This window comes from Bos taurus, chromosome 1 (genome assembly GCF_002263795.3).
Source record: "Bos taurus isolate L1 Dominette 01449 registration number 42190680 breed Hereford chromosome 1, ARS-UCD2.0, whole genome shotgun sequence".
Taxonomy (NCBI): domain Eukaryota; kingdom Metazoa; phylum Chordata; class Mammalia; order Artiodactyla; family Bovidae; genus Bos; species Bos taurus.
The window spans coordinates 120,703,397-120,847,575 of record NC_037328.1 but is presented as its reverse complement, the minus strand read 5'-3'; positions in this window follow the sequence as shown (position 1 = coordinate 120,847,575).

Below are 144,179 nucleotides of genomic sequence, written 5' to 3'. Positions count from 1 at the left end.
CAAAGTAAATCAGCTATACGTATACATATGTCCCTTCTTCTTTGGATTTCCTTCCCAATTAGGTCACCACAGAGCACTGAGCCAGTCCTCTTTTTGATTTTCAAAATTTCCCAGAGCTGGTTTTTCCATAACCACTCAGCATACTCACCCTCATGACTCATTAACACCAGCCTTTAGTTTCATTTCCCAACACCTGCTATGTACAGCTGTACTTCCACACTCATCTGGTAACATCCACTTTGAAACGTTCTCTTTATTTCTGTTTCTGGATGCACTTAATTCTTGTCCAGATCTCAAAGGTCAACACAAATTTTATTTCCTCAGTGCACACCTTGTCAATATCCATTTCACAATGTAGTCTTTGGTTTTCTAAAGAATAAAATGATTAGGGAGTGGTATGTTTTTTGTTTTATAAATGAATTAATCGAACCATAATTGACTTAACCTGCACATATTTAAAATATACATTTTGGTGTTTCGATATATATGGTTATACCTTTGAAACCAAGATTTCCTCCTGCCCCCCTTTTCCCATTTTTTCTTATTTTGGTAAAATACACATAGTATAAAACTTACTGTCATAACCTTCTTGTGTTTACAATTCAGTCTTATTAGATACATTCATGTTATTGAGTAACAGCGATATTTTCTTAACTGTCCTTGTAATAGCAATAGCTCTGTGTATGTCACAAGTTACCCTGCTTTCTGTATTGGTATGACAGACTTCTTGGTCATCAGCAATAGAAATTGACTCTGGCTGTCTGGATGAAAATCAGGGATTCATAGAATCACAGAAAGCCTGGAAAATAGGCTGGAAAGTGAACAAAAACAAGGATTAGGCAACTTGAAATGAAAGTCTCTCAGTCGTGTCTGACTGTGAGCCCAGCTACAGCCCCTGTCCATGGAATTCTCCAGGCAAGAATACTGGAGTGGGTAGCCTTTCCCTTCTCCAGGTGATCTTCCTGACCCAGGGATCAAACCCAAGTCTTCTACATTGCAGGCAGATTCTTTACTGTCTGAGTGAAAGTTGCTTAGCCATGCCTGACTCTTTGTGACCCCATGGGCTACACAGTCCATGGAATTCTCCAGGCCAGAATACTGGAGTGGGTAACCTTTCCCTTCTCTAGGTGGTCTTCCCAACCCAGGGACTGAACCCAGGTCTCCCTCATGGCAGGCAGATTCTTTACCAGCTGAGCCATAAGGGAAGCCCTCTTTACCATGTGAAGTGAAGTGAAGCGAAGTCGCTCAGTTGGTCTGACTCTTTGTGACCCTATGGACTGTAGCCTACCAGGCTCCTCCATCCATGGGATTTTCCAAGCAAGAGTACTGGAGTGGGTTTCCATTTCCTTCCCCAGGGGATCTTCCCGACCCAGGGATTGAACCTGTGTCTACTGCATTGTAGGCAGACACTTTACCATTTGAGCCACCAGCAAATATTAAAAGAAGACGAAGAGTCCTACCCATGCTCTCCTTATGCTGCAAGGAAATTTGAACTCCAGTAATGTCTATATGGTTAAGTCACTTGTTCAGGACTTGAAGTTCCTTGTGTGAAGCTGTATTTCTGATTGGGGAACCTAAGTCAAGTACATGATTACTGGCAGGACAGGGGCAGGGAGAGGTCTGTTCTGCTTCCTTGGACTTCCATGGTGGGAGGGGTCACTACCTTAAAGACTACACACAATAAGGGGTACACCAGATGGCGGTTTTATCAACTGTTCATGCATCTCTTAACTCTCTTTGATGATTATAATCAAGGCCTTGAGTATCTCTCATTTTCCAATCATTGGAAAATTTCTAAACATATTGTAGTTTTCTGTATACATTCTTTGAATCAATTTAAACAGCGAGATATTCTTAAGTTTCTTAGAGGTTATGTTCAACTAATGCTCACTAGTTCATTTAGAATAAATAAATAGAGAGGGGCAGTGACCTAAAATTGCTGAATGTCTCCTTTGTCCAGTCCCATTTATGGGTATGCTGCTGCTGCTAAGTCACTTCAGTTGTGTCCGACTCTGTGTGACCCCATAGACGGCAGCCCACCAGGCTCCCCCATCCTGGGATTCTCCAGGCAAGAACACTGGAGTGGGTTGCCATTTCCTTCTCCAATGCTTGAAAGTGAAAAGTGAAAGTGAAGTTGCTCGGTCATGTCCGACTCCCAGCGACCCCATGGACTGCAGCCTACCAGGCTCCTCTGCCCATGGGATTTATGGGTATATTTACTCATAAATATACTCATGGTTCATATGAGTTCATGCTCAGGTTTGGTTCATGGTTTGAACAGGACCAACCATCAAGGACCTTTTGAATCAAATACATCCATGGATGTTTTGGACAGAAACAAAATACCCTACAAATATAAGGCCCTTTCAGCTTAGACCAAAAGTCTTATGGAGATTTTGGACAAAAGATGGAGAAGCTCTATGAAGTCAGCAAAAACAAGACCAGGAGCTGACTGTGGCTCAGATCATGAACTCCTTATTTGAAAATTCAAACTGAAATTGAAGAAAGTAGGGAAAATCACTAGACCATTCAGGTATGACCTAAATCAAATCCCTTATGACTATACAGTGGAGTGAGAAATAGATTTAAGGGACTAGGTCTGATAGATAGAGTGCCTGATGAACTATGGACGGAGGTTCGTGACATTGTAATAGGAGACAGGGATCAAGACCATCCCCATGGAAAAGAAATGCAAAAAAGCAAAATGGCTGTCTGAGGAGGCCTTACAAATAGCTGTGAAAAGAAGAGAAGCGAAAAGCAAAGGAGAAAAGGAAAGATAGAAGCATCTGAATGCAGAGTTCCAAAGAATAGCAAGGAGAGATAAGAAAGCCTTCCTCAGCGATCAATGCAAAGAAATAGAGGAAAACAACAGAATGGGAAAGACTAGAGATCTCTTCAAGAAAATTAGAGATACCAAGGGAACATTTCATGCAAAGATGGGCTCGATAAAGGACAGAAATGGTATGGACCTGAGAGAAGCAGGAGATATTAAGAAGAGGTGGCAAGAATATACAGAAGAAATGTAGAAAAAATATCTTCATGACCAAAATAATCACGATGGTGTGATCACTCACCTAGAGCCAGACAAACTGGAATGTGAAGTCAAATGGGCCTTAGAAAGCATCACTACGAACAAAGCTAGTGGAGGTGATGGAATTCTAGTTTAGCTCTTTCCAATCCTGGAAGTTGATGCTGTGAAAGTGCTGCACTCAATATGCCAGCAAATTTGGAACACTCAGCAGTGGCCACAGGACTGGAAAAGGTCAGTTTTCATTCCAATCCCAAAGAAAGGCAATGCCAAAGAATGCTCAAACTACCACACAGTTGCACTCATTTCACACTCTAGTAAAGTAATGCTCAAAATTCTCCAGGCCAGGCTTCAGCAATACGTGAACCGTGAACTTCCAGATGTTCAAGCTGGTTTTAGAAAAGGCAGAGAAACCAGAGGTCAGATTGCCAACATCTGCTGGATCATGGAAAAAGCAAGAGAGTTCCAGAAAAACAGCTATTTCTGCTTTATTGACTATGCCAAAGCCTTTGACTGTGTGGATCACAATAAACTGTGGAAAATTCTGAAAGAGATGGGAATACCAGACCACCTGACCTGCCTCTTGAGAAACCTATATGCAGGTCAGGAAGCATATAGTTCCAAATAGGAAAAGGAGTCCGTCAAGGCTGTATATTGTCACCCTGCTTATTTAACTTCTATGCAGAGTACATCATGAGAAATGCTGGGCTGGAAGAAGCACAAGCTGGAATCAAGATTGCCAGGAGAAATATCAATAACCTCAGATATGCAGATGACACCACCCTTATGGCAGAAAGTGAAGAGGAACTACAAAGCCTCTTGATGAAAGTGAAAGAGGAGAGTGAAAAAGTTGGCTTAAAGCTCAACATTCAGAAAACTAAGATCATGCCATCTGGTCCCATCACTTCATGGGAAATATATGGAGAAACAGTAGAAACAGTGTCAGACTTTATTTTTTGGGCTTCAACATCACTGCAGATGATGATTGCAGCCATGAAATTAAAAGACGCTTACTCCTTGGAAGGAAAGTTATGACCAACCTAGACAGCATGTTAAAAAGTGGAGACATTGTCAACAAAGGTCCATCTAGTCAAGGCTATGGTTTTTCCAGTGGTCATGTATGGATGTGAGAGTTGGACTTTGAAGAAAGCTGAGCACCGAAGAATTGATGCTTTTGAACTGTGGTGTTCGAGAAGATTCTTGAGAGTCCCTTGTACTGCAAGGAGATCCAACCAGTCCATCCTAAAGGAGATAAGTCCTGGGTGTTCATTGGAAGGACTGATGCTAAAGCTGAAACTCTAATACTTTGGCCACCTGATTCTAAGAGTTGACTCATTGGAAAAGACTCTGATGCTGGGAGGGATTGGGGGCAGGAGGAGAAGGGGACGACAGAGGATAAGACAGCTGGATGGCATCACGGACTCGATGGACATGAGTTTGAGTAAACTCCGGGAGTTGGTGATGGACAGGAACGCCTGGCGTGCTGCAATTCATGGGGTCACAAAGAGTCGGACATGACTGAGTGACTGAACTGAACTGAAATATCAAGGACCTTTTGACATGGATCAAATATTTTATGATGTTTTAGATGGGACCAAATGTTTGCTAACCAAGTGTGTGCTATCTGTGAATAGAAATACTTATATTTCTTCCTTTCAAATTTGAATGCTTTTTATTTTTTGTCTTCCTAATTGCTCTGCTAGAATTTCTAGGATCATGTTGAATAGAAATGGTGAAAGCAACCATCCTTGCCTGGTTCGTGATCTCAAGGAAACACTTTTAATGTTTCACCATTGAGTGTGATGCTAGCTACACAGATTTTTTTATAGTTTAGAATATTCCATCTACTTCTATCTCTCCTGCCACTTTTTGACTATTTTTGGAGGTTCTATTTTCTGTGGTCACTTTTTAGAAACTCAGGATAGCCACATGTTCTTTGTTTTGTGCTTTCCAAAACTATCATCTTCATTTCTATCATTTCCATCTTTGTGTTCATATCCTCTTTATTTTAGGGGAATTTCTTAATTTTGTTCTATACATTACTGATTCCATTTCTAAATTACTGGTTCAGTTCTGTTTTTCTCCAATATGAATTTTTATTTCATCATTTATCTTTAATTTCTTTGTATTAAGTCCATAATGTTCTTTTTCTTGACTTTTTCTCTTACTATGATCTTTTGTTTCTTTTCATAAAGGTGACATCTTTTTGCACTTCATTTTACATTTACAAGTACAAAGTGTATTTTTACACAGTAACATACATGAGAATGTCAAGCAATTTTTAAAAATTTTGTCTTGAGTACTGTAATACAGCTATTTCCCTCTGTATCTCTTTATATTTGCAGCTGCTTTTAAATATATTTGTATTTTTTTTTTTGCTAATAACTGTCTTGCCTATTTGACTTTAAACTTAATGCAGAAAGCCTGTGTCTAATTTCTTTCCCCTTCTATGTCCAGTGCCTCACATAGTACTGATTACATAGAACAAGTTAAAAAAATATTTGTTGAACAGATGAGTAAATAGTTTCAGAATTTTCTCTAGCTTTCCTTTATTCATTGTGTTTCTCAGAGACATCAAGTTAAACTTGTATATGTATTTATCAATATGACAAGATCTAGCTACACTCAAGATTTTAAACAGGGTTAGTCCTGGACGTATTCTTTTCTATGTGAATAGTAGTTGAATTTTTTTCAGATTGGAAGTCAGAAGGAAAATTCACATTCTATTACCTTTTCAGAGGTAAAGAATCTGCCTGCAATACAAGGACACAGGACATGCATATTCGATCCCTGGGTCTGGAAGATCACCTGGAGAAGGAAATGGCAATCCACCCCAAGTATTCTTGCCTGGGAAATCCCATAGACAAAAGAGCCTGGTGGACTATAGTCCATGGAATTGCAGAATTGGACATGACTGAGTGACTCAGCACACACATTCCCATTTCTAGCAAAAATTTTCCCTGTATAGTTCTGCCCTCAAGGTACCTTCTTATACCTCTTCCATTTGATCTTAGTTCCCTGCGCTAATGGAATATATTTCAAAACTGCAAATCCCAGCATGCACTGCTTCCTGGCTTTCACTTGCAAAAGCTTGCACACATCCCAAGAGACAACTTGCTACTCCCCATCCTTTCAGATGGTGTATAAGTGGTGTGAAGTATAAATCTAGGGAGTGGGGATGAGGACGAGTTTCTCTGTGTGTGGTATATAAAATAGGTTTCTGAATAATTAAAAATGAAACATCTTAAGCCTGTAAAGAAATATATACTTGAAATCCAGGTTGCTACAAATTGTGGGTGTCTAAATTAGAGAATAATCAATATGTAAAAGTATGAAAGTATTAGTTGCTCAGTCATGTCCAGCTCTTTGTGATCCCATTGATTATAGTCCACCAGACTCCCTGTCCATGGGATTTTCCAAGCAAGAATACTGGAGTGGACAGCCATTCCTTTTTCCAGGAGAGCTTCCCAACCCAGAGATTGAACCTGGGCCTCCAGCATTGCAGGCAGATTCTTTCCTGTTTAAGCATCAGGGAAGCCCAATCATCAATATATCTTCCTTTAAAAGGTAGTCTGTATTTCCCGAGATGAAGTCTAGATTGTTAAAAAACATCAAGACAGTTATATTCCTTTAACAATTCATAGTTCATGGGGTTTCACCCTAATTTTGATATGAGGTGTTTTTTATTCAGTCTCAATTTTAGTTGTGGTGTGGGATTTGGTGTTTTTTTTTTTTTTCCTGTATATTTTAGTGGTAAATAGGGAAACCTGTGTGGGTGACTGTTTTCTAGATGTCATTATAAATCGAAGATACCTGAATTCTGTTTTCAAATTGATAGCTGGGGACTACCTGAAAAAAGAGTAAATTCAGAGTCCTCCAAACCTTATTTGTGAATGAAATGTGGCAGTATCACCAGATAATGATCAATGAGAAACCTGCAGGCTCTCAGGAAGTGAAATGTGGAACCATGGGCCAGAATATAAGTGAAAAATTGTAAACATTTTCTTCATTCTGAGTCTGGCTAACTGTTAACATGACATCATTTTAGTAAAAGGTCCTAAAGGGTTTCTGCTAATTACTAACCTATATATCTCACTCTGCCTCATGGAAAGCCAATAACATCTGTAATTAAAGCTAGGTTTTCTGAACAAATATCTTTGAAATTGGTTATCTTTTCTTCAGTGGCTTTATGACTTACAGCACAAGATATGGTTTACTAACTTAAATCAAGTATGGACAAGGTATTAAAAACTATTCCTCTGCCAGGGCTCTGTCATTCTGGTCTCTGCCATGGTCACAGTCTACCTTGCCCCCAACCAGCACTGCATGACCTACCTGATACCACAGGGTGGGCCTTGATTTCTAACCACTGCCATTATTTGTAGATATTTATAGATGCAGAAAGCATCTATAGTTGCTCTATATGACTTTATTGGAACTTTAGATATTTATTTCGCAGTATAAGAGTTTGAATTTTGGGAGAAATTTGTTGCTAATATGGTAAAATGCATTTATGAATTGCAACTTGGAGTGAGGTTGGAAGAGATGATATAGCTTGTTGAATGATCCTAGAATTTTAATTTAAGATCCCTTAGCTTGGGCTATACTAATTTTTTAAATTTTCAAATAGAATTTTGTTAAACATGTTGTGGTAAGTAGTGATTGAATGTGTGAAATAAAAAACTTCTCACCTTCAAGACAGAATCTCATTTTCTTGGAGAAGGAGCTACTTCTCATTTTTCTCAAGTCTTAGCATGTTTAGGGGACAAGGAGATATGGTCAGTTAGTACTGTTAATGGAAATGTTCTTGGGGCTTATAACCACTGACAAATCCCCTTGGGATATAGAGAGTGACATGAAGATGAGACAACCAATATTGAACTCTTTCCCAGTGAAAACTAAATGATGGTGTGATACTGATTAATTTGTTTGTCAGTCTGAAAGAATGACTGTTTGATAGTTGTTTGCATATTTGCAAGCTGAGCTCTGAGTGGGAGAATGTGATCTCTACTAGGCATCACTGTGAGCAACCCATATGCTGCTGAATTGCATACACAATACTTGCTCAGAAACCAGGTAGGGTCAGGGTGAAGAGTTAAGTGTGAATGCCACCATTTTACAAACCAAGTAAGAGGGGCAGAAACTGGCTGTGAAATTCCCTAGGGTACATCACAAATTAGGGACAGAATTAGAATGAAATTCATAAGCACTGAGGTTCCAGTCTGTTGCTTAGTCACTGAATCCTTCCTCTATTCAGCCTTCAGTCATGGTTCTCCCTTTAGATTGAAAGACAGATTTACTTAACGAAAGTTGGTGCATATAGTGTGACGGGAAATGAGCAGGAGCTAGAATCCAAGTGACGTTTCTAAATGTAACCGTTGTGGACACGGCCAAATTTAGGCAGTATATACTTTATTCATTACTTGAGATTTATCTTTCATTTTAAAGAGGTTGCATACTTCCGAAGAATTGGCATTATGGTAAGGCAAGAAAGAACAATTAAAGAATAATTGCTGATTATAAAAAAATCATTTAACTGAATTTACTTCTTTGAACACATACATATAATTTTTATTAAATGTATTGCATTCTAATTTATCAATCTTTAAACAATGCTTTGAAATTTAAAAAATGTAATTGTAATAATTATTGTGAAGATTGGAATTTAATGGTTAGAATTCTAAAGGACTGGCTACTACTCTGGATGAGTAGTACTCTGAAATTGAATATACAAAATATGACAAAAATTCATGGTCTGCCCTGCAGTTCTATAGAGGTTTAATAAGTATTTGTTGAATAAATGAATGTATATACATGTACATTAATAATGCTCCATTTTATTTATATGTGTGAACAACCATAATTGGCTCAATTGGCTAGGAAGAGACTAGAAATAAATACCAAAATCTTCAATGGAATTTATTCATCTCATAATACTATGTAATAATAGTAACCATTTATTATATACCTACTGTTGTACACAATGCCATACAGATGTAAATTCTCTTTATAACACCAGCCAAGAAAGATGAACAATTTCTCAAATTTACAGATGAGGCCTAGAGAGTTGAAGTGATTTTCACAGGCTCATATAACTAGTAAGCTGTTGAATTTGAACTTATTTATTTAATTCCAAAGTTGTTCCACTTTCAATCAGGGCAGGGGAATAATAAACTTTGGTTTCTGAATCTCTGTAATTTCACAAAAGATTAGATGCTATTAAAAGACTAATGGATGAAGTTAGTCTCCTACTAGCCCCATTCAGTGATCTATTGTAGTAAATTCTATAAATTTATTACTCTATAGATACCTAGCATAAATATCTTTTATAGAAGGAAATTGCTTTTTTAAAATTAACAATAAAATAAGAGTGTAATATTCTGCATGTTGTAGGTTGGAAATTTACCCTCTGCTAAACTATTCTGGTCTACCTATCACTTTAAAACAGTTTTGACATATACTTTAAATTGCATAATTTAAAAGTGTACAATTTGGTAAGCATATGCATGTGAAGCTATCACCACAGTGTCCATCACCTCATTATCTTCATGCTGTAATGCAAAGTCCCCTCTCATCTTTTCTTCTCTTCCTCTTGACCCCCAGAAAACTACTGATCCATTTGCTTTCATTACAGATGATTTTGTAGTTTCCAGAGTTTTATATAAATGGAATTGTATAGTGTATATTCTTTTTTTTTGTTGGGACTCTTTTTGCATAATTATTTAAAATTCCTCCTTTGTTTTGTGTGTATCAAAAGTCCATTTCTTTTTACTGTTGAGTAGTATTCCCTGGTAAGGCTTCCCTGGTGGCTCAGATGGTAAAGAACCTGCCTGCCAGTGCAGGAGACGTGATTCGATCCCTGGGTCAGGAAGATCCCCTGGAGGAGGACATGACAACCCACCCCATTGTTCTTGCCTGGAGAATCCTACGGACAGAGGAGCCTAGAGGGCTACAGTCCATGGGGTCACAAAGAGTCAGACACGGCTTAGTGACTAAACAAAAATAGCCAAGTATTCCACGATATGTATTTACCACAATGTGTTTATCCATCCTCCTGTTGATAGATATTTAGGTAGCTTATAATGTTTGGCTGTTACAAATAAAGCTGTTGTGAACATTGCTCTACAGTTTGCTATATGGACATACACTTCGTTTTCTCTTAGTAAAATACCTAGGAGTGGAATGGCTGGATCATTTAAAATTTTGAGAAATTACCAAGCTGTTTAACAAAGTTTTACCATTCTACAGTTCCACCAGTAGAGCATAAGAGTTCCAGTTACCTGTACTCTCCTCTACCTGTGGAAATGTCAGACTCTTAATTTAAGCCATTCTGGTCTACCTACCATTTTAAAATGATACTAACAAGTTAAAGAATCTTTTCTTTTTGGTGGTGTAAATCTTCAAACTAGGGTAGTATTAGGCTAAAAATGTCAAAAGGATGGGCTTCCCTGGTGGCTCAGTGGTAAAGAATCTGCTAGAAACACAGAAGCCTTGGAGATGTGGGTTCAATCCCTGGAAAGATCCCCTGGACGAGGGCATGGCAGCCCACTCCAGTATCCTTGCCTGGAGGATCCCATGGACAGAGGAGCCTGGTGGTCTACAGTTCATGGGGTCCTGAACAGTAGGACAGGACTGAAGTAACTTAGTAAGCACATAGGCACGTTAAAAGGCTTTAGCCTTTTTTGATTTTAACAAATGATGCTAAAGCTGAAACTCCAGTACTTTGGCCACCTCATGTGATGAGTTGACTCATTGGAAAAGACTCTGATGCTGGGAGGGATTGGGGGCAGGAGAAGAAGGGGACAACAGAGGATGAGATGGCTGGATGGCATCACTGACTCGATGGACATGAGTCTGAGTGAACTCCGGGAGTTGGTGATGGACAGGGAGGCCTGGCGTGCTGCGATTCATGGGGTCTCAAAGAGTCGGATAGGACTGAGCGACTGAACTGAACTATATAACATATTCAATTTTTAAAACATTTGATAATGTCATGAACATTTTTATTTCACGGTTTTCTAATTAAAATGACAATTCCTACATTAGAAAAAATGTTATTTATAGGTCCTTTTTATGGCTTTCATGAAGTTTTATAATTTTCACATGCCGGTCTTGTGTATTTTTGGTATTCTAGTTTTAGTTACTCTGAAAGTTTTTTATTATTATAAATATAATTTTTTAAATAATATTTTACATATAATTTATTATACATTTAAAAATATAGTTGATTATTTTAGTTTCATTTAATCTCTTTGAAAAACCCATTTCTTTCAATAGTTTATCTATAGATTCACTTACATTTTCTACATAGGCAACCGTTTTTGTTGTAAATGACATTTTTTCCCATATAACCTCTGATTTATGTGGAAAATTCTGAAAGAGATGGGAATACCAGACCACCTGACCTGCCTCTTGAGAAACCTATATGCAGGTCAGGAAGCAACAGTTAGAACTGGACATGGAACAACAGACTGGTTCCAAATAGGAAAAGGCGTACGTCAAGGTATATTGTCACCCTGCTTATTTAACTTATCTGCAGAGTACATCATGTGAAACACTGGGCTGGAAGAAGCACAAGCTGGAATCAAGATTGCTGGGTAAAATATCAATAACCTCAGATATGCAGATGACACCATCCTTATGGCAGAAAGTGAAGAGGAACTACAAAGCCTCTTGATGAAAGTGAAAGAGGAGAGTGGAAAAAGTTGGCTTAAAGCTCAACATTCAGAAAACGAAGATCATGGCATCCGGTCCCATCACTTCATGCGAAGTAGATGGGGAAACAGTGTCAGAGTTTATTTTTGGGGGCTCCAAAATCACTGCAGATGGTGACTGCAGCCATGAAATTAAAAGACGCTTACTCCATGGAAGGAAAGTTATGACCAACCTAGATAGCATATTCAAAAGCAGAGACATTACTTTGCCAACAAAGGTCCTTCTAGTCAAGGCTATGGTTTTTCCAGTGGTCATGTATGGGTGTGAGAGTTGGACTGTGAAGAAAGCTGAGCACCGAAGAATTGATGCTTTTGAACTGTGGTATTGAAGAAGATTCTTGAGAGTCCCTTGGACTGCAAGGAGATCCAACCAGTCCATCCTAAAGGAGATCAGTCCTGGATGTTCATTGGAAGGACTGATGCTAAAGCTGAAACTCCAATACTTTGGCCACTTCATGCGAAGAGTTGACTCATTGGAAAAGACTCTCATGCTGGGAGGGATTAGGGGCAGGAGGAGAAAGGGATGACAGAGTATAAGATGGCTGGATGGCATCACTGACTCGATGGACGTGAGTTTGGGTGAACTCCGGGAGTTGGTGATGGACAGGGAGGCCTGGCGTTCTGCAATTCATGGGGTCACGAGGAGTTGGACATGACTAAGTGACTGAACTGAACTGAACCTCTTATTTCTCTGTAAGCAACCTAGATGTCCATCAGCAGATGAATGGATAAGAAAGCTGTGGTACATATACACAATGGAGTATTACTCAGCCATTAAAAAGAATTCATTTGAATCAGTTCTAATGAGGTGGATGAAACTGGAGCCTATTATACAGAGTGAAGTAAGCCAGAAGGAAAAACACCAATACAGTATACTAACGCATATATATGGAATTTAGAAAGATGATAACAATAACCCTGTGTACGAGACAGCAAAAGAGACACTGATGTATGGAACAGTCTTATGGACTCTGTGGGAGAGGGAGAGGGTGGGAAGATTTGGGAGAATGGCATTGAAACATGTAAAATATCATGTATGAACGAGATGCCAGTCCAGGTTCAATGCACGATACTGGATGCTTGGGGCTAGTGCACTGGGACGACCCAGAGGGATGGTATGGGGAGGGAGGAGGGAGGAGGGTTCAGGATGGGGAGCACATGTATACCTGTGATGGATTCATTTTGATACTTGGCAAAACTAATACAATTATGTAAAGTTTAAAAATAAAATAAAATTTAAAAAAATAGTATATTACACTGAAATTAAATGCATCTTTGAACGAACTGATCACTAAAGTTCTTTCCCTAGTGTTCATTTTGTATCAAACAGGCAGATGATATGGTGCCCTTTGAAGACATGAATTCTAGTTTGTGCTACTTCTTGTTTGTGTAAACTTGAGCAAGTAATTGTTTAACTGAGTCTCAGTTTCCTATATGAGAATAGGGATAATGAAAACATTTGCAAACAGTTTACTGAGATGCTGTTAAGAACAAATGAAAGATAATATGTGAAAGCAATTATTGTAAATTGATATGCAGAGATTAAATTATATGTCCATTATGGAGGAGTTATTGCATCTGTCTCTTTGGAATTGTTTTAAGGGAGCTATTTTATCCATAAATAACTGTCTAAATAGTCATATGCTTGTTACAAACTTCTCTTTTTATTTAGTGATTGATTTGAAGCCAATTAGAAGAAAATTTAGCTTGACAAATTAAATAATGAAAAAAATCATGTCAATTTGATGTTTCAGCAAAAAGGTGAACATTTTTGAAAAAGCAAATCACATTAACAAAAGTATTGTATAGGGGGGTGCTTTCGAGAAAGACTGCCTTGTCTTTATTTAGAAATTAGATCATATAAAAACCTAAAGTATCAAGTCTGGTCATTCTAAAAGATATAGCTTGAACACAATAATCATCATTACACTTACATTTTGGTAGTCTGTAGGAGGTCTACTCATGACTATGTATGGCATTTTAAAGTAATTTTTTTATAATGAAAAATGTATGTGAGAAATCTGAATGGTGACATACTCTAGCTAAATGAACCAGTTAACACTGAATTACTCATAAAACTGGCCATCATGAAATTGTTCTGATCTTTGAAGTAAAACTTGCATTCTGATCAATGAACATTCACTCTTGTTGATCAAAGGCAAACCAGTTATCAAAAGAAGAAAGAAAAACTAGATCAAAAGGTGAAAAACACATGGGAATAAACCAAAAGAAAATCTCTCTCATTCCTAGATCATTAGTTAATCATGTGTTTTTTAAAAAAAAATATTTAAATATTTTAGTCATTGTAAGATACCGTGAATTATACTAGTTTGCACCCATTTAGACCCATGAACAGAATCTCTGGTGATCTATATATTAGACAATAATTTATAAATGTGACAAATAGAAAGCATACTTTGCAATTGTGGAAAAGAGGTAATCTTGCCACTCTGAATCTACCCAGAATTTATAATTTAGAGTATTTTCCAATTGCTATTATATGATCATGTAACATGGATAAAATAGTTGAGCATTAACTTTAAAATTTTGTCCATGACTCTAATGCCGTGGTAGATACTATTCAAGCAAGCAGCACAGAGTTCTTACTTTGAGGGTGAAAAATCCTAACTTTTTCCTGAATTTGAGCTACTTCTGACCTATTAAAAGTGGGTATGTAAAAGTGTGTTGTGGGAGTAGAAGAGGAGAGAGGGGAGATCTGGAAGATGTCCTGACCAGAAAGTCTTTGATCACAGAGAAGGGTAGCTGCCAGCTGTGTTGCAGTAAGTCTAAGATATGGAGAATGTTGCGCTGTCATGGTTTGCATGTTGTCCTTCAAGACTTCTAGATTAATGGGTAGACTGGAGATAGTTGTTGAAGAATTTCATCTGGGGAGAACCTCAAACAGAGCATCTCTATAAGCGAACTATGGAATTTTGTACTGTTGTTGTTCAGTCGCTCTTTGTGACCCCATGGACGGCAGCATGCCAGGCTTCCCTGTCCTTCACTATCTCCCAGAGTTTGCTCACACTCATGTCCATTGAGTTGGTTATACCATCCAACCATCTCATCCTCTGTCACCCCCTTCTCCTCCTGCCCTCAAACTTTCTCAGCATCAGGGTCTTTTCCAGTGAATCAGCTCTTTTCCAGTGAGTTGGCTTTTCACGTTAGGTGGCCAAAATATTGGAGCTTCAGCCTGTATATCTTCAACCTTTTCTATCATTTCCCCCAATTTCTGTAACTCAACTTTTTTCAGTCTTTCATCTGCCTTATTTCTACCATTAATTGGCTTGCCATCTCTTTCTATAATGGCTTACCAATGCCAACTCTCACTACTTTGATGATGCCTGCACGGAGTTTGGTATTTTCTTTTCTACTCTGAATTCTCATCTCTGTCTCTGTGCCTGATTCATACAATCATGAATTCATAGTTCCTGAATCGTTTCAGTTTTGCTGAGTTAAATCCCCAGCTCATTTCAGTCATGGGTCAACCACCATCCTGTCTTAAATCATGCTAACATTTTGAAAATCTGATATCTTAAACTAACAAATCCCCTAATTGTAATTTCCTCGATTTCATATTTTTCACTCCCTCAACTTCTGCTACCATCCTACACCTCTACAATTGTTCATCCCCTTCATTATGTCTTCTGATCGTTTGACTTCTTAGTTGTCTGTATATATTTCCTGCTGTATGTCTTCGTTTATGTCAGTCTTTCTGTGCAAAATACTATCCACCTATTGAAATACTCTTCAGCATCCAAAGATCATTCTGAGTGTTGTCTGCCTGAAGCATTCTCTGGTCTCTTTGGTTGCAATTACAAACCTTAACATTTATAAAGTGCTTTCTCCTATAATATTTTATTTTATGATCTCAACAATGTTGTGAGTTCTGCAGTTATTGCATCCATTTTACAGGTGGCAGACCTGGATCTATAGATGAGGTTTTACCCTTTGTTCAGTGCTCTTTCTGCTAACCTAGCCTGCCAGAAGCAAATCCTCAGAATTTGTTTGGTATATCATTTGCACCATTCAATAACACTTAACATATAGTGGCTTATTGTGTAGTTATTTTTATACATGTAAGAGCTCTTGTTTCTATTTTTTAAGTTCCAGATAATGTCTTAATTTCCTTTAGAGTCCCAAAGCGGCTGCCCCAGTGCCTTAAACATGGAAGATGCTCAATATATATTTGTTGAATAGATGAACAAATTAATTAAAGGACATTACAAAAGATAGAGTGTTGGAAGCCAGAGCCAAGATACAGGGCAGCATGCTTTCACAATAGTATTTTGTAAGTAAAACAATTGAGGCTTAAAGAGGGCAAAAGGTTTCTTGGGGTCACATCACAAATTAGGAACAGAATTAAAAAGAAAACGCAGAGGCCCTGAGGTTCCACTCTGCTGCTTAGTCACTGAATCTTTCTTCTTTTCAGCTTTCAGTCATGGCTCTCTCTCTAGACTGAAAGAAAGATTCACTTATGGAAAATGGTGCATATAGTGTGACGGGGAATGAGAGACTGGCCCCATGACATTTCCATACCCTTAACAAGATCAGCTGTGTTTAGCATCTTTCTTTATCAGTTTTGTCCACTTCATGATCTTTCAGGTTTAAATGTGCTCCTTACTTCCATTGATTCCCATAAATATGGGGATGTTATGAAGATTAGTGATGCAAGACACGTAATATCCTGCAAGGTCTACAGAAGAAAGGTATTACATAAATACAAAAACATGATTATTTCTGTCACTCACGACAAGACTAAGCTCACCAACACATAGTTCACAGCCTGCTGAGCCATCAGCACATGATATACATTTTTTTCTGTACGTGGATTAAAGTGGAAAAGATTTCCCTTGGGGGTATTTGGACCATTTATTCCAATTAAGTTTTATTTTTTCTGAGGGGGAAACAGTTAGTGGTGGCGGTGGTAGAGGGTTAGAAGTGAAATTAATTTCAGGTTCAAATATGAACAGAGTGCCAAGCAAGAAAACCAATATAAAGAAATAAATGCAAAATTAATACCAACTTGTAAAGAATGTGGACTTGTTTGTCCCTTGCTTGCATTTCATGTGATACTGGGTTTATTCTAAAACAAAATACTATCAAATGCATTGAATTCAGTTGAACTTAGAAGAAGAACTTGAGTCTTCTGGTAGAGCTCTCTATAATCAATAGAGGCATGAAAAAATTTAGGTTTGGTTATAAGAAACATTATTTTATGGGAAATAGTTTTGTATGAAATCAATATTATTATTTGATTTGTTGTGATTCACACTTCTGAATCTGCAAGGAATGTAATTACATGACTTAGTGGTCAGATAATAGTATTAAGTGGTGGAAAACAGGGTTTATCATTTTCTAGTTTTGTTTCATGTACATATTAGTATTTTTTCTTATCCATAGTGGAAAAGGTGACCTTCTATAGTCTGATGACCTGGTTTGATGGCTCCATCAGGCAAATGACCTTAGAATTTACTGCCAAGAAGATTGCCTCAACATTAACTAAGAAAAGTGAAACTCATTATCTGACAAAGACATGCTCCTAAAATTAGAACAGTGACCACTAAATGTCTGAATATATCTGGTCCACATGGTCAATGATCTGGGCATGTATTTGCAGCTAACTAACTCTGGCATGTTCATGGGAAAGCTAAGCGGCTCAGAATCATCTAAAGCATTGGAAGTTTTATGGAGGTTTTTCTGTAGCCAATATGGGCAACTGGAAGAGTCTGCTTTGCACAGTTCCCAGGATGATAGTAAACTGATTCTATGGTGTGGAAATCTGGGATCTCAGGTGAACCCTTGTCTAAGTACTGAAGGTGAAGCCCAGTTGTTCCTGGGGATAGGGGGTCCTGGCTTTGCCTCCTCTCCTTGAGTTGGTAGGCAGTTCTTCCATAGAAGGAGAATCTTAGATAGGCTTTTCAGGCATCATAAAAATTGTGAACAGTTTTATTTGCTCATCTGGAATGCAATGCCCCTTCTTATTTTCTCCAGCAACTAATATCTCCTTCAAAAAATGTGTCAGATTATTATTTTTTGTGTGTGCCTGATTATTTTTATATTCTGCCTCTATTTCTTAACTGCATATTTCCTCTAAGAACCTGAGGCACAGGGAAGTGAAATGAGCTGTCCAAGATGAAACAGACTGTCAAATCTGGATTTCCTGGATTCCAGAGACTGTGATCATTTTCATGTGCTACCATTCATCCAAAGTCTGAGTGTGAGATGTGATTTTTTGGTTCAAGAACCTGAACTCCATCAACTTCTTTGAATACTCATATGTTTTATCACTGGATCCAATTTGAAGCTAGAATGGCAGTAATAGTCATCTATATTAGCTTAGACTTGGTGGAATTACTCTCCCTGCCTCTAACTTTTATCAAAAGAGATCACAAAAAGTAGCAACAATAGACTTTCTTTCTCTCGGTTCCCAGATTAAATTTCACAGGATGATTTCTCTTGGAATTTAGAAACTTTGAATTTTCTTCTGTGAGGAATTAATGTGCTTTCTACTTTTAATTAATAAAAATTATACACCTTTACAAGTTTTTTTCACTGACTAAAGCTCAGAGTTAAACTGGATATTTTTTCATATCTAAGTCATATTTTTGGTAAAGCTCAGAGTTAAACTGGATATTTTTTCATAACTAAGTAATATTTTTGGTGAAAATATTTAGTTTTTCTCTTCTTTTTGATTCTGTTTTTCTAATAAGTGTACTTGCATGTTCTTTGCTTCAGCCATCTTAATTCATATCAATAACTAAGAGTAAACATAAAGAGAATAGAACTTAATCCTTTTTCTACCTTTTCTCTTCTTATGCTCTCTTCAAGAGAAATTATAAGCTGTACAATGTATCCTTTTATTTTTTTTATTTTTATTTTTTTACAGTTTTTTTTCCTAATATTATTTTATTTTTAAACTTTACATATTTGTATTAGTTTTGCCAAATATCAAAATGAATCCGCCACAGGTATACATGTGTTCCCCATCCCGAACCCTCCTCCCTCCTCCCTCCCCATACCATCCCTCTGGGCCGTCCCAGTGCACCAGCCCCAAGCATCCAGCATCGTGCATCGAACCTGGACTGGCAACTCGTTTCCTACATGATATTTTACATGTTTCATTGCCATTCTCCCAAATCTTCCCACCCTCTCCCTCTCCCACAGAGTCCATAAGACTGTTCTATACATCAGTGTCTCTTTTGCTGTCTCGTACACCGGGTTATTGTTACCATCTTTCTAAATTCCATATATATGCATTAGTATACTGTATTTATGTTTTTCCTTCTGGCTTACTTCACTCTGTATAATAGGCTCCAGTTTCATCCACCTCATTAGAACTGATTCAAATGAATTCTTTTTAATGGCTGAGTAATACTCCATTGTGTATATGTACCACAGCTTTCTTATCCATTCATCTGCTGATGGACATCTAGGTTGCTTCCATGTCTTGGCTATTATAAACAGTGCTGCGATGAACATTGGGGTACACGTGTCTCTTTCCCTTCTGGTTTCCTCAGTGTGTATGCCCAGCAGTCCAGCAATGTATCCTTTTATAGAAGAGAATCTGAATTCTAGGTAAATATTCTAGAGAGAATGACCATGTTGAAGATAAAGAATCCAATAAACTCATCCATTGCATTTTGAGTATAGACTATGTCTTAGGTACTGTGGGATACTAGGCATGGGTGCATGCTAAATTGTTTGACTTGTGTCTGACTCTTTGCCACACTGTGAACTGTAGCCCACCAGGCTTCTCTGTCCATGGGATTCTCTAGGCAATCATACTGGAATGGGTTGCCGATCTCCCTCAAGGAATCTTCCTGAACCAGGCATTGAACCCATCTCTCCATCACTGGCAGGCAGGTTCTTCACCATTAATGTTACCTGGGAAGCCTGTGGGGTACTATAAGCTTTAATATAAACGAAAACATAGCCTTTGACTTTTCCAGCTTGCAAACTAGAATGCAAAAGAATTGCCACAGTGTATAATTAAATTTATAAAAAAATTAAAAGGACTTAAAGAAAATTTAAAATCTCTAGAATGTATTATGATAGTGACATTTTAAAACTTGAAACCATCCAAGATAATAATTTAAAGCTTTTATTTTTGAAACTGAGAATATTTCAGCAACATATTCTAATATGTGATTAACCTTGCATTCTAGTGTTCAGTTCTTTATACTGAGCTTTTTATCCACGGACAAATTCATCAGTGTTGTTCCATGAGCAACATATTATGAACAGGCATGGATATTGCATGGATATTGTAGCCTGCAGATTTTGTATATTTTTTTGGTTTATTAACCTTACTTCCTCTATTCAAAAAACATGTGGGAATGCAAGCAAGAGTGACATTATTTTGAAGGTAATTCTTGAATCTGCTCTCGTTTATATGAAAAGTGAGTTGTTTACAGACCCCAACCTAATTTTGACTATAGTATATCAAGCGAATTTCTATGCTGCTGCTGCTAAGTCACTTCGTCTGACTTGTGCGACCCCATACACGGCAGCCCACCAGGCTCCCCCATCCCTGGATTTCTCCAGGCAAGAACAGTGGAGTGGGTTGCCATTTCCTTCTCCAATGCATGAAAGTGAAAAGTGAAAGTGAAGTCGCTCAGTCGTGTCCGACTCCTAGCGAGCCCATGGACTGCAGCCTACCAGGCTCCTCCGTCCATGGGATTTTCCAGGCAAGAGTACTGGAGTGGGTTGCCATTGCCTTCTCCCAGTTTCTGTGCTACACAGGGTCAAAATTATTACATTTTAATTTTGCTCCAAATTCAAATTCTGAAGTAAAAATTCTTTATTACTATGAGAAATACTTGATCATTGTCTCTCTTATGGGGGCTTCCCTGGTGGCTCAGTGGTAAAGAATCTTCCTGACAGTACAGGAGATGTGGGTTAGATCCCTGGGTTGGCAAGAAATGGTAACCTACTCCAGTATTCTTGCCTGAGAAGTCCCATGGATAGAGGAGCCTGTCGGGCTGCAGTCCATGGATTTGCCCAAGAGTTGGTTTGTGTGTGTATGTGTATATGTCTGTGATAAGAGCACTTAAGATCTACTCTTAGGAAACTTCAAGTATAGCATATATTTTTTTAATATGTATAGTGTGTATATGTTATTCCCAAATACAATCTAATATTATTAAGCATAGTCACATTAGATCCCTAGAACTTATTCATTTTATAACTGACATTTTTGTGTCTTTTGGTCAGTATCTCCCTATTTTCCCCACCTTCCAAACCATTATACTCTCTGGTTTTATGAATTTGATTTTTTGTAATATTTCATATATGTGATACCATACAGTTTTTGTTTTACTCTGGCTAACTAACTTTACTTGGCATAATGTTCTGTGGGTTCATCTATCTTGTCACAAATGGTAGAATTTCCTTCTTTTGAATGCTAAATAATATTCATTGTGTGTCATATATCACATTTCTTTGTCTTTTCATCTGTTAATGGAAGGTTGTTTCCATATTTTGGCTATTGTGATAAACAATAGCCAAATAAAATTTTGGCTATTGTGAAAGATATTGATTTCATTTTCTTTGGAGAGAGATATATATATATATATATCTACACACATACACACACATATATACACACACACACATTTTATATATATATATATCTCCAATAGTGGCAATGGTGAATCATAAAAATGGAATTAAGCTATTTTTAATTTTTGAGGAACTACTATTTGTTTTCCACATGGCTTTACTAGTTAACATTCCCACCAACAGTGTACAAAGGTTCCCTTTTTCCCACACCCTCACCAACACTTATCTCTTATCTTTTTGATAGTAGCCATTTTACCCAGGTAAGGTTTTTGTAGTGTTCATGTAAGCCACTAGATCCAGGAATCTGTATTTTGATAAGCTCCTAGGATGATTCTTTGGAGGAGGAAGTGGCAACCCATTCCAATATTCTTGCCTAGAGAATTCCATGGACAGAGAAGCCTGGACCCTCACTCCATGGGGTCTCAAAGCGTCGGACACAACTTAGTGACTAAACAAAAACAGGGTGATTCTTATGGATCAAGGATGCATGGGAAACACTGAAATCAATGAGTTAATGCATATATAAATTATTCTCCTTTTAGCAGAAAAATAACTCCTATAATATTAAAATTAATATATTATTTTAAATTATTTTAAATGTGAATTCACGGTTAACTCTAAATTTAGTATTTTGGACTCCATATTTAGCATTTTATAATTCAGAAAAGTCCGGAACCCTTTGAAAAGTCATAAAAGTTGAATCATTTTACTTACTTTCATTTAAAAAAAAATATATGTCGAAAGGTATAGTCCATATCTTTTGCGAAAGTGGATATTTTTATGATTATGCAAGATTCAATTAAAAGTATATACTTTTTATACAATCCTTGGGGTGAAATATATCATTAATATATCATTATACAATATCACTAATATGATAATATATATATAATATCATAAATATATCATTGTTCATTGTCTTGATGTTGACATCTGTATGTTCAGAGTTAGTTGTCTTGATATTGACATCTATATGTTCAGAGTTAGTTGGCTGCAGGACCAGAATATTTGGTTTATATCCATGGATCATGCAGGGAGACTTCAACGCAGCTGCTGAAAAAAATAAATGCAAAACAAGGGAGAGACTACAATTGAGCTGGCTACTTAGAAAAGAAAAAGAAAAGAAAACCAGATTCAGTAATTTTCTCTGTCTTTAGCTTAAGGGTGCACCAAGTGTTTACAATTACTTGTTTGGCAAACTGGAGTTTTGCATATTTCTTATGGCTCAGGAGGCAAAACCATATGCTACTTATAATAATGGACTTTTTTAGGGCACAAAGTTATCATATTCATGTCACAGGAAATGTTTACATAGGCAAAATACTCTAGAATCAGAATAAATCAGTACATTTTGGAGTTCAAACTTCCATATGCTTCCTTGGCATAATAAAGAAGAATTCTGATGCTGTATAATACACTTTAATTAAAAACAAAACTTTTCTACAAATCATGGAAGTTCCCAAATAGTGCAGACAGATGTATCATTTTGCTGTATCATAAACATTTATCATTTTTAAGTGGAAAAAAGAATAGAAGCTATAATGAAGATGTTGTGTACTTTTTTCTCTCTGAAAATATCCATTTATTCTGATCAATTAAAATAGGATTTGCTGTGGATTTGATTTTGAGTTGTGCCATGTCAGGCTACATCAGGAGAAACTGAGCTATGTTGTCTAGGTGATACAGAGGTATCTAAAGCATTTAATTCTTTCAAAAATTATGAATTGGGGTTTTAGTTCTTAAGAAGACATTGCTCATTTTTCATGTTGGCAAGCTTGTGTTCTTTAGGTTTCTTTTTACCATAAATATGATTTATACCAATAGCTGATGATTTTGCTATTATTTAAAAGCTTATTTCACAGTTATTTTGATGCTGTTCAATGAAGAAGGTTCAGCAGTAGTGCATATAACAAGATATTTTCAAAATAGGGTCCTGATTATGATAGGAAATAGTCAATATGTTTGTGAAAGAATTCCGTTTTATGTGAGTGATTTAATGTACATGCTGATTCTTTGTGGAAAAAACTCATTTGAATTACTCAGAGATACCCAGAGTAATGGAGTTAGTTATAATCATTTTTGCAAAATATACTCTTACACAAAAGTTAAACAAATAATAAAATCAATGTTTCTTTTTAGAGGTTTCAGCCTTATGTTACTAAAGGGACTGTTAAAGAAATAATTATTGAAATACTTCTTGTTTGCAAATAAAGCATGATTGAGTTAAATCATCTGAACCTAGGATTTAGATTATCATCAGTTTTCCCAGACTGTTTAGATTAAAAAAACTCTTGGATTTTTTTTTTTTTCGTTTTGTAAAAGTAAGTAGTCGAGCTGCTAATTTTATTTTAAAAGGATAAGAATCTCTATTTAGATCCTTGTTTTTAATAATAATTGCAAATAAGGTAAAAAATCAATATTTCATATACTACCGCTCCCTCTCAATGATATCATGTTTTCAAATAGAAAATACAGGATTTCATACTGTATCTCCAAACGGTAGATGGAGGAGAGCACACAGCTTCCAGCTTCCAGAGTCTTATATTTTGAACTCAGTAGCAGTAAAACCGTTTTCATGGTTGAAGGAGTACATAGACTTGAATCTGTTTTCAAGGTAGCTAAGACCAAACATAATATAAGGTTTTTTTTTTTTTTTTTGTACTACATATTTGCATTGCACCTGGAAGTAAATAGCTAACTAGAATAGACTAATGATGTGCTCACTGTCGCCAAGAGCTGTGGAGTAAGTACCTCTCCCTGTCTGGGTTCTCCAGTGAACTCTTAAACCCTTGGCTTTTAATTCAGCAACACACTCTGAGGAGCATGTCCCCTGCTCTTTATTACATTCCAGGGGCAGCTCCATCAAACGGCATCACCATCGCTTAGCACAGCATTTACTCTCTCTAATAAAAAAACACTCCAGGTGCTATATTGAATGCATTATTACCAACAGAGGATTCTGAAATTTGGTTTATGCCCTCCTCTTGCAAGATTCAGGGCAGCCTGAGGTCCCAGATGTGCTTTATGAATGCCAACATGACAACTGAAAAAGATGGAGCTGGATGTACAAAGATGGTCAGCAGAGAGCAACGTTCCATATTGTTGGCTTAGGAAGCCATTTCAGGAGAAACAAAGACGGTTACTAAGCCTCTTTGTGAAAAAGGGTATCAAAGGCAAGATGGTTGATAAAGGGAAAAAGAGAGACAGCAATAGCGAGGGTGAGAGAGAAAGCAAGCCAGTGAGTGACAGAATACCAATAGGACCTACAGGATTGAGATAATTCCTTACATGTAGCAGTTACCTTCAAAAAGGACTGAGTACCTGATTCCATCCTAGAAAGAAGACCAAGCACTTAATAATATATATAATTGAGGGATTCACAGTCCCTTCCAAGATTATTTAAGAAAATATTAAATATTTAAGAAAATATTTTAATATTAGCATAAAATAATCAAATCCTGGTAAAATGGACAGTATATAAATTTTCAATGATAAATATTTATCTCAAAAACAGAATTTTGTGCACAAAATGATTCTTTGAAGTCAAAGACTAAAATCTAACATGGTGCACAGTGGTTTCTCACTTGCCTCCTCTTTGCCTCCTTTACCGGTCTCCTTTTTAAAATTCTCCTGTCTTCACATTTTTATGTTTCATTACTAGTAAATAGCCCTATTATTCTCCACACCTACTCATTTTTTCCCCATTTCTGTGGCTTTGCATGTCATCTCTTCTGCATTTGGAACTTCAGTTTCTTTTTTGTCTGTCTAACGCAGGCCTTATATTAAGGTTCAGATCAAGGGGTGCCTCCTCTGGGAAGCCTTCCTTTCTGTCCTCACTTCTACCATTAATACTCACTGCATTTCTCCATTGCATTATTATTGCATTTTTTGGGATGTTTTTCTTCTCAACCAGTCTCTCACTTGTTTACTTACAGAGACTGGACTGGATGTATCATAAAATTCCATGTTCCCAGAACTGAGTGCCTGTTCAGTAAATAATTTTGGAAAGAATGAATGACGGAAGTGACTTCAGTAACTTGTATACCTACTGTTAGGGAAAGTCAACTCAGATAATTTTATGAAAGGAAATGTTTTGGTCCCAGGTTTGTAATACTTGTGGGCTTCAATTCAAAGCCTTTAACTGCTGGATAGGCAAAGCCAGGGTTAGAAATATACTCTTAGTAGATAGGAAAATATTGAAATGACTATTCTAACAGAACCAGAAATGTTTGTACATACTGCAATGAGTCATTCAGAAACTGTGAATTGCATTTCAATTGATATCTCTTTCGAAATAAAGTAGCTTCTGTCATTCATTCACATATTTATTTTTGAGAAATTATAATAAGCCAACCCCTAGGTTAGGCTCTGTGGAAACAAGGCTGGATACAACACATGTTTTGTCTCTGAGGGTTCACAGTCTGGTCAGAGATAATACTATGGCTAGCAGACAATTCTATGGGGATGAAAGATTTTGAGTGATGAGAATTTAGCCTAGTACATGAAGAAAAATCCTCAAAGAGAAACAGACAACTTAAATCAAATCCTCAGACTAAAGCAGGATGGGAGAAGATGGCAAGCTGAAAGTTCCCAGGAACCCTCAAGGTGGGCAAGAGTTCAGATTGGGTGATTTATTTTTCTGGGAAGGATTTTCATGGAAGAAAAGAAAGGAAAATGGTGAGAAAGACTGCTTGAGACAGATTATGGTAGTGGAGGTAGAAGGGTTACACCTTTGTTCCCTATAAGCTTCTGACACTGTCCTGAACTAAGCCTCAGTTTCCTCACCTGTAAAGTGGGTATGGAGGAAGGATGATGTAAAATCTCTAGGCAAAGTAAGAATCAGACAATAATGCAGTATTTAAATGAAAAGTGCAAGTCTTAGTCACCCAGTCGTGTCCGACTTTTTGCGACCCCATGGACTCTAGCCTGCCAGGCTCCTTTGTGGGATTCTCTGGGCAAGAATACTGGAGTGGCTATCCACTGCAGAATACTGGATAGCCACTCCAGTATTCTGCAGGGGATCTTTCCAATCCAGGGATCAACCCAAGTCTCCTGTACTGCAGACAGATTCTTGACTGTCTGAGTCACCAGTTTTTAACAAATTAAGACATTTTAGCTTACTTTTATGCAGAGACTATAAATACTTTGGAGGTTGTTGGCTCTGAATAAGGTGCCCCTGACAGAAGACCCTCTGAGGCCCCCACCCCAAGCAGTGCTGACTGAGCTCAAGAGCACAGCATGGCCTTCTCTTCTTGCATCTGTAGTTCGAGGCCTTAACCTCTTCTCATTATTTTAATGATTGTTTTATGCTGAATTTAACTGTAAATCACATTAACAGAGTTTTGACTGGTATGTCAGAGGGCTTAAAAACTGAGTCAAAGTCATTCTAAGAGCTAAAGAATTTGTCAGGTCTGACATGTTTAGTTGAGATAATCCATCCAAGTGTGGAGATGTCGGAGAGATGGGGCAGGATGGTGTCTAATTTGCTCAGGATTTGAGGAGTGTAAATGAACTCACAGTAGAGCTCTGCTCCGTATTAGCAACAGTTCACAGGATAACGCGTGGCTTTTGTCAAGGATAGTAAGCAAGGCTAAAATACCCCTATAAAGCAACTAATTGCATATTATGTTCAAGTTATTTTCTGAAGAAAATGGTCACACCATAACATGGCAAAATTTAGGAAGCATTAGTGAAATTCTGTGTGTCCCTTAGATTTCATTGACCTATTGCGGTGATGAAAGACAGACATTCATTTTTCTGTATTTGGAAATCATACCTTTAGAGGTCAGAAAACCCATTTGTGAGGTTTTTATTGTAAAACAGGTGTTTAAGCAAGAACAATGTAAAATATAAAAAATTATCTATTACTACTGGTAATATTTTGATATGTATAGTATTTTCATTCTTTTGAATAAATGCTATTAGTCAGGATATCTCAATTGCTGAAACAGATATCCTCTAAAATATCAGTGGCTTAACATGAGAGTTTATTTCTTACTCCAGAGGGCATTGCCAGCAGTGGGGGTAGCAGTGCAGGGGTGCTGTGCTCCATGCAGTTGTTCAGGGCAGTGCTGGCATGAAAGCCTGCTACTGGAGATTCCTACCCATTGACCTCCAGCCAGGGGAGAAAGGGAGAGGATAGCGAGACGTGTTTAAAACTTCAGACCAAAAATGGTGACCCACATTTCTGCTTACACAGAACAGTGTACCCAGCCTGGAGGGAAAGCAGGTTTGATGTATATATTATCTCTTTGCCATAGCAAATATGTATGTAAACATGCTCACATACTACTATATATTCGGTTTACTCTACATTCTATATGTACAATATTGTTGATTTATTTGGTCATTATGTCTTAACTTCTTTTTGTTATTTATATCATCGTTGTTTCATGGTACTGCAATTTATTTTTCTTATTAAACATTTTACTTATTACCAGTTTTCATGAGTGAGTGCAATATTCTATTAACATTCTTACACTTTTGCTTACTAGCCAAGTTTCTTTCTTAAAAAAATCTCCAGAAGTAAAATTGCTCTATCAAAACGTATGTAATTAAAAAAAAAGACTTTTGACACTTTACCAAATTTTCTCCAGAAATTTATATTCCTACCATCAATGAGTGTGCCAGTTGCTGACATTTTTCTCTAGAGCAGTGTGGCTTGTAGATGGAAACTGAAAATTGTACTTACAGTGTCCTTTTTATTTTGGTGTGAATTAAAGAATTAATTCTGGAGAAGGGAATGGCAATGCACTCCAGTATTCTTGCCTGGATAATTGCATGGACAGAGGAGACGGGGGGCTACAGTTTATGGTATTGCAGAGAGTTGGACATGACTGAGTGACCAACACACTAAAGAATCAATTATCGTGTACTTACTGAGCATCTTGACTGGCTTGTGCTATCGGGATCTCAAGAAAATTAAGTAGGGTTGTTTTTATCGGGAAACAGTACTCTACTCTATATATTTAACACAAAAATGGAGTTTTGGTTTCCTGCTTCTCCCTAATTCAGTGATGGATGCTTTGGGTTTTATTGCAGTTATTAAAAGAGGCAGGGAGAGTAAGGGTGTTTCTTAAAATTATGAAAGATGAGGCACTTATGCTATTTGTTGTTGTTCAGTCATTAAGTCGTGTCTGACTCTGCGACCCTGTGGACTGCAGCATGCCAGGCTTCCCTGTCCTTCACTATCTCCTGGAATTTGCACAAGTTTATGTCCATTGAGTTAACCATGCTATCTAACCGTCTCATCTTCTGCCAGCCCCCTTTTCTTTCTCTTTCAATCTTTCCCAACATCAGGGTCTTTTCCAATAAGTCAGCTCTTCATATCAGATGGCCAAAGTATTGGAGCTTCAGCATTAACCCTTCTAATGAATATTCAGGGTTGATTTCCTTTAGGGTTGACTGGTTTTATCTCCTTGCAGTCCAAGGGACTCTCAGGAGTCTTCTTCAGAAATACAATTAGAAAGTATCAATTCTTCAGTGGTCAACCTTCTTTATGGTCCAACTTTCACATCTGTACACAACTACTGAAAAAACCATAATTTTGACTATGCTATAATAAATTCAAATGAAAAAAATAAGGTATTGAACTTTATTCTTATTGTGATAATGAGTTCAAAGTGATTTCTGAGTACAGATGGCCACAAGTCACAAAATTAGGTCAAGGCAACCCTAATAATCTAAGGAATGTCTAGAGAGGACCTCAGAATCATGCCTCAGATTTGGCTTCATATATTTCTTGAAAAAATAGAATATGTAATTACATTACTGTTGTAATTAAGTTATGAATCCCCATGGCAAGTAGTAGCTACAGTTAAGGAGTTGGTAAAGAATCCACCTGCAATGCAGGAGACCCTGGTTTGATACCTGGGTCAGGAAGATCCCCTGGAGAAGGGATAAGCTACCCACGCCAGTATTTTTGGGATTACCTGCTGGCTCAGACTGTAAAAAATCTGCCTGCAATGTGGGAGACCTGGGTTTGATCCCTGGGTTGGGAATATCCCTTGGAAAGGAGAATGGCTACCCACTCCAGCAGAACAGAGGAGCCTGGTGGCTCCAGTCCAAGAAGCTGCAAAGAGTCAGACAGCACTGAGTGACTTTCACTTTCTTTCACATAAGCTTTCTATTTTCTCATTATTCTGATGATAATTTTCTAAGTAGTTAATGATCATTATGTGCTAATTTTAAAATATAATGTTTGGATATACTCTGAAACCACATAGGTTTTATTTCAGTGATAACTCTATCTTTTCTTTCATTATTTAAAATTATATTGGATTTAACTTTTAAAATTATGGATTTCTCAGATTTAGATTTGTTGCTATGTTTCTGTGTATATTAAATGGGAATAATTTATTATGAAATTCATTAATTATATTCTTGTTTGTTTTCCTATTACAAGATATATAAATTTTTAGTGAAAGTAAGACTGTGTCTCCCTGAGATGAAGTGTCTATAGAAATGCTACTTCCATGAAATGGAAATATGGGCCTTGTTATTAGATAGGCAAGTTGTAAGTATGTAGATATATACCTCTGTGATATATAAACATTTCTATGAACAGATAAATTGATACATGTTGTTAGAAATCTGAAAGTTTTCAAATAAATACTCTAGTTTCTAAATACTCAGAATGGTCCTAACAAGGTTAAAAGAATGATAGAGTAGTTTTCAAACTAATAGGCACATGATTTGGAGCTGAGAAAGTTACAACTGTCCCTCCATACCTGTGGGGGTTTGGTTCCAGGAACCAACCTCTCAATAGATACCAACATCCGCAGATGCTTACGTCACTTAACATAGAACAGTGTAGTATTTGCATGTCATCTGCACATATTCTTCCATGTTCTTTAGATCATCTCTAAATAACTTGTAATATCTAATACAATGCGAATGTTGTGTAAATAACTGAGAGCACATGGCAGGCTCAAGTTTTGCTTTTTGGAACTTTCTGGAATTTGTTTCCTGAATATTTTCTATCCTGAGTTGGAGAACCTGTGGGAACACAGGGCTAACTCTATAAATAACAACAGACAAATAAATCACAGGAAAAAGACATCCCATTCCTTATAAAATACCTAAGCCAAAATTCTCAATGCCTAAACTTGTCTCTCAACTGCTTGATAGCTTCAAAAACTCTTTTTTTAAACTTATACTCACCTGAGGCCATTGACTCAACTAATTTATGGAGCACACATTGCATGTGAGATATGTAATCAGTTTTCTTAGCCCTTCATAATCCACTGGAGAAGACAAATAGAGAACCACAATTCAAAATGATATGTTATCTCATAGAAGGAAGTCCTGGGTTCTCTGAGACTGAATCTAGAATAGCCAAAAGGACTTCTTGAAGAAGTTTGGGTTTCTCTTGTGGCTAGGTGGTAAAGAAAACGCTGGCCATTGCAAGAAATGCAAGAGATGTGGGTTTGACGCCTGGATCGAGAAGATCCCCTGGAGTAGGAAATGGCAACCCACTCCAGTATTCTTGCCCGGAGAATCTCATGGACAGAGGAGCCTGGCAGGCCACAGTCCGTGGTTCGCAAAGAGATGTACATAATTTAGCGACTGAACAACAACAAAAGGCTCTTCTGACCATTTGAAGACAAAGACATCCAGCTATTCAAGTTTCTGATTAAGGACTTTAAAAAGTATCTGAAGGTAGTCTGTAATGAACCAAAGTGGTCCATGTAGCTTATCATCTTTTGGCTTCAATTATTATTGATGTTACTACTCCAGACAATCCTATTTGCAAATCTTATTAAAGTGTATACATCCTAACTTAGGAAAACTGTATACTGTGTAAATATTAATGATTATGATGATGTGTGAGAATCATCAACATTTAATTGTTTATAGTCAATCATTTATAATTTTACAAGTGATCACAATTAGGTCCAAATAGACTTGAAACTGCTCAGGTCAAGGGGGATTTTAAGGACTTGAATTGGACTGAGAGAACATCAGAAAGGACCAGAGAATCTGCAGCTTAGGGTTGGAGTTGCCTGAGGTCAGGAGACGGGAGGGTCTCTGTAAAGGGCTCCCAACAGCTGGGTTGTAAAAGGTACAGTTGGAGCAGTTGGAAGGGAGACTGGGAAGGCCTGAAACTGCAGAAGAATGAGGGTGAAATGAGATGTGATTTGCTCAGGACAATAAAAGAAAGGCAGGAACAGCTGCAGGGTTTGGATCTGAGATGCACGGCAAACTCAGTTTGCAGGCAAGGCTTAAACAAACGGCAATGGGAAATGTGTATATATGTATATATATATCTGAAGACACAGAAAACAAATGCTTAGGAAAAACTACCATACTTAGAAAGTTCTGAGTAATGCACTGGAGGAATGAGGATTAAAAGCCAGAGAGAATTGAATTGACAGTTTTTTTTTTTTAATTTTAATTTTTTAACACCAAAAAAATGTTGTATTGGTATGACAGGTATTTTGATTATGCTTTCATGTTAGTAATATTCTATAAAAACCATGCTAAGAAATACTTAGAACTCTACCCTGGCCACCAAAATGTTCTAAGTGAATTTGGTATATTGTAAGTTCTTAATTGGGGCATTTAAAACATTCTCCAGTCTATTGATACTTGGACTAATAGGAAATCAATTTAACTTGCTCTACAGTAGTTTAAAAATATTAAAACATTTCCATAATTTTGAGATATTTTTCATCATCATTTTAATAGGTATAGTAGTCAATTAATTTTTTACTTCATTATTAACAATGAGCTTTTATGAAATTGCTGCTTGGTGTGAGAACTGTTTTCTATCTCTGGGTCATTAGATTTGCTGATTTGAATTTAAAGGGAAAATAATATTAATCCTCCCAAATATCTTCAAATTATGTAGCATTGCCATATTTTTTCTCTTCTTTTTTTCACTTCATAATATAGTCTGGCAAAAAGTAAGTGTGATCTTAATTGTTAGACTTGTTTATTCCAGGGAGGAACCAATGGAGCACTTACAGTAATTAACATATTTTCTCTGGTCTTCTCATTTTGTTAATGATATCTTATTGAAGGATGTGCAGTAATTACTGCCCACTGAGGTACATACGCTGAAACAAATTAATGGCCAATGACCAATAATGATTACACTTGTAATTACCTATTGTGAAGTATAAGCAGAAAAAAAAAATGACATTAAAAACAATGTTCTCTGAAGCTAAAATTAAACTGTATTGTTAAACTGTCCTCAAAATCACATTAACAACTCAACAGAGAAATGATATTTCATGACTTTATCATTATCTCCACCAGTTTCATGTAAGTTACAAGAGACTTTTTTTTTTTTTTTTTGCTGTTTTACATCCTGAAGAATAGTACATGTGTTTATTTTTAGTATGATTTTGGGGTATTTGTGGCACATTTATCTTAACATGGGCAGCATAATTTTCAGTGATTTCAAAAAGTTAAAATATTTTTTTTATGCCAGAAAGCAATATTTCCTTCTTCATTCTCCAGGAGATTTTCTTTTTCTTCCCAGTGACTTCTTTATACCTACCTATGCTTAAGAAATTCTGGGTCACTTGGCACTTTTAGCAAGATCAATACTTTTAATGCTCAAACTTCATTTATCTCATTGATTTATCAAAATAAACAGTAATTTTCCTGTAATGCTGCCCACTGTAACTTGGGATAGAGGGTGGTGATAAACATTCACACAATTCCCATATGATACAATTTGATTTTGTAACGTTGAGTGGTTTGAAACTCCTTTTTCTTTAGACTGCCAACAACTTCAGCAATCTACTTTATGTATGTGGAAAAAATAATGAATTTTAACTAAGGGTTAGCATAATACAGTATTGCGGTTCTTCAGACTGAAGTAGAGGAGATCAAGGAACTGTGTCACTAATGAGCTGGCAAGTCATTTATTGTCTCTGGGCCTTGATTATTTGACTTGAGTAATGGGAGCTTTGTATTAGATCCTCTGCAAGGTCACTTATAGGTGTTGATGTGCTATGGTAAGCTTTGTGATAAGGATCATAGGAGACTGGGAATTCTCTCTCTTATCTCTGGTTACATAGTTGTGTGGAAACATTAAAATTTTTAGATCATTTTTATTATTTGTAGTTCAGTTAACAAGTCAGATTTGTTTTAACCTTTGATTCTCAGTCCTTATCAAATACTTGGACATTGAACAGAATAATAAATTCTTGTTCACCTGTGTAGGAAAAATGACACTAACATCTAAACTTGGATAACTTGAAATGTATACATTTTCAAATAAACTTTAAAAATAATATTTAGGATGATATAATTTTTAGTTAAAATACTTAGTAAAGTGTAATGATTTTATTTATTATAGTATCTTGTTCCTAATGAGAATTTGAGTTCCTGCAGGATCAGAATTACGTTTTTATGTATTTTCATACCTGTTAGCACATGTTAGTGTTCAAAAGATATTTGTTGAAAGAAGAAAAAAACATGGCTGTCAATATATCTTTGTTTTGGGACATTCTGTCTGTTGCTGTGTCGTTTTAAACAGTTTTCAGGGTAAAATGTCTTTTCTCCCTCAAATAGGAAGTTGACTTTCTTTGTGGCAACTTAAATGTTCTACAGTGAAACAATTAAGCTTGGTTCTTTGAGTTCAGGTTTATTATTTGGATATGGATATTACAATAGAATTATGATCTCAGTGTTATGAGTTGAATATCACATCCAAATTACTTTTTTACATATGAGGAAATTGGGCATAATGAGGATGGAAATTGCTAGATTATTATCTAAAAGCTCTGCCCCAGAGACTTTAGTCTATCTATTAAAGCTTATTAATGTCTTCTTTAGGATCCACTTGCAAAAGATGAGAAAAGTTATCCAGCTGTAAGATTTTTCAGGACCTCGTACTGCTTTTAATTTTTCCTTTCAGTTCATGGGAACTGGTCTTATACGCCTGGTTGAACTTGGTTTAGAATTTTGACAGTTTTTTATTTGCGTCCCATTTGGATGTTTTTCAAAATGTCCAGACTATTCACATTACATCTGAATAAGCACTACCTAATGGCTTAATTCAAATTGTCTGACATATCTCTAATTAGTATTATTAATGCTTACAGATTATTCTTAATAAAATAAATCTTTCTGGTTTAATTTTAAAACAAAAATTATAACAGAAAAAATTTAAATAAATATAATGTGGAAATTATCATAAGTTTTACAGAAAACTTTGTTTAAAAAAACTAGCTTTGATAGAAAACTCTTTGTTGGGGTAAAATGAGAAACAACAGAGTAGGAAAATAACTGTCTTCTGATACAATGCCCACTCTTATCTATTAATATGTTTGGACTTAGCAACATTGGCAAACTGAAGGTTATAGAGATGTATATAGAGAATCCTTAGCTAGTCTTGCTATCTTAGTAATTACCAGTAAATTTTAATTATGTCCAAATACAGTATATGCCTCACATTTGTATTTTGGCAATTTAAAAAAAGGCAGTTCGCTAAAATATTTAGATTTTTTTCTAGTTCCAACTTAATGGTGAATGAAAAACAACAGTTTCTGAGAAAATTATTATTTAAAAGAGTGGAAAAATAAAATACTCATTGTATGGCTCTATGTTTCTAGCCACGAAATCATAATATGCTTTTGTTTATTTTGCTCAGTGTCATTTAAAAAAGTTATTTAAAAAGTAAATAAGGCAAGAACCTGAAATTTATTTGATTTTATAAGGCATGACTTTAAAAACGGGAGGTTACAGGCTCTTGTACTATGGGCTTGTCTCTCCAGCTAAGCTGCTTCATGATCTTCGGCTAGCATATTTATCATTCAGAGGCTCTTTTTCCTCATCTGACATTCTAATCTTTCCTTGTCTTGAGCAGCACTAAAGTCCTTTTGGAAACCTTTTGCCATGTGTATATTGATACTTACGGTTTTAGTTTATATATAATTTAGTTTGCATTTAGTTTGTATATATATATATGATATATAGCATTACAAATCCTCTTAAAATTTGTATGACTATCATTTTTCAAATATATATGTATTCATACCTTGCATAATAAAGAAAAATAATGCAAAGAAACAAATTGTTTTCCTTATTTTGTTCATATATTTAAAATCATTCCTACCACATCATTTTTTTTCAGTGATGTGTGTGTTGGAATTATGGTCATTGGGATATCACATTCATTATTTTTTTTGGAAACATTTCAACATCTCTATTCAAGGACTGATGGGATCGTGTTTACAGAGGCTTTTCAAGGCATCTGTTCTTAGCCACAGCTGAGAATGGGGCCCACCATGCAGACGGGAAGGATCCACCTAGAATTTGTTGAATTAAGTCCTTGCACCTGGATATAATTGTTGTGCCGCTGTGCTGGGGTTTTCTTAAGCTACTGGTAAAACAAATTAGCTCAATTTAAACTGGCATCCAGTAGAGAAGCAACAACTCACCTCATATAATGTTTTTCAAATAATTATTTTTGTATTGCCAGTTTTATCTCATGAATATTTTCCTGGGGGCTGAGTGAGAAAAAAAATGAAGCTAAATCAGAGTCGTGATAAAAATTCTACTAATGTTGTAGGCTTTGGTATCATGGCAGTATAATTAAGATATGGGTAAATATGAGATTGTAAATTCAGTTCAGCTGGATTTTTCCCTCACTACACAAAACATAAATTCAGGTATTTAGTTGTGATGTAGAGTTTAAGAAATATTCTCACATCCATATGCAAGTTTCATAAACCATTGCCATATTTGCTGGGCCTTAATGACAACAATTTTTTCTAGATAGAGAAGATGCATGTGAGAATCGTGATAAACAAGAGACAAGATTAATTTGTGTTTGTCAGTAGAAGTCATGAAACTCATTTGGTTATGCATTCTTGAGTCATTTATACTTGGCAACCAATTTCACAAGTTTTCTACAAATTTAATAAATTCAGTACTTAAATGGCTGATAAGAATGTGGTTTGTGTCAGTAGATCTATGAGACTGATACATGCATGTATTTCTGTGTGCAGTTCATGGGCACCAGTTAGGGGTCAGGCAGCATTCTCAGCACTGAGAACACAGCAGGAAAGTGTGAGAAGTGCTGCCTTCCTGAAGTTTACCTTCTAGTTTGGGAGACAGATCCTTAATCCCCCTCCAAAAAAGAAAGAAAAAGAAGGAAGTTTAGAATATAATTTCATTTAGTATTATTAAATTCTATGAAGAATGTAATGGGGGTTAATTATAGAGTACCAAAAATGCTCAGTTAGGTTGTCTGAGAAAGTTTTCTCAGAGAAAGATTTCTTTGAGAAAATTTTTGTGTTGCTATGTATCAATACATATATTGATTTAGGGCAGAAGGAGAGGAGGGCATCCAAGGATGAGATGGGTAGATGGCATCACTGATGCAGTGAACATGAAGTTTGGTTAACTCTGGGAGATGGTGGGGGACACGGAGGCCTGGCATGCTGCAGTCCATGGGGTCGCAAAGAGCTGGACATGACTGGTGACTGAACAACAACATATGTATCAATAAGCACATAGACTAGCTAATTACTATACATATTTATTTCTTAATATCCCTTCCAGTGTCTTACACAATGTCTAGCATAAGATGGGAGAAAAATACTCCATTTGATTTGAGATGGAAGGCATCTAGCATTTAAAAGTCTGTGTACATGTGTGGGCTTCCCAGGTAGCTCAGTGGTAAAGAATCTACCTGTCAATACAGTCCATGGGGTCCCAAAAGAGTCAGGCCTGACTTAGCGACTAAACAGCAACAGCAGCAGCAGCGATGCACAAGTGTAGCTACTTAGATACGTGTGTGCTAAGTTGCTTCAGTTGTGTCTCTTTGCAACCTTCTCTCTCCTTGGGACTCTCCAGGCAAGATTACTGGCATGGATTGCCATGCCCTCCTCCAGGGCATCTTCCCGACCCAGGGATCGAACCTATATCTCTTACATCTCCTGTAATAGCAGGCAGGTTCTTTACCACTAGTGCTGCCTGTGAAGCCCAGCTATATAGATATAGATATCTTCCAAGTGTAACATACGGAACACAAAAGATCAATGTTATATATGATTTATTACAAAGGTTTGAATGTAAACCCTTACAGAGCCTTTCTTAACTTTTTTTCTTCAACACTGTCTCTTTTTCCCCATCACAATCAGTTCAGTTCAGTTGCTCAGTCATGTCCGACTCTTTGTGACCCCATGGACTAAAGCACGCCAGGCTTCCCTGTCTATCACCAACTCCTGGAGCTTGCTCAAACTCATGTCCATTCAGTCGGTGATGCCATCCAACCATCTCATCCTCTGTTGTCCCCTTTTCCTTCTGCCTTCAATTTTTCCAAGCATCAGGGTCGTTTTATCAGTGAGTCAGTTCTTCACATCAAGTGGCTAAAGTATTGGAATTTCAGCTTCAGCATCAGTCCTTCCAATGAATATTCAGGACTGATTTCCTTTAGGATTGACTGATTGGATCTGTTTGCAGTCCAAGAGACTCTCAAGAGTCGTCTCCAACACCACATTTCAAAAACATCAATTCTTAGGCGCTCTGCTTTCTTTATGGTCCAACTCTCACATCCATACATGACTACTGCAAAAACCATAGTTTTAACTAGATGGACATTTGTTGGCAAAGTAATGCAAAGTAAAACATTTTAATATGCTGTCTAGATTTTCTTCAAAGGAGCAAGTGTCTTTTAATTTCTTGGCTGCAGTCACCATTTGTAGTGATTTTGGAGCCCCACAAAATTAAATCTTTCACTGTTTCCATGGTTTCCCCTTCTATTTGCCAAGAAGTGATGGGGCCAGATGCTATGCTCTTAGTTTTTTGAATGTTGAGTTTTAAGGCAGCTTTTTTCACTCTCCTCTTTGACTTTCATCAAGAGGCTCTTAAGTTCTTCACTTTCTGCCATAAGGGTGGTGTCATCTGCATATCTGAGGTTATTGATAGTTCTCCTGGCAATCTTCATCCAGTGCAGCATTTCGCATGATGTACTGTGCCATATAAGTTAAATAAACAGGGTGACAATATAGAGCCTTGACCCTCTCCTTTCCTGATTTGGAACCAGTCTGCTGTTCCATTTCTGATTCTAACTGTTGCTTCTTGACCTGCATACAGATTTCTCAGGAGGCAGGTCAGGTGGTCTGGTAATCCCATCTCTTTAAGAATTTTCCACAGTTTGTTGTGATCCACATAGTCAAAGGCTTTAGCATAGTCAATAAAGCAGAAGTAGATGCTTTTCTGTAACTCTCTTACTTTCTATGATCCAATTGATGTTGGCAATTTGGTCTCTGGTTCCTCTGACTTTTCTAGATCCATCTTGAACATCTGGAAATTCTCAGTTCATGTACTGTTGAAGACTGGCTTGGAGAATTTTGAGCATTACTTTACTAGTGTGTGAGATGAGTACAATTGTGCGGTAGTTTGAGCATTCTTTGGCATTGCCTTTCTTTGGGATTGGAATGAAAACTTTTTCCAGTCCTGTGGCCACTGCTGAGTGTTCCAAATTTGCTGGCATATTGAGTGCATCACTTTCACAGCATCATCTTTTAAGATTTGAAATAGCTGAACTGGAATTTCATCACCTCCACTAGCTTTGTTCACAGTGATGTTTCCTAAGACCCACTTGACTTTGCATTCCAGGATGTCTGGCTCTAGGTGAGTGATCACACCATCATGATTATCTGGGTCATGAAGATCTTTTTTGAATAGTTTTTCTGTGTATTCTTGCTACCTCTTCTTAATATCTTCCGGTTCAGTTAGGTCCATACCATTTCTGTCCTTTATCGAGCCCATCTTTGCATGAAATGTTCCCTTGGTATCTCTGATTTTCTTGAAGAGATCTCTAGTCTTTCCCATTCTGTTGTTTCCCTCTATTTCTTTGCATTTATCTCTGAGGAAGGCTTTCTTATCTCTCCTTGCTATTCTTTGGAACTCTACATTTAGATGGGTATATCTTTCCTTTTCTCCTTTGCCTTTAGTTTCTCTTTTCTCAGCTATTTGTAAGGCCTCCTCAGACAACCATTTTGCCTTTTTGCATTTCTTTTTCTTGGGAAAGATCTTGATCCCTGCCTCCTGTACAGTGTCACGAACCTCCATTCATAGTTCTTCAAGCACTCTGTCTGTCAGATCTAATCCCTTGAATCTACTGGTCACTTCTACTGTATAATCACAAGGGATTAGATTTAGGTCATACCTGAATGGTCTAGTGGTTTTCCGTACTTTCTTCAATTTAAGTCTGAATTTTGCAATAAAGGGTTCATGATCTGAGCCACAGTCAGCTCCCGGTCTTGTTTTTGCTGACTGTATAGAGCTTGTCCATCTTTGGCTGCAAAGAATACAATCAAGCTGATTTCAGCATTGACCAGCTGGTGATGTCCATGTGTAGAGCCATCTCTCGTTTTGTTGGAAGAGGGTGTTTGCTGTGACCAATGCGTTCTCTTGGCAAAACTCTGTTAGCCTTTGCCCTGCTTCATTTTGTACTCCAAGGACAAATATGCCCATTACTCCAGGTGTCTCTTGACTTCTTACTTTGGCGTTTCTGTCCCTGGAATGGATATCTTTTTTTTGGGTGTAAGCTCTGAGAGTTTGTGATGGACAGGGAAGCCTGGTGTGCTGCAATCCATGGGGTCACAAAGAGTCGGACACGACTGAGAGACTGAACTGAACTGAACTAGAAAGTCTTGTAGGTCTTCATAGAATCATTCAACTTCAGCTTCTTTGGCATTAGTGGTTAGGGCATAGACTTGTATTACTGTCTACTTGGATCACATTATGTCTACTACTGTGGGTAAGAGTCCCTTAGAAGAAGTGGAGCAGCCCTCATAGTCAACAAGAATCTGAAATATAGTAAGTACTTGGGTGCAATTTCAAAAATGACACAATGATCTCTGTTCGTTTACAAACAACCATTCAGTATCACAGTAATCCAAGTCTATGCCCCAACCACTAATGCTGAAGAAGCTGAAGTTGAACAGTTCTGTGACGACCTGTCATAATAACTTGTATCTATTTCTTTTCTAGCACACTTCACCCCACAATGCTGTTAGTTGTATACCAATGTCTTTTCTTTCATAATTTTACTCCTTCATACAGATTTTCCTTCTTATACCTTTTTATTTCCAGGGCCTTACACCACATCTGAAAACAAGTGCAATGTGTTTTATTTTAAAAGTTTAATAAAGAGATTTCAGTTAACATGCTCAGAGCTGATTCCATAGGAAAATTTCACTGACTTATTGATGATGTGAATGTAAAATTTTGTAAGTGGCAGAGCTGAATTCCAAATTCTAGCAACCCAGCTAGTTGACCTGTGCTTATTATTGGCAACAGACTTTATAGCCGAGTTTGATTAATAGTGACAATACTACTGCTGCTGATGGAAATAGCTACCATTTATTTAGCCCTTTATAATGTCAGATATTGGACACTCCATCCATACTTTGTCCTCTAAAATCCTGACTCTGAACCTATGAAGCAGGTGTCATTGTCCTACTCTGCAGATAAGTAATTAAAACTCAGAGAAAATGAAAAACTGCCTCAAATAACAAGCTAATCATATATTAAAATAGATAATAATAATAATGTGTATTTCAAGTTATATTTATGAAATGTATGATGTATAATACAAATAATAGAAAGTTTCAAATAAAAATTTTATAAATTGGCTGCCATATATATATGTACATATATATATATGTTTGTGTTGTTACATGGAAGTGGGATAATCTTTCCAATGCTTGGTGAGGAAAGCATGTGAAGGGGCAGGGATATGTATTTTGGTAGAGTTTGGGATGGTAAATATATGTGTGTGTGTTTATATATATGCTAATCATATGCATAGATATTTGCCTAGTTTGATACTATTAGTTTTGAACTGACCTGTTATGATGCAATGTCTCCATCCTACAAAATGAAGTTTGGAAAATAAGGCCATTTTATATTTGTCTCTATACAGTACAGTGTCAGTTCAGTTCAGTCACTCAGTCGTGTCTGACTGTTTGTGACCCCATGAATTGCAGCACACCAGGCCTCCCTGTCCATCACCAACTCCTGTAGTTCACTCAGACTCATGTCCATCGAGTCGGTGATGCCATCCAGCCATCTCATCCTCTGTTGTCCCCTTCTCCTCCTGCCCCCAATCCCTCTCAGCATCAGTATTTTCCAGTGAGTCAACTCTTTGCATGAGGTGGCCAAAGTACTGGAGTTTCAGCTTTAGCATCAGTCCTTCCAATGAACACCCAGGACTGATCTCCTTTAGGATGGACTGGTTGGATCTCCTTGCAGCCCAAGGGACTCTCAAGAATCTTCTCCAACACCATAGTTCAAAAGCATCAATTCTTTGGCGCTCAGCCTTCTTCACAGTCCAACTGTTGCATCCATACACGACCACTGGAAAAACCATAGCCTTGACTAGACGGACCTTTGTTGGCAAAGTAATGTCTCTGCTTTTGAATATGCTGTCTAGGTTGGTCAAAACTTTCCTTCCAAGGAGTAAGCGTCTTTTAATTTCATGGCTGCAGTCACCATCTGCAGTGATTTTGGAGCCCAAAAAAATAAAGTCTGACACTGTTTCCACTGTTTCTCCATCTGTTTCCCATGAAGTGATGGGACCAGATGCTATGATCTTAGTTTTCTGAATGTTGAGTTTTAAGCCAACATTTTTACTCTCCTCTTTCACTTTCATCAAGAGGCTTTGTAGTTCTTCTTCACTTTCTGCCATAAGGGTGGTGTCATCTGCATATCTGAGGTTATTGATACTTCTCCCAGCAATTTTGATTCCAGCTTGTGCTTCTTCCAGTCCAGCGTTTCTCATGATGTACTCTGCCTATAAGTTAAATAAGCAGGGTGACAATATACAGCCTTGACGTACTCCTTTTCCTATTTGGAACCAGTTCCATGTCCAGTTCTAACTGTTGCTTCCTGACCTGCATACAGATTTCTCAAGCGGCAGGTCAGGTAGTTTGGTATTCCCATCTCTTTCAGGGAATGAAATGGATGAATTTAACTCAGATGACCATTATATCTACTACTGTGGGCAGGAATACCTTAGAACAAATGGGAGTAGCTATCATGGTCAACAAAAGAGTCCAAAATGCAGTACCTGGATGCAATCTCAAAAATGACAGAATGATCTCTGTTCGTTTCAAAGGCAAACCATTCAGTATCACAGTAATCCAAGTCTATGCCCCAACCAGTAATGCTGAAGAAGCTGAAGTTGAACGATTCTATGAAGACCTACAAGACCTTTTAGAACTAACCAAAAAGATGTCCTTTTCATTATAGGGGACTGGATGCAAAAGTAGGAAGTCAAGAAACACCTGGGGTAAAGGCAAATTGGGCCTTGGAATATGTAATGAAGGAGGGCAAAGGTTAATAGAGTTTGGCCAAGAGAACGCACTGGTCATAGCAAATACCCTCTTCCAACAACACAAGAGAAGACTCTACACGTGGGCATCACCAGATGGTCAACACCGAAATCAGATTATTATATTCTTTGCAGCCAAAGATGGAGAAGCTCTCTACAGTCAGCAAAAACAAGACCGGGAGCTGACTGTGGCTCAGATCATGAACTCCTTATTGCCAAATTCAGACAAATTGAAGAAAGTATGGAAAACCACTAGACCATTGAGGTATGACCTAAATCAAATTCCTTGTGATTATACAGTGGAAGTGAGAAATAGATTTAAGGGACTAGATCTGATAGATAGAGTGCCTGATGAACTATGGTCGGAGGTTTGTGACATTGTACAGGAGACAGGGATCAAGACCATCCCTATGGAAAAGAAATGCAAAAAAGCAAAATGGCTGTCTGGGGAGACCATACAAATAGCTGTGAAAAGAAGAGAAGTGAAAAGCAAAGGAGGAAAAAAAAGATATAAGCATCTGAATGCAGAGTTCCAAAGAATAGCAAGGAGAGATACGAAAGCCTTCCTCAGCGATCAAGCAAAGAAAAGAGGAAAACAACAGAATGGGAAAGACTAGAGACCTCTTCAAGAAAATTAGAGATACCAAGGGAACATTTCATGCAAAGATGGGCTCGATAAAGGACAGAAATGGTATGGACCTAACAGAAGCAGAAGATATTAAGAACAGATGGCAAGAATACACAGAACTGTACAAAAAAGATCTTCACAACCCAGATAATCACAATGGTGTGATCACTGACCTATAGCCAGAAACCCTGGAATGTGAAGTCAAGTGGGCCTTAGAAAGCATCACTATGAACAAAGCTAGTGGAGGTGATGGAATTCCAGTTGAGCTATTTCAAATCTTGAAAGATGATGCTGTGAAAGTGCTGCACTCAATATGCCAGCAAATTTGGAAAACTGCAGTGGCCGCAGGACTGGAAAAGGTCAGTTTTCATTCCAATCCCAAAGAAAGGCAATGCCAAAGAATGCTCAAACTACCGCACAATTGTACTCATCTCACACACTAGTAAAGTAATGCTCAAAATCCTCCAAGCCAGGCTTCAGAAATACCTGAACCATGAATTTCCAGATGTTCAAGTTGGTTTTAGAAAAGGCAGAGGAACCAGAGATCAAATTGTCAACATCCGCTGGATCATGGAAAAAGCAAGATAGTTCCAGAAAAACATCTATTTCTGCTTTATTGACTAGGCCAAAGCCTTTGACTGTGTGGATTATAGTACAGTGTAGGCACCTACTAAATGTTTGTTTCAAAAATGAAATATTAAAGCAATGCTATCACTAAGGTGATTCATGGAATAGAAGCACTTAAGATTTCTACTCCCATTAGCTTTAAAAACTAATTTCAACAGTATTGGAAAACACTTAATTGTCTGTTATTTTTTATTATAAACTTTTAATAAAAGCCCATGGAACTTTTTTATTACAGTAATTAATCTATTTCAGTATTATGGTTCTGAGTTAGGCAATATGGTATGGAAATTCAAAACTTGAGAAAATGACATACATGTAGAGAAGTCTAGCAATAGTTTTTTTTTTCTTAAAATCTAACATTGGCATGTGATCAACAAAGTAAGTAGTTATTGTTATTTAGTCACTCAGCCATGTCCAACTCTTTGTGACCCTATGGATTGCAGCATGCCACGCTTCCCCATTCTTCACCATCTCCTGGAGTTCTCTCAGACTCGTGTCCATTGAGTCAGTGATGCCATCCAACACCTCATCCTCTGTCATCCCCTTGTCCACCTTCCTTCAATCATTCCCAGCGTCAGGGTCTTTTCCAGTGAGTCAGCTCTTTGCATTAGGTGGCCTAAGCAGCTAAATGATGTGTTTTATAAACTTGATGCTTATGGTCATGGATATCCACACATTTATATATATTAACTTAGCAGTCATAATATTGACTAACATATGTGTGTTGTTTTTTTTAAAACAGTACTTAAAAAATTTTTTTTTTATTTTTGACTGTGTTGCGTCTTTGTTGCTGTGTGAGGGTTTTCACTAGTTGTAGTTCACAAGCTTCTCATCGTGTGGTTTCTCTTGTTGTGGAGCACAGGCTCTAGGGCCCTGGCTTCATTAATGGTGGCACATGGGCTCAGTAGTTGTGGTGCTTGGGCTTAATTAGCCTGTGGCAGGTGGAATCTTCCTGGACCAGGGATCAAATCTGAGTCCTGTGCATTGGCCAGAGGGATTCTTAACCACTGGACCATTGGGGAAGTCCTGTGTGTGTTCTAATATATCACTCATTCATAATTACTCTCTAACTCAAAATGAGACTGCCATCCTATAAAGCTAACTATAGTTAACCAACTATTATATGTTTTTCAATTTGTGGATTCTTTTGTTAATATAAACAAATGCAGCAAAGAGGTACAGACAAATCATCAGTAACCTAAAAATTTTCTTTACAACTAAGCCTTTTCAGAAATATAGAAATAGTGGTTCAAAATTAAGTAAAAGGATCTTTTCGTCTTTCTGTGGGATAATGGAGGCGAAGGTCAGTTCTCACTGCTGGTAATTTATGTTTAATATGTCTCTCAGTAAATACAGAGAAATAACACTCACCCAAAATGCTGTCTAAGAATTTAAGCACACAAACTCTATTCTATGCAACTCAAAGTGAAGATATGGTCTGGATATAAATGTGGGTAATTTGATTAAACAATCTCATTTTTTACATGATTATACATTTCAGATATGAGAAAAACCAAAATATAGTTCTCTACTTAATGATTTCAACTTCCAAAATTACTGAGTACACAGTAAGAATAATCCAGTCCACAATGTCTATTTGTTAGAAGTAGAAGATTTTGGGTAGAAGTTCCTTATAGACTGTACACTGCTGCTGCTGCTGCTAAGTCGCTTCAGTCGTGTCCGACTCTGTGCAATCCCAGAGACAGCAGCCCACCAGCCTCCCCGATCCCTGGAATCCTCCAGGCAAGAATACTGGAGTGGGTTGCCATTTCCTTCTCCAATGCATGAAAGTGAAAAGTGAAAGTGAAGTCGCTCAGTCGTGTCTGACTCTTAGCGACCCCATGGACTGCAGCCTACCAGGCGTGCACTGCAAGTGTTCAATTCTAAGTTAAAGGCAGATACTTCATAAGAATGTTTTTATTCCCTTATTTTTTTCTTAGGAGACACTTGGTTCATTCTGTGGAATGAGAACCACCTTGGGAATAATCTCTCACAGAATGATATGCTGCTTCAGACATCGCAGTACAAGCAAGATTACAGTTCTAATGTTTTTCTTAAATTAATATTTAGGCCAAAATGTGACTGTGAAAGGATTTAAAATTTCCCAGCTTATCTGATCTACTCTTAGTGTTCCAAGTATAACTCTGAAGACAAATTAAATTGTGCTTTGTTGATAGTTTTGGAGAGAATTATTATAAAACTCTAGAAGTAATCTGACTGTCATGAAAGATTTGTTTTATATGGACTGAATGATAGATTGCTAGTTTCATAGAAAATTCTATATTTTCCAGTTTTTGATGCCCCAAATTTAATTTTACTAAATGATACCCATGGAGTGCGTATGGTAAAGTGATATGGAGATAGGTAATTGAAAATGAAGATATGCACAATAAGCTAGGTGCTCCAGACAAAAACTCAGGAGGCATTTTCAGTTTTTACCACTCTTTCCTTACTGTATTGAAGAAAGCAATGGCACCCCATTCCAGTACTGTTATCTGGAAAATCTCATGGATGGAGGTGCCTGGTAGGCCGCAGTCAATGGGGTCCCTAAGAGTCAGATACGACTGAGCAGCTTCACTTTCACTTTTCCCTTTCATGCATTGGAGAAGGAAATGGCAACCCCCTCCAGTGATCTTGCCTGGAGAATCCCAGGGACGGGGGAGCCCAGTGGGCTGCCGTCTCTGGGGTCTCACAGAGACGGACACGTCTGAAGCGCCTTAGCAGCAGCAGCAGCATTACTGTATACGTTTTACACTCTTCTTTCAAAGTGAGTACAGTATTGTGATTCTGTTGATTTTTTTCTCCGTCTCCACTTGTACCTGTTCCATCTTCTGTTTCCTGAACTGCTGGGCTGGGTTCCCTGCCTCTGGTTTCCCACTTTAGACATACACACCCTAAAATTCATTCTCCATGAATGAGCCAGAGGATTTTTTTCAAATGTAAGTCAGATAATGTCACTCCTTCTCTAACAGCTTCCATAGCTGGTCCCAACTGAAAACAACGCAAATGTTTATCAACCAGTGAATGGGTAAACAATTAGTACATCCTTACAGTGGAATTCTTTAGGCAAAAATGAACAACTGATATACACAATAGCAGGGATGAGGCTGAAGGGCATTATGCTGAGTGAAAGAAGCAGGAAACAAATGGCTACATAATTCCATGTATATGAGACTTTGGAAAAACTATAGAAACAAAGATCAGATCAGTGGTGGCTAGTGGGGGAGAATACAAAAGAACTTTCTAGGGTGATGAAAATGATCTATTTCTTGACTGTGTTAATTACACAACTTTATTCTTTTGTCTGTAATCATCAAACAGTTATACATGAAAAGGGTGAATTTTATTACTTTTGTATGTGATAGTTTTTTATATATAATGTATATATAGAGTATATATAAGGAGCACATATATTAATGTAAAAAAAACTTATAATAATTATATTCATCTTTATGATGATGATGACGACGATGATGATGATGGAGTGCCAATTTCATAGATGCAGTTAAGTACTATGTCCCCTGGAAAAAACAAGAGAATAAACCCATCCTTATAAAGTGCCTCTCTTTAAATCTGAGAGTTATACATGTGTACTATGGAATTTTTGAGGAGCTTCTATTCAAAATTAGATATATGTGAGGTAAATTCTGAAAGAGATGGGAATAACAGACCACCTGACCTGCCTCCTGAGAAACCTATATACAGGTCAGGAAGCAACAGTCAGAACTGGACATGGAACAACAGACTGGTTCCAAATAGGAAAAGGAGGACGTCAAGGCTGTACATTATCACCCTGCTTATTTAACTTCTATGCAGAGTACACCATGAGAAACGCTGGACTGGAAGAAGCACAAGCTGGAATCAAGATTGCCGGGAGAAATATCAATAACCTCAGATATGCAGATGACACCACCCTTATGGCAGAAAGTGAAGAGGAACTACAAAGCCTCTTGATGAAAGTGAAAGAGGAGAGTAAAAAAGTTGGCTTAAAACTCAACATTCAGAAAACTAAGATCATAGCATCTGGTCCCATCACTTCATGGGAAATAGATGGGGAAACAGTGTCAGACTTTATTTTTGGGGGCTCCAAAATCACTGCAGATGGTGACTGCAGCCATGAAATTAAAAGACGCTTACTCCTTGGAAGGAAAGTTTTGACCAACCTAGATAGCATATTGAAAAGCAGAGATATTACTTTGCCAACAAAGGTCCATCTAGTCAAGGCTATGGTTTTTCCAGTGGTCATGTATGGATGTGAGAGTTGGACTGTGAAGAAAGCTGAGTGCCGAAGAATTGATGCTTTTGAACTGTGGTGTTGGAGAAGACTCTTGAGAGTCCCTTGGACTGCAAGGAGATCCAACCAGTCCATTCTAAAGGAGATCAGTCCTGGGTGTTCTTTGGAAGGAATGATGCTAAAGCTGAAACTCCAGTACTTTGACCACCTCATGTGAAGAGTTGACTCATTGGAAACGACTCTGATGCTGGGAGGAATTGGGGGCAGGAGGAGAAGGGGACGATAGAGGATGAGATGGCTGGATGGCATCACCAACTCGATGGACGTGAGTTTGAGTGAACTCCGGGAGCTGGTGATGGACAGGGAGGCCTGGCGTGCTACAATTCATGGGGTCGCAAAGAGTCAGACATGACTGAGCGACTGAACTGAACTGAGGTAAATTATCTAGGTCTTCCCTGCCAGCTCAATGGTAAAGAATCTGCATGCAATGTGGAAGAACCGGGTTCAATCCCTGAGTCGGCAAGACGCCTTGGAGAAGGGAATGGCAACCCACTCCAGTGTTCTTGCCTGGAAAATATCATGGACAGAGGAGTCAATTATATCTCTATAACCATGACTTAAAAAAAAAACAAAACTCTATGGCCTCCTTCTGTCCTTAGAATACAAATCCACACACTTGACTCAGGCTTGTAAGGCATTTTGTAAAATTGCCCTTGCCTGCCCTTCACTTCATTTCTCTCCTTGCTGCGAATAGTTCTAGACCATTTATAGGGTTTTCTTAGACATTTGATGTTTAACTTTAAAAACAAATAATTGATTAGCCTTTAAAAGTAACATTTAATTTTTCTTAATGATGATTTGAAGTATAAAATTATATATTGATAATCCTTTGCATAGTACCTATATTTTCTCATAAAAATAAAAAACCCAATCTGCAAATACTCTTGTTATCATCATCATATGTATCCTGATTTTCTCTTTTTTTTTTGATTCTCTCTTAGTTCATGGAAAGGGAAGAAAAGAGGCAATAATTTTATTGTTAATTTTTTATTAAAAATTAAAAAAAATTATTTGAGCCTACTGTGCAGCATACAGGATCTTAGTTTCCCTACTGGGGATTGAACCTGTGTCGCCTGTTTTGGGAGTGTGGAGTCCTCACCATTGGACCACCAGGGAAATCCCAAGAGAAAAGGCAGTAATTTTAAATGTCTGAGATCATCTTCAACTTAGTGGCCAGGTACTTTCTGTCAATTAAACATAATCTAAGAAAAGATATATATATGAAATATTAATTAATTAAACAAATGATTTCTATACGATTATGTAATAGGATCCTCAAGGGGGCCATTTTTCACTTTATAAAAATATGAAAATTGAATTTCATTAAATAATAATCTCTCCAATTTTATTACAAATATAAATTTAAATACAAATGTTTAAGTACATAAATTTCATATACACCCCTTCAGGTATGTTGAATGTGAAGTCAACACACCAACACACAGAGTGTAACATTAAAAGAGATAGAAACTGGGTGGAGAAAATACACACTACATCCACAGACACATTTTATTCATTTCTAAAAGTATGTATTTCTAATAATGGAATCATATAGGACTAAAAATTCAGTTCACATATCTAAATTAGATTTACAGAACTTCCATAAATGGGTTAAAATAGATTCACATAAATCACTAAAATGTCATCTTAAAAAAGCAAGTCGCATCTATTATCTGATAGTGCACCTCATCACATCAGTCACATTTACATATCATGCACCCCAGGAATATGTCAGGACTAGACAAAAATTTTCAGTTTATGTGAGAAATAGCAAAAATACTAGTTGACTCTGTAGTGGGATTAGGGGACTTTAATTTTATACATTTTAAATTGACTGTTTTCTTCCTGTTTTTCTATTTCCCTGTCCTCCCTTTCCTCCTTCCTTCCCACTTCTCATTCTTCTTAGCCTTCCTTTTTTTCCCTATGCTCAGTTAAATAATATGGTTAATTGCAGGAAGTTTCCAGTTTATGGCTTTAGGATATTTCCAGTTAACTCTAAACTTTTGCTGTTCATTGTGAATACAGTCAACATACAGATTGCTTACTAGCCTAGCCTAAGTCCCAGAATTTGTTTCTTTAATTTCCTTTTAAGCTTTCTGAGAATAGGGTGACATTATTTAGGAAACATCTTTTGCCATGATGCCACATCCATCACTTGACTAAGTGCTTGTTTTCAACTTTCTAAACCAGCGGGGTAACCTTCTGTTCCCAAGAGAGTGCCTAAAATGCACTGGGCAAAGCTCTGGCTCTTGAAATAGCTGTTCACTGTTACAGATGTTCAGGTGACTGACTGATGGTTTCCTTCCCACATAAGACAGCTCCTGGGAAGCTCGAGGATGTGACTTTAAACTAGAATGACTCTGGAGTCATATCACAGGTTTGATATGGCAAGGTCTTAAAGTATCCTTAGTCTGAAGTTCTTCCAGAAAGTCTGGTGAATTCTAAAACTTGCCTGGCAACCCAGGGAAGCACAAAGAGGGAAATAAATGTAAACAAGGGAGCTATCAAGGTGTTCTCTGGTGCTTCCTGGGTGTAATATAACATACTGGTGCAAAGCTCTAGCTCTGGGATTGAGATACTTGCTTATAATTCCTGGTTCCATCCCTGCTGGCTGCAGAAACACAGCCTAAGTTTCATATTATCTTATACTTTTCCAGTGGGCTTGTTCTGAGGATTAAATTCAATTAATACAGTACCTAACACCAAGTAAGGAGAAGGCGATGGCACCTGCCTACTCCAGTACTCTTGCCTGGAAAATCCCATGAACGGAGGAGCCTGGTGGGCTGCCGTCTATGGGGTCGCACAGAGTCAGACACGACTGAAGCGACTTAGGAGCAGCAGCACCAAGTAAACACGAACTAAATGTTATCTATTAATATTGTTGTAATTGCTTTTATTATTATCTTAAGCCTCAGATGATAATTTGGCCATAATTGAGAGACTGTCAGAGATTTTGTCCTTTTAGCAAACACGAGAATAATGTATACAGCAGCTGAGATCAAATATAGGTAGTGAGCTAAGCACATTGGTAAGTAGAGTCCAAAAGTGCACTTGGGTACTGGAATTTAAATATTGAGGACCAGCTTATATAGAAGGAAAATTTTGTGTCTTGAATCAGGTTACTTTGTCATTAATAGTTCAGTTTTATGCACAAAGATCTCATTTTCTTGGTTTTCTGTGTGTGTGTGTGTGTGTGTGTGTGTATGTGTGTGTGTGTGCTAAGTTGCTTCAGTCATGTTCAACTCTTTGCAACCCTTTGGAGCCCACCAGGCTCCTCTGTCCATGGGGATTCTCCAGGCAACAATACTGGAGTGGGTCACCATGCCCTCCTTCAGGGGATCTTCCCGACCCAGGGATTGAACCTGCATCTCTTATGTCTCCTGCATTGGCAGGCAGGTTCTTTACCACTAGTGCCATGTGGGAAGCTCCTTGATTTTCTAATTATAGATAATATTTAGGGTCACCAAAATATCACTTACAGGAGGAGGCAACTTAAGAAATAAGCAATACATGTTATATTTTTCTAGTATAGCATTTTTGTGAGAAATTAGATTAAGATAATAAAAAGAAAATCTACTGCAAGAGCTCCTTTAGCATTTTGTAACACTCATTATACAAAATGCTAAAACCCCGAAAGTTTATTTTATTTATTGGTTTACTGCACATTGGAAAAGACCCTGTTGCTGGGAAAGATTTAAGGAGGGAGGAGAAGGGGACGATGGAGGATGAGATGGTTGGATGGTATCACCGATGCTACCCACATGAGTAGAGTAGGTGATGGACAGGGAAGCCTGACGTGTTGCAGTCCATGGGGTCACAAAGAGTCAGACATGACTGAGCAACTGAACTGAACTGAACTTACTGCACATACTTAGGTAAATTCTGTCCCAAGTCTGGGAAGCTAATTATTAAAAGTGCATCTTCTACCAAATAAATAGGTAAATACTATCATGTTTTAAGATAAAATCAGTGAAAAATATGAACCATTATCTTTATGGTATCTGGTTCCCAATATTCCTTTGTTTCTCATTAATATTTTTAATACTATTATTATTAGTGTAGCTGCATAGAAATGACACATTAGTGAATATCAGCGAACACTTGAGGAAGGTTAAGCAAAGTTAATTTATGTAAGAAAACTCCAGCTAGAAAAGAGGGAAGGCCTTTTTTTAATTTAATAAATACATTATTAGCACAGGTCATTTTTGCCTGCTGTGTATTTCCAGACATCCAAATAATTGTATGCTCAATTGTTTCTTCTGTGTCTTAGCCAAGCTAAGCCACAAAGGACAAGCAGCTCAGAGATTGCGAGTGCTCTCAGCTGTCCCACAGGAGAGCTGGGAGTAAGCCTGAGGAGTTCCCAGAAGGCCTGTAAGCACGCAGCAGCAGCATTTTTGAGCAGAAACAGCCATGGGTAATGTTCATTTTGGACTCATCTTTTGGCTTTGTGATCTTGGGAGAGTTATTGATCGTTCTTCATTTCTTCATATGCAAAACAAGAGGATAAATACCTACAGATTTTTTTTTTAATGAGAAACAGAGGAAAGAATGTTTGTGAAATATTTGCTATGTGTAAAATGCTCATTCCAGTTAACTCTCTCAGAGTAGTTTGAAGTGTGCCATTGGTTTGATTCATGGTTCTCAGATAGGAATAATAGTGTTATGCCAAGAGTTGTTGGGAAGGAGTGACTACATATAAAACAGGTGGGGCAATTTTTGATGCATTTACTTTCTATTGTTATCACAGAAGTGAAGTGAAAGTCGCTCAGTCCTGTCTGACTCTTTGCAACCTCATGGACTATACAGTCCATGAGGAATTCTCCAGGCCAGAATACTGGAGTGGGTGTCCGTTCCCTTCTCCACGATCTTCCCAATCCAGGGATAGAACTCAGGTCTCTGCATTGCAGGCAGATTCTTTATCAGCTCAGCCACAAGGGAATCCCAAAAATACTGGAGTGGGTAGCCTATCCTTTCTCCAGTGGATCTTCCCAACCCAGGGATTGAACCGGGGTCTCCTCCATTGCGGGCAGATTCTTTACCAGCTGAGCTACTAGGGATAGTCCATATAATTACTGTAAATTACACGAATAAGAAATAAGATTAATGAAAAAATGAAATCTAAAAGAAGAATAACCACATATTGTCTATGAATATGTAATATTTAAGTAAATATGTTAGGCAATGATTAAATTGTTCCAATTAAAGAAATATTAACTGGAAGAAGTGATTTTGTTCATTTAGTTTTGTATATTCCTGGGATAGACTCATAGGAGTGTGAAATGAGATGGCTTTAGAAAGCCTTTCTGGTTTTGACTGTAAGTAATGTTTTTAATCGGAGGATGTTTTGCACCTGATGGAGTTTAACTTTTTTAGTAATTAGTGCATGCAGCATTGGCTAGGTGACTTTTGAACATTCAGAGATATTTTTTATCTTAAAAAGATCATGTTTAACAATTTCATGTAAACCACAGAAGCTTATATACTCTTTAAGATCAGATGAAAATGAATTATTTTATTCTGTTAGAAAAACTGAGCTGGTTCTTCCTAAATGTTAACAGGTGCAGTGAGGTCACCAAAGTTAATCACAATAAAAATATTCCTCTGGTCAAGTTTGACAAACACTAGGTTAATTAACACTGTAAAGTAAAGTGTCTATTGTAGCATTTCTCAGAATCTTTACTATATAATGTGTGTTGAGAATCTCTTAAGCATGGCAGTAATTGTTTGCTATGCTTGCTAATATTATTTCAGCTCTGAATCCTTCTCTTGAGGGGCTATTGTGAGGAATGTATTTTGGAAAGTGCTGGGCTAGAAGATTATTGTGTTTCTTGTCTTCATTTTTAAATGAGGGGAAACAAAGTTCATCCAAAGCATATGAGTTTAGAATTTTCTACCACATTCCTACCATGTTTGTTCATTTCCATTGGAGCATCTTTGTAAAGCTAGTTTATTAGACATTTTCTAGGATAAGGGCCTATAGCTCCTGGCTTCTCCCTTTCTTCTTTCTCATAGGCTAGAAAAATTCTGGTTTTGCTTCTACAAGTGTCTGATCCTGAGGATGGAGAGAAAAAAGTAGCTTCTGTGATTTAAAGTTCTAGGAGAAAGAGACAACACTTCAAAGAAAAGTTGATGTTCACAAGAATAGCCTTGAAACTTTAAAATATTATCTCAAAGTAGAAAACTAGAAAATTAGAACCATCAGTAAAATCATGAAGGTGATAGCAATGAAAATTGTTTTATCATGAGTTTTATCTATCTTTCCCCAGGAAGTAGGGAACAATAGAAAAAAAATCTTAATTGAGCATCTTTTATTTTGTTTTGTTGTTTTTGTTTTTCTTAGTCTTCCAACCTTGACATTACTGACATTTGTGGCTACATATCTCTCTTCTCGGAGTGGGGGTACTGTCTTGCACACTGTAAGATGGTTAAGAGCATCCCGGGCCTCTCTCTACCAGATGCAAGCAGCACCTCACTCCCTACCTGTGACAATCAAAAGTATTTCCAGTCACTGCTGAATGTCTCCTGGGAGGCAAAGCCACCACCAGTTGACAATATTGGTCTACTCCTTTCCCATAGTTTTCCCCCATTTTGATACTAAATGATGGATATAGACAATTGAGGGCCTCGCTGGTGGCTCACACAATAAAAGAATCTGCCTGCAATGCAGGAGACCTGGGTTCAATCCCTGGGTTGGGAAGATCCGCTGGAGAAGGGAATGGCAACCCACTCCAGTATTCTTGTCTGGAGAAATCCATGGACAGAGGAGCCTTGGTGGGGCTACAGTTCACTGGGTCACTGTATATGTTCATGTGAATAATACAATAAAACTACAAATGGTTCAAGATTAATAACAGTTCTGTAAATGTTTTCTGTCTTTTTTCTAAGTCTCAGTCTGGAAATATGGGATCACTTTCTAATCTCTTATTAGCTGATTTATTTTTTGTCTTTCTGTCCTACCTTATTACCATTTCCACTTAAAAGAATACTAACAAAATGTTCGCTCTTCAGTTAATAAGGAAATTACTAAAGTTGTGACTTACGCTGTCTCCAGGTTGGTATAATATTTCTGGAATTATCAAACATTAATTATTTCAATGAAATAAGTTGTTGTCAGATAGGTTGGCTAAATCTATAAATGTGATGAAATGGGATGACATGCAGTGCCTTGCCTGTTTATATTTTGACCTTCTTTTGGGCTTTAAATTTACATCTACTTTTCTGTTTCTCAATAGTTTCCACCTTTCATATTGTTGTTTGGGACTCTGTTATAAGAATAGAAGGGCTTCCCTGGTGGCTGAGATGGTAAAGAATCGGCCTGCAATGTGGGAAACCTGGGTTCAATCCCTGAGTTGGGAAAATCCCCTGCCAAACTTAGGGATAGAACCCACGTTTCTCACATTGCAGGCTGATGTGAGCATGTATTCTTGCCTGGAGAATCCCCATGGACAGAGGACCCTCTAGTACTCCTGCTTGGAGAATACCCATGGACAGAGGAGTCTAGTGGCATACAGCCCATGGGGTTGTAAAGGGTCGGATACGACTGAGTGAGTAAGCACAGTGTCGCACATAAGAATAGAAATGAAGCTGTCCATGACAGATTAGTATAGATACTGTATGTAAAATATGATTGTGGTTTTCTAGCGCAACTACAACTAGAAATGTACATTATAAGGTTATTATTTTGATTATTATTTATGTTTATTTTTGTCTTGAGTGTCCTAAATATTCACTTCTGGGAAGGAACATGATAAATTTTAAAATTTAATTAACTTATACTGAATTTGAGTAACTCCCTAAATAAAGAAGAAAAATAATAACCAAAAAGGAAAAAAAAGCTGTATGTTCTCATAACTATATAGATTCTCAAAGCTTGTATCCGTATATACTCAAGGAAAAATTTAACATTTTGATATATCTTCTGTTTAATTAATATCCAATTACATATTTTGCAGTTTTAAATGATCTAATTATAGGTAAAAAGACGAGTTCTAAAGACATCTATATCTTAATTGCAGGAATATTCTTTTCTTTTTACTTCCCCAATTTCTTTTTTGAGTGCAGAATTTTTAAACTGATTCAAAATGTGTTTACCATGAAGTTGTTCTCAGTGCTTATATTAGCCTTAAGTAATGCAAAGCTTAAAGTCCATTTTTTCAGTTTTGAATTTTACATATGATTACATTTAAGTTAATCTTCTTTATTGGTTTTCTTTTTATAAAAAGGTACTCTGTTACCTCTGTCAGATTACATTAGAGGATTTCAGTGACATTCTTGTACTAGAGAAAGTACAGACACTTCTGTAGGCTATGTATTTACGCAGCCACAATGGACATAATCCTATTTTTATGAAGACTGAAGAAAATTGACTTAAAAATAAAAATACCTTCCTGAAATCACCTATATTCTATTTGGTCCAATTAAAAAAATAACTTGAAAGCATGTTGCAACATTTAAATCAGACGAGTCAGCATAATTCCTTGTCAAAGGTCAAAAAGATTGTGGTAAAAATCCAAACAGACTATCCACTGGGACCTGACAAGGCAGAGGAAGCAGACGATTCAAATACATTTCTTTCAGAATACCCATTTGCTCATCTTTGCTCAAGGGTCAAAACAGAAATTATTCTGGAATAGAAATGGTGGCTATGTGACCTGTTGTTTAATGCGTGTTTCTAAACTGGTCTGTAATGACCACATTAATCTCAGCATATATTAAAAACCTATTTGCACAAGCTAGGTCCAAGTAAAAAAGAGAGCAGAGTACTTTACCTGCATCAACAAAACATTGCATAACAAGTATTTGTTTTTGTAGCTATTGTGGCTTTGGGAACAAGTAAACATAAACAGCAGGAAACACAAATACAGAGGCAGTGCGACTGGAGGTTGTCAGGGAGCAGGATGGTAGCTTTAGGAACTGAATTCGGCTTGAAATCAGCTTTGTCTCAGTATGCATAAGAGGCTTTGGCGCTGTATCAGACCTCTGGGGCAACCACTCAGCGGGACAGGGATTATCCAGCGGTTTACTATAGCCTGTGCTTCCCAATTCATAGAAAACTTGCCTCCCTATCATACTCTTACATTAACTCACTAGGTACTGACTTTTCCATCTATTTTTTTTTTCCTTCTGAGATTGTGGGTCTGTTGGCTAAAAAACAGTAGCAGATATTAATTTAGAATCTAAGAAAATATTTAAGAAATGTGATTGAGAAGATACCAAACATTTGACATCTATAGCTAGTAATAAAGCATAACCATGGGTCATTTTGAAAGCTAACTCTCATTTTCTAAAACTGATGTTTCTTTTTCTCTTGGTGGCCCTGCCAAAAATGTCCTAAACTTAAATGGGCAAAATTTAATATAATGGCTACTCACTCAAAGTTCCATTTGTATTTCTGTTCTAATAATGAGATGCATTCTTTTTTCCCCCTTTCCTTTTCTCTTTCTCTCTCTCTCTTTTTTTTTTTCTTTCCTTGAGGCTTGACAGGGTTAATTCCAATTCCATTTAGCTGTGGGAAGAGATGCTGTGGTGGAAACCCCATGGTTATTCCAAACGCATGACCATCAAAGAGTCAGATTAGCTGAGTGAGAAGAGAGGAAGCTGTGCACTTCCTGTCTCTTAATAAAGCTAAGATTACAGAAGTATTTAATAACCATTGTGGGTTTTCATAGGAAATTTTACAAACACTGTTGGTAATTTGCTCAATCTATGGTTACTGTTGAAGATTGTTTTTGTTTAAGCTAGCTTAGATATCTAGAAAATGTTGTAAAATTAGGATCCTATTACGCATAGCACTGCTAAGTAATCAACTATAAAGACATTACAAGTTCTTTTTGGATATCTCATTTGCACTGAGAAGAGTGGGTTGTACCACGGCTAAAGAAGCAACAGCAATTGTTTTATAAGCATTGAGAAGGCAATAAAATGTGGATTCCTTATGTAGGTCCAAATGTAGCAGCTGGATTTGGCTTTATGAACCATGAAAAATAGTTCCCATCTGGAAGTTGATGTTGAATAAAGATGCAACAGCAAGACAACATTTTACATGAAGCAGTTTATACATATCGAGCACAATCGTTGGTCCTTTCCAGTTATAATTAGAAAATAATAATTGAGAATCAATAAGTTTAGTATCAAACACCCAAAACTTTCTTAGTCTGGGAGTGATGTTTGTTTTGTTCGTTAAAAATCAACTAGATGTCAGCAAAATTACTTTTGCATTTGCTTAGTGAATAAAAAGTACTTGCTAGTTATACAATTTCAACTTAGAAGTTAAAAATTTCATTGGCAAGAATGATAATTGGTAATAAAAAATGGTAAATTCTTTACTAATTGAAAAATGTATGGTGATGTGTACAATTCACTCCTTCATTATGCAGATATTATAAAATATTGATTTTCTCTTTGAATAAATTCCTTATCGAGGCTTCAGTATAACCAAAACATGAGGTTACATATGAACTGGACCTTCTGAGGTTATTTAACTGTCCCCTTGCTGTTGAGGAGGCATATTCTCGAATACCAAATAAACATGTAACTATAAATCCAGATTTACAAGATTGGGACAATGCTTATCAGCATGTTTCTGTCTCCCTCTGAATTTATTATGTAAATTGATAAAAATTTTTGCTTATTGTCAACTCTTTTTAATAGGTGTTTTGCGTTTAGCAAGGACAGACATAATTTGCCCTGCTTTTGCAGTTGTTTGTCCATATCAAAATTGAAAGATTGAGTAAATAAGAAGAATATTGACATTGTTTATAGTCTATAATGCATCATTTGATTTATGTTAGTTCAACTATGTAATATTTAAACTCAAAAATGCTCTTGTTTAGGTTTTTTTCACAATGATTCTTTCAAACAAAGATTTTTTCATGTTTATGATATTTATTTTTCAAGGTTTCTTTATTTCATATCCATATGAGATAGACTTTTTACCTCTGATGAACAATTTCTGTATAATTATATAGTAGATCTTGTAGGACCCAAGCATAGATATACTGATTGGTGTGACTTCAACACACAAACACTTCATGGGTTGGATTTTGTAAAACAGAAAAAGATTTTAAATTACTAGCATCTCAATCTTTCTTTTTATCTTTTAAAAAAGTTGCATATTTGAGTTACTCAATCATTTCAGATGAAACAAAGCCTGCTTTAATATATATGAAAATTAAATATTGTAGCATGTTCTGAGGTGCAATGAACATTCAGTAAAGGACGGAGACAAAATAGGAGATATGAGTCTAATAAAATGCATTAAAATTTGAGAAAATTTGCCAGATAATACTTTCCTCAGCTTTCCATTTTCAATCATATACTTGTTTCTACATTCATCTATCAGTATCAAGAGAGACCAATAAATTTCAGTAAGTCATTTTTTCCCAAAGTAAATTTTCTTCAGGTAGAGGTGCACATATTACATTCATTTGATTTAAAATTTTCATTTTTGGGGAGTTCCATGGTAGTTTAGTAGTTAGGATTCCATGCTTTCACTGCTCTGGCTTGGGTTCAATCCCTAGTCAAGGAAGTTTCTGCAATCTGAGTAGCATGGCCAAATAAAATTATTTTCATATTTTTTGTCTATGAAAATATATAGAAAATAGAGAAAACTATTTTTAAGTCCTTAGTATAGTTCCCAGCCTTCAGGACTCAATAAATAGTGACTATTAAGACCAGATGATGGAGAATCTTTCTATTGCTGTATAATGAAATTTGTTTGGTATGTTAATTATTAACATTTAATTATTATTTGATATAAGGTTAAAAGCAGTAATATTCAGAAAAGTCTAAACACTTTAATAATTAATGTGTATAATATGAATCATTTCTGTGAAATAAAAAACAAACTGCTGGGGAGACTTTACATTCTCTTTTGGTAACTATGTAAAATGAATTGTGAGCTAGCTTTCTGCTAAGCCCAAGACTACAGCTTAAAATTTATAAATGAAAAATTGTTATTTCAGACTATTTAAAAATTGTGTGAATAGAATTTGCAAGATCAATAAATGTCAGTAATTATAGAGAAATGTTTTTATTTCCTAATATAATTAAGCATAAATTTTCATAAATAGACATAGAAGAGTCTTTTTTTCATTTTTGTTTTACAGTCTGCTTTCCAGAACTGAATTACCTGTGCTTCTGAAGAGATGGGCCAAATATTACATAGCATTTTCTCTCCAAAACCAATCTTGAAGATGCAGATAAACTTGTACTATTCCATAAAGCTTTCCCTGATTCTCCCATGATAGCCCTTTGACTGCTGAACTTGCTGAACTGTCACAACAATTTGGAAAACTCCCCATCTATCTATCTATAGATATGTGATATAGGTGTATCTGTAGTTTTAATTTTGTATTTATAATCTTCTACTCTTTACATAGTCACACAAGTACATAGTAACTCTCTTAAAAGTAAAATTTTATTTTCACAATTTGATGACTCATACTTCACAGTGCCAGTTTGTATATAATAGGCATGCAATAAATATTTATTGCTTCACTATGCTTGACCAACCATTAAATCAACAATTCTCAACTAGGGATGGTCTTGCTCCTCCGTGGATATTTGGAATGTTGGGAGAGCTTGGAGACATTTTCTTTCCTTACGATGAGGGGCTGATATGTGTGTGTAGGCATGGAGGGTATTACTAGCATTGAGGGGGAAAGGCCAGGGATGCAATTGAACATCCTATGGTGCACAGGATGACCAACTTGCCTCCCTGATATACTCTTACTCACTAGGTACTGTCTTTGCCATCTATTTTTTTCCTTCTAGGGTTTTAGGTCACTTAATGAAAAAGAGTAGACCCTAAGACAGCAAAAATTATACAGCCCAAAATTTCAATAGAGCCAAAGTTGAGAAACCCTGCATTATATCAAATTAGCTGAAACTCCAATACTTTGGCCACCTAATGTGAAGAACTGACTCATTTGAAAAGACCCTGATGCTGGGAAAGATTGAAGGCGGAAGGAGAAGGGGACAGAGGATGAGATGGTTGGATGGCATCACCGACTCAATGGACATGAGTTTGAGTAAACTCCGGGAATTGGTGATGGACAGGGAAGCCTGGCGTGCTGCAGTCCATGGAGTTGCAGAGTCAGACACGACTGAGCAACTGAACTGAATTGAACTGATGGCTACACATTTAAATAGCAAAAATTCAAATAGAATCTTTGCTGGGGAAACTATATATAAATTTTCCTTTGTTCAAAATTTTACCAAATTTTGCATAGAATGTGACATGTTAGGCATTTTCTTATGTAAATTATGCTACTTTTTTTCCTGAATATTTAAAGAGCACATATTTTATTATATAGGCTTTAAGATTTTGCCAAGTAGGTTCTTTTCTGGTTTGAAAGCAGAGACCTGGGGGGTAAGCCAATAGAAAAGTCATAGAAACTATGTGTTTTACTAGACAGAAAGAAAATAAAAATCAAGGCAGTTTCTTAATTTGCTTATTTTAGGAACTTGACTGATTTCAGTACTTTATGTTGAAATGTTTTCCTGCTTTCTCTTCCCTCAGATTGAACTCTATACTTAGCTTTATTCCTCTCTTATCACTTTTACAAATAGGTAGCAAAGATTCTATTACATTCAGTTGTGCTTGGGTCAGCTGTAAATTTCAGAAAGCCAGAGAGACTGGCATTTTTTCCCCCCACCCCGAGGGAATTACAGCATTTCATTGGAAGTGGGTGATTGGGTGTTGTCAATAGAAATTGCAACATTTCTAATGACAGTGGAGAGTTGAGATTGCAAATTGTAAAACTGAATCCAGCATAAGGTTTTTACTCATTTTATTCTCAGGCCCAGTCATCCCTTCCTTTCTTCCTTACACCCCGAGTCTGTGCCAGAGCCCTGGGGAGAGGACCTGTCATGCTGGCCTCTTTGTCCTTCCAGCCTTTCCTAGGTTTCTGACACAAAACAACATAAGGTGGGGGAAGAAGGAGGCCATAACAATATTCATCTTTTTGTGAATATTGGTGTAGTGTGTATTTTCTTATTTGTCTTTGAAGATTTCTTCTAATTTGTGAAGTAGAAATATCAGGAATTACCTTTTAATTTTATCTTTTAAAAACCTTTCTTAGTTTCTGGAATATCTTTCATACTTCCATAAGTGTAATTACAGAGAAATTTTAGTAATAGCAATTTCTTACCAACAGCCAGCTACAAATTCTGAGCCAGTGTTAGCATATTTAAAAACATTCTCAGAATTTTTTTCTTAGAAAGTAAATCGTGAAAGCTGTGTTTTAGCAACCTAACTGTGTAATTTAAATTATGTGGTGGTTTTAAATTCCTAGGTCTATCTTGCACTTTAGAAACATCAATATTGCTTTGTTGGAGACTAAACTCTGTTATAAACAGACAGTTGACCCTTGGTATCTGCTGGGGATTGATTCCAAAACCCCCGCAGAAACCAAGATCCTTGGGCACTCCATCTCTTATATAATATGGTATGAAGTCACTCAGTCGTGTCCGACTCTTTGCAACCCCATGGACTGTAGCCCACCGGGCTCCTCCATCCATGGGATTTTCCAGGCAAGAATAATATGGTATAGTATTTGCATATAACTCACTGCACATTCTCCTGTACACTTTACTCTCTAAATTACTTTAAACACCTAATGAAATATAAATGATATGTAAGTATTTTCAGGCATGTGGCAAATTCAGGTTTTGTTTTTGAAACTTCCTATGGTAAGAAAAATATTTTTGATTTTCTCTTTGTTGAATCTATGGAAGGGAAACCATGGACATGAAAGTTAACTGTGTTATATTTCAACATAATAGACTTACTCTGTATTGAAGAATGTCATATTTAAGATACTGTCAACAAAAAACTTTATAGATCCTGTTCTATAACACCATGATTTTGAAAATAACTTTCATTTTCTCTGAGTAGCAATCTCAAGAGCCATCATGTAAGAAGTACATTTATTTAGGCTTCAAATTTTTTATGACAGATATCCACATTTATTTCTAAAACCCTGTTTAGTATTTAGATTAGCTATCATCAATTTTCCCTTTCTGGTAAGTTTCTTTGTTTTTTTCTGTCTGAAATTTTTTCGTGAATTCTTTATTCTTACAACCTCCACTCCTACTTGGAAAAATAAAATATGTTTGCAAAATTCTTTCAAATACCTTCTTTTTTCCCTTCTGTTATAACTCTATGTATTCTACAAACACATATTAAGTTGTCTTTGAAAATATTTGTCTCCATTTTGAGCTTATTCTAAAAGGGAATGGCCAATGAATAACTGCAGTGGTGCTTTGAAGTGTGGTGGCTATCATTTATCATTCTAGGTGGAGAATGAGACTACTGTTAAATTATGAAAAGTAATCCCTTATTGCTCATATACATGGAAATGACTCACTATTTTGCAAATCATCTGTCTTACTCCTAGAGGATCTGGTTTGGCCTAGTCAAACAAAAATGTGAGTGCAGAAAAAATAATGTGGACATCCTGAATGCCCAAATGGTAATAGAGTTTCAAAAGGAGTCAAAGTTTAAGTTGTAGATGCAGAAAGGGGCAGAGTATTTAAAATTATGGGGTTAGAGTGAAGGGAGACGTAACAAGGAGATATGGTTCCTTTAAGAAATTTAAAGACAAACAAGTAGAGAAAAGCTATAGATAATATATATGAAGCAAATTCTGCAGTTAATTTTCTTTTTTGTTTTGATTACCTGCAGGATCTTCCTGATGTCCCATTGTCTTTTCTTTCTTTCCATGTACAGCTCTCCAACTGCACAATGAACTCCTAAGGGCACGGATTGAATTTCATTCTTTTTGTTCCCTGGACTGTATGAACTGAAGTAGCAAGTATATTCATTGGAATAATCAAGATACATGAAAAAATAGTGGAAATATAGTGATTTTGCAGAGAAGGCAATGGCACCCCACTCCAGTACTCTTGTCTGGAAAATCTCATGGATGGAGGAGCCTGGTAGGCTGCAGTCCGTGGGGTCACTAAGAGTCGGACACGACTGAGTGACTTCACTTTCACTCTTCACTTTCATGCATTGGAGAAGGAAATGGCAACCCACTCCAGTGTTCTTGCCTGGAGAATCCCAGGGACGGGGGAGCCTGGTGGGCTGCCGTCTATGAGGTCGCACAGAGTTGGACACGACTGAAATGACTTAGCAGCAGCAGCAGCAGCATAGTGATTTTGAAAAATCTTCATTGAATTTAAAAAATACTTTAAAAATCTTCAAAGCTACAGAAAACAGTATGGAAATAATGTAACAAACATGCATGTAGCCAGCCTACTGATGTAACAGTTGTTGACAGTTTGCCATATTTGCTTCAGATCATTTTTAGAAGCAGCTAAAATTTCCTTTTTACTTTCTTTGATTTCTGTTGCTTCCTTTCCTCCTCATATGCAACCACTGTTCTGATATTGGTATGTTTACTCCAGTGTTATGCTTTTAATACATTTAAAAGTATAACCTGTAAACAAAACGGTGTATTGTTTTTCATGATTAAAGTTTGCATAAATGATTTGGTACTATGTGTCTATGTCTATGTGTCCTTCTACATCTGGTGAACTTATGTATAAAATCCTAACTCATTGTTATTTTAATTTATATTTGCATTTCTCTGATTTCTAGTGAGATGGAGCAAAGTAATACAGGTTTATTTGTCTGTGAGGTTTCTCTTCTGTAAATTACCTATTCACACCCTTTGCCCATTTTCCTCCTAAAAAACCCATAAGTTACACACATTGCCACATTCTCTTCCTATCTCATTTGTCTATAAATGTTTATAGTGCCTTTTTGTAAAGGTATTTTAATTTTTTTTCTTTTTTCTCATTGTATTGAAGTGTAGTTGATTCACAAAGTTGTATTAGTTTCTGATGTACAGCAAAGTGATTAAGCTACACACACACACACACACACACACACACAGACATATATACATATACTTTTCCATCATAGTTTAATATAGGATATTGAATATAATTCCCTGTGCTGTACACTAGGAGTTTGTTGTTTATCCATTCTTACAGTTTATAATAGTTTGCGTCTGCTAACTCCAAACTCCCAAATCCATCCCTCCCCATAGGTATTTTAGTTTTAAAGCAGACACATTTATTGATCTTTTCTAATATATTTTATTTAAAGAAACTTTAAAACATATCATGAGGTCATAAAACTTTTCACCATATTTTTTTCTTTTCCAATGCAGGAGGTTCATAACCATTTGTCTTTTCCATCTGGAACTTATTTTGGTGTATAAAGTGTGTTAAGATTTCTTATTTTATTTTATCCCATATGGATAACCAATTTTTCTGGCCTTTATCCTTGAGTAGAACATCCTTTAATTCATTGCATTGTAATGCTATATGCCAAATTCCCAGAGGGGGTTGTTTTTGACCTCTTGGTCTAATTTAATTGATCTATTGGGTTTTGTGTGCACAAATGCCACATCATTGTAATTAATGTTGTATTGTTATATTACATCTCAGTATGTATTTGAGGGAGTTCTACCTTTTTGTATTGGCCATTCTTGGCTGTTTGCTTTTCATATGAATTTTAGGATTCCCTGATAGCTCAGCTGGTAAAGAACTTGCTTGCAATGCAGGAGACCTGTGTTCAATCCCTGGGTTGGGAAGATCTCCTAGAGAAGGGAATGGTTACCCACTCCAGTGTTCTGGCCTGGAGAATTCCATGTCCATGGGGTCGCAAAGAGTTGGACATGACTGAGAGACTTTCACTTTCTGAAGTTAAAACTTAGTGTCTTGATGGGATTTGCATTGAATCCCTAAATCATTTATGGAGAATAACATCTTCATGCTATTGAGTCTCTTCAACTCTGAACATTGTATATCTCTCCAGTTTTTAAAGGCTTTCTAATGTCCTTCCTTGGGGCTTCCCTGGTGGCTCGAATGGTAAAGAATCTGTCTGCAAATGCAGACTGCTGCTGCTGCTGCTAAGTCGTTTCAGTCGTGTCCAACTCTGTGCAACCCCAGAGACGGCAGCCCACCAGGCTCACCTGTCCCTGGGATTCTCCAGGCAAGAAGACCCAGGTTTATTCCCTGGGTCAGAAAGATCCCCTGGAGAAGGGAGTGGCTACCCACTCCATTATTCTTGTGTGGAGAATCCTGTGGACAGAGGAGCTGGTGGGCTACAGTCCATGGGGTCACAAAGATTCAGACATGACTGAGCAACTAACATTTTCACTTTTCTTTCCTTAAAATTGGATAATTTTTTCTGTACAGGCCTCATTCTTCTTTTGTTAGATTTTTTCTTGACAACATTATGGATTATGCCAGTATTGTTAGTAGAATTTTCCCTTAGTGCAGAGTAGATAGGGGTTAAGAAATCCGGATTCCCAATCCAAATGCCTGAGTTCAAATCGTGGCTCTACTACCTACTGTGTATGTCTCCATTTATTTAGCTCTAATTTGGGAATGATAATAGCACTTTTTAAAATACAGTTGTTGTGAAGAGTGATTGAGATAATACAAGCCTAGAATATAGTACTTAACATATTTGAATTATTAGAACTAGTCCAAATTTTATTACTCCTGCTCTTTAGTTTTTGCTATTATAAAAGACATTATTAATTTTTGTATGTTATTCTGTAGTTACTTTTGCATTTTCCAGATGGAAGATTATATCAGTTGTGAATAATGACTCTTTAATTTTTCTTTTAATCTCACAGCCCTTATTTCTTCTCTTATTATGTTAGCTAGGAGAAGGCAATGACACCCCACTCCAGTACTCTTGTCTGGAAAATCCCATGGACGCAGGAGCCTGGTAGGCTGCAGTCCATGGGGTCGCTGAGGGTCGGACACGACTGAGCGAGTTCACTTTCACTTTTCACTTTCATGCATTGGAGAAGGAAATGGCAACCCACTCCAGTGTTCTTGCCTGGAGAATCCCAGGGACGGCGGAGCCTGGTGTCGCACAGAGTCGGACACGACTGAAGCGACTTAGCAGCAGCAGCAGCAGGACCTCTAACATAATGTGGGCTTCCCTGGTGGCTCAGTGATACAGAATCTGTTTGCCAGTGCAGGAGACATGGTTTAGATCCCTGGGTCAGGAAGATCCTCTGGAGAAGGGCAGGGCAACTCACTCCAGTGTTCTTGCCTGTAGAATCACCATGTACAGAGGAGCCTGGTGGGCTACAGTCCATGGGGTCACAGAAGAGTCAGGCATAACTTGGTGACTAAACCACAGCAACTAATATAATGCTGCATATAAGCAAACTGCTCTTTCAATTAAACAAATTAGACTTCAGAGAACATTTATGTGAGTTATCTCTTGTGCCAATGATTATCATGTAGATTATGGTATTGTACTATTTCTGCTTATTTTAGTTTTGCAAATAAAACAAAACTTGGAATTATATATCAAACTTTTTCCTTCTGTATATCATGTTATTCTTCTATTATATCATGTCATTCCTCATTCATCTTCCCAGATCCCACCCATGTTTAAGATCTAGGCTAAATGATACCTTCTCTGTGATACCTGTGGCTTCTTCTAACTGGAAATAACATCTCCAGTCATTATCCTTTAATATTTCATCAGAATCTTTTTTATTTGTACTTTAACTTACATTGTGAGTTTTCTTTTTTTTTTTAATTTCCTTTTTATTGGAAGACAATTGTTTTACAATGTTATGGTGGTTTCTGCCATACAACAATGCAAATCACCTGTAATTATATGTATCGCCTCCCTCTTGAGCCTCCTTTTTGCCTCCCGCCCCCACTCCTCTAGAACATTACAGAGTGCCTGGCTGGGCTCTCTGTGTTATACAGCTTCTCATCAGCTATATATTTCACACGTGGTAGTGTATATGAGTCTATGCGACTTTCTCCATTTGCCGCATTCTCTCCTTCCCCCATTGTGGATTTTCTACATGTTTTGTCATCTCTATTCTGACCCTAAAATTTTTAAGTATTTTTATTTATTTATTTGGCTGTGACAGGTCTTATTTGTGGCAACATGGAATCTTTAATTGCAACATGTGGGATCTAGTTCCCTGATCAGGTATTGAACCTGGGCCCCCTGCATTGGGAGCATGGAGTCTTAACCACGTGACCACCAATGAAGTCCCTGATCCTAAGATTTTTGAGGTCAGGGTTAGTCTCTGTTTTGTTTTGAATTTTTTTCCTGCTACTAACTAGCAAAATTCACACTCAACAATAAATAAATAAATGAAAGAACAAATAGTATCTGGAACTGAATATTCAAAATACATTAAAGCCTGTAAGGGAAGAAGCATAGAACCAGAAACATATCTGTTTTCTTTTCTGGTAGCTTGCTATCATTCTTTAAAAAAATGTGCATGGCCATGAGTATATATACATATAATTAATATTCTGCAACAAAGTGAGGATTTGACTACCACTGTGATTTTTGATTAATTAACTCTTCTAGAACATGTTACAGAACAGAACGATAGTACAAGAGCACCCTCATGGGGACAACCAGGATACACAAATAAATTGTCATTCATCTGTTTAATAGAAAACTTAATCATCTTTTCCACTTCTCTCCAGCTAAATCTGGGCCATTTCAAGAATGCTCTTTGGAGAAATATTTTTCAAGAAATAAACTGACTCAGGTGTTTGTAAATATGATATTTGTATATTCCTTCCTATTTTTAACAAGTTTTTTCTTTTTTAATTAAGGATACCCTACTGGAAAATACTTTGTCGTGATCCCTATCATTCAGTCTTTGAATTTTCTGTAGTTGCTTCATCTTAGAAGGATTTTGCTTCTTTGGAATCTCTTAAGTTCTTTGCATCCAGACAAGGTGTCATAGCAAATAGAAAATGTCTGGCATAAATGGCAGACTGTTTCATCTTTGAGAAAAAAATAGAACCCCAAGATTTTTTTGTTGTTGTCATTGTTTTGTAGATTAATTTTTATTGGAATATAGTTGCTTTACAATGTTGTGTTACTTTCTACTGTACAGCAAAGTGAATCAGCTCTCTGTACATATATAGACCCTCTTTTTGGATTTCCTTCCCGTGAGAACCCACTGGTTTTATTTATGAGCCACACAGCAGCTTTATACAAAAAAAATGTTCTCAATATGTATATATAAAATGTCCTAAAAATAATTTCCCAAGTTCTTAGTTTATGCCCTCTCTGGTTTTCAAAACTTGATTTCAACTTTATTTCTCAAAATATATCTGCACAGGTCTGCAGGTTTCTGCAGACCAGCATCTGCTCCGGAGGCCAGGTTCCAGTTTGCATTGACTTTCAGGATCTTCCTTCAGGCACACACCTGGAGGCAATCATCTGCAGATGCCATTCTGTAAGCAGATGTATATGGGTAGGACAGCAGCACTTTATAACATTAGAACAGCTGGGAGGAATGGAAAATAAATGTGTTCTGCTTTCCTTTGTGTCATATAAAACTCCCTAAGAGTATTCTCACCTGGAAACTATTTTCTTTCTCTTCTGGTCTTGGCTTGTTTGGATGGGAAAAGAAACTTGCCTTATCAACCTTCCAGGTTAAGAGGAAGTTTGTTCTTCATTGACATCAATCACCTTGGTTGAGAATGCTGCTTGGCAAGCATTCTTAAAATTGCTTAAAATGTTTTGTTTTCCAGAAAGTGAGCCTCTTGAAGGGATTACCTCTGACTCTATCATTTCTCCACTCTATGGTGCCTAGTACAAGTTTAAATGCACAGAGACACTCATAAATAATTGTGATTTCCAATATATTTCTCAGGTTCAGGGGAAAATCTAATATGCATGATTTTACTTATTAAAAAAAAATATCATCAGATTTGGTTTACTGATGAGATTTAGCTTGAAAAAAGTACTAATTTGATGATACCCTTGAGAAACATATTAAATTTTCTTAACTTTAAGATTTTTAAGTGAAGTGACATATTGACCAGATGAGAAAATCAAATATTAAAGAATACATATATGTAAGTTGAACCACTGTGATATCCTCCTTATACTGTGATATATGTCAATTGTTTTTAGTAAAACTCAAAAAACTAATTTTAACTTAAAAAAAAAAGAATACATAATAAAAAGGTACTTGTTTTCTGCCCCACCCTTCCCTGGCTTCAATCTCATTCCCTAGAGGAAACAATTTTAATTGCTTCTGTTTAAGCTCTTCTTTTATTTAGCTCTATTAATATCAAATAATGTGCAAGTACCTATGATTTCTTGATTTATCAGCTTGCAATATCAATTGTCTCCCCATATGAGAAATGAGAATTAGATACCAACCCTATCTTCCTTCTCTCCCTGGCCCAATTTTATTATTTTTAATTCTTCTAAACATTCCTTATAACAGTGTTTTGGGGACATAGATATTTGTTTTTCTTGGGTAAATACCTAGGAGTGAAATTGCTGGGTTTTATGGTAATTGTGCACCTAATTATTATTTTTTGCTTCTCTTGACTTTTTGCTCTTTTTAAGTTAAGAAGTACAGTAAAATGGACCTTTCTTTTTGTACAGGACTGTGATAACCAGCAAATGTATACAATCACATAACCATCATCATAAGCAATATATGGTTCTACCACTCCCCCAAATTTTCTTATACCAAGTTATAGTCAACCCACCTCCCCAACTCTGGCCCTGATGATTTCTTTCTGGTTACCTCTTCTGTCATATTCTCTCTTCCAGAATGTCATATAAAAGGAGCTATATGTATGTAGCCTTTTGAGTTTGACTTCTTTCATATTGTATAGTGCCTTTGAGATCTGCCCATGTTGTTGTATGTTTTTAGTAGATTGTTCCTTTTTATTCCTGAGTGGTATTCCATTTTAGGGATATAGCTCAGTTTGTTTAACCCTTGTGCAACCGAAGAATATTTGGGTTGTTTCAGTTTTTGGTGATTGTGAACAGAATTGGTATAAACATTCATGTTCGGGTTTTTAAATAAATGCAGGTTTTCATTTCATCTGAGAAAATAGGAGTGGCATTGCTAGGTCATGAGGTAAGTGTCTACTTAACTTTATAAGAAACTGCCAAATGTTTTCCAGAGGAGTTGTACCATTTTGTATTTCCATAGCAATATAGGAGAGTGTTGGTTGCACCCTAAATGGAATCCTCATTATTGAATTAGCCATAATACTCAATAACTAATTCTGTTTTCACTACTTTGATTAGTTTATATCAGTGGTCCACGGGTCTAGCATAACTTCTACTACAGAAACCTCTGTTTAGTAGATATCAGAGACAAGATGGATCTTGAATAAGGAAAAAGTAACCCAGATATTTAATTTAAGTGATAGTTCTGCTATTTACCAGGGCTTCCCTGGTGGCTTACACAGTAAATAATCAGTCTACAATGCAGGAGACCTGGGTTCAATCCTTGGGTCAGGAAGATCCCCCGAAGAAAGGAAAGGCACCCCACTCCAGTATTCTTGCCTGGGAAATCCCATGGACAGAGGAGCCCACTGGGCTATAGTACATGGGTTTGTGAAGAGTTGGAAGCGACTAGCTCCTTCTTTGTTTCTTTCTACCATGTACTAACTCTTTAATCATACCTAACATATTTGACCTTTTCCAGTCCTGTGGCCACTGCTGAGTTTTCCAAATTTGCTGGCATATTGAGTGCAGCACTTTCACAGCATCACCTTCCAGGATTTGAAATAGCTCAACTGGAATTCCATCGCCTCCATTAGCTTTGTTCTTAGTGATGCTTTCTAAGGCCCACTTGATGTCACATTCCAGGATGTCTGGCTCTAGGTGAGTGATCACACCATTGTGATTATCTGGGTTGTGAAGATATTTTTTGAATAGTTTTTCTGTGTATTCTTGCCACCTCTTCTTAATATCTTCTGCTTCTGTTAGGTCCATACCATTTCTGTCCTTTATCAAGCCCATTGTTGAATGAAATGTTCCCTTGGTATCTCTAATTTTCTTGAAGAGATCTCTAGTCTTTCCCATTCTGTTGTTTTGCACTGATCGCTGAGGAAGGCTTTCTTACCTCTCCTTACTATTCTTTGGAACTCTGCATTCAGATGCTTATATCTTTCCTTTTCTCCTTTGCTTTTCACTTCTCTTCTTTTCACAGCAATATGTAAGGTCTCCTCAGACAGCCATGTTGCTTTTTTGCATTTCTTTTCCATGGGGATGGTCTTGATACCTGTCTCCTGTACAGTGTCACAAACCTCCATCCATAATTCATCAGGCACTCTATCTATCAGATCTAGTCCCTTAAATCTATTTCTCACTTCCACTGTATAATCATAAGGGATTTGATTTAGGTCATACCTGAATGGTCTAGTGGTTTTCCCCACTTTCTTCAATTTAAGTCTGAATTTGGCAATAAGGAGTTCATGATCTGAGCCACAGTCAGCTCCCAGTCTTGTTTTTGCTGACTGTAGAGAGCTTCTCCATCTTTGGCTGCAAAGAATATAATCGATATGATTTCAGTATTGACCATCTAGTGATGTCCATGTGTAGAGTCTTCTTTTGTGTTGTTGGAAGAGAGTCTTTTTTATGGCCAGTGTGTTCCCTTGGCAAAACTCTATTAGCCCTTGCCCTGCTTCATTCTGTATTCCAAGGCCAAATTTGCCTGTTACTCCAGGTGTTTCTTGACTTCCTATTTTTGCATCCAGTCCCCTATAATGAAAAGGACATCTTTTTTGGGTGTTAGTTCTAAAAGGTCTTGTAGGTCTTCATAGAACCATTCAACTTCAGCTTCTTCAGCGTTACTGGTTGGGGCATAGACTTGGATTACTGTGATATTGAATGGTTTGCCTTAGAAATGAACAGATCATTCTGTCGTTTTTGAGACTGCATCCAAGTACTGCATTTCGGACTCTTTTGTTGACCATGATGGGCTACTCCATTTCTTCTAAGGGATTCCTGTCCACAGATCAGATCAGATCAGATCAGTCGCTCAGTCGTGTCTGACTCTTTGCGACCCCATGAATCGCAGCACGCCAGGCCTCCCTGTCCATCACCAACTCCCGGAGTTCACTGAGACTCACGTCCATCAAGTCAGTGATGCCATCCAGCCATCTCATCCTCTGTCATCCCCTTCTCCTCCTGCCCCTAATCCCTCCCAGCATCAGAGTCTTTTCCAATGAGTCAACTCTTCACATGAGGTGGCCAAAGTACTGGAGTTTCAGCTTTAGCATCCTTCCTTCCAAAGAAATCCCAGGGCTGATCTCCTTCAGAATGGACTGGTTGGATCTCCTTGCAGTCCAAGGGACTCTCAAGAGTCTTCTCCAACACCACAGTTCAAATGCATCAATTCTTCAGTGCTCAGCCTTCTGCACAGTCCAACTCTCACATCCATACATGACCGCAGGAAAAACCATAGCCTTGACTAGACGAACCTTGCTGGCAAAGTAATATCTCTGCTTTTGAACATGCTATCTAGGTTGGTCATAACTTTCCTTCCAAGGAGTAAGCATCTTTTAATTTCATGGCTGCAGTCACCATCTGCAGTGATTTTGGAGCCCAGAAAAATAAAGTCTGACACTGTTTCCACTGTTTCTCCGTCTATTTCCCAGTAGTAGATATAATGATAATCTGAGTTAAATTCACCCATTCCAGTCCATTTTAGTTCGCTGATTCCTAGAATGTCGACATTCACTGTTGCCATTTCCTGTTTGACCACTTCCAATTTGCCTTGATTCATGGACCTGACATTCCAGATTTCTATGCAATATTTCTCTCTACAGCATTGGACCTTGCTTCTATCACCAGTCACATCCACAACTGAGTATTGTTTTTGCTTTGGCTCCATCCCTTCATTCTTTCTGGAGTTATTTTTCCACTGATCTCCAGTAGCATATTGGGCACCTACTGACCTGGGGAGTTCTCCTTTCAGTGTACTATCATTTTGCCTTTTCATACTATTCATGGGGTTCTCAAGGCAAGAATACTGAAGTGATTTGCCATTCCCTTCTCCAGTGGACCATATTTTGTCAGCTTTCTCCAACTGTGAACTTCCACATGTTCAAGCTGGTTTTAGAAAAGGCCAGAGGAACCAAAGATCAAATTGCCAGCATCTGCTGGATCATCGAAAAAGCAAGAGAGTTCCAAAAAAACATCTATTTCTGCTTTATTGACTATGCCAAAGCCTTTCACTGTGTGGATCACAATAAACTGTGGAAAATTCTGAAAGAGATGGGAATACCAGATCACCTGAACTGCCTCTTGAGAAACTTGTATGCAGGTCAGGAAGCAACAGTTAGAACTGGACATGGAACTGGTTCCAAACAGGAAAAGGAGTACATCAAGGCTGTATATTGTCACCCTGCTTATTTAACTTCTATGCAGAGTACATCATGAGAAATGCTGGGCTGGATGAAGCACAAGCTGGAATCAAGATTGCCGGGAGAAATATCAATAACCTCAGATATGCAGATGACACCACCCTTATGGCAGAAAGTGAAGAGGAACTAAAAAGCCTCTTGATGAAAGTGAAAGAGGAGAGTGAAAAAGTTGGCTTAAAGCTCAACATTCAGAAAATGAAGATCATGGCATCTGGTCCCATCACTTCATGGCAAATAGATGGGGAAACTGTGGAAACAGTGGCTGACTTTATTTTGGGGGGCTCCAAAATCACTGCAGATGGTGATTGCAGCCATGAATTTAAAAGACATTTACTCCTTGGAAGGAAAGTTATGACCAACCTAGATAGCATATTGAAAAGCAGAGATATTACTTTGCCAACAAAGGTCCGTCTAGTCAAGGCTATGGTTTTTCCAGTGGTCATGTATGGATGTGAGAGTTGGACTGTGAAGAAAGCTGAGTGCCAAAGAATTGATGCTTTTGAACTGTGGCTGTTGGAGAAAACTCTTGAGAGTTCCTTGGACTGCAAGGAGATCCAACCAGTCCATCCTAAAGGAGATCAGTCCTGAGTGTTCATTGGAAGGACTGATGCTAAAGCTGAAACTCCAATACTTTGGTCACCTCATGCGAAGAGTTGACTCATTGGAAAAGACCCTGATGTTGGGAGGGATTGGGGGCAGGAGGAGAAGGGGATGACAGAGGATGAGATGGCTGGATGGTATCACTGACTCTATGGATGTGAGTTTGAGTGAACTCCGGGAGTTCGTGATGGACAGGGAGGCCTGGCATGCTTTGATTCATGGGGTTGCAGAGAGTCAGACGCGACTGAGTGACTGAACTTAACATATTTGAAACTCAGCATCATGAGTTTTTAAATGAGGATCATAGTATTCTTTCATTCAACAACTATTTGCAGATGATATGTCATGTTCCTTCCCCCTTCTCTAGATGCTGGGGATGCAATAGTGCATGCAACACAGCTCCTGTTTCAAGGAATTTAATGGGAAGTAGGGACTTCTCAGGTGGGGAAGTAAAATCTTTAATTCAGTAAAGAATTCTTCAGACAGTAAAGAATCTGCCTGTAATACAGGAGCCCCAAGTTCAGTTGCTGGGTTGGGAAGATCTCCTGGAGAAGGGAATATCAACCCACTCCAGTATTCTTGCCTGGAAAATCCCATGGACAGAGGAGCCTGGCAGCTACAGTCCAGGGAGTCACAAAGAGTCGGGTGTGACTGAGTGACTAACACTTCACTTCACAGTGTATATTAAGTGCTATGTGGAAGACAAGAACCATTTACCATGGCAGCATAGTAAAGGATCAACTCATAACATTGTGGGGAAGATTAAATTTCATATTGTTTATAGAGAAACTGGCATAATATCTAGCACATAGTTTGATAGTACCATTGGCTCTGGACAGTTCTAAATTTCTTCTTTGAAATTCCATTCAGAGCTTCTGACACGTATCTGAATGATTTATGATGCAGTTGTGTACTTGGAGGGTAGAGTCACATTTTGGATGTATCAGAACTCATTTAATGGCCAGGCTTGGTAAGAGATAGATATCTGGAAAGAAAATACTTCCAAGTCAATGAAACTAAATTGTACTTAAGTAACACTCCTTACTCCTCAGATTTGAGGGAACAAGCCCATATGGATGCAAATATTGTGCATATCTGTCAAGATTAGTCTACCAGTCACTTGATTCCTTATTGAAAGAGGGACTATGCTGTGTTGTATCCCCCAGTGCCTAGAGCAGGAGTGAAACTGTGACATACACTCAGATAATATGTATTGAGTAGAAGAATATTATGGTTCTCATTTAAAAACTCATGACACTGATTTTCAAATGGGTTAGGCAAAATCAGAGAGTTTGTAAATGGTAGAACCATCATTGAAATGAAATATATGATTTTCCTGATTTAAAATCTAGTTTGTCTTTCTGATTTTCTGCTAAATAAAATGTTCCTATGCTGAGCAACTAGGGAAGAACTGGAGGTGGTTGCCATATCAAATGAAGTAGTGGAGATAGAAATCAGGGACCCAGCTCAGTGGATTCAGAAACAAAATTAAGTCTGACATGTATGATGATAGCAGTTGGCATTTGCAATAACTTTATGTGGCATTATGTGGCATTATATATTCATTAATTAGTCTACATAATACTTCATTATGTGAGTCTTCATTACTGAATTTAAAGTACCCCAGAAACAACACTGAATTAGCAATTAAACTCAGTCACATGAATAAACAGACCCAGTACAGCATTCTATAAAGTCAAAATGAACATTCAGTTCTTGGAAGTAAGAACTCAGAAATCAAGCTTTTTTCATACTATTAAAAAAAAAAAAGACTATTCTTTGCTCATTTCTCTAGGGCATCATTTCTCATGAAGCAGCCAGACAATTCAGTGAAAAGTCCAAGTTAATTGATTTTTATATTTAAGTTGATTTTAGTTATGTAATCAATTTTTAAAGTTTATTTCTGTCTTGAGGGAAATTACTTATGCACAATTTTATTATCCAACTTATTTTCCATGTAAGATTTCTCTTCCTGGCAATGAAAAAAAGTAGAATCCTTAATATACACTCCTCAATTGTACTTTAGCTTTCCAAATTGATAGTATGATAAATCCAATCAAGTTAGATATTTACCTCAATATAAGTATACAGACAAGGCCAACAAAAAAAGGGTATGGATTTTAAACACTACATTTTAACAGAATATATACAATAAGTGAATCTTTTTTCCTCTCTTTTCATAAGGGAGGTGAACAGGAGGCAAACTTTGGAATAGCATTTGCTTTGTTTCAGAAAGAGATGTCTGCTAAAACAGGCATGTTCTAGTTAAAATGGGATTTTGGAAACTGAGAAGACTATTCTACATGTTTTTTCCCCCCTGTAACAAAGGATCCCCAGGAGGCAATTGAGCCCAGGGTTAGAGCCTTAAGGTACTGACACAAACAACAATAGCAGGCGAATGGGATTTTCCTCTGTGAATTCTGATTTTCTCAGGGTTTTCCAGAAGCAGTATCTTTGGAAATGTAGAGAAGAGGCTGAGAGTCTGGCTTCTACTGTCTGATGTAGGAAGAGGGAGCCTAACAACAGAAGTTGTGCAGGGCTCTGCCCCAGGGGGATGCGCTCACTTTGTTCACTTCTCGGATGAGGCAGAATTGTTTTTAAATGGTTGAAGCTAAAACAAATGAAGTTAGTAGTTAAAAAAACCTAACTATAAATAGTTGTTACCATTTAAAAGGTATATAAAAAATTCTATGTATTAGTTAAGTAGAAGACATCCAGAAACTATCGGGACCTGATCTGGAGAGTGACTATGTATGTGCATGCTAGGTTGCTTCAGTCGTGTGCGACTCTTTGCAACCCTAAGGACTACTGTAGCCCGTCAGGCTCCTCTATCCATGGGATTCTCCGGGCAAGAATACTGGAGTGGGTTACCATGCCCTCCTCCAGGGGATCCTCCTGATCCAGGGATCTAACCTGCATCTCCTATGTCTCCTGCATTGGTAGGCTTGTTCTTTACCACTAGTGCCACCTGGGAAGCATCAGAGAATGACCGGTACATTGTTATTTCAGGTCTTGAAGCAAGAGAACATCTGTGCTAGGGAGGAAAGAGGTTTTTAGAATTCCCAGAAGTGAACATAGCTAGATGAGGGTGAGCACTGCTAAAGATTGCCCAGATGGCATGAAGAGAATATATCTCTTTTTGATGTCTCTGGCTCCAGCTTGAGATAGATGAAAAGACATCGGTGTGGCTTTGGAGACACTGTCATGTTGGCTATAATAGTACTCATGAAAGCAAGAAACTTACACAAGAGTTAACTCTATGACATTGTAAATGAAAATGTAGTTAAAGTCCTGTAAAGAAATACTGGGGGGAGATGCTTCAATTGTGAAATACTTCAAAAAGAAAACCAAAAAACCAACAACTTGAAAATAGAGTCACACATTTCTTCTCTTTAAAAATTGCCTGTCAAGTTAGTGGTGAAGAAGTGTAAATGAAATAAGCTAATTTGTAAGTAACTGGTTCAAAACAGAGTTTGTAGAGCAGTCAGATGCAACTATGGTCTAGCCATATGTTTCACTGGCAATACAGATGTGTTATTCCATTAAGGGCAGATTTGTGTGCCATTTCTGTAGGATTTTTAAAAAATTAAATATCAGAATTGCCTAGGCAAGATGTGCACCAAGAAGTTCATTTTAGGACTTCAGGTGAAGAAATGCAGATGGATAGTATGCATATGAAAAGATGATTAACTTTTTTATAAAAGAAAAAATAAAATTAATAAAAGATGTTGACCATTAGTTCTAGAGAAGAACATTAAGGTAGATATTTTAAAGATCTGGGATTGACAAGGATAAAGCAAAATATGAAAAAAATATTGGGTATTAACACATATATATGGAATCTAGAAAGATGATACTAATGAACCTGTTTTCAGGGTAGCAGTGGAGACACAGACATAGAGAATGGACTTATGGACATAGGGTGGGGAGGTAAGAAGGAGAGGGCGGGACGAGTAGAGGGAGTAGCATGGAAACATACACTACCATATGTAAAATAGATAGCGGGAATAGCTGTATGACTCAGGGAACTCAAATTGGAGCTCTGTGATAACCTAGAGGAGTGGATGGGGTGGGAGTTGGCATGGAGGTTCAAAGGGAGGGGATATATGTATACACATGTTGATGTATGGCAGAAACCAACCCAATATTGTAGTTAGCATGTGTACTCTCCAGAGCAGCAGAGTGCATAAATTAGTGCAATCTTTCTGACAATCTGTATAAAATTTAACTTTTGTGCACAATTTGATCTAGCAAATTCACTTGTTGAAATTTATTCTCAGGAAATGACCAGACATGTATACAAAGATGATTTAACAGCAACACCATAGTTGGTGAAAAATAACAAATATCCATTAATAGTCAAATAAATTGTTGTGTATTCATGTACCAGAAAGCTTTGATTACTAAAAATGATATTGTATATTTATATTTATTGATGAGAAAAACCCTCTACAAAATGTTTTTGTGTGAGTTATGTGTATTAAATGCAGCATTTAGATTAAGCCAATTAAAATTACATTTGTATGTATTGCTAGATGTTTAGGATCATGTTCCCCAAAATGTTGGGTGAATCTTCTTTGGTAATGGGATCATAGGTAATGTTTAATATCTTTGTCATACTTTTGTGTTTGAACTGTATAATGATACATATTTTAAAATCCATAAAACTTATTTTAATTTTGTAAAAGAAAACCTTCTTAAATGTTTTATATATATATATACATATATATATATACACTTACTTTATTTTCTACATTAACAAAATTAAATTTCAACAAAATTAAGACACTTCATTTCCTCTCACTACATCTGTCCCCCCTCCAACCTACACTCCCTAGCTGTCAGTGTTTCCATGGGAATGTTGATTAGGCAAGCTATTTGATTTATAAAATTTGCATAGGATTTAAAAAATTACATCCAACTCTCAAGTGATGTAAAAGGTAAGTTAAGTTGCAAACATTGCTACTTGTATGGCATTTGTTCAGGTAATGATTTAAGTACAGATAGTGTTGTATGGGAAACTAATAGACTACAACTAGAATTTTTTTTTTTTTTTGCTTTAGCTCTTATGAAATTTAGTTTATTGCTTTGTTTCATTTCCTAAAGTAACAGATACAATTATGTTTTCATTACTACAGTGTCCTCCCTCAGTAAAGATCTATTCATATTGAAAGCAAAGTACTTTATTTTTCAGATTGTTTACTCATACTTTTATCTTGGGAATTTATTTTTCATAAACAAAAGGGTAAATATTTTGAGTTATTGATGTATTGAATTTAGTTTTTGAAGGATCCTTATATGATAAATAAAGTTATAAATAGAGGTTATCTCTGACTGACAGCTTAAGTTTTAAAACAGGGATCATAGTAATAAATTACAGGAATCTATGAACAAGTTGTAGCAAAATGAAAGTTGTGGTGAATTTCCCTCATTTTGAGCTCAAGATCTTTCAGTAGTTATATCTCCACAAGCTTCAAAATTAAACACTTTTTTATTATCTTTATTATTAACACTGTGGGGGAAAAAAGGAGTGCCTAAACATAGCAGAAAGTAGCATCATAATTCCCAAATTCTTTCCTTAAATTATTTCATCGTGTGACTAAATGAAACCTACAATGCAGCGTAACAGTAGCTATCATTCAACATGAATACAATTCATTTCTAAGTTGTAAATTATAAAAATTTTCATGAGTAGACAAAGAATTCTGAGTTTAGCTATGCTAGATAAATTTCTTTTTTAGGAAAAAAGAAACAAAGATATATTTAATTAACTCTTAGATCTCTCTTTATCTTTTTTATTTTGCTGCTGCTGCTCCTGCTAAGTCGCTTTAGTCGTGTCCGACTCTGTGTGACGCCATAGATGGCAGTCCACCAGGTTCCCCTGTCCCTGGGATTCTCCAAGCAAGAATACTGGAGTGGGTTGCCATTTCCTTCTCCAATGCATCAAAGTGAAAAGTGAAAATGAAGTCGCTCAGTTGTGTCCGACTCTGACCGACCCCATGGATTGCAGCCTACCAGGCTCCTCCATCCATGAGATTTTCCAGGCAAGAGTACTGGAGTGGGGTGCTTTTTTATTTTACTGCTAAATTTATTGAGAAATTCTACTCCAAAATGAAAATTAGTCAGTTTAAGGTAGTTTCCCATGAGGAAATAAAACTTTTACATAGTAGCTTGTGAAAAAATTTAGAAAGTTTTAATGTACATTACTCTATTTATACCATAGTACTTCTTTCTATTAATAAATGGATTGCATTATTTGGGATATATCCTTGGTGTAAAGACAGTGAGCTTTGCATGAAAATAAGGTAACATAGAAACTTTAATGGTGGGACTAAAACAACAGGCCTTTATAAACAAAGACCTTGAGTTGGAAGGAAGTTTACTGTCATATGAGTGGAATGATATAAGCATGTTAGGACTTCAGTACTTTCTTAATCAGTGATTCCTCTTATTGGCATTTGTTAGTTAACTAGCAAAAATTTTTTAATGATTTGTAAAAACTCAGTTGATTAATTGACATGTAATTTGAATGGGCCAAATTAACAAAAGTTGAAATTGGGTCAGCTTCTTGTCTAAGGAATGACTTTCTTTTAGTTACAGTCGCTTTTAGAGAATAAACTATCAGGGCTCTTTTGATCTCTGTCTCTCTTTCCCTCTTTATTCCTTTTTTTTTTTTTAATAAAATAGCTTACTGTGGAAACTTATAAACGGTTTTACTTTATGTGCTATTTCCATAGATCATAATATAACTTATAAAGTGAAAGTGTGAAAGTGTTAATTGCTCAGTCCTGTCCAACTCTTTGAGACCCCATGGACTGAGGCTTACCAGACTCCTCTGTCCATGGAATTCTCCAGGCAAGAATATTGGAGTGGGTTGCCATTCCCTTCTCCATGGGTTATTGACCCAGAGATTGAACCCGAGTCTCTTGCATTGAAGGTGAATTCTTAACTTCTGAGCCACCAGGGAAGTCCTTATAAAGTAAAATGAATTGTAATTACACTTTAGCTAAAATCACAAGTAATATTAACCATAGAATCATAACTGCTAATTAATTCCATGCTAAGTATATATATCTTATTATCTTTTAAAGTGAAGGGGAAAATATGATTCTGTAAAGCTTTTATTAAGCAACTATTGATTTCAATTATATACAGAATATTCTTGTGAACTTAAAAACAAAATTGATTTGGCTGTGCTGGGTCTTAGTTGCTAGTTGCAGTATGCAGGATCTCTTTTATTTGCAGCATGCAGGATCATTCAGGATCTTTAACTGCAGCATGTGGGATCTAGTTCCCTAACCAGGGATTGAACCTGGGCCCCTTGCATTGGGAGCTTGGAATCTTAGCCACTGGACCACCAGGGACGTCCTCTTCATGTGAACTTTTGATTTCATTGTAGTTTCTTTGAAATGTAAAGGAAAAGTTCTTGTTTCAGCTGGAAAACTATATGTTCTCAATTGAAGCTTGATTTTACTTGGAAACAAAGACTGAAGGTTTTTATGATGGAAATGTAATGATAATGATATATTTCAAACTTATTTAATGTGGATACATAACTGAAAAACAGACCATTATTTGAAGCCACTAAGTATTCTGTCTGGAGGCTTTGGATGCTATTCTTTGTGGTTTTCTTGACAATAGTATTGAACTTTTTGGAATAAATCAAGCTACCAGAAAGACTTATGATCCACTTTTATGATCTTTTTTTTCATTGAGTTTCCCTTTAGTTTTACAGATGACAAGAACAATAGGTATGCCAATCCAATAGTTTTATGGCTTCACATGTGTCTGATTATCTTCAATTTTGTGTTGGTCATTGTATTTGAAAATCTATTTGTAGAAAATAGTTCTGGTTTATATCTTCCTCCAGAAAGGATTTTCTTTGCTTTTTCTTGCATTTGGGAGTACTAGGATGGAAGAGCCTCGTAGGCTGCAGTCCTTGGGGTTGCTAAAAGTTGGACATGACTGGGGACTTCACTTTCACTTTTCACTTTCATGCACGGAGAAGGAAATGGCTTCCCACTCCAGTTTTCTTGCCTGGAGAATCCCAAGGACGGGGGAGCCTGGTGGGCTGCCGTCTATGGGGGTCACATAGAGTTGGACGTGACTGAAGCAACTTAGCAGCAGCAGCAGCAGCATGTGATCACCTTAATCCAAATTCAGAGTTTGGTATATTCTGTAATGCAGAAATTACTTGAAGCTAGGCAGCAATCCATTGTAGAACTAACTTACTTCCAATGCAGTTATTAAAGTGCAACTCTTTGAGTTCCAGCCTAAGTGTGAGTTAGTTTATCAAAATATCCACCTTTTGTGAGCCCTAAATTCTAACTATTGTCTCTAGTTCTCAGTGTCACCAAAAAGCAGCTTAGCTAATTTCATACCTTTTAGGCATGACAAGTACTTTACAGGTGAAGACAATCCAAGGACCAGAATTACTTCTCTGAATCTAGGGCTGGTCATTGCCTAATATATTGTTAGCTATTTAATGTTTTTAAAAGATTTATAAAATATGAGATCTAGTTTTTTAGTTATTTTTAGTGGAAAAGTGATTCCAGATTACTTAACCATTAACAGAAGCAGAAGTTCCATATTCCTTTTAAATGTAAATATTCCATTGTGCATTTTCTCCTTGGCCATTTTTCCCTATAAAATTATTGTTACACATGCACACACACACACATATAAAACCAGGAATAGAATTTCTGAATCATAAGATTAGTATCTGTAACTGGAGTAGATAGCAGTAAACAGTTTTCCAACATGGTATACTATCAATACTTTATACTCCCATTATAATATATGAGAATTCCCAGACATTGCAAATCTTTTAGTATTAAAGACTTAAAACTTTTTGTCAATATGGTGGAATAATTGTATTTCATTTAATTTTAATGGGTGTTTCCAATTTTTAATTTGATTAAACCCCTTTGCATATTTTTATTTTCCTTTTGAGTTTTTTCTTTTGAGGAGTACCTGTTATTTCTTGCTCATTTAAAAAAATTGTATTTTCTTATTGTTATGTAGGATTTTAGGCCTTTTTATTTTCATTGTGATATAAATATCTCCTACTCTGAACTCTTTTTCACCATTTTAATGGTATTTTGGGGGAGCAGAAGTTGTTCATTTTACAGAATTCAAATTTATTAATTTTGTCCTTTATTACTAATGCTCTGCATTTCCTACCTTGAGGTCAGAAGATATTGTCTGACAGTATCTTTTAAATATCTTTTTTTTAATTTTATTTTATTTTTAAACTTTACATAATTGTATTAGTTTTTCCAAATATCAAAATGAATTCATCACAGGTATACATGTGCTCCCCATCCTGAACCCTCCTCCCTCCTCCCTCCCCATACCATCCCTCTGGGTCGTCCCAGTGCACCAGCCCCAAGCATCCAGTATCGTGCATTGAACCTGGACTGGCATCTCGTTTCATACATGATATTTTACATGTTTCAATGCCATTCTCCCAAATCTTCCCACCCTCTCCCTCTCCCACAGAGTCCATAAGACTGTTCCATACATCAGTGTCTCTTTTGCTGTCTCGTACACAGGGTTATTGTTATCATCTTTCTAAATTCTATATATATGTGTTAGTATACTGTATTGGTGTTTTTCCTTCTGGCTTACTTCACTCTGTATAATAGGCTCCAGTTTCATCCACCTCATTAGAACTGATTCAAATGAATTCTTTTTAATGGCTGAGTAATACTCCATTGTGTGTATGTACCACAGCTTTCTTATCCATTCATCTGCTGATGGACATCTAGGTTGCTTCCATGTCCTGGCTATTATAAACAGTGCTGCGATGAACATTGGGGTACACGTGTCTCTTTCCCTTCTGGTTTCCTCAGTGTGTATGCCCAGCAGTGGGATTGCTGGATCATAAGGCAGTTCTATTTCCAGTTTTTTAAGGAATCTCCACACTGTTCTCCATGGTGGCTGTACTAGTTTGCATTCCCACCAACAGGTGTAAGAGGGTTCCCTTTTCTCCACACCCTCTCCAACATTTATTATTTGTAGACTTTTGGATCGCAGCCATTCTGACTGGTATGAAATGGTACCTCATAGTGGTTTTGATTTGCATTTCTCTGATAATGAGTGATGTTGAGCATCTTTTCATGTGTTTGTTAGCCATCTGTATGTCTTCTTTGGAGAAATGTCTATTTAGTTCTTTGGCCCATTTTTTGATTGGGTCATTTATTTTTCTGGAGTTGAGCTGTAGGAGTTGCTTGTATATTTTTGAGATTAGTTGTTTGTCAGTTGCTTCATTTGCTATTATTTTCTCCCATTCTGAAGGCTGTCTTTTCACCTTGCTGATAGTTTCCTTTGATGTGCAGAAGCTTTTAAGGTTAATTAGGTCCCATTTGTTTATTTTTGCTTTTATTTCTGATATTCTGGGAGGTGGATCATAGAGGATCCTTCTGTGATGTATGTCAGAGAGTGTTTTGCCTATGTTCTCCTCTAGGAGTTTTATAGTTTCTGGTCTTATGTTTAGATCTTTAATCCATTTTGAGTTTATTTTTGTGTATGGTGTTAGAAAGTGTTCTAGTTTCATTCTTTTACAAGTGGTTGACCAGTTTTCCCAGCACCACTGGTTAAAGAGATTGTCTTTAATCCATTGTATATTCTTGCCTCCTTTGTCAAAGATAAGGTGTCCATATGTGCGTGGATTTATCTCTGGGCTTTCTATTTTGTCCCATTGATCTATATTTCTGTCTTTGTGCCAGTACCATACTGTCTTGATAACTGTGGCTTTGTAGTACAGCCTGAAGTCAGGTAGGTTGATTCCTCCAGTTCCATTCTTCTTTCTCAAGATCGCTTTGGCTATTCGAGGTTTTTTGTATTTCCATACAAATTGTGAAATTATTTATTCTAGCTCTGTGAAGAATACTGTTGGTAGCTTGATAGGGATTGCATTGAATCTATAAATTGCTTTGGGTAGTATACTCATTTTCACTATATTATTCTTCCAATCCATGAACATGGTATATTTCTCCATCTATTAGTGTCCTCTTTGATTTCTTTCACCACTGTTTTATAGTTTTCTATATATAGGTCTTTAGTTTCCTTAGGTAGATATATTCCTAAGTATTTTATTCTTTCCGTTGCAATGATGAATGGAATTGTTTCCTTAATTTCTCTTTCTGTTTTCTCATTATTAGTGTATAGGAATGCAAGGGATTTCTGTGTGTTGATTTTATATCCTGCAACTTTACTATAGTCATTGATTAGTTCTAGTAATTTTCTGGTGGAGTCTTTAGGGTTTTCTATGTAGAGGATCATGTCATCTGCAAATAGTGAGAGTTTTACTTCTTCTTTTCCAATTTGGATTCCTTTTATTTCTTTTTCTGCTCTGATTGCTGTGGCCAAAACTTCCAAAACTATGTTGAATAGTAATGGTGAAAGTGGGCACCCTTGTCTTGTTCCTAACTTTAGAGGAAATGCTTTCAATTTTTCACCATTGAGGATAATGTTTGCTGTGGGTTTGTCATATATAGCTTTTATTATGTTGAGGTATGTTCCTTCTATTCCTGCTTTCTGGAGAGTTTTTATCATAAATATCTTTTAATTTCATTCAACTTTGTTTATTTAACAAAAATTTTATTCAACTTTAGATCTTTAAACATTTGTAATTAGTTTTTGTGGATGGTGTGATACATGGGTTCAATTTCAAGTTTTCTTTCTAAAATGGATATCCAGTTTTCCTACTACTGTTTATTAACAAGATCATCTTTCCCCTCTGCTCTGTTGGTAAGCAGAGAAGTGATAAGGTAGTAACTTCTCTCATAAATCAAATATTTCTATGTGTAGGATTCTATTCTGAGCTTTTTGTCCTATCCCGTTTTTCTATTTGTCTGCTGCTACTGCTGCTAAGTTGCTTCAGTCATGTCCGACTCTGTGCCACCCCATAGACTGCAGCCCACCAGGCTTCCCTGTCTCTGGGATTCTCCAGGCAAGAACACTGGAGTGGGTTGCCATTTCCTTCTCCAATGCATGAAAGTGAAAAGTGAAATTGAAGTTGCTCAGTTGTGTCCAACTCCTAGCGACCCCATGGACTGCAGCCTACAAGGCTCCTCTGTCCATGGGATTTTCCAGGCAAGAGTACTGGAGTAGGTTGCCATTGCCTTCTCCATCTATTTGTCTACTCCTTTATAAATATAACACGATTTTAAATACTCTAATTTTATTACAAATACTGATATACAGTAAAGTAAGTCCTCACAACTTGTTATTCAAGTGTGTATTGATTATTTCTTACCCTTTGTATTTTCATGAATTTTAGAATAAATTTCTTCAGGTCCACCAAAAATTAAACAAATACCCTTTGTTGGAATTCCAATTGGAATTGCATTTAAGCTATAAATAAATTAGGAAAGAACAGTCATCTTTGCAATACCCAACCTTTCAATCCCGGAACATCATATAAACTATTTATCCTGTAGGGTTTTTAGTCTGAGCAAATGCTGGTAGCTGAGCAACTCAATAAAGTGTTCCATATAGTGTTATGTTAGATCATCATCATCATCACTATTAGTAGGAACATTTTATGATATATCACTCTGTGCCATAACTATATCTTTGTGTGAACACTCAGTTGCTCAGTCGTGTTCAACTCTTTGCAACCTCATGGACTGTACCCCTCCAGGCTCCTCTGTCCATGGAATTTTCCAGGGAAGTATATTGGAGTGGGTTGCCATTTCCTTCTCCAGGGGATCTTCCTGACTCCTGGGATTGACCAGGGAGGGAACCTTGTCTCCTGTGTCTTCTGCATTGGTAGGCAGATTCTTTGCTATTGTGCCACCCAGGAAGACCATATCTATATCGTCACTGTTTCTCAAAAAGTTTGATAATTTTTTGGTAATTTTTTGATAGAGGTTTTATAATAATTTTTATTTAATTTATTCCTAGATATCTGATATTTTTATTGTTTTAAATGGAATCATTTGTACATTTTATTCTATATCTGTTCCTGGTAGATAAAATTGAATTTACTTTCTATTTGATTAAAATCTAACAACTTTACTAAACTCTTTAATTAATGCTAATAATTAACTTATAGAATATTTTGGATTTTCTATATGCTAATTTTTATCATCTGTTAACAACATTGTTTTTTTCTTTTTAAGACTGACCTTACTATTTTCTTTGATTTTTGTACTGTGGGCTAGGGTCTCCTTTAAAATGTTGGATAGATATTCTGATTGCAGATATTTTAACTTTTACCCTTAACTCAAAGGGAAAATTTCCAAAGCTTCACCATTTAATATAATGTTCACTATGTTTTGTTTCTTTTTTTGTAAATATCCCTTATCAGGTTAAGAAAGCTCACCTTTGTTCCTAGAATTTGTGGCACAAATTCTTATTATCAGTGGGCTTTACATTCTATCAGTGCTTTCTCTACATCTATTGAGCTTAAAATGTTTATCTCCTTTTATTTGTTGATGTAGTAGTGAATTATATTATTTGAGTTTTTTTAAAGTGTTAAGCCAACACTTCATTATAGGATAAAGTCAGTTGATCATAATATATTATTCTTTGAATATTGATAGATTTGGTATATTAACTTAAAAAAACATTTTTGTATTCAAAGTAAGATTTGAAAATGGCTTTTAATTTTCTTTTCTCATGCTGCCCTTCAGGTTTGTTATCAAGTTGATTATAAAAAGAATTGGAATATAACATGTTTCTGTAATCTCTGAAAGAATTTGTCAAAGTCTACATCTTAGTCTGCCTGAATTTCCATAACAAATACCATAGACTGAGTGGCTTAAACAACAGACATTAATTTTCTCACCATTTCTGAGGCTGAGCATCTGAGATCAGAGTGCAGTGTTGAAACAGGGTGAAGTCTGCTTTTCTGGCTTGCAGATGGCCACCTTCTCACTGTATCCTCATATCAGAAAGACAAAGATGAGAGAGCAAGAGAGAGAGAAAGATCAAGAGAGAGCTCTCTGGTGAATAAACTGATCATATTCCAGAGTATACAATCCCATCATTAGGGCTTAACCCTCATTACTTCATCTAAACCTAATCACCACCCTAAGGTCCCATCTCTAGACTCTATCACATTGGGGGTGCAGCTTCAACATTTAAAATTTGAGGGGACATGACTCAGTCCAGAGCAATCTGGAACTGTTCCTTTAGTGACTGCATGGTAAACTTAATCATAAAGTTATCTGGACCTGTAGTTTTTTTCTTTGTGGGAAGAGTTTATTTGTACTTGATTCAAGTTCTTTAAAGCATTATTTAGGTTTTAAATCTCTTCTTGAGCCAAATTTTGTTCAAGATGCACTTTTCTTTTCTGTTTCCCAGGTGGCACTACTGGTAAAGAACCCATCAGCCAATGCAGGAGACGTAAAGATGCGGATTCTATCCCTAGGTCAGGAAGATCCCCTGGAGGAGGGCATGGCAACCCACTCCAGTATTATTGCCTGGAGAATCGCAGGGACAGAGGAGCCTGGAGGGCTACAGTCCATACATTCACAAAGAGTCGGACACGACTGAAGTGACAGCACACACACACACACTTTTCTAGGAACTTAAGCATTTGTTCACGTACCTCCTTTTGACCTGTTTCATGTCTTCAGTATCTGCAGTGATTATTGCTGTTCATTCCTATTAGTCTTTCTCTCCTTTGCTTCTTCCCTCCCCCACCCTCTCCATCTCTCTCTCCTTTCTTGGTTAATCTTACTACAAGATTTATCTTTTTAAACATACATCTTCAGATTTTTTGGTCCTCTCTATTTTATATTTTTAAAACATTTCATTAAATTTTGCGTTTATCTCCATTTTCTTCCTCTACATATTTTTGGTTTTACTTTTTGATATCTTTTCTAACAACTTTGGACATATGTTTAACAATTACTTATCAATTTTCAACATTTGTCTTTCTATTTTTTGTGTTTCCTGCTAATAATATTATTTTAGACATTGCTTTATATTCATCCTGTAAACTTTGCTATTCAATAGCATTTATTTATACAGTTAAAATATTTTTAATTTGTTTTATGATATTTCTTTGATTAATGTGGTATTTAGAACACATTATTTAATTTCTGAAAATTTGGGAAATCTTCTAGTTACTAGTTTCTGAATGATTTTTGACATAAAGGCACTGTAGTTAGATAACATTTTATGTGTTTCAGATTCATTTAAAAGATATTATAAAGTAAGAATCACATATAAAAAAGTACATGACAAGTTGTATAGCTTAACAAATTATTATAATGTTAATGTTCATGTTACTACCATACAGGGTAAGCTATAAAACAATGCTAAAACACCAGAAATTACCTTGTGCGCCTTTCCAACTTTCTCTGTGGTTCTAGTCCTTTGATATTTTTGTGTACATTATATCACAGTATACAGTCAATTTCCTTGGAGAAGGAAATGGCAACCCACTCCAGTATTCTTGCCTAGGAAATCCCATGGACAGAGGAGCCTGGTGGGATAAAGTCTATGGAGCTACTAAACCACCAACCTTACCACCACGGTCTATTTTCTGAATGTTTTGTGTGTGCTTGAAAAACATGTATTCTACAATTTCAGGGTATAATTTCCATAGATCAATTTTGTTAATTGTGTTTTAAATGTCTATAGCCTTACTTATTTTTCTAGTAATTTTATCAACAACTCAGAGAGGTATATTACAGTCTCCCACTATAATTGTGGATTTGTCTCTTATTTTGGTACTGTGAGTATTTGCTTTTTTTGAGGCTATGTAATTAGATGCACACAAATTTAGAAATACTATTATTTTCTTTTGGAAGTTTTCACTAAATCTTTCTTGTCTTTGATATTCTTATCTATTCTTCTGTGTTTTTATCTCTGTTTTCAGCCTTCTATATATTTTTCCTTACAAATCTTCCAGTTTTCTACTTCTTACTATTTTAATGATTGGTTTGCTGCCAAACATGACCACTGAGCATATTTTTAAATTTTTATAGTATTGAATTTTAATAATTATTTTATATACTATGTTTTTACTATATTTCTTTTATGATACTTTTTATTCCTTTGAATTATATTTGATTTTTCAAACTTGCTTTGTCACTTTTTGTAGCTTGCTATACTCTGGAGATATTTTATGTATAGTAAGCGTAGTCATATTGTAATGTTTGTGATAACATCACTATGCAAATACTTGTATTCTCCTTCATTCTTACTCATTTTATTTTCTTTTCCATGTGTGTCTGGTTATTTTCAATTCTCGTTGCTTGAAATATTATTTTTGATATTCTGCAAAGCATAGTCTCTAGGTACTTATTTTTGTGTGAGACAATTTGCTTGTATGTACTCCAGTAAATAGTAACAGTCTAAGGTCACCTTAAACTGAACAAATTTGCAAAAAAACCACAGATGACATTGTGGGTGATAGATTTCTTAACCACGTGACATCAGTTCAGTTCAGTTCAGTTGTTCAGCTGTGTCGAACTCTTTGCGACCCCATGAATCACAGCACACCAGGCCTCCCTGTCTACCACCAACTCCCGGAGTTCACTCAAACTCATGTCCATCGAGTCGGTGATGCCATCCACCATCTCATCCTCTGTCATCCCCTTCTCCTCCTGCCCCTCCCTTCTCCTCCTGCCCCCAATCCCTCCCAGCATTAGGGTCTTTTCCAATAGTCAACTCTTCGCATGAAGTGGCCAAAGTATTGGAGTTTCAGCTTTAGCATCAGTCCTTCCAATGAACACTCAGGACTGATCTCCTTTAGGATGGACTGGTTGGATCTCCTTGCAGTCCAAGGGACTTCTCAAGAGTCTCAGGAGTCTTCTCAGGTCTTCTCAAGAGTCTCAAGAGACTTCTCAAATCTCAAGAGTCTTATCCAATACCACAGTTCAAAAGCATCAATTTTTCGGCACTCAGCTTTCTTCACAGTCCAACTCTCACATCCATACATGACCACTGGAAAAACCATAGCCTTAACTAGATGGACCTTTGTTGGCAAAGTAATATCTCTGCTTTTGTATATGCTATCTAGGTTGGTCATAACTTTCCTTCCAAGGAGCAAGCGTCTTTTAAATTCATGGCTGCAATCACCATCTGCAGTGATTTTGGAGCCCCAAAAAATCAAGTCTGACACTATTTCCACTGTTTCCCCACCTATTTCCCATGAAGTGATGGGACCAGATGCCATGATCTTAGTTTTCTGAATGTTGAACTTTACGCCAACTTTTTCACTCTCTTCTTTCAGTTTCAACAAGAGGCTTTTTAGCTCCTCTTCACTTTCTGCCATAAGGGTGGTGTCATCTGCATATCTGAGGTTATTGATATTTCTCCTGGCAATCTTGATTCCAGCTTGTGCTTCTTCCAGCCCAGCATTTCTCATGATGTACTCTGCATAGAAGTTAAATAAACAGGGTGACAATACACAGCCTTGACGTACTCCATTTCCTATTTGGAACCAGTCTGTTGTTCCATGTCCAGTTCTAACTGTTGCTTCCTAACCTGTATACAGGTTTCTCAAGAGGCAGTTCAGGTGGTCTGCTATTCCCATCTCTTTCAGAATTTTCCACAGTTTATTGTGATCTACACAGTGAAAGGTTTTGGCATAGTCAGTAAAGCAGAAATAGACGTTTTTTTCTGGAACTCTCTTGCTTTTTGATGATCCAGCGGATGTTGACAATTTGATCTCTGGTTCCTCTGCGTTTTCTAAAACCAGGTTGGACATCTGGAAGTTCACAGTTCACATATTGCTGAAGCCTGGCTTGGAGAATTTTGAGCATTACTTTACTAGCGTGTGAAATGAGTGTAACTGTGTGGTAGTTTGAGCATTCTTTGGCATTGCCTTTCTTTGGGATTGGAATGAGAACTGACCTTTTCCAGTCCTGTAGCCACTGCTGAGTTTCCCAAATTTGCTGGCATATTGAGTGCAGCACTTTCACACCATCATCTTCCAGGATTTGCAGTAGCTCAACTGGAATTCCATCACCTCCACTAGCTTTGTTCGTAGTGAAGCTTTCTAAGGCCCACTTGACTTCAAATTCCAGGATGTCTGGCTCTAGGTCAGTGATCACACCATCGTGATTATCTAGGTTGTGAAGATCTTTTTTGTACAGTTCTTCTGTGTATTCTTGCCACCTTTTCTTAATATCTTCTGCTTCTGTTAGTTCCATACCATTTCTGTCCTTTATCGAGCCCATCGTCACATGAAATGTTCCCTTGGTATCTCTAATTTTCTTGAAGAGATCTCTAGTCTTTCCCATTCTGTTGTTTTGCTCTATTTCTTTGCATTGATGGCTGAGGAAGGCTTTCTTATCTCTTCTTGCTATTCTTTGGAACTCTGCATTCAGATGCTTATATCTTTCTTTTTCTCCTTTGCTTTTCTCTTCTCTTCTTTTCACAGCTATTTGTAAGGCCTCCCCAGACAGCCATTTTGCTTTTTGCATTTCTTTTCCATGGGGGTGGTCTTAATCCCTATCTCTTGTACAATGTCAGGAACCTCCATCTATAGTTCATCAGGCACTCTATCTATCACATCTAGTCGCTTATTTCTCACTTCTGCTGTATAATCATAAGGTATTTGATTTAAGTCATACCTGAATGGTCTAGTGGTTTTCCCTACTTTCTTCAATTTAAGTCTGAATTTGGCAATAAGGAGTTCATGATCTGAGCCACAGTCAGCTCCTGGTCTTATTTTAGCTGACTGTATAGAGCTTCTTCATCTTTGGCTGAAAAGAATATAATCAATCTGATTTCGGTGTTGACCATCTGGTGATGTCCACGTGTAGAGTCTTCTCTTGTGTTGTTGGAAGAGGGTATTTGCTGTGACCAGTGCATTCTCTTGGCAAAACTCTATTAGCCTTTGCCCTGCTTCATTCCGTATTCCAAGGCCAAATTTGCCTGTTACCCCAGGTGTTTCTTGACTTCCTACTTTTACATTCCAGTCCCCTACATAGTTAACCCTTAAAAATAATTTTGATTAATGAAATGATGATTGACAGGAGTTTTGTGGTAAGCAGAGATTTCTTCCCAACAGGGAAAGCCTCATTCCCCATCAGGCAGAAGAAAAGTAAAACATTTCCATTATAGAATAGTAATAATCATAATAGCTCTATGTATTGAGCAATTGCTCTATGCCAGTTAGTGTTAAACACAGTATAGAATATGTTATTTAATTCTTAACCTATTTAATCTACATTTTACTGTTAAAGAAATGGGCTCCATAAGGTCAAGCAACTAGCCTAAGGCACAAGTGGCTAATAAATACAGTTGAAATTCATCCTCTGGTTCCTCAAGAACATACGGGCAGAGAAAAAAGGTCCATAGTATCATCTTTGGCATTTTCCCAAAAAGTACATTATAGTATGTTAGTATAGAAACAGTGGTTGGCAAAGGAAATACCTAAGCATTACCTTGCCTTCCTGGCTTACTTAGACAGTTAATTCATTTTATCCAGTCTTGAAAAAATCCTCATGGTGCACAAAGCTATTTTTATGGGTAAAAGGTTATAAAATACTTCTGAATATTAAAAGAAAAGGAAAATACTCTTTTCTAGTTGATTAATGTTGCTGCTGATTGTAGGATTATTGATAGGATTTGAACTTGATACAAGTGCCATTTTTATATTTTCCTAAAGAAGAAAAAGAGGAACTGAGAAAGAAAAATAAAATTATTTTTTGTTGGCTTGTAAGTGAAGTTTGGAACAGTTGATTTTCAGTTTTAGTGTCAGGGTATAAGGACAATAAACAACTCAGCCTAAAAATATGAAAAATCAGGTAAGATATATGGTTTGTTAAAGGTACTGGCATTTTGTGAATCATAGTCTGTCTCCCTGTTTCTTTTTTGAAAGGCACTAATACAGTTGTTTTGAAATCCTGAAAAAGTTTATTTATGTTATGGCATCATCTTGTATTGCTACCACTTTAGTGTACTTTTTATGAATTTTTTATTGTTGTTTACCTGGATAATTTGTGACACTGCATTCAGAATTATCTTTATGGTTGTAAATCTGATCACAGAATTCCCATGCTTAAAATCCTTTAGCAACTTTTCTTTACCTACAAGATAAGACAGAATTGCTACAGCTAGTATACAGCATGTTTGATTTTTAGCCTCTAGCTAACTCTTGTCTTACTTAAATTTCCTCCTTACTTCCTCTGCTCTCAAATTATTTGCTGTTCCTCACATGGGCTATGCTCTTGTTACACACACTGTTCTACCTGTCTGTAATGCTCCTTTCCCCCAGATTTCCAGGCACCTTTCTTCATTTACATCTAAGTTCACTTATTACCAGTAGTTCAGATGGTAAAGAATCCACCTGCAATGCAGGAGACCTGGGTTTGATACCTGGATTGGGAAGATCCCCTGGAGAAGGAAATGACTACTCACTCCAATAGTCTTGCCTGGAGAATTCTGTAGACAGAGAAGCCCGGCGGGCTATAGTCCATGGGGTCCCAAAGAGTTGGACATGGCTGAGCAACTAACACTTTCATACTCCCCCCCTCCCCCTCCCTGTCTCTACCTCTTCGGAGATCTTAGACTTATCCCACTAGAAAGCGGCTATATTCTGTTTGTTAAGCCTCCTGGGATCTTACCCTGGCTTCTACATCAGTGCTTCTACATTGTATTGTAATGATTTACAATTTTGTTACTACTGTCCCAGTAAGCCTCAAAATATATTTTAAACAAAAGCAAAAATTTTTTTTTGGTTAAACAAAGAGGCATGGATGTACCTAATTCATAAAGTTATTGTAAAGCAATGTGAAAGGATGGATAGGAAATCCTTCATAAGCTATCAAACACTAGAATTGCTATTTACATATTTATCTATTTTCTGCCCAAATGCTCAGCATGCAAGCCAGGTCAGGCCACACCTAAAGACATTTTTTTTGAGTGATGGAATCATGGGAATCTTATTGCTTTTGGAATATCCTTAGATATTGTTAGCACGGTCTTTTTTTAAAAAATATAATAGTTTAAGGAACTTGAATTTTATTTAGGAGTCAGTGAAGGACTCACTGAAAGTATTTGAACAGGGAGGTAGGATTTTGTTTGAACAAAGAACCTGAAGACTACAAAAAAATCATTCTCATTATTCTTTTGCAAAAATTTCTTATTCTTCCTGATTGGCTTCAGAGTCTACTTTTTAAAAAAATTTTAATTGAAGGATAATTGGTTTACAATGTTGTGTTATTTTCTGCCATATAACAATGTGAATCAGCCATAAGTTTACATATGTCCCTTCCCTCTTGAACCTCTCTCCCACCCACCTAGAAACATTTGAAGGGGGTTGAAAATGATGTGTTTTTGTGACTGAGATTGTAAGGTGTGCAAAGACTACAAGCATAATTAGTGATTTAAAGAACATTATCTGATATCAGAAAGCTTATTACCTATATTGTAAGATAAGACATAAAACCTCCAAGTCTTTAGATAACAAACAATGCTTATGAATGGGTGAGCCTTTGGTTCTAGAGGAGTTAGAGTGTGGTGTGGGAAGGCCATTATGAGAAAGCTGATTTTGAACTAGATTTTAGGGGAGATTGAAATGTGAAGGGTCATGACCTTTTCATTGAGGAAGGGGATGTACCAAGGCTAAGGAAGGGGCTGCAGTGCTCTTCTATATTAAATTTGTTCTACTATGAGTGCAGCATCTTCTTGAGATAATCTCTTTTATGGATTTCTCTGGCATGGATCACATGATAAAATTCTGTACAGTCTTCAAGGTCTAGCTCAAACATTACTAGAAATATCCAGTAGAAGTATTCCTTTTTCTCTCTGAATTTCCAAGAGTGTATCTTTTAGAACCAAGTTCAACTTTGTGTAACAGAAACCCTGCTTCCCTCTTAATAGCTTAAGCAATAGAGATGTTTATTTTTTTATGACTCCACAAGCATCAAAGACTCAGCCTCTTTTTCATCTTTCTGTTCCTCCTGGCTTCCGTTTTGGAGTTCTCATCCTCCAAGGTGGCTGCTGGAGCTGTAACCATCTTGTTTAAGTTTCAGACAGCAGGAAACACGAAGGGAACTATAAAAGGAACATGCCTCTCTAAAGAGTTTGTAAAAGAATCCAACTCAACTTTGGCTTTCATTTTATGAACCAAAGCATTCCATGGCCACATCAGCAGCAAGCAAAGTTAGTAACAAAGCCACAGCTAACTTCTAGGATGCCTAAGAATGTTGAGAGCCAGAAGAAAACTGATCTCTTGTACTAAGAGGAAGAGGAACATGGATATTGTATGAGTAGCTGTCAATCTCTGCCAAAAGCTTGTTGTTTTTATTTTTATTTTTTAAAATTTGTGTTGGAGTATAGTTGCTTTACAATGTTGTGTTAGTTTCCGCTGTACAGCAAAGCAAATCAGCTGTATGTATACATATATCCCCTCATTTTTGGATTGCCTTCCCATTTAGGTCACCACAGAGCACTGAGTAGAGTTCCCTGTGCTTTATGGCTGTTGTTGTTCAGTCACTCAGTCATGTCTGACTCTTTGTGACCCATGAACTGTAGCACCCAAGACTTCCTGTCCTTAACCATCTCCTGGAGCTTGCTCAAACTCGTGGTCATTGAGTCAGTGATGCCATCCAACCATCTCATCCTCTGTCCCCTTCTCCTCCTGCCTTCAATCTTTCCCAGCATCAGGGTCTTTTCTAATGACTCACCTATTCACATCAGGTGGCCAAAGTATTGGAGCTTCAGCATCAGCATCAGTCCTTCCAATTAATATTCAGGATTGATTTCCTTTAGGATTGAATGGTTTGATCTCCTTGCAGTCCAAGGGACTCTCAAGAATCTTCTCCAACATCACAGTTCAAAAGCATAAATTCTTCAGCACTCAGCCTTCTTTATGGTCCAACTCTCACATCCATACATGACTACTGGAAGAACCATAGCTTTGACTTGGCAGACCTTTGTTGGCAAAGTCTCTGCTTTTTAATATGCTGTCTAGGTTGGTCACAACTTTTCTTCCAAGGAGCAAGCATCTTTTAATTTCATGGCTTCAGTCACCATCTGTAGTGATTTTTAAGCCCAAGAAAATAAAGTCTCTCACTGTGTCCATTGTTTCCCCATCTATTTGCCATGAAGTGATGGGACCAGATACCATGAACTTAGTTTTCTGAATGTTGAGTTTTAAGCCAACTTTTTTTACTCTTCTCTTTCACTTTCATCAAGAGGCTCTTTAGTTCCTCTTCTGTTTCTGCCATAAGGGTGGTGTCATCTGCATATCTGAGGTTATTGATATTTCTCCCGTCAATCTTGATTCCAGCTTCTGCTTCATCCAGCCTGGCATTTCTCATGATGTACTGTGCATATAAGTTAAATAAGCAAGGTGACAATATACAGCCTTGATGTATTCTTTCCCAATTTAGAACCAGTGCGTTGTTTCATGTCTGATTCTAACTGTGGCTTCTTGACCTGCACACAAGTTTCTCAGGAGGCAGGTAAGGTGATCTGGTATTCCCCATCTCTTGAAGAATTTTCCACAGTTTGTTGTGATCCACATAGTCAAAGACTTTAGTGTAGTCAATGAAGCAGAAGTAGATGTTTTTCTGTAATGCTCTTGCTTCTATGATCCTGCGCTGTATGGTAGGTTCTCATTAATTATCTATTTTATACCTAGTAGCGTATATATGTCCATTCCAGTCTCGCAGTTCATCCCTCTATCCCCCTTCCCCTGTCGTTATCCATATATTTGTTCTATGTCTGGTTCATATGTTGTTTTCATGTTTCTTGAAATACTTATCATTATTGTATTTTCATGCCAATTATTTGGGACAATGTTTATTTCCCCCCACCAAACCTTAATTCTTTGAGGGCAAGGGCCATAGTTCATAAATAGTTAATGGTAATTAGTTAAATCTGTGAAGATAGAGAACTGGATGGAATCAGAGGGTATATGCAGTGAAGATACTTGGAGATAAGAAAGTTACTAACTAGATTATAAAAGTAAGAAGTAAATAAAAGTGCTATTATTAAAAGTTATACATATTTACTTCAATTTCTATGAAGGATACTTAAGGAAATAGACCTCTCAGTATACTTTGAAATTAATGTTAATGCAGTGACGACTAACAGCCTCATTTTTTCTCCAAGAAGAATAAATGGCTATGATATTGAACTATCCAAAGTAATAGTGGGAAATAAAAAATTTCCTAGGCAAAATTTGGTTATAGAAAGTCTATACAGGGACTTCCCTGGGTGTCTGGTTGTTAAGAAACTGCCTTCCAATGTGGGTAACATGGGTTCTATCCCTGATTGGGCAACTAACCCTGACTAGAGAAGCTGCCATGTCCTGCAAGTAGGGAGAAAGTAACAAAGACCCAGCACAGCCAAAATTTAAAAAAGGAAAGAAAGGAAGAAAGTCTACACAAAGAAATAACCCTTTGATGTGGGACATTTCCTTCCAAAAGAAAGAGTGGAGAGCAAAGGATTTTTTTAGATTCCATGTGTAAGTGATATCATATATTTACCTTTCTTTGTCTGCCTTACTTCACTCTGTATGATAATCTCTGGGACCATCCATGTTGCTGCAAATGGCAATATTTAACTCATTTTTATGACTGGGTAATATTCAGTTGTGTGTGTGTATATATATATATATATATATATATATATATATATATATAATATCTTCTTTATCTATTCATCTTTTGATGGACACTTAGGTTGCTTCCCTGTCTTGGCTATTGTAAATAATATCACATGAACACTGGGGTGCATGTATCTTTTCGAATGAGAATTTTCATCTTTTCTGAATATATGGGGATTTCTGGATCATGTGGAAATTCTATTCTTAGTTTTTCAAAGCAACCTCCGTATTATTTTCCATAGTGGCTTCACCAATTTACATTCTTACTAACAGTGTTAAGAGAGAAACCCCTTAAACTCTTAAAAAACAAATGAGGACCTTAAAAAGCTTTTGTTTATGTGGATCTTACCTATAAATATTTATCATGTTAGAAATTAGTACTGCATTTAGTCTATGGGATAGTTTGTTTAGGTTGAAGTATATCCAGAAAATCTGGCTTCACATGGATATGTCTTTGGAAAAAGGAGGACTTCTTGGACCCCTTGGAAAGTCCCTAATGATGCCCTGGGGGTCCTTAGACCACACTGAGAACTCTTGAAATGAAATAATAGGTAGCTACAAAGTGTTAAAAACTAACAAAAGAAACAGGTTCCCTTTTATTGTAGAGAGAAATACAAAATCTGTATAAATACATTATTATTTGTATTGAAGACTCGGTTGCATCAGTTTATGAAGCTTATTTTATTATGCACGCTTGCTAATTCGCTTTAGTTATGTCCAGCTCTTTGCAACCCTGTGGACCATAGCCCATCAGGCTCCTTTCTCTGGGATTCTTCAGGCAAGAATACTGGAGTGGGGCCATGCTCTCCTCCAGGAGATCTTCCTAGCCCAGGGATAGAACCTGCATCTCCTGTGGCTCCTGCATTGCAGGCAAATTCTTTACCATTGTGCTATGGGGGAAGTCAATATTTTATTATACTAGCATCTATATACTTCTTTTTTTTTTTGATTCATTTTCTTTTTTTTTTAATTTTATTTTATTTTTAAACTTTACATAATTGTATCCGTTTTGCCAAATATCTGTTTAAAATGGGAATCCAGAATGCAAGTCTTGCTTGCACAATTCTGATAAAGAGAGTTCTGTCCAGTAGCATCTATAAATCTGTTAAACCTCTATTGCCTGCTTCTTTTTAGAAAAGAAAATGTCTTTACTTAAAAGCCATTTCATATATAAATGAGATAATGACCATGAAAGTGTTTAATCTGCCCCACCCCCCACACGCGCCCCACCCCCCCCCCCCGCCCCCCTACTTCTCACAGCCACTCTGGGTAAGGCCCTCAAGGAAGAAAAATAACCTTTTGAAAAAAGGTTTTTCTTCTTATTAAAAATATATGTAAACACAAACTCACACATCCACACCCAAAAATGTCTTAGGAAAAATACATTTTCTGTTTCTCTGACCTGGTAGTCTGTTGAAGGAAGATATGCAGGTTTGGGCCTGTTTTCACTCTTAATTATGATTCAGTGTTGTTTTTGCAGTTGAAGGAGGCTCAATATGGCATAAAACAGAGTCTGGCAGAGGACACAAATTTTCATGAATTCTTTGGAATATTCCTTAGGCTTTTGGATATGGATGGTAACCTGCTAATTTTATGGTGGTCTAGGCCACCACCGTTTTGAAGGGACGTGTGCTTTGCTTAGATCTGTCGAATTACATTCTATACAGTATGGATGAGACAATGTGGAAATTTTTTTCTCCCTTCCTTTAATTAGTTCCTGCCTTTCTTTATGAAGTCACACCAATGTCACACATAGTTTACTAGTCTCCTATTTCTGCTATGTCAGACTAACACAAAGTCATAATTCAGTGGCTTACAACAATACAAGTTTATTCCATGAATTAGAAGTCTAACATGGATTTCAGTGGGTTAATACGAATGTGTCAGTGTGGCTGCCTTCCTCTATGGAGATTCAATTTTGTTGCCTTTTTCAGCTTTTGGTGGCCATCTACATTGCTTGGTTCATGCCCCCTTTCTTCATTTTCAAAGTCAGCAATGTAGCATCACTCTAAACTTTCTCCTGTCATCATATCTTTTTCTGACCTCATCTGGAAAAGGTTTTCTGTTTTCAAAGACTCGTAATTAGACAGAGTTCACCCAAATAATTCAGGGTAATCCCTCCATTTCAATATCTGTACCCTAAATTACTTCTGCGAAGTCCCTTTTGCTGTATGAGGTGGCACACAGGGTCCAGGGACTGGGGCATGGACGTCTTTGGGGCCACTATTCTGCCTAACACACTGAAATAAATCTCAGTGGTTTTGCTAGCCCCCATTTTTAAGCCATCAAAGCAAGAAAGAGAAGCTAAAGAGGGGAAGAAATCTATGGAAAAATCATATTGATGTCATCAGTTATGAGTTGGAAAACACATATTTAAAAGTATCTCATATATTAGGTTAAATCTTCAGGATTCATAATCAGTTTTGTTTGTTACATAGTCAGTTTTACTCTAAGAAAGACAAATATCTCCACTTCATAGTCAGCTCATGTACCATTTGATTCATTGGTTGCTATGGAGATCACCCATTTTAAGTAAATATTAGACAGTACATAGATGTGCATAAGGTGATGTAATGTGAATGGGCATGCATACTGAGGTTTATTTCTTATTCTTTAAAAAGGTGTCTTTTCCTTTTATTGATTTTTTAAGCTTAACTCTTGCCTCATTTTCTTTAGCTTTGTAGAAGTTTTCAGACATTAGACTGATACAAACATTTTATTTACACATTAAAGTGGCTCTAAAAAAATGGAAACTCCAATTTCATGAACTTGTTCAAATTGTGAAATCACTATAGAGACAACATTCTTGGACAAATTTTAGGTAGGTTACCTTACATTAATTAACATTTTTAAAGACTGAATTTAACCTGAAAAATATGTATTTTATTTTTTTCATATTTATTGAAGTATAGTTGACAAATGTAGTTGTAGTATATTACATGACATCATCCAACATGAGGATGATTTGATATACATTACACTGAAATCCTTACCACAATCAATCTACCATATATCACCTTACTTGGTTACCTTTTTTAAAAAAATGAGAATGCTTAAGATCTTCTCTCTTAGCAGATTTCAAATATAGAATACAGTACTATTAACTATTAACTACAGCCACCAAGCTGTACATTAGATCCTCAGAACTTATTCATTTATAACTGAAAGTGTGTACACTGTGGCCAATATGCTCTCATTTTTCCCCACCCTACACTTCTGGTAACTACCGTATTTCTCCACGTAGTATTTGTTTTTCTTTGTCTGACATTTCACGCAGCACAGTGTCTTCAGGGTTCATCCACGTTGTTGCAGATGGCAGGATTTTCATCTCTTTTTAAATGAATTTTAAAGATTATATACTTAATTTAATATTTGTTGTTACTTTTGCTTCAGCTGCTAGGTCATGTCCAACTCTTTTGTGACCCCTTGGACTACAGCCCTCCAGCCTCCTCTGTTCGTGGGATTTCCCAGGCTAGAATACTGGAGTGGCAATACTGGGTTGCTATTTCCTTCTCTAGGGGATCTTCTTGACCTAGGGATTGAACCTGCATCTTCTGCTTGGCAGGCGGATTCTTTACTGTTGTGCTACGAGGGAAGCTCTTAATTTAATATATCTAAGTATTATAAGTAGTTCATAAATCTAAAAAATACAATATTAATTTGCTAGCTGGATTGGGGTTAACCATCCATAAGTTGGAAAACCATCATTGTTTTATAGGTATATTAGAGTAATTTATTGTTAGAGCAGAAATCTCCTAATCCTTGTCATATACATTGAAGAATGTGAGTAGGAGCAATTTATCTAGGTTCTCTGAGTAAGATTTTATTTGCTAAATAAAAATGCAAGTTAAACTGGCATGGATAAAAATACCTCTCACATGTCTGTGAAAAGGGAAAGGATGATGCTGAACTGAAATTCAGCTAGATTACAGAACTTTAATATTGCAGGACTCTGTTTCTCTGTTAAGGATTCTTTTCTCTGTGTCAGCTCAGATTCTTCTCCTGCAGACTGGTTTTCTCTTTTAAAATATATGGTGACTGGATATTCGTAAGTATTGCCACCTCTGACACACACCCATTCCAAAAAACTGATCCTCTTAGTTTTAATTCAGGAAAAACCCAAGAAAAGAATTTGATTGTCTCAGCTTGGGTCAGGTTCTCTATTAACTAAGAAACAAACAAAGGTTAAAAAAAAAAACTTTGGAGAGAGGCTAAAGAGAAGAGTAGATTCAGAGAGAAACGATTGAGTTGCTTTAAACCTGTTGCTTTTGGAGATCATCTAATTGATAATATTCAATTTATTATCAATAAGAGGTGGATGATAGCTAGTTAGCTAACTGATAGGTAACTCTAAGGAGAGATGATTATAGAAGTGATAGTGATTGGATACATGGAAGGAGATAGATAACTTAGGGAATGCACAGCACTAATAATGAACAAGACTCCTTTCAGAGTCAGAGAAAGCAGATGATTAAAGGAAGCTTTTGGCTGTAATGCTCTTCCCATATAGACCTGCATAGTTGTGCAGATTATCATATGTGGAAAAGTGTATAAACATAAATGAATAAGTGAAAAAAAAATCCACTAATGTAACCTTCATTCAAGTACAAAATTGAACTTTTGAGTGTTCAGAAGCTCCTTATGTGTCCCTTCTTGATCATACATACTAGAGGGCACCATTATTTTAACACTTTAAACAGTCAGTCTTTTTTTAAATTTCAAGATTTATACACAGAAGTCTAGATCAAGACAAAAGAGTAGGAAAATCCTGAGCTCTCCTCCTCCCATGAACACACCAAAACTACAACTGCAGATAGAACAGCTGTCTCTGAGAATGACCTGATGACTAGCAAAACATTTTCTACAACGAAAGATATAAAGAAAAGCTTACATCAAAATAAGTAGGGGCAGAGATGTGGTTTAGTCGGAATTCACGCCCCAGGTGCTGCAGCCCTTAAGCAGGAAGGATATCATAACCATGGAAGTCCCATTGAAGAGCAAGGGGTTCAAGCCCCAGGTTTGATTCCCCAGACTAGGGAACCTGAGCTGGAAGATGAGCCACCTCAATGTGTCTTTGAAGACCAGAAGGGCTTACATCCAAGAGAGCTGGAGGCCTGTATGAAACTGAGGCTCCATTCTTAAAGGACTTGAACACAAATCACTCTTTCTGAGTTCCAGTGGAGTGGCAACAGTTTGATAAATACCTGGTTCCTATGGGGAGATTCACTGACAAACTTCAGTGTTTGTACCGGAGGGTCAGGTATCTGTTGAAATTTTATGCAGGGATGGAACCATTTTGACTCTTAACTCCTTTTTCACCTAGCTGGTCCAGCATTGGCAGTCAACATTTCTGTCACTCTCCATCCACTAAGCTAACACTGGGTGCACCACCCCAGTGTTACCCTGAACACCTGTTGCACCCAACCCACTCATCCTAGTTGGCTCTTTGAAAGCAGCTTCCACCCACGTCACTTGGAAAGTGGCTCTGGCTGACACTGGTGCCCTTCCAAAGTGGGTCGCACTCCTGAAGGTCAATACAGCAAACTATTGCACTCAGCTGACACAACTAGACTTTTCAGCAAGCTGGGCTTGTGGTCAGTTCCTTGCATTAGCCTGCTTACAAGAATCATGGCCTAATCACAACAGGAGTGCACACAGAGACCACATAGGGGATACTCCAGAAGCACAAGGCTCTGGCCCCATCTTCCACACAGATGACTGGAAGACGTAGATGATATACCTAATACATAGAGACAAATACAGATAAAACCTCAGAAAAATAGCTTAATAAAATGCATATAAACAATTTACCAGATAGAGTTCAAAGGAATAGTTAAGGTCCTCACTGAAGATGTAAAAGAATAGATGAACTCAGTGAGAACTTAAAGATAGAAAATATAAAAAAGTACAGATCAGAGCTAGAGAATACAATAATTGAAATTAAAAAAAAAAAAAAAAACTAGAAGCAATCAGCAGTAGATTAGAGAGTGCAGAAGAACAAATCAGCAATCTGGAGAAAAGGACAGTGGAAATCACCTAATCAGAACAATAAAAAACAAAAAATAATTTAAAAAATGAGAATAGTTAAAAAGACCTCTAGAACAACAACACTAAACATAGTAGCATTCACAATATAGGGGTCCCAGAAGGAGAAGAGAGAGAAAAATGGACAGAAAACCTATGTGAAAAAATAATGGCTGAAAACTTCCTCAAAATGGAGAAGATAAGAGACATAGAAACTCAGGAAGGACAGAGAGACCCAAGCAAGATGAATCCCCTAGAAAGAAACATTATAATTAAAATATCAAAAATTAAAGATGAAGAGAGAATCTTAAAATTAGCAAGAGAAAACAAATCTCTATGTATAATAGAATCACTGTAAGATTATTACCTGATTTTTCAGCAGAAGCTTTATAGATCAGAAAGGACTGGCATGATATATTCAAAGTGCTGGGGAAAAAACTTACAACTAAGAATATTCTACTTGGCAAGGTTACCATTGAGAATTGAAGGAGAGAGAAAGAATTACTCAAAAAAATAAAAAGCTACAGGATTTCACTACCACTAAATCAGCCTTACAAGAACCTTTAAGGGGACTTATTTAAATGGAATAGAAAAACCTTTCTTTTTTTCATGTAGGCCATAACTAGAAAATTATGATTTAAAAATTTCACTGGTAAAAATAAACATATATCAAGGGTGGTGGATCAACCACCTATAAATCTAGCATAAAGTTTTAAAGACAAAGTAGTAAAATCATTTATAGCTAAAAGAGTTGAGCAACACAAAATTAAAACTTGGAAAATATGGCATCAAAAACAAAATTTTGGGGGGTAGTACAAATGTGCACAATGTGCTCAAAGATAAATGACCATCAACTTAAAATAGACTACTAAATATATATATATTTATAAAGGAGCCTCATGATAACTGGAAACCAAAAATCTATAACATATACACAGAAACTGAAGAGAAAGGAATCCAAATGTAGCACTAAAGAAAGTCATCAAATCACAAGGGAAAGTAACAAGAGAAGAAAGGAACAGAGAACTACAAAAACAACCTGACAATAATAAATAAAATGGCATTAAGTACATATCAAGCAATACTTTAAATGTAAATAAATAAATGCTCTAATCAAAAGACATAAGGCAGCTGAATGGATAAAGCAAGACACATATATATGCTGTCTACAGAAGTATCATTTTAAGATTAAGGACATGCAGGAACTGAAAGTGAAGAGAAACAAAAAGATATTCCATGGAAACAAAACCCTGAAGGATAGGTAGAAAACTGTTACAACAATACTCATATCAGACAAAATAGACTTTATTTTTATTTATTTTAGTTAAAAAAATTTATTTTATTTTTGTTTCATTTTGTCTTACTTCATTTATTCTTTAAAAAATTGTCATAGTCATCAGATAATGTTTTCAAAACATCATAACAGACACCTGAGATTCGCAGACCATTCTCTGAAGATTCTAGTTCAGTAGACTGGAGCCAGGCCTGAGAACTTACATTTAGGGTTTTCACACAATTCTTTTTTTTTTTTTTAATATAAATTTATTTATTTTAATTGGGGGCTAATTACAATATAGTATTGATTTTGCCATACATTGACATGAATCCACCACAGGTGTACATGTGTTCCCCATCCTGAACCCTCCCTCCCACCTCCCTCACCATCCCATCCCTCTGGGTCATCCCAGTGCACCAGCCCCAGGCACTCTGTCTCATGCATTGAACCTAGACTGGCGATTCGTTTCACATATGGTAATACACATGTTTCAATGCCATTCTCCCAAATCATCCCACACTTGCCCTCTCCCACAGAGTCCAAAAGACTGTTCCATACATCTGTGTCTCTCTTGCTGTCTCACATACAGGGTTATCATTACCATCTTTCTAAATTCCATATATATGCGTTACTTCACTCTCTATAATAGGCTCCAGTTTCACCCACCTCATTAGAACTGATTCAAATGTGTTCTTTTTAATGGCTGGGTAATATTCCATTGTATATATGTACCACAGCTTTCTTATCCATGCATCTCCTGATGGACATCTAGGTTGCTTCCATGTCCTGGCTATTATAAACAGTGCTGCAATGAACATTGGGGTACATGTGTCTCTTTCAATTCTGGTTTCCTCGGTGTGTATGCCCAGCAGTGGAGTTGCTGGGTCATGTGGCAGTTCTATTTCCAGTTTTTTCAGGAATCTCCACACTGTTCTCCATAGTAGCTGTACTAGTTTGCATTCCCACCAACAGTGTAAGAGGGTTCCCTTTTCTCCACACCCTCTCCAGCATTTATTGCTTGTAGACTTTTGGATAGCAGCCATTCTAACTGGAGTGAAATGGTGCCTCACTGGGGTTTTGATTTGCATTTCTCTGATAATGAGTGATGTTGAGCATCTTTTCATGTGTTTGTTAGCCATCTGTATGTCTTCTTTGGAGAAATGTCTGTTTAGTTATTTGGCCCATTTTTTGATTGGGTCATTTATTTTTCTGGAATTGAGCTGCAGGAGTTGCTTGTGTATTTGTGAGATTAATTCTTTGTCCGTTGCTTCCTTTGCTATTATTTTCTCCCATTCTGAAAGCTGTCTTTTCACCTTGCTTATAATTTCCTTTGTTGCACAAAAGCTTTTAATTTTAATTAGGTCCCATTTATTTATTTTTGCTTTTATTTCCAATATTCTGGGAGGTGGGTCATAGAGGATCGTGCTATGATTTATGTCAGAGAGTGTTTTGCCTATGTTTTCCTCTAGGAATTTTATAGTTTCTGGTCTTACGTTTAGATCTTTGATCCATTTTGAGTTTATTTTTGTGTATGGTGTTAGAAAGTGTTCTAGTTTCATTCTTTTACAAGTGGTTGACCAGTTTTCCCAGCACCACTTGTTAAAGAGATTGTCTTTTTTCTATTGTATATTCTCGCCTCCTTTGTCGAAGATAAGGTGTCCTAGGTGCATGGATTTATATCTGGGCTTTCTATTTTATTCCATTGATCTATATTTCTGTCTTTGTGCCTGTGCCATACTGTCTTGATGACTGTGGCTTTGTAGTAGAGTTGAAGTCAGGCAGGTTGATGCCTCCAGTTCCATTCTTCTTTCTCAAGATTACTTTGGCTATTCGAGGTTTTTTGTATTTCCATACAAATTGTGAAATTATTTGTTCTAGCTCTGTGAAGAATACTGTGGGTAGCTTGATAGGGATTGCATTGAATCATAGATTGCTTTGGGTAGTATACTCATTTTAACTATATTGATTCTTCCAATCCATGAACATGGTATATTTCTCCATCTATTTTTGTGTCCTCTTCAATTTCTTTCACGTGTTTTATAGTTTTCTATATATAGATCTTTTGTTTCTTTAGGTAGATATATTCCTAAGTATTTTATTCTTTCCGTTGCAATGGTGAATGGAATTGTTTCCTTAATTTCTCTTTCTGTTTTCTTATTAGTGTATAGGAATGCAAGGGATTTCTGTGTGTTGATTTTATATCCTGCAACTTTACTACATTCATTGGTTAGCTCTAGTAATTTTCTGGTGGAGTCTTTAGAGTTTTCTATGTAGAGGATCATGTCATCTGCAAACAGTGAGAGTTTTATTTCTTCTTTTCCAATCTGGATTCCTTTTATTTCTTTTTCTGCTCTGATTGCTGTGGCCAAAACTTCCAAAACTATGTTGAATAGTAGTGGTGAGAGTGGGCACTCTTGTCTTGTTCCTGACTTTAGGGAAAATGCTTTAAATTTTTCACCATTGAGCATAATGTTTTCTGTGGGTTTGTCATATATAGCTTTTATTATGTTGAGGTATGTTCCTTCTATTCTTGCTTTCTGGAGGATTTTTTTAATCATAAATGGATGTTGAATTTTGTCAAAGGCTTTCTCTGCATCTATTGAGATAATCATATGGTTTTTATTTTTCAGTTTGTTACTGTGGTGTATTACATTGATTGATTTGCAGATATTGAAGAATCCTTGCATCCCTGGGATAAAGCCTACTTGGTCATGATGTATGATCTTTTTAATGTGTTGTTGGATTCTGTTTGCAAGAATTTTGTTAAGGATTTTTACATCTATGTTCATCAGTGATATTGGCCTGTAGTTTTCATTTTTTGTGGGATCTTTGTTAGGTTTTGGTATTAGGGTGATGGTGGCCTCATAGAATGAGTTCGGAAGTTTACCTTCCTCTGCAGTTTTCTGGAAGAGTTTGAGTAGGATAGGTGTTAGCTCCTCTCTAAATTTTTCGTAGAATTCCACTGTGAAGCCATCTGGTCCTGGGCTTTTGTTTGCTGGAAGATTTCTGATTACAGTTTCAATTTCTGTGTTTGTGATGGGTCTGTTAAGATTTTCTATTTCTTCCTGGTCCAGTTTTGGAAAGTTGTACTTTTCTAAGAATTTGTCCATTTCTTCCACGTTGTCCATTTTATTGGCATATAGTTGCTGATAGTAGTCTCTTATGATCCTTTGTATTTCTGTGTTGTCTGTTGTGATCTCTCCATTTTCATTTCTAATTTTGTTGATTTGACTTTTCTCCCTTTGTTTCTTGATGAGTCTGGCTAATGGTTTGTCAATTTTATTTATCTTCTCAAAGAACCAGCTTTTGGCTTTGTTGATTTTTGCTATGGTCTCTTTTTTTTCTTTTGCATTTATTTCTGCCCTAACTTTTAAAATTTCTTTCCTTCTCCTAACCCTGGTGTCCCTCATTTCTTCCTTTGCTAGTTGCTTTAGGTGTAGAGTTTGGTTATTTATTTGACTTTTTTCTTGTTTCTTGAGGTAAGCCTGTATTGTTAGGAACCTTCCCCTTAGCACTGATTTTACAGTGTCCCGTGGGTTTGAGTTGTTGTGTTTTCATTTTCATTCACTTCTATGCATATTTTGATTTTTTTAAAATTTATTCTGTGATTTTTTTGGTATTCAGCAGCATATTGTTCAGCCTCCATATGTTGGAATTTTTAATAGTTTTTCTCCTGTAATTGACATCTAATCTTACTGCATTGTGGTCAGAAAAGATGCCTGGAATGGTTTCAATTTTTTTGAATTTACCAAGGCTAGATTTAGGGCCCAAGATGTGATCTATCCTGGAGAAGGTTCCATGTGCACTTGAGAAAAAGGTAAAATTCATTGTTTTGGGGTGAAATGTCCTATAGCTATCAATTAGGTATAACTGGTCTATTGTATCATTTAAAGTTTGTGTTTCCTTGTTAATTTTCTGTTTATTTGCTCTATCCATAGGTGTGAGTGGGGTATTAAAGTCTCCCACTATTATTGCATTATTGTTAATTTCCCCTTTCATACTTGTTAGCATTTGTCTTACATGTTGTGGTGGTCCTCTGTTGGGTGCATATATATTTATAATTGTTATATCTTTTTCTTGGATTGATCCTTTGATCATTATGTAGTGTCCTTCTTTGTCTCTTTTCACAGCCTTTGTTTTAAAGCCTATTTTATCTGATATTAGTATTGCTACTCCTGTTTTCTTTTGATCTCTATTTGTATGGAATATCTTTTTCCAGCCCTTCACTTTCAGTCTGTATGTGTCTCTTGTTTTGAGGTGGGTATGTTGTATACAACATATATAGGGGTCTTGTTTTTGTATCCATTCAGCCAGTCTTTGTCTTTTGGTTGGGGCATTCAACCCATTTACATTTAAGGTAATTACTGAAAAGTATTATCCCATTGCCATTTACTTTATTGTTTTGGGTTCTAGTTTATACACCCTTTCTGTGTTTCCTGTCTAAAGAAGATCCTTTAGCATTTGTTGGAAAGCTGGTTTGGTGGTGCTGAATTCTCTCAGCTTTTGCTTGTCTGTAAAGCTTTTGATTTCTCCTTCATATTTGAATGAGATCCTTACAGTAATCTGGGGTGTAGGTTTTTTTTCTTTCATCACTTTAAGTATATCGTGCCATTCCCTTCTGGCCTGAAGAGTTTCTATTGAAAGATCAGCTATTATCCTTATGGGAATCCCCTTGTGTGTTATTTGTTTTTTTTCCCTTGCTGCTTTTAATATTGATTCTTTATGTTTTATCTTTGTTAATTTGATTAATATGTGTGTTTTGCCTTGGGTTTATCCTGTTTGGGACTCTCTGTTTGTTGGACTTGGGTGATTATTTCCTTCCCCATTTTAGGGAAGTTTTCAACTATTATCTTTTCAAGTATTTTCTCATGGTCTTTCTTTTGTCTTATTCTTCTGGGACTCTTATGATTCGAATGATGGGGCATTTAACATTGTCCCAGAGGTCTCTGAGGTTATTCTCATTTATTTTAAATCTTTTGTCTTTTTTCCTCTCTTTTTCATTTATTTCTACCATTCTAGCTTCTACCTCACTTGGCCTGTCTTCTGCCTCCCTTATTCTACTATTGTTTCCATCCAGAATGTTTTTGATATCATTTATTGCATCATTCATTATATACTGACTCTTTTTTATTTCTTCTAGGTCTTTGTTAAACATTTCTGCATCTTCTCAATCCTTGTCTCCAGAGGCTATTTATCTGTAACTTCATTTTGTTTTCTGGATTTTGGATCATTTTCACTATCATTATTTGGAATTCTTTATCAGGTAGATCCCTATCTCTTCCTCTTTTGTTTTGTTTGGTGGGCAGTTATCCTGTTCCTTTATCTTCTGAGTATTTCTCTTTGTTTTCATCTTGCTTATATTGCTGTGTTTGGGGTGGCCTTTCTGTATTCTGGAAGTTTGTGATTCCTGTTTATTGTGAGGTTCCTCTCCTTGAGTGGGGTTGGACGGGTGGCTTGTCAAGGTTTCTTGGTTAGGGAAGCTTGTGTCGGTTTTCTGGTGGGTGGAGCTGGCTTTCTTCCCTCTGGAGTGCAATGGAGTGTCCAGTAATGAGTTCTGAGATGTCAGTGGGTTTGGAGTGACTTTGGACAGCCTGTATATTGAGACTCAGGGCTATGTTCTTGTGCCACTGGAGAATTTGTGTGGTATGTCTTGCTCTGGAACTTGTTGGCCCTTGGGTGGTGCTTGGTTTCAGTGTAGGTATGGAGGCATTTGATGAGCTCCTATAGATTAATGTTCCCTCGATTCAGGAGTTCTCTGGTGTTCTCAGGATTTGGACTTAAGCCTCCTGCCTCTGGTTTTCACTAGTATTCTTACAGTAGCCTCAAGATTTCTCTATCTATGCAGTACGAATGATAAAACATCTATGATAATGATGAAAAGTTTCTCCACAGTAAGGGACACCCAGAGAGGTACACAGAGTTACATGGAGAAGAGAACAGGGAGGAGGGAGATAGAGGTGAACAGGAGGAGAAGAGGGGAGATCAAAGGGGGAGAGAGCAACCTAGCCAGTAATCACTTCCCTATGTGCTCTCCACAGCCTGGATCCCTCAGAGATGTTCAGGGAGTTACACAGAGAAGAGAAGAGGGAGGAAGGAGACAGAGGTGGCCAGGAGGATAAAAGGGGGAATCAAAAGGAGATAGACAGATCTAGCCAGTAATCAGTTCCCTAAGTGTTCTCCACAGCCTGGAACACACAAAGAGATTCATGGAGTTGGGTAAAAAGAGAAGGGGGAGGAAGGAGATAGAAGCCACTTGGTGGAGAAAAATGAGAGTCCACAGGGGAGAGAGCAATCAAGCCAGTAATCTTGCTCCAAAGTAAAAATGGGTACTGAAGATCAGATTCTTAAAGGTACAAAATTGATAACAAATACCAAAAAGCAAAGATTAAAAATCTAGAGTAGAGGTTAGATTCTCAAAAACACAATATTAAAGAAAAAAACAAAGTCACAAGAATTATAAATATATATATGAAGTTTGCTTAAAAATAGGGTCTTTTTTTTTTTCAAAGTAATCTGTTCAGTTCAGTTCAGTCACTCAGTCATGTCCGACTCTCTGTGACCCTATGAATCACAGCACGCCAGGCCTCCCTGTCCATCACCAACTCCCAGAGTTCACCCAAACTCATTTGCATCGATTCGGTGATGCCATCCAGCCACCTCATCCTCTGTCGTCCCCTTCTCCTCCTGCCCCCCATCTCTCTCAGCATCAGGGTCTTTTCCAATGAGTCAACTCTTCGTGTGAGGTGGCCAAAGTATTGAAGTTTCAGCTTCAGCATCAGTCCTTCCAATGAACACTCAAGACTGATCTCCTTTGTAATGGACTGATTGGATCTCCTTGCAGTCCAAGGGACTCTCAAGAGTCTTCTCCAACACCACAGTTCAAAAGCATCAATTCTTTTGGCACTCAGCTTTCTTCACAGTCCAACTCTTACATCCATACATGACCACTGGAGAAACTATAGCCTTGACTAGACGACCTTTGTTGGCAAAGCGATATCTCTGCTTTTTAATATGCTGTCTAGGTTGATCATAACTTTCCTTCCAAGGAGTAAGTGTCTTTTCATTTCATGACTGCAATCACCATCTGCAGTGATTTTGGAGCCCCCAAAATAAAGTCAGCCACTGTTTCCACTGTTTCCCCACTTATTTCCCATAAGTGATGGAACCAGATGCCATGCTCTTAGTTTTCTGAATGTTGAGCTTTAAGCCAACTTTTTCACTCTCCTCTTTCACTTTAATCAAGAGGCTTTTTAGTTCCTCCTCACTTTCTGCTATAAGGGTGATGTCATCTGCATATCTGAGGTTATTGATATTTCTCCTGGCAATCTTGATTCCAGCTTGTGCTTCTTCCAGCCCCGTGTTTCTCATGATGTACTCTGCATATAAGTTAAATAAGCAGGGTGACAATATACAGCTTTGACGGACTCCTTTTCCTATTTGCAACCAGTCTGTTGTTCCATGTCCGGTTCTAACTGTTGCTTCCTGACCTGCATATAGGTTTCTCAAGAGGCAGGTGAGGTAGTCTGGTATTCCCATCTCTTTCAGAATTTTCTACAGTTTATTGTGATCCACACAGTCAAAGGCTTTGGCATAGTCAATAAAGCAGAAATAGATGTTTTTCTGGAACTCTCTTCCTTTTTCCATGATCCAGCAGATGTTGGCAATTTGATCTCTAGTTCTTCTGTGTTTTCTAAAACCAGCTTGAACATCTGGAAGTTCATGGTTCACGTAGTGCTGAAGCCTGGTTTGGAGAATTTTCAGCATTACTTTACTAGCGTGTGAGATGAGTGTGATTGTGCGGTAGTTTGAGCATTTTTTGGCATTGCCTTTCTTTGGGATTGGAATGAAAACTTAACTTTTCCAGTCCTGTGACCACTGGAGAACTTTCAAAATTTGCTGGCATATTGAATGCAGCAGTTTCACAGCATCATCTTTCAGGATTTTGTGTCTGACTCTTTGCGACACCATGGAGTGAATTCTCTAGGCCAGAATACTGGAGTGGATAGCATTACCCTTCTCCAGGGTGTCTTCCCAACCTAGGAATTGAACCCAGGTATCCTGCATTGCAGATGGATACTTTACCAGCTGAGCCACAAGGGAAGCCCTGCAAAGCAATAATAAGGTATAAAAATAAAAATTAAAGGAGTAATAGAGGACTTAAAAATAAAAAATTGTAAGACATTTAAAAATAATAGTATTAAAAATATATCTAGGGCTTTCTCTGGTGTTTTTTTGGACTGTGTGGGGTCAGTTCATTTTCAGATAGTTCCTTGATCTGGCTTATAGTTCTCAAGATCTATAGGCCCCTTCCTATGTAGTCGATGCTAACTGCAGGGTTTTAATATATTGAACCTGTCACTTCCAAAGTGGTTCCCTCTGTTTATTTTAGCTTCTTCTGTTTGCTGGGCTCTTCAGTGTCTAATTTCCACCCTTAAACCAGGGCAGTGATTGTCACTTTTTTAGGCTCACTCATTCAGTTGTGCTGTGGGGAGGGAGGAACACTGCAAACAAATATCACTGGCATATGTACGGAGTGCTTGCAGCGTCTTGGCCACACTGGGTTTGTCCCTGCTCATGGCCTGTGTGCTTTCCCAGTCTACACTGTTCAGGCTTTAGGTTGCTCTGCTGGGAACTCTCTGAGGCAGGCCCTGGGTTGCATGCATTTCCCAGGTCTAAGCTACTCAGGTTCAGGTTCTCGGGTACTCCACAAAGGCACAGACTTGGTTGGGCCTCTGTTTTGTGCCCTTCCCAGATCTGAGCAGCTCAGGTGACCAGGTGCTTGGCGAGCACAGTCGCCCCCAGTTGAAGGCCTGTCTTATCGCCTCCTCCATTTCAGCCGCTCAGTTTTTTGGGTGTACAACCGATGCGCCTTCTCAGGTGCGGTGTGTGTCTCTTCTGGGGAGCTGAGCTCTGGCTGCGACCCTCCCAGCGGATGTCAACCGTCCAGAATCCCAAGAAGCCTTGGTTAGCAATGAAGCCTGCTTGCAGTTTGGTAGATGATGCCTCTCTGGGGCCGCGATTTCCCCCTTCCGGCTCTGGCTGCCCTCGCCTGCCTGTCTCTGGTCCGGGATGGGCTGGTCTGCAGCCAGCTAGCTCTGCTCAGTCCTTTGTTCTGTGAGTGGGCCTGGCGATCTCTTAGGTTTGGGCTTTTCGTGGGATAGCTGTCGCACAGTCTGGGTTGCTATCTCAAGTTAGTTCCCTCAGGTTGTGCTTGGGGGCATTCATGCCCGGTGCTTACCCTAAGCGATGCAGCCTACACCTCCCTGTCCAGTCCCCGCTTGCTAGTGGTGGATGCGAGCATCTGTGTTGCTTCTTCACTGGGAGTTGCCATTAGGCACATAATCTGTGCGTTTTAATTATTTATTTTTCCTCCTGGTTATGTTGCCCTCTGAGGTTCCATGGCTCACCACAGACTCACTGGTGAGAGTGTTTCCTGGTGTTTGGAAACTTCTCTTTTTTTTAAGACTCCCTTCCCAGGTCAGATCTCTGTCCCTACCTCTTTTGCCTCTCTTTTTTATCTTTTATATTTTTTTCTACCTCCTGTCAAAATCAGTGAGCTGCCTTTCTGGGTGCCTGATGTCCTCTGCCAACATTCGGAAGTTGTTTTGTGGAATTTGCTCAGCGTTCAAATGTTTTTGCAATGAATTTGTGGGGGAGAAAGTGGTCTCCCCGTCCTATTCCTCCACCATTTTAGGCTGCATAATTCTTAATATTAGGTAGCAACAAAATAGAGTTTAAAGTAAAAATCGTAAAATGAGAAAAAGAAGGACATCAGATTATGAAAAAATAGGTCAATTCAACAAGAGGATATATAAATTATAAATATCTATGTACCCAACAAAAGAGCATCTAAATGTATAAAGCAAATATTAACAAACATAAAAGGAAGCACAATATTAGTAGGAAAGTTAATATCCCCCTAACATCAACTGATAGATTTTATAGACAGAAAATCAGTTAGGAAACATTAGCCTTAAATGACACATCAGACCAGACATACTTATTAGACATATACCAAACACTCTCCCCAAAAGGAACACAATACACATTCTTTTTAAGTGCCTATGGAACAAATCATAGACTAGATTACATATTAGGCCACAAAACAAGTTTCTTTAAGTTTAAGAAGATTGAAATAATTTCAAGTATGTTTTCTGACCACAATTGTATAAACCTAGAAGCCAACCACAAGACAACTCGATAAACATAAACATGTGCAGGCTAAACAACAAGCTTCTAAACAGTCAATGGATTAACGAAAAAGTCAAAGAGAAATAAAAAATATCTTGAGACAAGTAAAAATAGAAATATAACTTCTCCAAATCTGTGGATCTGTAGTGGATTAAAGACAATCTCTTTAGTAAACATTGGAAAAACTGGACAGTTACTTGCAAAAGAATGAAGCTGGAGTACTTTCTTATATACAAACACAAAGTCAAAATGAATTAGACTTAAATGTAAGTACTGAAACTGTACACTCCCAGATGAAATCTTAGGCAATATACTCTTTGACATCAGTCTTGGCAATACTTTTGTTTCCACAGGGAAGAGCAGCAAAGCAAAAATAAATGGGACTGCCTCAAAAATTAATTTGAAAAGAAACATACACCTGTGGGTTCATTGCAGCATTATTTACAATATCCAAGATATGAAAGCAACCTCAATGACATCAACAGACAAATGGATTAAGAAAATGTGGTATGTATGTGTGTGTGTATATATGTATATATAGTGGAATATTACTCAGCCATAAAAAAGAGCGAAAAGAATGAAGTCCTTTTTAACAACATGGATGGACCTAGAGGGTTTATAGTCAGTGAACTCTCAGACAGACAAAGACACATAACATACGACTTCACTTACATATTGAATCTAAAAATCACAACAAAGAATACAAAACAGAAACAGACTCAGATATGGAGATAAACTAGTAGTCTCTAGAGGGGAAGAGAGGGAGTTGGGTGAAATACATAAAGGGGATTAAGAACTACAAACTTCTAGTTATAAAATAAATCATGAGGATGTAATGGACAGCATAGGCTATATAGTCAATAGTATTGTAATAACTTTGTATGGTAACAGAAGTTCCTAGATTTATTTTGGTAATTAATTTGGACTATATATAAATGTAGAATTATTATGTTGTACACCTGAAAGTAATACAATATTGTATGTAAGCTATACTTCTATAAAATCAAAAGGAAAAAGTTATACATTAATCATAGACAAATATTCTAGCTTTGTTTTTCTGTTTTCACACCATATGTGAATGTAATCATGCTATTCTTTGGTGCTTTGCATCTTTTATCCAGCCTTATGTTTATAAGATTCATGTGTATTGTTGTGAGTAAATTTAAATTGTTTATTTTCATTGCTTTGCAATGTTGTGTTCCTTTTCAGCATACCACTCTTAATGGACTTGAGTTGTTTTTAGTTTACATACCTTTCTTCACTATAGACATCATTATGGAATTGCTGTGTTACAATATATAGAGTGATTTTTTTACTTGACTGTATAATGCTTATGTGTTTGCCAGTGTTTATGTCAATTGTACTCATGATAATTTCTATCGCTCCCCATTCTTGTTTACATTTGTCATGGATTGGATTGTAATTTTTGAAATAATCTCATTTAAAAAATTATTTTTAAAATTTAATGTTTTCCATTATAGTTTTAATTAGTATTTTCCTTTTTCTAAATAAATTGTTTTGTTTATAAGGCATTCATATATTTTATGAAGTGGACATTGAGGTCATTTCCCCATTTTCTGTCTTGTTTTCCATTTTCTTCATTTGGTTTGTAGTTCTTTTTATATTACTGAAACTATTATTTTGCCTGTTACATTTGTTGCAGATATCATCACCTGTGGCTTGCCTTTTTAGTGTCTTAACAGTGTTTTTGAGAAACAGAATTTGTTAATTTTAATGAAGTGCAATTGATCACTTTTTTCGTTACTTCTATTTTTTGATTAGTTTTTTTCTAAGTGAGTATGTTTTGCTTAAAAAGTCTCTATCCCAATGTTGTAGTGACTTTGTATGGTAACAGATGGTAATTATACTTGTCATGGTGATCATTTTGTAATGTATAAAGCATTGTATCACTCAGTGATACACCTGAAATTAACATTATAAGTCAGTTATCTTTTCTGTATGAAGTCTATAATCTGAAAAGGTGAACAATAAAGCTTCCAGGAGCTAAATAAGGAAAGTCTCATAATGACTAGGAGATAGAAAGATTTCTTAAATAAGAGACAAAATATCTGTGACCTGAGTTGATTCTTATTTTGTGTAAAATGTAAGGTCAGGACTCACTTTTTTTTTTTTTTTTTAATGTAAGTGAGTGAAAATTCTTCAGTTGCGTCTGATTCTTTGCGACCCCATGGACTGTAGCCTGCCAGGCTCCTCTGTCCATGGAATTCTCCAGAATACTGGAGTGGTTATCCATTCCCTTCTTCAGAACTGTGATAGTGCAATTTATTGAATTTGATTCTTTTCCCATAGCTGTGCATGCTACCTTTGTCATGAAAATTTCATTCTGTTTTATTGGCCTATTTGTCTAATTTATGCCAATTAAACACCCTTTTAGTTGAGAACTGATGGAGCAAGTGCTTCCACTTTCCTCTTCAAGAGTGTCTTAGCTATACATCCATAGTTTTGCATTTCCTTAAACATTTTTGATTTATCCCTGGAGACTCAGATGGTAAAGAATCTGTTTGGAATACAGGAGACCCACTTTGGATCCCTGAGTTGGGAAGATCCCCTGGAGAAGGGAATGGCTACCTGTCCAGTATTCTTGCCCAGAGAATTCCATGGACAGAGGAGTCTGGCGGGCTACAGTCCATGGGGTCGCAAAGAGTCAGCCACGACTGGGTGACTAACACTTTCATAAAAACTTTAGAATTAGCTTGTCAAGTTACACAAAATATCCTGTTGATATTTGATTGGGATTGTATTAAATCTGTACAAAAATATTGGCAGAATTAACATAGTTTCTATATTGAATCTTCTAATATATAAACATGTTTCATTGGACTTACTCCTAAGCAGTCAATTTTTTGATGCTATTGTCAATGGATTTTTAAAACGTGTATTTTTTGTTTTTGTAGATGCATAAAAATACATTTAATTTAGGTAGTAAATTTTTATTCAGCAAACTTATGAAATCTCATTATTACAGTAATTGATGTGTCTGTTCTGTTTTCTATGTAAATGATCATATATCTTAGAACAATGACAGTCTTATTTGTGGCCCATTTCCTAGGCTTTTAGTATCCAGAGTGTGTTCAGGTGCTTACTCGTGTCCGACTCTTTGTTACCCCGAAGAGTATAACCCACCAGGCTCCTCTGTCCATGGGATTTTCAGGCAAGAATACTGAAGTGGGTTGCCATTTCCTTCTCCAGGGGATCTTCCCAACCCAGGGATCAAACCCAGCTCTCCCACATTGCAGGCAGATGCTTTAACCTCTGAGCTACCTGGGAAGCCCAAAGTAGTAATTTTTTATTCAGCAAACTTATAAAATCTCATTATTTACAGTAATTGATGCATCTGTTCTGTTTTCTATGTAAATGATCTTATATCTTAGAACAATGACAGTCTTATTTGTGGTCCTGATTTTTGTCAATAGTTGGTCTTATTGTACTGATTATGACATAATTAAAATGTTTAATGGAAGTGTGAGTAGAGAACATTTTTGTGATTTTCCCCAACTCAAAGTGAAAATTTGTAGTTTCATCACTTTTTATGATGCTTGCTGTAGGTTTTTTTAGTATTTCAAAGTTCCCTTCTATGTTGACCAGTTGTTTTTGTTTTTTTTTAAACCATTAACAAATCATAAATTTTACCACTGTGCTTTCTACATTTATTGAGAAGGTTGCATAATTTTTATTTATTAATCTATGTAGTAAATTGTATTGAATCTCTGTTGTTCAGTCGTTCATTTGTGTCTGACTCTGTGACCCTATGGACTACAGCACACCAGGCTTCCCTGTCCTTTATTATCTCCTGGAATTTGCTCAGACTCATGTCCATTGAGGCAATAATGCAGTCCAATCATCTCATCCTCTGTTGCCTCCTTCTCCTGCTTTCAGTCTTTCAGCATCAGAGTCTTTTCCAATGAGTCTGCTCTTCACACCAGGTGGCCAAAGTACTGGAGCTTCAGCTTCAGCATCAGTCCTTCCAGTGAATATTCAGGGCTGATTTCCTTTAGAATTGACTGACATTATTTTAATGTTTTTTTCCTTTCATCATTATCATATATGTCAGATGATATACTAGGCACTGGGAATATAAAGATGAAGAAGCTTTGTTCCAGCCCAGGTGTTCTTGTTCTAGTGGAGGACATAATGAACAGTGTATAATTATACAAGGTCACAGATGCTGTGGGAGAAGCAAGGGAGGAGCTGATTCTGTGCCAGAGAATGGATTGGGTCAAGGATGGTACCTGATGATGAACCATTTCAAGATGGACTTTGAAGGCTGGAGACCCAGACAAAAGAGGAAAATGTCATTCAAGAGAGATTGCATAAGCAATGGTATACTCAGAAAACACTAAGAACTTCAGGGGTGTGGGAAAATACAAGAGACAGGTTTAAAAGACATTTTTCAGGTTGAATTGGTATAACTTATTGTTCATTTGAATCTAAGGGCTGACAAAGGCAATGTAAGGATATTGCCAAAAATGACCCTGTGTTTTGGTCTTCTGGTTTAGCTAATCAGTGGAGGGTTTATTTAGTTCTGAGAATAGTGAGCTTTTGAGGTGAGTCTGTCAAATTTACCTAAAGGTACTGGCTGGGCTACTAAAACACTAGTTTGAGATTTAGGGTGTGGCTTCTAGTAGAGATTTGGGCTGCTTCATATGGTCTTGGGGTGTCACTAGTTACTTGCTGTCATAAAGAGAGCATTTAAGTCTGATCTATCGGTCAAAGGGCATGACAGAATGCATTTACTCTACATTAATTTTAGGTTTTAAAGAATAGGTGCTCTTTTTTACTTTAGGAATTTTATTGAAGAGAAATCTGAAAGAGAAATTGTAATATATGTATTCTCCATTAAGTATAATTTAAGTTGAGAGAAGGAATTTACAGTAAAGTTCTTTTTTTTTTTTTTTGAGATTTAAGGTTGTTTTATTAGAGAGAATTATTTTGACAATAGAAAATTCATAAAAGCAGAGATCCCCTCCCACCCCCACCAGCCAAGGAATTTTTCTGACTCCTTGCCTAGTTGTGTTTTCTATAGAGTATTTAAAAAAAAAAAAAAAACAACCTTTTGTTTTATATTGGGGTATAACAGATTAACAATGTTGTGATAGTTTCAGGTGAACAGCAAAGGGACTCAGACATACATGTACATGTGTCCATTCTCCCCAAAACTCTCCCATTCAGGCTGCCACATAACCCTGATCAGAGTTCCCTGTGCTATACAGTAGGACCTTGTAACTTGTCCATTTTAAAAATAACTCCCTAGTTGTCTCATTTCCCCAGTCTTCCCCCTTGGCAACCATAATACAGTAAAGTTCTTCAGAAGGAAGAGATAGAATAATCAAGACATCACCCCATGTATTCTTTTACCACGCTTGTACTTCTTCAAAACTTCAGCGGGAATTTAAAAAACGGGCAGATTGAGGGTAATGGTAATTGGTGATTTCCCTGATTGTTGGAGGATAAAAAAGAATCACTTGCAGTTTCACAAAAGACACATAAAAAGAGATAGCCTTGTTAACTACAAGGGGCTTGGTATTATCCATACTGTTTATTAAAACTTTAATTATTTGCTCAATATCACTTATATGGAAATTTCTTATTGATTAAAATTTCTGATGTCAAATTTACAAGCAGTTGTGTGTTTCAGGAAGGTATAATGGGGGCTTCTGTGGTCCTGATAATGTTCTGTACTTGATCATAACTGATTTCACTTTGCAAGTTTCATTAAGCTGTACGCTGAAAACCTATGGATATTTGGGATATATTTTATACATCAATAAAATTTTTGCTCTAAAAGTTATAGTACATAATGTGCTTATTTCTTGTGCCTTTTTTTTTAACAAGTACATCCTCTGCAGTGAAATAACTTGATTAGAAATCTTATATATTTTTACTTGTTTTTGTCTGTTGGATTTGCATATGTTTTCAGGCAGTCACATAAAAATTACACTACACCAAGAAAACCAGTTTGAAAAACACAGAATGTGCTCTATGTGCGTCAGGTGATTTAAGGTTTTCCAAACAGGGTTCAGAGATTCCATTTATGCACCCAAACTGCAAACTAAAACTTAGATAAATGCTTCCCTGAGGTGACGTTAACTTGCCTGGGACAGAAGACTTTTTAAGGATGCCAGTTTGCCCACTGTATGGCCAAGTGTTTATTCAGCTGAGGCTTGGATGAAAGCCACCACATCAATGTCACAGTCTCAGCACATGTGAGGAAAATACATGTGATACATAGCAAATTAGGTGTCATGCTCTTGGACGGGTGGAATGGGATTGATTTGCCACTTTTAGCAATGCTCTTTTACTGTCAGCTGTGGCTTTGAGTAAAGCATTAGAGATTCTCGTCACAGATGTTTCTTTCATAAACTGTTGTGGGAGAATGACATTCTGCAAAAATGGTTTACTACTCTTCTTTCTTCTCTTGGGGAAACAAAGTACGCTCACCATCCTCGCCAAATGGACTCAAGGAGTGTTCTTCATTTCTCCCACAATGGCATGAAGGTTCATGACATTTACGAAGTTGATTTTAGAACTTAGTTGGCAAATGTGGTGTGTAGAGGTATTTGCTCAAAGTATGCGCCATTGAGTGTAAGACTCATTATGGGGGAGGGTAGAAACCAGCCCATTATTTGGTGTTTAAAACTGAAATTTAAAAATGTTTGTACAATTTTTATTTAATGGTTCACAACTGATTAAAGTAATTAATCTTTTTAGCATATTATACTCCACACAAACTACTAAGCTGTGAGAAGTTAAGAATTCTCTATAGCTCAGCCATTGTTTATAAGATGATGAAATTTATGGTTAATATTTGTATGAAAAAAGCATGATTAAAACTATTTGATGATAATTTTAAACTTAAGGGACAAGAGTTGCTTATCCATAGAGAATTTTAATTCATAACTTCCACTTGGTATAATTTTCATTGAGAATTTGGTGAGTAAATGTGAGCATTCTGTACATAAGTATCTTCCTGCTGAACACAAATACAGTTGCTATAGCAACTGCAACATCACATGGGATCTAAGAGAGAGAAAGAATATTTTACAAAAAGTGTGTTATCCATGTGTCATATTAATTTTTCTACTCTATACCATGTACAAGTCAGAATATTTTCCTCTGAAGCTATGTTGTTATCCAGTATTAAATTATTCATAAAGTTTTTTTAAATGTTCCAGATTTCCTACAGAAGTTTTTTCTCTTTTTTAAATATAAATGCATACCAATTGGGATATGCAAAATATCACTTGCCAATTTAAATAATGAAGGTTAAAATAGGGCAATTGCCTGTTTTTTAAAAAATAAGTTGATTATCTTTTAAAATTGATGTGAAAAAATAATGTACGATACTGTTTTCAAGTGTCGGGAAAGCAAACCATAATAAAGCAGGTCATACTTGATGGTTGAAACACTGGCTTGTCTTCCACCAGGTTGCAAATATGAAGTCTTACATGTTTGTTTTGAAAGACTCCCATCCTTTTTGCTGACAGGGAACTTAAATTTTTGATTAATTGAGTGTAAATGAATGAGAAACAGATGGTGAAAATATAATTTTTGATACAGATGAGTTTAAAGTTATACTTTCCTAAATTGTGTTTTTTTTTTCTCAAACATACGCCTAGCAATTTATTCATTCTGAGGTCTTGATGGAGTCCTCTGTGAAGCAGAAACATGTCATGGAGCTTTTCTGTATAATTACCTCCTAATTCTATGTTTCAAAGTATCTGTTCTTATTGCACTCTGGAGTCTGTTTTATGGTGGAAAGGTTTAAGAGTGTTTTTCCTAAAATCATCTTTACAACTCCTACTTATGTGAAACAGGCTGTGTTCTCTAGAAGTCTTCCTGGTTAACAAGTTCACTGAACTATGATGGGGTGTGCGTTTGTGTGTGTTAAGTTACTTCAGTCATGTCCGACTCCTTGTGACCTCATAAACTGTAGCCTGCCTGCAGGGCTCTTTTGTCCAAGGGATTCTCCAGGAAAGAATACTGGAGTGGGTTGCCATGTCCTCCTCCAGGGGATCTTTCCGACCCAGGGATCGAACCTGAGTCTCTTATGTCTCCTGCTTTGACAGGCAGGTTCTTTACCACTAGCGTCTCTACTGGGAAGCCCTGAACTAGGGTAGAAGAAGCCGCAATTTTTTTTTTTTAATTTCATACTCTTCCTTTGTGAATTTCAGATTCAAGTGGCTTATGACCTTAATTTAAAAGCTGAAAGTCACTGAAAAGAGACTGAGAGAGGTATTTGGAGTGACTCCTCTCTTCCTTTAAGAAATACTGTAATATTATACTTAATAGATATTTAAACTAGAATGATTGGAGCCATGAAAAACTTTTTTGGGGGCAATGTCAATAATATATAGTGAGGGCTATTTTTGATGAAAAGTGTCTCACAAAGTTAGAAAAAAATTGAAAAAAATAAAAGCTTGTATAGTATTTATAAAACATTTGTTGAATTGAATTTGTGTGTGTGTTATTTCAGAAATATGTTGATTCATACACCAAAATGACACTTTGACATGGTAGGTTAGATGTTTTTTTCAGGTTCTACTCCAATAATAATTTACAGTCAATTGCTAGTGAGCTAGAGGTTAGAGTAAAAGAAGTACCAGCCTTATCATTACTTTCGTATTCCTCAGTATGAAAAAGGGATTTGTTTTATTGAGAATTGGTACCTGACCTCTTCATTTAAGAGCTCTTTGATTGTTACAGATTCCTGCTTTCTTCTACCACTTCCTTAAAAAAAAATCCAACCTAGTCTTAGAAATTCACATTTAAATTCTCTTACCTAATTTTTATTAAAGAGTTTTGGTTATTTGTAATAAATCTTGAGATTAATTTCCATTTGAAATAGTGATAAATAGAAAGAGACTTGCACAAGCTCTCTCTTCCCATCATGCCATGCCCGTTGATTAAAATTAGGCTGAATTAAGTGAATTTTTGGTATCTGTGATAGATCTTGTGTTAATTTCCATTTCACTAATGGTAGAACAGCATGATGGAGAAGGCAATGGCACCCCACTCCAGTACTCTTGCCTGGAAAATCCATGGACAGAGGAGCCTGGTAGGCTGCAGTCCATGGGGTCGCTAAGAGTCGGGAACAATTGAGCGAGTTCACTTTCACTTTTCACTTTCATGCATTTGAGAAGGAAATGGCAACCCACTCCAGTGTTCTTGCCTGGAGAATCCCAGGGATGGGGAAGCCTGGTGGGCTGCCGTCTCTGGGGTCGCATAGGGTCGGACACGACTGAAGCGACTTAGCAGCAGCAGCAGAACAGCATGAACTTTGCATCATCCTTTTCTTCTACACCATGTACAGTGATGTTGAAAAAACATTGACTGAATTAGCAGACAAGCAGGTGTAGGTATTCTCAAGTTTTTAGAGGCTAATCATAACTTCCCCAGAGCCTATGGTTACTAGGGGTGTGTGTGTGTGTGTGTGTGTGTGTGTGTGTATTTAAAAGCAAAAGCTAATGAATGGAATGAAAGTGTATGCTTGTTGCTGGACTTAACTGATACTGGGCTTACTTACCACTTTACTGGTGGAAATCTCTCAGACTACCTGTATGTAGAGTAGCCATATTCAAGTTTGACTTCCCTTGAAGATAGAAAGTTTGTTTCTCTAAATGCCTTGTCTGGAAGTAAAGGCAATGTATGATTCCTAAGTTATGGGGGGTGCTATATTATGACCCATATCCTTATAACTTAGTCCTCCAAACACAGATGAATGAGATGCAAAAATTGGTTAATTACAAAAGACGTGTGCTCTCTTTAGTACTATAGTCTAGTCTAGTCTAAGTCACTTCAGTCGTGTCCGACTCTGTGTGAACCCCCTAGACCGCAGCCCACCAGGCTCCCCTGTCCCTGGGATTCTCCAGGCAAGAACACTGGAGTGGGTTGCCATTTCCTTCTCCAATGCATGAAAGTGGAAAGTGAAAAATGAAAGTGAAGTCGCTTAGTCGTGTCTGACTCTTGGCGACCCCATGGACCACAGCCTACCAGGCTCCTCCGTCCATGGGATTTTCCAGGCAAGAGTACTGGAGTGGGGTGCCGTTGCCTTCTCCGCTTTAGTACTATACTTTTTATTAAAATAAGAATAATTAAACAACTGCTCAGTAAGCCATGGTTAGTCATAAGAAAATATAAAATATGAAGAAATAAGAAACCCAAACGTCATCATTTTTTTTTCTTTTGATTCCTATCAACAACAGCAAACTTATGCAAAGCCAATGCCAACTCATATCCTTTCCTTTCTAAGGTTCACCAGGATTTTCACTCTGGGACCAGTCGATTGATGTGTTGACTTTCAGTGGTCTCGTTAACAACCTGCCCCATCTTCCGTTCTGCCTTATGCATGCTGTGGTGAGGCAGTCAATATAGTCCTCCCTGGACTGAGGCGCTACTCCTAAACCGCAACCACTAAGGAAGAAAAGTGTGTTGGTGCCAGTAGCATCTCTACCCTGAACACTTTTACCTCAGTTAGAAAAGACACGTGCTTCTCTTTACCCCTTCTGAGTCAACAGTTCAGGTCAATTCATATCCACTAAGGATTGGACCTAATCTGATGGGCTCAGGATTGTTAAGACCACCCTGCCCCCTTTCCACCCCTCAGATATTAGACACACCTTCTTCTACAGTATTTCTCATTCTCCTTTTTCTTCATCTCTTTCTCCCAAACCCTAACCCCTGGCTGCTGCTGCTTTTTTTTTTTTTTTTTTTAAGAAAGAGTGGCTTTAAAAAGAATAATTGTACTTAATTATTTTTGTGGGTCTTCATTGCCGGGCGGACTTTTCTCTAGTTGTGGTGAGTGGGGCCTACTCTCTAGTTGGAGTGCCTGGGTTTCTCATTGCAGTGGCTTCTCCTGTTACGGAGCACAGGCTCTGTCTAGGGCACGCAGGCTTCAGTAGTTGCCATTCCTTGGCTCTAGAGCACAGGCTCAACAAGTTGTGGTGCATAGTCTTAGTTGCTCCGTCGCATGTGGGATCTTCCTGGATCAGGGATGGAACCTGTGCCTCCTGCATTGGCAGGTGGATTCTTTACCACTAAGACACCAGGGAAGCCCAACCTTTGGCTTCTTAAGGGGACTAAGTTTTTAAAGTTTTGTTTATTCAGAAGAATTTGTAAACTATTCAAAGAAGTGCCTTTCAACATGTCCTTACTGGTTTAAAATGATTCGGATTTTTTCAATTAACCTGACACCAGTTTATCACTAGTCTACAATCCTGGCTTTTACATTTTCATATTGAAAATTTTTCTTAGAAACAGAAAATTAGAAAATTCTAGAGTAACAACAAGACAGTTTTTGCTTTGAAATTCTTTCAAGTTTTTAATGAATTATTTTCAATACTTTCTCACCACTGTTTTAAGCTATTGAGAATATATGTACTCTTAGCCTGCAAATGTAAACTACAACATATATTTGTGAATTAAGAGACTTCTTCCAAATGAAGTGGTTTAAGTATGTCTATGTAAAATCAGTTCATTCCAGTCCCTCAGTCGTGTCTGACACTTTGTGACCTCATGGACTGCAGCACTCCAGGCTTCCCTGTCCATCACCAATTCCCGGAGCTTGCTCAAATTCATGTCCATCAAATCATTGATGCCATCCAGCCATCTCATCCTCTGTCATCCCCTTCTCCTCCTGCCTTCAATCTTTCCCAGCATCAAGAGCTTTTCCAGTGAGTCAGTTCTTCACATCAGGTGGCTAAAGTATAGGAGCTTCAGCTTCAGCGTCAGTCCTTTCAGTGAATATTCCTTTAGGACGGCCTGGTTTGATATCCTTGTAGTCCAAGGGACTCTCAAAAGTCTTCTCCAATACCACGGTTCAAAAGAGATTAATTCTTCGGCACCAGCTTTCTTTATGGTCCAACTCTCATATCCATCCACAATTGCTAGAAAAACCATAGCTTTGACTATACAGACCTTTGTCAGCAAAGTAATGTCTCTGCTTTTTAAATATGTTGTCTATGTTTGTCATAGCTTTTCTTAATGCAAAATGGTCAAACAGTACACAGATATTAAAGTAAAAATAACTTATTCCACCTTTTCTCTTAATCCATTCTTCTCTCTGCATAGAACAATGTTTACAGATTGGTATAATAAATGTCCCACCAACCTTTCCCGGGCATATGTACACAAACATACAACTGTATAAAATATGCACATTTTTCTATGTCTTAAAGATCTTTCCATGTCATCCTATATAGTTTTACCTCATTCTTTTAAGCAGGCATACAGCACAATAATTAAATTATCTGCATATTGCTACATACTTATTGTAAAAACTTAATATTATAAAAGTACCATAAATAAACATTTTTCCCCAGTTATGAGGATTTCTATAGGGCATACTAACAGGAGTTTAAATGCAAATACAGTTTTAAAAAATTGTAAATATTACAGTTTTATAATGATTCTAATATTTCCAGTAGGCACAGAGGCTCTTATTAGAATTTTAATATATTATGTTCAGTCACTGAATTTTAAGAAGGATATAAGGAGATTTAAGGAGGTGGTTTAGGGAAGATGACAACAGTAATTAAATAAATACAAAATGAACTCTTTGGAGATAAGTTGGGAGCAAGGGCAGTTTAGCCACAGAAAAGAAGGCTGTTTTAGGATGCTGCTCCTTTTTTTTTTTTTTTTTTTTTACTTCTGCAGAAATTCCAATAGTAGATTTACATTCAGGTAAATGAAATCAACCAGACATGGTGAAGACTTTGTTGTTACATTTTGGCTTATATTCTAGGACAAAGTAAAAATGGATGTTATAAAATCCCTGATTTTTGAAGTCTGAGAATTGAATAGCATCTGTATTTCTTATGAGATCTGTGAGTTATTTATTTATTCATTTATTTTTTTGTTCCCATCACTTTACTGGTGCTAATTTTGAACACAAACTCATCCCTATAGGAATTTACAGAGAAAAATGTAAGACTCAATATTCTCCTCCAGAAACAATGATAGTTCCCCTCTGAACTCTTGTGGTCCTAGTTTATATTCTCGTACTGTCTCTCACAAGACTGGAATTTATCTGTGCACTGTATCATCTCCCTTTAAAGATTTTAGGCATCTTAGTGGAAGGAAAATGTTTTGTTTATATTTATGTTCTGCTCAACATTTGGCACAGGTTTTCATGTACAAATGATGCCCAATAAATATTTTTATGAATAATAAGTGGATAAAAAGTATTTTTGCCACTGGGCACAAGGTCACTCCTGGTGGCTCAGACTGTAAAGAATCTGCCTGCAATGCAGTAGATGCAGGTTTGATCCCTGGATTGGGAAGATCGCCTGGAGAAGGGAATGGCAATCCACTCCAGTATTCTTGCCTGGGAAATTCCATGGACAGAGGAGACTGGCAGGCTGCAGTCCATGGAGCCGCAAAGAGTCGGACATGGCTGAGCAACTAACACTTTTACTTTCACAAGGTCACTCAGAAAACCTAAAAATGTTACTAGAAACATGATTTAAGGAATGATCCAAATGAAAGGGAATCAGAAGCATCTTTCTCATACAGTCAGGACAGTATCATTTTCTGAAAATCATATTTAGTGTGAAAAGAGAAAGTGGCATAAAAATTACCAAAAAAGTAAAAGCATCTTCTTTAGAAATTTCGTTAGTTTTATATACACCATACATACACATTGTAGGATGTTATGGTCAATTTACTGTGATTCTGTTATTTTATAATTTTAAATGTGAACTTTAATTAATTGATTAATTTTTGGCTGTGCTGGGTCTTTGTTGCTGCATGGGAGCTTTCTCTAGTTGAGGATAGACTATACTTCACTTGTGGATCTCGGGCTTCTCATTGCAGTGGCTTTTTTGTTGCAGGTCATGGGCTTTATGGCACTTGGGATTCAGTAGTTGCAGCATATGGACTTAGTTGCCTCCGTGTGGAATTTTCATGGGCCAGGGATCAAACTTGTGTCCCCTCCATTGGCAGGTGGATTCTTAATCATTAGACCACAGGAAAAAGTAAAAGTGTTAGTCACTCAGTTGTGTTTGACTCTTGGGCTCCGTGGACTATAGCCCACCAGGCAACCCTGCCCATGGAATTCTCCAGGCAAGAACACTGAAGTGGGTTGCCATTCCCTTCTCCAGGGGGTCTTCTCAACCAAGGGTTGAACCTGGGTCTCCTGCACTGAAGGCACATTCTTTACCATCTGAGCCACCAGGGAAGTTCCTAGATCACAGGGAAGTCCCCCTAATATGAATTTTTGGTGTTTACCAAAATATTTTTTTTTTACAAGTGATTTTAATTAAAGAATTATTTTGAGTTATTATTCTTGCAAGAAGGAACATTGTGTGCTTTGCAGGTGACTTAAGACATGAGGACAAGGGGTGATAACCTCGAGTCTGTCTCTTACATTACCTAGCATTGTGTATGTTAGACACTCAGCTGTGTCTGACTCTGCAACTCCATGGACTGTAGCACACCAGGCTCCTCTGTCCAAGGGATTCTCCAGGCAAGAATACTGAAGTAGGTTGCCATTTCTTCCTACAGGAGATCTTCCTAGCCCATGGATCAAATCTGGATCTCTTGCACTGCAGGCAGATTCTTTACTGCCTGAGTCACCAGGGAAGCTCTTTTACATTGCCAAACATTGCTACCAAGAATTAAATGGGTACATTATTGTTAGCTAGAAATATGTAGACAGAAATAGCTTTAAATAGACAGTTACAACAACACCTTTTTTTTTTTTTTAATATCAAGGTATTCTTTTCCCATTAATTATTGGGCTAATTCAAGAAAACTTTACTTTCATAGGGTTTGATGATATTGCAGCATCTTATAACAATAACATTCAAAGGTCTAAAGTGGTTCAAAGAACTCAGGGAAACACTTATGTTTGCCAGCTTATTAAAGGATATGATGATTCTGGGAAAGATGGAGGGCAGGAGGAGAAGGGGTGACAGAGGATGAGATAGCTGGATGTCATCACCAACTCAATGCACATGAGTCTGAGCAAACTCAGGGAGATAGTGAAGGACAGGGAAGCCTGGCATGCTGCAGTCCATGAGGTCACAAAGAGTTGGACATGACTTGGTGACTAAACAACAGCAGATGAACAGCTACCTGAAGAGATACATAGATAAGATCCAGGAGGATCCAGGGTGCCGGAGTTTCTGCTTTCATGGAGCTGGAATTTATCATTCTCCTGGTGGAGATGTGTTTGTCAACCTTGAAGCTCTCCAAACACCATGCTTTTGGGATATCAAGGAGGCTTTATCCCAAGACATGATTGATTATGAGCTCCATTTTCAAACCTTCTCTGTTCTCAAGAGAATGGGGGTATAATTTTACCGTAATTTGCTTGTTTGACATAAATCAGTCATAGTCTAGGTCAATTTTTTATGTCATTCCTCATTCTCTTTGGTAAATTAAACAGAGATGCCTTTTCTCTTAATAGTGAAAATTCATATCTTGCAGTCTCTCTCAGAAAGGAGGGGAGGGCCTGAGTGTTGATTGGCATGTAAATCTATGAGGTCATTTACTGGGAGAAAGAAAGACATTTACCTTTAGCCTCCAGTCTTGGCACATCTGCAGCCTTTTCTACGAGTGGGTGATGTCAGGATGGTAGGATTTCCAAGCATCTTACTGGTCTTTTTACTCTGTGACTTCTATGGAATTATGGATGTGGGAGAGACTGGAACCTGAGAATGACCAGATTAGTTTCCCCAATTGATTGGTGAATTGTGCAAAATCTGTTGGGAGTCTTTTCCCTTACAAATCAAAAGGGAATGGATTAACTACCAGGTATTAAATTTTGAGAAGAGTGATATACTTTTTTCCTTTATATATCCATAATGTTAATATTTTTTTCTTTGGGTATACCTGTATGGAGACTGGATGTATTAGCAAGATAGAGATTAAATTTTCTATAAACCACAGCTTTAGTAATGTAATTTCTAAGGAAAAGCACAAGTTGACATTAGGAAGGGGCAGAACCATTTTTGCAGATAGTGATGGAGTCTCCACCAAAAAATACTTAATCAAATAGATTTCTTAAAAAGGCAAACCAAATACAATGATTTAAGGTGATTAAAAGTAAAGTCATTCCCTGATTAAAATTGCTCTTGGTTAGTCTTGATAAACAAAGCAAAATGCTGACTGACATACAAGCAGGAGAGTTTTGAGAGTTAAAGTTAACAAGAATGAATATAAAGCGCATTAAACTCAGCGTTTGATTCATCTGGTTTTCAGTTAGGATATAGCTGAGGCATAAGCCGTTCTATATTGAGGTAGATGTGTTTTCCTGTGGGTTTTTCTTCTTTAATGTAAGCTATCTGACATAATTCTGGATATGGGAGAAATGACATATATAACAATTGCAGCCTTTGTAATCTTTGTTTCTTTCTAATGGAAAGGCCCAGATTGCATCCAATAAAAGCTTTCTTTCTAGCCAAAATTTGGTCAGATTTTGGTGAATAGGATTTTCCCAGAGTGGGACTAGTAGCACTCAAATTACAGTAATTTATTAGAATTTGATCCTATAAGACACAGAAAACTATTTTCCAGTGCTACATTTATTTCCATCATCTCTTTCTTTGCCAACTACAAATCATTTATGTTTTCAAAGCATAAATGGTATTCTGTCTAGAAATGATTGGATGACCACATAGATGGGTCTTGTATTTTTGGAATGATTATGACATGAGTCTGGAAGAAATCAATGTTTTAGAGTCCTTATTCTGTGTAATGGAAGTGATGCTCACTGAAACAACAAATCAGTTGTTTTGTTACATAATATAATAAAACCTTCATTACCTAAATGGAAATAGAAATGTTGATGGTGGAATGATCTTCTGCCACTTTTCCATGATATTCAATGTTGTGACCCTTGTCTTTTTTCTTAAAGTACAGACTTTTTAGTCTGAATCAGGAGAATTTCAGACCATTTAAACTATTTTTTCCAAACCTGATGATAAATGAAAATAATATCCATCAGATTTAAGGTTTCATGAAGCTTGCGGTGACCTCCTTAAAAAGCTGAAGTTTTGTTTGCTTGTTTATCCATTTGCTTATTAATGGGCATTTGACTTTTTCCTACTTTTGGACTATTATTAATGGATAATGTTGCCATGAATATTTGGATTTTAATGAATTGTCCAGTTCAGTTCAGTCGCTCAACTGTGTCTGACTCTTTGTGACCCGATGGACTGCAGCACGCCAGGCTTCCCTGTCCATGATCAACTCCTGCAGCTTACTCAAACTTATGTCCATCAAGTCAGTGATGCCATCCAAACATCTCATCTTCTGTCGTCCCCTTCTCCTCATGCCCTCAATCTTCCCCAGCATCAGGGTCTTTTCCAGTGAGTTAGTTCATTGCATCAGGTGGCCAAAGTATTAGAGTTTCAGCTTCAGCATCAGTCCTTCCAGTGAACACTCAGGACTGATTTTCTTTAGGATGGACTGGTTGGATCTCCTTGCAGTCCAAAAGACTCTCAAGAATCTTCTCCAACACCACAGTTCAAAAGCATCAGTTCTTCGGTGCTCAGCTTTCTTTATAGTCCAATTCTCACATCCATACATGACTACTGGAAAAACCATAGCTTTGACTAGATGGACCTTTGTTGGCAAAGTAATGTCTCTGCTTTTTAATATGCTGTCTAGGTTGGTCATAGCTTTTGTTCCAAGGAGCGTCTTTTAATTTTATGGCTTTAGTCACCATCTGCAGTGATTTTGGAGCCCAAGAAAATAGTCTTTCACTGTTTCCATTGTTTCCCCATCTATTTGCCATGACGTGATGGGACCAGATGCCATGATCTTAGTTTTCTGAATGTTGAGTTTTAAGCCAACCTTTTCACTCTCCTCTTTCACTTTCTTCAAGAGGCTCTTTAGTTCTTCTTCACTTTCTGTCATAAGGGTGATATCATCTGCATATCTGAGGTTATTGATATTTCTCCAAGCAATCTTTTTTCCAACTTCTGCTTCATCCAGCCCAGCATTTCTCATGATATACTTTATATGTGAGTTAAATAAACAGGGTGCCAATATACAGCCTTGACATACTCCTTTCCCAATTTAGAACCAGTCCCTTGTTCCATGTCCAGTTCTAACTGTTGCTTCTTGACCTGCACACAGGTTTCTCAGAAGGCAGGTCAGGTGGTCTGGTATTCCCATCTCTTTCAGAATTTTCCGCAGTTTGTTGTGATACATACAGTCAAAGGCTTTAGCATATTCAATGAAGCAGTAGTACATGTTTTTCTAGAACTCTCTTCCTTTTTCTATGGTCCAACAGATGTTGGCAATTTGATCTGTGGTTCCTCTGCCTTTTCAAAATCCAGCCTGAACATCTGCAATTTCTCAGTTCATGTACTGTTGAAGCCTCGCTTGGAGAATTTTGAGCATTACTTTGCTAGTGTGTAATGAGGAGTACAATTGTGTGGTAGTTTGAACATTCTTTGACATTGCCTTTCTTTGGTTGGAATGAAAACTGATCTTTTCCAGTCCTGTGACTAGTGTTGAGTTTTCCAAATTTGCTGGCATATTGAGTGCAGCATTTTAACAGCATCATCTTTTAGGATTTGAAGTAGCTTAGCTGGAATTCCATCAACTCCATTAACTTTGTTCGTAGTAATGTTTCCTAAAGCCCACTTGACTTCCCACTCCAGGATGTCTGTCTCTAGGAGAGTAATCACACCATTCTGGTTATCTGGGTCATTATGATCTCTTTTATATAGTTATTTTGTGTACTCATGGAGAAAGGAATGGCAAACTGCTTCAGCATTCTTGCCTTGAGAACCCAATGAACAGTAACTGCATATAGTCCAGGGGATACCATTGCAGTATACTAATTGGAGTAGAACATGAAAGGGATGAAATAGAAGTCCATCACAAGGGAAATTCTCAGAAGAGAAGCTGTAGGTTGGATACCACAGAAGAGGTCCCAGGGAAGCACACAGACACTGGAGGTCTTGGTGGGGGGGTGGGGGGTGTATATCAGGCTTATGGAGAAAAGATTCCAACATGTCAGTGAGAAGTTGCTCTTCTTCCAGAACTTTGCCTGCTTGTAATTTAGCTTAAACTCTTTCCCTAGGTATTAAAACACAGTGCTTACATCTGTAAGTATTTACAGAAGAATACTGGAGTGAAACAGTGACTACTGTGTGACTACTGGTGTTGGTCAGATTCACAGACCCAAAGAGATACAAACTATTAGAGGAACATTATGGGGAAAGCTAGCTTTGGGGTAATCTTAGAAAAAAGTGGGTATAGGATGTCTCAATAAAAAACAATATTTTTAAATTTTATGCTATGGTTGAATTTCCAAGAGTTTCTATTGATTGCAAATGGGGCAAATATTTCAGTAATATAATTCTTTTGACTGTACAGTGAATTATGACCCAAACAACAGCATTTATGATGACATCTGTCAGTGTTGATTGTGGTATTTTTTTTAAGATCAGAATTTATGTTCAGGCCAATTTTTTACTGAAGTTGTCTTCCCATGGCCACCTCTTTTGTAGTAGATTATTTTCCCCCAGCACAAAGAAAGCCTTGTCTAAATATTTAGCTGCAAGTCTCAAGTTTTCTAGTCTTCTATATTCAGTATACCTGGGTTTTGATTAATAATTTTAAACCAAGCATGAGAGATTGTAGTGGACAGAGAATTATTTTTATACAAGTCTCTCTGTTATTATTTCATTGGAGCTAAATGAGTATGGGGCAAGTTGATGAGTTATTCATGTAATGCAGGGGAAAGATGTCACTCCAGGCCCTGGAACCCTGCAGAGTTCCACAGATTTTACCAAAATATTTTGTAGATTTCTATTTTCTTAACTTAAAAATATGGAAGACTTGAATGAAATGGATAGGTTTCCTTCAAGAGTCAAAAAAATTCAATTTCATTGCGCAGCATGTAACTTTTTTTTCCTCTGTGTTTCAAATTATGTTGTGAAAGTAGATCTCCATGTCTTTTTAATACAAAACTTAGTGCTGTAGATTGAAAAAAAAAAAACATACAATATGTTAGCTTTCAATGATTATGTTTTCATATTTAAAAATAACTTTTCCTAATGCTTTATTAGTAACACAGTTTTTATTTATTTCATAAGAAATGTAACATTTAAGATAATATTTCTTCCTCAACTATGAGGAATGAGGAATCTATGCATATACAGAGAAATTATATCACAGATGTTTTGGTCTCTTGTACCTAAATACCTTCTTGCAAGTTATCCTAAAAAGCATTTGAGGATAACTTTAAAGCATTTCCTGCTTTTAGGATAACTTTAAAGACTAAATGTTACTTACCAAAACATTTATCTGAGGCCTGATTGAAACCCAATTGGAAAACAGCAGCATACATGGAAGAGGTCCCATAAAAACATTAATTTTCTTTAGAGACAATTTCTAATAATGCATTATCACTGTAATGTATATATGAAACAAGTGAAGAAGTTTTTACATTTGATGATAGATAATATCTGATAAATATGTAAAGTCAATTTGTGGGATCTAGAACTTTTAATTAATCCAAACATATCTAGAATGTGATTTCAAGTCCATATTTCCATAACCTACCGATAGGAAAGCTATTAGACAAATACAAATCCTGTAATTACAATTTTTAAATAAAAATGACTCTCATTAGTTGCTGATGGCAAAGGCAATTCAGGTGAACAGTTTAAGAAAGTGAAAGGCTAATAAAGGAGCTGTCATGTAAATAGCAGCAGTAATAGCTAGTATTATTGAGCCTAAGTGGTAGAACTGTTCTAAATATTTCACATTTTTTTCACAGTTAATATTAAAAAGAACTTGAGGTAGATACACCTTTATTAGGAGTACCTGTTTTTTACAGGTTTTCCTAGTGGCTCAGGGGTAAAGAACCTGCCTGCCAATGTAGAAGACTCAGGTTTGATCCCTGAGATTTGAGATCCCTGATCTCAAATCTCAGGTTTGAGAAGGGAATGGCAACCCACTCCAGTATTCTGCTTGAGAAATCCCATGGACAGAGGAGCCTGGCGGCTACAGTCCATGGGGTTGTGACGTGTTGGACATAACTTAATGACTGAGCATGCACACACCTGGTTTTTGCAGATGGGGCAAATAAACAAGAATGTTATTAGAGAATGCATAGTGTGGCAAATACTAGGATTGCCTGCCCAATATTTATATCTGCCAGCAGAACCCTAATACAGTGATGTTCTCAGATGCATGTAATGAATTGTTATAGTATAAATCCAGGACCCAGAATCTTACTATAAAGGATCAAATAGTAAATATTTTAGGCTTTGTGGGCCAGAAGATTTGTCATATAATTACTACTCAGCTTTGTTATTGTAGTGTGAAAGTGCTTATAATATAAAAAATGATGTGTCTGGTTGTTTCAATAAAGTTTGATTTATAAAAATAGACAGCAGGCAGCATTTGGCCCATGAGAGTGGGATGTAGTTTGCTGACTCCTGGTCTAGACCAATCATGGCCATTTTGTTTGTCATTTTCAGCTTCTGATGCTGTGACCTTGTAATAAAACTCAGATAAGTGAAAGTTCATATCTGCTGGGAGGATGTTCAGACCTATACAACTGGCGTTACCCTTCTCTCTTTCCTTCTTTTTACCGACTAAAGTGCTTTGCTGGAGCAAAAGCTGCCATTTTGTGACCATGAGGCAATGGGGGTGTGTGTTAAGAATGGAAGAACAGAAAGACAGGGAGTTTCCTTATGGCATAGTTGAAGCTCTGGACCACTACCTGCAGATGCTTGTCTTTGGACTTATTGTTACACAAGCAGTAGTAATTATTTGTCTAAAACACTTTGGCTTTGTTGCTGTTAGTTGCAGAGGAATGGAATTTTGACACATTTCTCCAGAAATTTGAATTTAAATGTAAAATCCTAGAGGGTTAAATTATTCAATGTTATACTCTTTCAAACAACAGTGATATTTTTGTATTTTAAAATATGGTGATCTGATATATGAAGCAGGGCGCTCAAAGCTGGTGCACTGGGATCACCCTGAGGGATGGGATGGGGAGGGAGGTGGGAGGAGGTTCTGGATGGGGAACACATGTGCACCCATGGCTGATTCATGTCAATGTATGGCAAAACCCACCACAATGTTGTAAAGTAATTAGCCTCCAATTAAAATAAATAAATTAATTTTTTAAAAAGCTAGAAAAAAATATGGTGATCTACATCCAGAGCACACATTAACCTACAGTTTCTAATTTTAGAGAGCATGAATTTGTCTTTGGAGAGTATGAGTAGCTCTTTTACAGACCTAAACATTTCCTAAAAGTGATTAAAGTTTCTTTCTTATCCTTTGTCTCACTGGAAGGTCTCAAACTTTTGAGACTATGAAATACTGAGGTTTTATTAAATGTTCAGGTCCCTGAGTTCCATTGAAAATTTTTCTGACATTGCAGGGTTATATATAAGTCTGGGTTTTCAACAATTACTCCTAGTGATGGTGAAACAGATGGCTTTGAGAAACACTGCTCTGGAGTCTAGACTAATTTGGGTAACAAGGGCCAGGGTGGTGGCCATTTTTATAAGGCAATGTGTTGACAAAAATCATGACTCAGACTTCTCTCTTATTTCCCATGTGTGTGTTAAATCTCTTCAGTCATGTCCAAATCTTTGCAACCCTATAGACTGTAGCCTGCCATACTCCTCTGTCCATAGGATTCTCCAGGCAAGAACATTGAAGTGGGTTGCTCTTCCCTCCTCCTGGGTATTCTTCCTGACCCAGGGATCAAACCTGCATTTCTTAAGTCTTCTGCATTGGCTTGTGGATTCTTTATCATTAGTGCCACCTGGCAAGCCCCTCTTATCTCCGGCTGCTGCTGCTGCTAAGTTGCTTCAGTCGTGTCTGACTCTGTGTGACCCCATAGATGGCAGCCCACCGGGCTCCCCCGTCCCTGGGATTCTCCAGGCAAGAACACTGGAGTGGGTTGCCATTTCCTTCTCCAATGCATGAAAGTGAAAAGTGAAAGTGAAGTCGCTCAGTCATGTCCAACCCTCAGCGACCCCATGGACTGCAGCCCACCAGGCCCCTCCGTCCATGGGGTTTTCCAGGCAAGAGTACTGGAGTGGGGTGCCATCGCTAACAACCAAATGTCTGTCTTACACCAATAACTCTTAGATGGAATTTCTATGTTTTGTTGACTGGTAATTTGATTCAGTTAGATGCTTCTTTTTGCTTGTGCCTGAATAATGTTGAGTGATATCCAGTAGATTTAGTCATGAAATAGCACTGGATGGTTAGGTTGCAAACACACAAGTGTGTTTTTCTGGCTTTGGTTAGGAAGCCTACATGGGTGATGTCCAGTAGTTTGAGCATACTAGGAACCCAATAAATGTGTTTAACTGATTATAGTTTTTTTATGGTCAAATTGGCTGAGATACAGGTTTCACAAACATTTGCTCCTAATTCTTTTATGGTTATGAACAGTCATCCACTTTGAAAGCACTCTCTGAGGTCCGGGGCTTCCCAGGTGGCACTAGTGGTAAAGAACCCACCAAGTGGGAGACATACGGGGCATGAAGTTTAATTCTCAGGTCAGGAAGATCCCATGGAGGAGGGCATGGCAACCCACTCCAGTATTATTACCTGGAGAATCCCTTAGACAGAGGAGCCTGGGGGGCTATGGTCCATAGGGTCACAATGGGTCAGACACAACTAAGTGACTTAGCACACATGCACACACTCAGAAGTCCAGACTTCTACTGTGGAACTTGAGTCCATATACCTTGGGTAAGGTATTGAACCTCTCTGAATTCACTTTTCTTGTCTGTGAAATGAGGATGCTTCTAATTTTCCCAATCCAAGGGGTGGTTGAGAGGTTTAAATTAATTAATAGATGTAAAGCAGCCAAAACAGTGCATAGTGTATCCTAAGTAATGTTAGCAAACACTATATTTATATATAAACACAGATGTTGCATCCAGGTAATTTGTAGCACAAACTTCTAGATAAATACAAGTTTATGCCAAGTTTTAGTTTGAATCCCTTATATGGGAAGTGTATTATCCAGTTTGCCAAATTTCCACCACTCTATCTCAGTTGTTTCTGTACCTTTCATGTATTTCCACTGACTGCCTCATCACCGAAGACTGAAAGTTGTTCACAACTTTTGTTACAGTGTTATTTGCTCACAACTTATGTTATAGTGTAATTAACTTAAAATTATAATGGGAAAATTGATTGATCTACATTTAGAAAAGGAGTTAGAGTCAAAAGATGAAATATTCAACATTCAGGATACAAGGAGCCCAGCAAATGATGTATTGTAATGGCAAATTCTAAATACAAGTCTTTAGCCGATTAATTAGCTATGTCCTGTCTGAACTTAAGGAGAGAAATCATAGGGTCCCAATGATAACTCTGATTTTAGCTCCTAGAATCTTTTACATTTCAGTTCCCATGTAACTTTTCAGCACCTCTCCCCTGCACACAGCAACTATTTCAGTTTAACTGTGTAATTTATTGTTTCTGCAACTGGCACCTTTGCCCAAGAACATCCTTTATACAGTGCTCCAAGCTATCTTCCCCAGGGGCCTATCAGAAGGACTCTTCCTGTCCCCTAAAATCTATAGCCTGGATCTACCGATTTTATGTTCCTTACTGTTCGTAAATGTCCTTATTGCTTCCTACTATGCAACTACATAGTATAGTGGAAAAGATTTGAGCTTTAAAGACAGAAGAAAGAATTATCTCTCATTTATTTGTAGGATGATCTGTAAGTCTTAGTTTTCTCACCTATCATGAATATTATTACAGTCCCCCTTCCCACCATGCAGTGTTGTAATAACTATTGGGGATACTCTGTGGTTCTAGAAGGAGATGCTTCTCCCTGGTGACCTTAGTTTTCCTGCTGCTTCTCAGTCCCAGGTTAGCTTGATGATCGAGGCTCCACAGAGTCATGATTTGGCTATCTGATCCATGATACTAGATGCAGGAACTTTCTAATTCTGAGTTATTCCAATACTTGTTTTATTCTTACACCAGTGTTAGTTAAAAGGAGGAGACTAACAGACTGTATGACAATCTGTAGTTCTCAAAATCACAATTTGAAGACTGCCTTAAACTTATCTAACTTAAACAAATGACTGACGCCTTAAACTGATGCCTGAAATGTGCTTTCTGATTGATTCCTTTGCCATTTCCTTCTGAGCAGATGTCCTGGCAGGGCAGGGAGTCTGGCCAGAACTACAAATGGCTTTTAATACATTCCTGTTATATTGTCTCTTTGTCTGCATTGGGTCACCCTCAAATAAAGTTACCAGTAGGGAATAGGGGAAATGAGAAGGTCAAGATAGGCTGGTTGCTGAGGGCTTGGCCTTTAAGTTCCTGCTTGCTCATGGGTGTGTGCTGTACTTCACATCTTATCTCAGCCTTATGTGTATATCATCAAGAATGGTGACTGGCGTGTGATATGCATACAGTAGTTACTGCCAACTATTATGCCATTTTTATTTCTTAGAGAGAGTTACTATTATTCATTCCTTTATACTCTGTATGTAGCACAATGCTTTGAATATAGCCAGGCCTTACTTTATTTGTTAACTAACTAAATAAAAATCTTGTGAGGGTTAGAAGTAAAAGAAGGCACTGGGTGTATAGAGAGCAGAAGATACCACTGGGGAGAAGAAAACATCAGAAAGGGAATGAATGGATGGAAAAGCAAATGTCACTGTCAGTTTTGATGCAGAAAGTACCTTGACCTTGTGTGTTTGGACATAAAGAAGTAGAGAACAAAGAGATTTCACACTTTGCTATGGTTATTAGGTCATCATCAGTGCCACTCTTTATACAAGTTGTTTAACCATTGGATGGAAGTATTTATTGAATGTCTGCCATTTGTCAGGTTCTGGACTAGGTTCTAGATGTATAACATGACAAAAACAGATAAGATCCTTACCTTTCTGGGGCCTACAATTTCCTGGGAGAGTTAGAAACTCTCATGAATAAATATAAAATTATTATTTAAGTGCTAGAAGGAATTGCATATTACCCTAAAAGAGTGAAAGATAAGAAGACCTAACTTTAAGTAGGATCAAGAATGGGTTCCTTATGACACTTGTAGTGAAATGTAAAGAATGAATAGATGTTAAGGTAAGGGAAGGGTTGAAAAAGGGACATTACTGAAACACACATTCAGTTGAAGGAACATCATCTGCCAAAGAGTTTGTGGCTCCTTTGTGTCAAAGGAGCATGACACAATTAGGCTTCCCTGGTGGTTCAGACAGTAAAGAATCCACCTACAATGCGAGAGACCTGGTTTTGATGCCCAGGTTGGGAAGATCTCCTGGAGGAGGGCATGGCAATCCACTCTAGTATTCTTGCCTGGAGAATCACCAGACAGAGGAGCCTGGAGGGCTACAGTCCATGGGGTTGGACACGACCGAGTGACTAAGCACATGGTATAATTGGCTGTAATATAAACTCCAAGTGGCTGGACTGCTAAGAGGAAGTGAGAGATGAAGCTGTTGGTAGAGATTTCTTGGGGCCTTGTAGACCCAGAATTATTTTGAGATCAGTGGAGAATACTTAATAGGTATTTTAAACATGGAATGCCATGATAAGATTGGCAATTAAAAAATTACTCTGGCTGCCATAAAGAACAGATTTTAAGAGTGGATGGGCTAGACCAATTAGGTTATGGGTGGAGGAGATGGAGGCATTTTGTTCAAAAGAGAAGTGAATGAATTTAGGGGATCTTAAGATGTAATACCGAGAGGAACTGATGAGGAATAGGATATGCTGGGAGAAAGGCAAGTGTCGTAGACAATTTATGTTACTGGCTAGATGGTGATGCTATCCACTGAGGAAGGCAATACTGGAAAAGAATCAAGTTTGAGAAAGATCATGAGTAAATCTGGGAGTCGCCTGGTTTTACTGGAAAGCTATGTAGTGTTGGCTTCTAAAATTAGTTTCCTATCACATATAGAGTCTTTTTCTAGAGGTAAGTTAAGATAAGGTAAGTTTGGACTTTCCTCATAGCTGAGTTGATAAATCATCTGCCTGCAATGCAGGAGACCTGGGTTCGATTCCTGGGTCTGGAAGATCCCCTGGAGAAGGAAATGGCAACCCATCCCAGTATTCTTGCCTGATGAATGCCATGGACAGAGGAGCCTGACAGGCTACAGTCCATGGGATTGCAAGAGTCAGATACAACTTAGCGAATAAACCACCACCACCAAG